Below are 126,771 nucleotides of genomic sequence, written 5' to 3'. Positions count from 1 at the left end.
ATAATTAACACCCCTGACTGGAGCACATAGGCAGACATTACAGACTTTACGCAAAGAGTTCATTGCAGAGGCAACTAAAATCAATCAATAAAAAAATCCTTTCTGAATATCATCTCATGGACTCTGAACTAAATGTGTCTTTCTGACCAGGAGCTGACAGCGTGTTGAAGACACCTTGGTTAGGAAGCTCATTGCAAACTTTAGTTGAAATGGTGCCTTTAACTCCAGTCTCTAGTACAGAACAGAGAAAACTAAAGAGAATGCACCGTTGTTTTAACCCATTTATAGTTTAAACAGAGGAGCCAGGAGTTTATTTTGAGGTAATAAAGGTGCAGAAGTTAATTAGATCCATGCGCACTGCGTTCCACAACCAATGCGGATGCGGCTCAGCCGCTGCAAAGAATTAAACTTAACTCACCCTGCGGTTTTAGCAAATGGAGGTGAAGATGTTACCCTTCGCGCCCAGAGGGAGAGCAGCAGACATAACATCTGTCTGTTTTGGAGAAGCGAAACCACGTAATAAATAAATAAATCCTTGGAAAAAATGCACACCAGAACCGCACACATGGTAAAAAAAAAACAAACAAACTCGCAGAGTTCAATTGTTCGGTATGGATCAGACAGATCCAACTGACTGATGAACCAGCGCAGATTTCTCTGGAGATATGACCAGGAGGAATTTGTGAGCCTGTGCATTCAGACCACAGCAGGTGAAGTGCTTTAAGTGGAGTCTTCAACTTAATTTATTATAAATCATTTGGGCCACTACGGAGAAAAAGTTAGATGCATTTATTTGGGCCACCTGGGAGGGCCAATCAGATGTCAGGGGCTCTGCCCCTGTTGGTGTTAGGGGCAGAGCCCCTGACATCTGACTGCTGACTGTTAAGCATTAGCCTTAGCAGTGCATTAGAAGTAGCCTTTTCCCTAAAATAAACTTTTAGCTATTTTTCTTATTTATTGTTTCGCACACTGAATGGAGGAAGTCGATGTAAGACAAGATGTTAGTGATACCTCACATGCCACTGTCTCTGTGTGCGTTTGCAAATTGCAATCTTACTTTTTTATGACTCTTTTGGAGGAATGGCTTCTTCCTCACTGAGTGGCCTTTCTGTTCATGTTTGTACAGGAGATGTCACTGAGCAAAGCCTAGGGGTAGACATTTATCATATTGTTTATCATTTATTGTGAAAAATTGATCATAAGACTTTTCAATTATTTTTGTCACTAATTTTTAGTCAATGATGGTAAAAAAAAAAACACCACAAAACTGATAGTATTATTAGATGTTATTTTTTTCTATTTTCACCACAGTAATTTCCACGAGAGCACCAATAAATATCAGTAAAATTGAAAATATGATTAAATGCAATTGCTGTGTTCAGCTTGGTGACACAATCACACTTTTTTTGTTTAGTTAAAAACTAAACAAAAAGCCCTGCATTTCAAATCAAAGTGGAAGGGTGGAGGACATTGTTTGAGGCCATTAATGAGCTTGTGCTAGAAAGAAACACTGTTTTGTTCAGCTCAGATTTTTTGTATGTCCAACAGTTAGTGAGTGAGAGACAGAGGTAAAATTAAGAGACCGATTCGCCTAAACACTTCTTTTCCTAAATAGTCGAAAAAACCGGAGCACCCGGAGAAAAACTTTGCATCCATCCGTCCATCCATCCATCCGTCCAATTGTCCAATTGATAATTGTTACTGTCCCTAATCCTGAGCAGTCAAGTGGAGAGGAACAACTTCCTTTTAACAGGAAGACACTCCATCTTAGAGAGACTGGTTATATTCTATGACCAGTTAAAAATTAAGACAGGAAATACAGAACTAGATAAGTTCATATTCTTCATATCTCTAACAGTCAGTGAGTCAGTCTCAGTGAGACACAGAGGTAAAATTAAGAGATCAATTAACTTAATCACTTTTTTTCTCAAAGGAAAACCGGAGCACCCGGAGAAAACTTATGCATTTAGTTTAGAGTGTGTCCATTTAAAGAGCGTCTCCAACAGTTGGTGAGCGAGAGACAAAGGTAAATTTAAGAGAGACCAATTAGCCTAATTAGTTTTGGCTATTTTTTCTCAATTTCCGTTACAAAAATCTTCCTGCCTGCCAGTTTAAAAGGCGGCCTTTCAGGCTTCGTTTTGCTAAGGGGTTTGAAATTTTCTTGTGTTGTTAGGTTGTGTTCTTTTAAACTCTGGCTCTGACTTGCCTTCACCTACAAGCAGAAATCTTTGATTATGATCTGGCTGTATTTTGGGTAGCCGGAATTTTCTTTTCTGGATCGGTGGTCGAGGTCTGAATTGTTGATTGTTGGTTTGTGTTTTGACTGTTGGTCCTTCCAAAGTCTCTTTGCTCTCTGTAGAGACCTTCAAATTCTTGTGTTTTATCTTCTCACCGTTATACAATTCTGTCACATTAAGCACTTGGTCGGCGACTTTACTGTGATTTTCTTCCCTCTGCCTGTTTTTGGTTAGAACCTTTATCTGAAAATTTAAGGACTCATTTTCTTTCTTCAGGTCTCTGCACTCAGATTTTGTGTAGTCCAAACTTTCTCTCATAGCCAAAGCCTCTCTCTCTGCCTCTCTCTGTGCCTCTCTCTGCTGCTCCATGAGTTTACTCATCTGCCGTTCTTTTCTCATCAGATGTTGTACTAAAATCTTGTTTAGCTGTTTTTCCTCAGCTAATGTGTTTTCCTCAGTTAAATCGATCCTGGTTTTAATCTCTTGCTCAGTTTTACCTATGGCTTCCTCCATTGGAGTTTTTGAAATTTTAAGAATTTCATTTTCCTTCTCTCCCTCTTTCAACTGCTTTTCCAGAGCTTCTACCTTCCCCTCAAGAAGGCTGTACTTGTCTTTTTGTCTCATAATCTCATTCTTCATGATGATGTCGTCGATCTTTCGGGACATCTCAGACTCAAGTTTCTTCATTTCACTTTGATACTTTTTAACCTTTACTTTGTACGCTGCGATTTCAGACATCATTTGCCTTTTTTCTTTCTCAGCCTTCTCATCTCGCAGTTGTGAAACCGCCTCGAGGACTTTTAAAGAGGTTTGAAGCTCACTTACTTTATCCTTGTAGTGTTTTACCTGGTGTTTTAACTTTGGGATTTGCTGAGATTCCAGGTGTTTGTTTGGCTTGCAAGACCAATTTAGCTCTTTGGAGATTGAATCAATTTTCTTGCTCATAAGCTCAATTTGTTTATGAGTTTTTTCCAAATCCTATTTCTGTGTGTTTGTCATCAGTAACTCACATCTTCCTTTAAGCATTTTTAAACAATCCATAACCAAGGTAACCAATGGGGTATATGCCTCGAGAGGTGGTGACGTATTTCCGTTTTAATTTATGCCACATAGTTTGGTTCCGGGTCCTGCTGGCTCCTATTGTTTTCAGCCAAAGCTGCAAGATCTGTACCATGAAAAAGACGCAAAACTTAAAACATCTGTATATATTTAAATATACAGCCGGTGTTCAGACTTAACAGAGAAAGACAACTCCTGCACTGAATCCATGTCAGATGGGACCTCTTCTGCGACAGCTGATAATAGCTACCACTAGGTACCTACCACTACAACTGACATTAGGTCGCCATGGTATGTCAGTGCTGACAAGCTCCTGGCAGGTCCGGATTATAATTATTTTCATACAATGACCTTAATATAATGCTATTGATTATTAAACCGGGTAAGTTCACTAATATTGACTGATTAGTTAATATTAGTGACAGTGGCAACATGAGATATTGACAATTCCAGAGTGACATGGGCTCTTTGCACCTCAGCTTCCGCGTTCGGGGTAAAGCGGCTCGATTGTTTCCGATCCAATACAAATATCATTTACATTAGGTGCTTGCAGTGCTTGGCCAAGGTTTGTACATCGATCCGAAGCCCCAACAAGTCAGCTGGAGAAAGGTTTTAAGATGTTCGCCTCGTTATACATTCACTGACACGAAGGTGAGTTTTACTTAAACTTTGTGGCTAACATTAACGTTAGCTTATGCTAGTAGGCAATATTCTCGCACATTGTTCTTGTAAAATGTGCTATTTAAGTATCTAAACATTCTAACGGACAATGTATTTATCTTATTTTCAAGTATATTATGTGTGTTTATTGTCGTTAGTGTCACAGACTAACGGGGAGGTTATGGTTCGGGCTTTTTACTTCCGAAGCCTGACGAAGCACAACAAGCCTCATAGCTTGACAGTAGCGCAGCTCTGGTGTCAGAGATCTGGTTCAGCTGTTCAGGTTCAAAGTTGCTGCTTTTAGAAAAATATGACCGTGTTGCTTCATGTCTCCGTGTTATTTCGTTTTATTACCTTTGCATTTTTCTTGTGAAGAGCTCAGATAGGACGGTGTTTACAGCAGTATGTAAAGGCGGATCAGTTGCTCGGCTGTCTGGCTCTGGTCTGCTCTCTCGTTCCCATAAACTCTTTCAGGCTGAATATAGAAGTGATTCCACGGAAATAACTCAGGGAGGCTCCTTTATTTACCATCCGTGTCCCCGGTAGTTTTAGGCTGATCCGGAGTGAAGTGAAGGCTGCAAACTTTGCTGTGCGGCGTTAGCTGGTAGCAACAGATATTTACAAGCCATCTTCTTAATTCAGGATCGCTTGGAAATTAACGAAAACTTAAAAGCCCATTATATTAGGAAGACAACAATGTTAATAGTATTGTTTTTTTGCATCTGAAATACGACTTAGTCTTTTCTACCAGTCATGGTGACTCAAAGCGGAAAAAAGTGAGCCGCATTAGCTCCTGGAGATGTGACGTCAACGCCGTAGGTGCAAAGAGCCCATTATGTTCAGCATGGTTCCATGACAGTTCACAGGATGTCATAAGTTATAGTGGCTGCCTGGTCAATAGACCAGGCAGCCACTATAACTTTCAGTGGCTGCCTGGTCTATTACTTAATAGACCAGGCAGCCACTATAACTGTCATGATCTGGGTTTCTGTGTGTTTATTTTTGAGTTCTTCTGTGTTCAGTCCTGTTTTCCCTGTGTAGTCCTGTTCCCTGTGAGTCTCTGTCCTCCCTGTTGATTGCTCCCCAGGTGTGTCGTATCCCCCTGATTACCCTGTGTGTATTTAAACCCTCCTGTTGTCCGTGTTCCTCGTCGGGTCCTTATCGTAGTCAGTGTCTTTTGTCGTTTGTCGCGCCAGTTGTACTGCTAAGTCCTGGTTTGTGTTCGCTCGCACGAAGTCCTGTCGTTCAGTTGCTACCGGTATTTGGATGTGTGCCTGTCTCTCTGCCGTGCTGCCTGTTTTGGACTGAGTTTTATTTTCATCATTAAATATCATCATCATCACCATAACCTGGGTCTCGGTGTCTCTCCTCACCACTTCAGCCCCACCTTATGACAATAACTTTCAGTGTTTTTTTTAAGATAATGCAATTTTCTTAAAAACATGTTATCATAATTTTCCAAAAATGCCTGTTAACCAGTTTTAAAGAGTTATTACTTGTTATTATTTAATACATTTAATCTCTGCTATTTTTCATTATTTGTCAAGTTCATTCCAGATTTGTGTGGCATAAATGAAGGTTGCTTCTCTGTGTTTGTTTCTGGTTCTGTTCATTGTCTTCAAAGTTTTCTTATTCAAAGATGAGAGAATGACTAAAATCTGAGCTACAAAATGCATTTCAACAGCATTTTCAAGGCAGCAGGAGGACTTTCACTTTCAAGTTAAACCACCTTCAAATTTTTTACACTAATATTGAATAATGATAAGTCAAAACACAAAGTACATACACCTCAAAAACTTTGACAATGTGTGAATCCTAAGCAGCATTAAGAACAAGATTGTTACATATTTTTGGAAATAAAAATTACTTTGGATTATACTTAAGATGCAAATGCTTTCTTCAAAGAAAATTGTGCTGCTTACATATTATTTCATTTGGCAGATATGTTTCAACATTTTTTAAAGTTTATGTCACAAAGTATATGCATAGTAATTGATTTGTCAATATTTATTAGCCATTGTATGTAAATACTTTAAACAGCAATAACATATGATTTAAATTTTCAATAGCCAAGAACTAAAATATTTGTGTATTATAAAATCCCTCTCTGAAATCATTTGAAGTCTTCTGTAAAATTCAATGTTTAGTCAACGTGAATTTACTACATCGGGATCACATAACACATTATTCCTCCATGAGAAATTATAATATTTCATTACATTTACTTTTTTTTTTCAAGCTTTATTAATTTCTACAATATACGTTTTACACAACTACTACGTATTTCCATCTCGGCCAAAGCCCTATCTGGCAACCGAACAGGGTTCAACAGATTCCACTGTAATAGTGACAGTGGTAGATTCAATTACTTTGGCCATCTTCCTTCAATTAAATTAAGTCAAAAATATTCAAGGTGTTAAATGGATAATTAACCAATATAATTACCATTGAAATAAAAATTTATAAACAGGCAAAATAAGTAACACGTTTTCCAAAAACTGGCATTGCCATCCCCCAAAACATCGGCACCAGTTGTGACAGCTCTGAAACATCCTGGACACCTAACAGCAGCTCTAGTGGAAGCCAGACTCAGCTGTTCCAAAGGTGCCGAAACCAATGGCATCCCTGATACCTGTTGTGTATTCGGCTGGATTATTCAGATGAACTTTAGTTAATAAATAGGATGAACGAATCATACACGATATACAAAAAGTGTAGGAATTCAGCTAACATAAGTCTTTCTGCGAAAAAACCCCTGGAAAATTCTTTCTTCTTCGTCTGTCTTCAAGTTCTTCTTCTATTAGAAGCATCATAGGATATGTAGTCCATTTGCCGAAGCCAGTGGCAACCATGGTGGCAACACTGGCAGCTAGCCCCGAAAACAGTGACTCTTGTGACCAATAACGGCAGGTGTCAGCGGAAGTGCCAGTATGAGGTGTCGAAGTCATCCGAAGTCAGTGACAACACTGACCGGTATCCCGAAAACAGTGACACTAATGGCAGGTGTCAGAGGAAGTGCCAGTACGAGGTGCCGAGGTCAGCCGAAGTCATCCGAAGTCAGTGACAACACTGGCAGCTAGCCCCGAAAACAGTGGCACTTGTGGCACATAAGGACACCTGTCACCGGAAGTGCCATTAGTAGGTGCGGTGTCACGATTTGCGCTCGGCCCTGCTGTCCAGATGTTTGGCTTGCAAGACCAATTTAGCTCTTTGGCGATTGAATCAATTTTCTTGTTCATAAGCTCAATTTGTTTATGAGCTTTTTCCAAATGTTTATCGTCAGTAACTCATATCTCTCTCTAAGCTTTTTTAAACAATCCATAACCAAGGTAACCAATTCATCTGTAGTCATTTCTTTAACTTGGGACTTTGTTAACGAATCAGTGTCAATTTGCGACATTTTGACTGTCCGACCGATGGAAAGCTATGAAAAAATGCAATGCTAAATCCAATATGGAAAAACTGTGCTGCTACTTGAGTTCTGCAAGGACATTCAAGGCATTTGTTTCTTATGACATCACAACACTTTGACATCATCTGATTCCATCAGTGGAATAATGTAATGTTCCACTGATTACATTGGAGGTGACGTGAGGTGACGGTTGATGGAGTTAGTGGTTCAAATGTGCCGAGAGCTAAACGAGGCAAAAAATATATTTTATGTCATTTGTGCCATTTTTCCCAACGTAACCGCTGCCATCTGCACATCACATTGATGAGTGTCGGGACCAAGATGGCGACCGGACCAGTCGGTGTGTGATGTAGCTGAGACACAGATTTCAATTTTCACTCTTCTTTGCCAACATAATGCTCTCTTTTTGATCTAGGAATGTCTGTAACTTCTATTTTTTGTTCTGTTCAACCTGATCAAGAGTGACATTGTTGCTAAGACTGCGATCAAGGACGATAAAATGTTAGCAGCTAACAAGCTAACCTATGAGTTCAACGGTCATCTTCCAGAACCTAAGGTATTCTGCGATGCAACGGTTGAAGCACGGCTTTAAAAGGAAAGAGAAGGGGAAAACTAAAGCCGTTTTCGCACTGCAAGGAACGGAACGGCAGGCTTCGGTCCGGTTCCACCCGAACTGCAGCCCTGTTGTGTTTGCATATAACTGAAGGCGGCATCGAAGCTGTACCTGACGTCATTATTTTTGAAACTAAACAATGGTTTCGATGTAGCGGCCGAAGCCTTTTCCTCAGAGATAAAAATGCGGCTATATATTCTATGTTAATATGTTTTGACAGGTAAAGATAGTCCGTGTAGGACCAGAATTATTTGCCTGACGATGGCTCGGGCTTCTAAGGAAAGAAATTAAAGTGTAGATGTCCGTTAGACAACAAGCCAGTGCGCTGGACAATAAATGCGCATGCTCCACCGTTACGCCCCAATTAGTCACACATGATACAGTTACACTGCTTATGTTAATGGTGGTCTAAAAACGAAACCAGTAAAAACTTAACTGAAGTATATGTCAGATCCCCTCCTCACCCTCGTCTTGATAAGAACAGAGAGCAGTCCACTGGTTTCGTGTCCAGACTGTGATAAAGCGCAGCTGACCACTTGGTGCGCAGACAATTTCAACTTTACGCACAGAGAACATCGCGGAGATCATTATTAATCATAAGAAGAACAATTTCTGTCAGAGAATCATCGGGACGCTTTAACGGACCAGAGCTCTAGCGCAGCTGATCCTCTTCTGCGGGGTTTTCCTCCAACAGGTGTTCTGACTATCTGTCATACCCGTCAATCCAACATATTTTGTGGTAATGCGCATGCGCACATATATGTTACGTCACATACTGCTTACTCAGCAGATTTCTTATAAATCCGTCATACCTGTAGAAGTTAAATTTTGTGTGTTTTATTTCTCAGAAGTTTTACGGTAAATTTTATTTAATTAAGCTGCTATGTTAATCAAACATATTAACATAAATGACTTTTGCTGTTTCCAATGTCGTTACCATACTGTAAACAAGACATTAGTCCAGTTTAGCGTCACTATTACTACAAATACTGTTTGACTACAAATTTGGTCGGGATATTTTGTCCCTATCGCTAATCTACCTTTTTAATATTTTAATACTTCTTTAGAAAACTGCACGGAATATGTCCTGATAAAAGCACATGAATAACAATGGATGCTGACTGAAGCTGTTAGGCAACAAGCAGAACAACACCTCTTTCTGGACACTGCGTGGAAATAACTAGATTTTTCTTATTTTATTTCTTCTTTTTCCCTAAAACTTCTGAGAAATAAAACACACAAAATGAAACTACAGGTATGACGGATTTATAAGAAACGTAACATCATGTGCGCATGCGCATTACCATAAAGTATGCTGGATTGACGAAGTCTGACAGATACCCCCCCACTCTTCGTTTTTTTGTTTGTTTGTTTGTTTTTTTTGCGGAGGATCAGTAAATAACTTATTGGTGTTTTACCACCACCACCAGGTATGAATTGTGCTTCAGCCTTTGAGTTGCACCACAGCGCAGCACAATTGAAACATCCAGGAGAACAATTTCAGATTGTTATTATGAGTACAAATATAAAGGAGGCTGGTATCGAGCCTGATATAAATCTATTTATAAATGTCATCACATGGACTTTTATACATTTTCTTTTCATATATTTATTATTGTTTTTCTTCTTTAGATATTAGGTTGGCTTAGAATGATTCTAAATAATGTATAGGAATTACCTGGTGCTGTTACCATCAGGGGTGGCGGGGGAGGGGGTCCTGGGAGGGCCAATCAGATGTCAGGGGCTCTGCCCCTGTTAGTGTTAGCATTAGCATTAGCCTTAGTGCATTAGAAGTAGCCTTTTCCCTAAAATAAACTTTTAGCTATTTTTCTTATTTATTGTTTCGCACACTGAATGGAGGAAGTCGATGTAAGACAAGATGTTAGTGATACCTCACATGCCACTGTCTCTGTGTGCGTTTGCAAATTGCAATCTTACTTTTTGGAGGAATGGCTTCTTCCTCACTGAGTGGCCTTTCTGCTCATGTTTGTACAGGAGATGTCACTGAGCAAAGCCTAGGGGTAGACATTTATCATATTGTTTATCATTTATTGTGAAAAATTGATCATGATAAGACTTTTTAATTATTTTTGTCACTAATTTTCAGTCAATGATGGTAAAAAAAAAACACCACAAAACTGATAGTATTATTAGATGTTATTTTTTTCTATTTTCACCACAGTAATTTCCACGAGAGCACCAATAAATATCAGTAAAATTGAAAATATGATTAAATGCAATTGCTGTGTTCAGCTTGGTGACACAATCACTTTTTTTTGTTTAGTTAAAAACTAAACAAAAAGCCCTGCATTTCAAATCAAAGTGGAAGGGTGGAAGGACATTGTTTGAGGCCATTAATGAGCTTGTACTAGAAAGAAACACTGTTTTGTTCAGTTCAGATTTTTTGTATGTCCAACAGTTAGTGAGTGAGAGACAGAGGTAAAATTAAGAGACCGATTCGCCTAAACACTTCTTTTCCTAAATAGTCGAAAAAACCGGAGCACCCGGAAAAAAACTTTGCATCAATCCATCCATCCATCCGTCCATCCATCCATCCGTCCAATTGTCCAATTGATAATTGTTACTGTCCCTAATCCTGAGCAGTCAAGTGGAGAGGAACAACTTCCTTTTAACAGGAAGACACTCCATCTTAGAGAGACTGGTTATATTCTATGACCAGTTAAAAATTAAGACGACTAAGGAGACAGGAAATACAGAACTAGATAAGTTCATATTCTTCATATCTCTAACAGTCAGTGAGTCAGTCTCAGTGAGACACAGAGGTAAAATTAAGAGATCAATTAACTTAATCACTTTTTTTCTCAAAGGAAAACCGGAGCACCCGGAGAAAACCTATGCATTTAGTTTAGAGTGTCTCCATTTAAAGAGCGTCTCCAACAGTTGGTGAGCGAGAGACAAAGGTAAATTTAAGAGAGACCAATTAGCCTAATTAGTTTTGGCTATTTTTTCTCAATTTCCGTTACAAAAATCTTCCTGCCTGCCAGTTTAAAAGGCGGCCTTTCAGGCTTCGTTTTGCTAAGGGGTTTGAAATTTTCTTGTGTTGTTAGGTTGTGTTCTTTTAAACTCTGGCTCTGACTTGCCTTCACCTACAAGCAGAAATCTTTGATTATGATCTGGCTGTATTTTGGGTAGCCGGAATTTTCTTTTCTGGATCGGTGGTCGAGGTCTGAATTGTTGATTGTTGGTTTGTGTTTTGACTGTTGGTCCTTCCAAAGTCTCTTTGCTCTCTGTGGAGTCCTTCAAATTCTTGTGTTTTATCTTCTCACCGTTATACAATTCTGTCACATTAAGCACTTGGTCGGCGACTTTACTGTGATTTTCTTCCCTCTGCCTGTTTTTGGTTAGAACCTTTATCTGAAAATTTAAGGACTCATTTTCTTTCTTCAGGTCTCTGCACTCAGATTTTGTGTAGTCCAAACTTTCTCTCATAGCCAAAGCCTCTCTCTCTGCCTCTCTCTGTGCCTCTCTCTGCTGCTCCATGAGTTTACTCATCTGCCGTTCTTTTCTCATCAGATGTTGTACTAAAATCTTGTTTAGCTGTTTTTCCTCAGCTAATGTGTTTTCCTCAGTTAAATCGATCCTGGTTTTAATCTCTTGCTCAGTTTTACCTATGGCTTCCTCCATTGGAGTTTTTGAAAGTTTAAGAATTTCATTTTCCTTCTCTCCCTCTTTCAACTGCTTTTCCAGAGCTTCTACCTTCCCCTCAAGAAGGCTGTACTTGTCTTTTTGTCTCATAATCTCATTCTTCATGATGATGTCGTCGATCTTTCGGGACATCTCAGACTCAAGTTTCTTCATTTCACTTTGATACTTTTTAACCTTTACTTTGTACGCTGCGATTTCAGACATCATTTGCCTTTTTTCTTTCTCAGCCTTCTCATCTCGCAGTTGTGAAACCGCCTCGAGGACTTTTAAAGAGGTTTGAAGCTCACTTACTTTATCCTTGTAGTGTTTTACCTGGTGTTTTAACTTTGGGATTTGCTGAGATTCCAGGTGTTTGTTTGGCTTGCAAGACCAATTTAGCTCTTTGGAGATTGAATCAATTTTCTTGTTCATAAGCTCAATTTGTTTATGAGCTTTTTCCAAATCCTCCTTCTGTGTGTTTGTCATCAGTAACTCACATCTTCCCTTAAGCATTTTTAAACAATCCATAACCAAGGTAACCAATTCATCTGTAGTCATTTCTTTAACTTGTGACTTTAAATAATCAGTGTCAATTTGCGACATTTTGACTGTCCGACCGATGAAAAGCTACGAAGAAATGCAATATTAAATCCAATATGGAAAAACCGTGCTGCTACTTGAGTTCTGCAAGGACATTCAAGGCATTTGTTTCTTATGACATCACAACACTTTGACATCATCTGATTCCATCAGTGGAATATGCAATGTATGCTATGTTGCTAGGCAACAGTAAAGCCAGCTCACTTTCCAGATTCCTGGCTGTTTTCTAGGAAGTTTATTAATTTCAAAGTCACATTTTAAAAGGAATTCTACCCCACCAAAGTCTAAAAAGATTTTAGCAGGGAGGCCAAACCAAAAGCTCTCGTTATGTTTAAGAAAGTTTTGTAACCATCGAAGTTTTAAGCAATCGTTTACCGAGTCAAAATGAAGTGCATTGAGGGCTCCTTCTTCCAGTGATTTTATATCGTCTTTTCTAATGTAGTGATGTTTCTTTTTCCAAATGACATTAAAATGATTTTGATTAACTTTTTAAATTATGTTATCTGAAATTTCTAAGGAATAAAATGAATAAATGAGTCTTGATAGACTTTCCATTTTTGAGAGTAAAATTCTTCCAAATATTGAAAGGTCTCTTTGTAGTAATGTGCTTAAAAAAGTTTCATTTTTTTAAATAAAATATTATCTAGGCTGGCAGTTTATCTGTAACAAGGTGCCCTTTTGTGGCTGGATTTTACAGTGAGGAAGACTAGTTGAGGCAGAGTCAGGTGGAAACAGCAGTGGTTTATTCTTCACACACCATCAACACACACACTCACACTTCACAGGTGAAACTGCAGGCTTAAATAGTCTCAGCTGTGATGGACCCAATTACCTTCAATTCACAGGGGGATCTCACTTAACCAATCTCCACCTATTTAAATAAAATACATTTTACTAAATATAAACATTTAAATTTACTTTTTATAAATATCTTAGGTTTTATCTTACACCAAATAAAACACCACAAAAACCCATAAACAATTCTTCCCCCCCACACTTTTCAATGGCCTCTCCTGGAACCTATAAATGGTGTCTGGACCCCCAGGGTAGTATTTGTCCAAACACCCTGGAGAGGACACAGAAAAGACAGGTGAGTCACTTCATATCAGCACTCCACACCTAACAGATTATATACAAACATTTGCTCAGTTTTACCCACCAGTAACTCATTGCTCTGAGTAAAAGTTATCCTCCCTCCACAGGCAACCGCCTCACTTCTCAATGAGAAGAATAAAAGGCTACATGCTAATTACTAAAATACTCAATAAATACAATTAAAACTTCTGGTGTGCAAATTATTTATGTGCAAATCTCTGCTTAAAGTGCAGTGCTAAATAAAGTGCTTAATAAAGTGCAAAAAGTGCTTTTAAAGTGCTATACAGCGACTTAAGTAAAAAGTAGTCCCAGTAATGAAGCTCTCATTACATTTCCTCCCTCCTCTCAAGAGCACAGTACCTCAGTCCTCTGACACTTTGAATAAACAGTCGGCAACCACATTAGACTTCCCTGGCTTGTACTGGACCGTGAAGTCAAATGGCTGCAGCGACAAGTACCATCCAGCGATGTGGACGTTGGCATCCCTCATTCGTCTTAACCATTGGAGGGCACGATGGTCAGTCTCTAAAATAAAGTGACGTCCTAAAATATAATACCCGAGGGCCTCAGTAGCCCACTTCATGGCCAAGCACTCCTTTTCCACTGTTGAATATCTTGTCTCTCTATCAAGCAGCTTCCGACTCAGAAACACCACAGGTCTTCTTTCACCGTCCACCTCTTGTTGAAGGACAGCTCCAAGTCCCAGTGCACTAGTGGGGAGCAGTGAAATGCTAATGTTTGTGTTTCTCTCAGGCCCTAACCTGAGAGAAAAAGATAATAAAGGCTAATGTTATTGCAGACGTCCAGAGGAAGAGAAAGTGATGCTACATTGTTTGCTTGATTTCTAGTCTTTTGGGGAACGTTTCGACTAGATTAAATTGTTTAACCCGCAGTCTGAGGCGCTCAGTAGGAGCGGCAGATGTCTGCCATCTGGTGACCCACCAGAACCGTGCACACGGTAAAAAGCTCGGCCAGGATCCAAACGACCGCTGTTAGAACTACAAGTGGGATCAAACTCCGCTCATTCATTTTTAGCTTACAGAAAAAGCGCCAACCCGCCAAATAAACAAAAGTAAACTGACTAGTAACATTTAGGCTTTGACATGCTCCCTAATGACAATGGCTTCGCAAGACAGTCACTGCCCATCCATATGTAGTGCTATGGCAGAAGGAACATGACATTAAATCATAAATATGTCTACTTGTAAAATTAAATCAATACATTTAGCATAGCTCAAATTAATCCTATATTAAATTATTGCTATTTCCATATTTCAAAACTTTAAGACATTTAATTAATTTTAGGAGTTATTGTAACGTGGCACTCTACTCTCCATAATGTGGGTAAATATTTGTATTTGTTCTGGTGGTTAATTTTTTTTTTAATTCCTTTATCTCAACACAAAAATAAATATTTAATGTTGCCAAAATATGACAGGAATCCAAATTTACACTACATAAACATAGAAAGTTGAACATGTTTACGTGGACAGTTATTTGTGCTATTGATTATAAGTTCAGTTTGAATGAAAAATATAAAAATTCAAAGTATTTTAGTTTTTATTTGACAGAATTATACTTTTTTAGCTAAAGCTCTTTTTGCAGTGAATTAATATGAATCTGCTAGAGTTCTACAATAATCTTAAAAAGTTGTCGGCAATATAAACTAGTTACAGAATAATGAGTTTCTGCCAATTTTGAGCATAAAAGGTCACAATGTACAAATAAAAAAAATTACATTAAAACCTGGATTTTAATGTTACTCTAATCTGTTCATATTCTAGATTCATAACAGCAGTTCACATGCTTACATCTCCATTCATTTCTAACAAATTTATGCAGCATTTAATTGCACAAATTTGCATAAACTGTACAAAATGATATCTCAGTCTGGACATTTTGGATTTAATGTAGATGCCATAAAAACAGGGTTTATGCTCCAGTTACAAAATAAAAAATAAAAAAGACATATTAATACATCATTGGGCAGTTTTGTCCAATGCTCCTTTCTTAAACATTTTTATTTAAAGACAAAACAACAAGCTGGTTCTGTCAGACGTACTTGTACACGGCTTTTTCCTGCAGCGTCTGGATCTCTAACTTCACTGGACATTTATAGAAGTGGGACAGCAGTGACTCTGAATATCCAATGAAAAAGTAAAACTTCTGAGGCGGCATCTTCTGCAGCATCAGCGCACACACGACAAGCACGTTTCCACGACGCTTGATCACCACCTCGTTGGCCAGGCAACCGTGGAAGGTCCCGAACATGAACCTCCGGATGAAGACATCCTCCACGGTCCGCTCCGCCGCACCCTGCTCTCCCTTCAAGTTACCTGCCAGAGCCAAATATACGAGATCAGCAAAAAGAAAAAGTGCTATACTGTGGTAAGCTAATGCTTTAAAGAGCCATGTATGGATGGAAGGAACTTTTTTTTTTGGCTCCTCCTGAAACAGTTTATATTTGGTGGCTTACCTTAAATTTTTACCTGCAACAAATTAAAATGTGTAAATGTTTGAAAATTAAAAATGACATACAAATATTTCAAAAAGCTGCTAGTCTTTGATTGTTTAGCAATAACTGAAAATTGAGATTATCGACACCTTGTATAGATTTAGTTATGATCTTATTAAACTATCTAAAATGGAAATTTTACAGTTTAAATTTTTTTATAACTCTAATCTGGAAACCGTGGCTGCTAGTTGCTTCTAGAGGGCAGAGTATTTGTCAAATGGGATTTTCTCATAGTCCACTTGGTCTGCTGTAAATAAATGAGTTTATGACTCCAGTAATTAATATCTGTCTGCAGGGTGTCACTTGGAGCTATTTTTTAAATCTGTCATATTTCATATAAATCAACCGTTTTGACAGGACCAGAAACAAAATAAATGATATCAAAGTTTTCATAAGATAAAACAGCATTAAATCATGTATGACATATTTGCTCATTTTATGGCTACTTATCTCCATAAATGCTGAAAATGAATAACTACCAAGACCATAAACTGATAGAATATGATTTTATAACCTGGAAACTAAATGGAAGGAGGAAGAGACCAAATGGTAATGTGAGGGTTTGAAAAAGGGCTTTGAATTGGCTAAAATTCAAAGCCCATATTTCAGGAATATAACGTGGCAGAACTGATAATATGCATCTCAGTATGTTTAGTTTGTGGATTTGTGCTGTGAAGCTGTGTTTGGGCTTTCTTTGGTCGTCCTTACTGGCGTGCTGAGACAGCCATCCTTTGCGGTGAGCGATCTGATGAGGATGAAGTGCTTGCTCGTACGTCAGTGGCTTGTCTCCCTTGCCAATTCGGATCCGAGCCGCTCGGTTCTACAAAATGACAGGAGAGGGAGATGAGACGGAAAACAGCAAATGTTTAAAGAGTTATATCAGCACAACCTCCTTTAGTGAACATGCCTTAGTCACAACCGATGAGAAAAACAAGAAATGACAGGTACTGAATTGTAGGTAACATAACCCAGTTGGGTTTCTAACAAAAGCATTTCATTATGACTGCAGAAAATTTTGTACAGTTTTTAAAACAAACAGAGCAAAAGAGTTGTAATATCTTCCAATAGCTTAAAAGGAACCTAAAGCAACAGGATGCATGTTTACCTTGCAGCACACTGCTGTTGCATGGAAGCTTCTGCTTTCGAAGGAATTGTACAGTGCACTAGATCGGGCCAAAGCAGTCTGAAAAAAATGGAAGAATGTCATGGAAACAAAACCAAAATCCATAATGAGTCTAGACTGTTCAGATGATGTTTGTAGGAAGTTTCAGGAAACAAAATCACATTCATAGTAAATTACATCATTCAGACAAGCTAAAGACTTGTCTACATAATGTAATATAATATAATATAATACAATGGTCTTAGTTTAAAACAAATTGTAACGGAAGTTTTTAACCACAAAGAGAATTATTTAGTAACTTGTATACTGTATTAAATTGGGATAACTGACATGATTAGCGATTTTACAGTGATTATTATTAGGGATATTAACTTTACAGAAACATACGGATTTATTTATTCATCCATCCATTCGCTATTTTAATCTTTATTTCAATGGCTAAGGACAGAAAAAAAAACATTTTTTCCATTTCGAAAAAAAAGACGTACTCAAAAGCTAAACACATTTTTAACAAAGTTATAAAGCTATGAGGTAACACTGAGTTTAGGTAGGCACATATTAAACTTACTAAAAGGTAATTATCAACAGAAATAATGTTTTAATATTCCAAACATTTCACTTTCAATCATTTTCTTACCAGCAGCCTCGCGCTCCCTGTGAAACTCAAGGACGCCGCCATGTTTTCCTGTGAACAAACCGTAAACTAAAGGGAAATAAACTATTTCCTCACTCCGGAACAGTTACTAAGATATGGTGGAATCGATTTTTGGACGCTGCGATTATTACAGCTTGTGAAAGATTTCCTAAATATTCATTCTTGCTGAAAGCTGCAATGCCAACCTGGAGCTGGAACTGGAACTCACGCGGTGGTTATAGGTTTCCACCGGCCCCCAGATAGCTTGTACCCACCGGAAATGCAAAAAATAAAGCAGGTTAAAAACTGTTACCAAAGTATACATTTTTAGTAACAGTAAAAATGAAAACAAAACGAAAAATAATTTACGAGGTTTAAAAGTTTTTCTCAAAAATATGTTTTGCTATTGATAAAAATAAAATAAACACAGAAAGATTTGTCATTACTTTTTATGTCTGTTGGAATATTCATTTTACTGATGTTGTTACTATGTTGATTTTGTTGTTTCCATTTATAATGTTGGATGGTCCCGACATAAATTAATTCGCAAGAAATTTATCTTACCAACTGCATTTGAACTCCACTGAACAAGTAATTAATTCAATTGTTTTAAATACACGTTGGTCCAATTGTAGTTTTAACTTTATTTTAAATTCACCCAATGCATAGTCATTCGGGAAAATATCAAAATGAGTGCCTGAAGTGTACCTACGTAGGGCACAGATGAAGCAAAAACGCACCATAATATGTATGAGATTAGTCAACTACAGAAAATATGAACTACTTATTAATTTAAGTAAGTTAGCAAAAACAAATACGAAAATTTATTTATTTATTTGATGTGTTTAGTTGTGTCCAATCATAGAAAAGCATTACTTCTTAGGTAAAGTAATAATAAATAAAAAAAAACTACAATGTAAAAATAAAATAACATGAAACTATAGTATTGTTCTTAGCACGCTTATCGATCAGATATACTAATACTGATTGGTATTGATATTTTCAATATTTTGCATTGATCTGCCCACCTCTACAAATTAGACTCGCTGCTTTTCACACAACTTTTTAAAGCTGTATCAGCTGTAGCTAGCCCTGACCTAGTTGTCTTCAGTCTAACATATGTTTCCACATCCTGGCAGCAATCACTTTATCAGCTCTTGGGGCATAGTGAACTTTTATTTTGAAACCCAATAACCGGAACAAGGTGTATTGTTCTGGAAAGAGGAAAACATTCGTAAAGAAAGCTCAACTCGTCCTGCTTATTCTCAAATTTCTCTGTCCTAACGGTGTTTGGCTGTCGGACTGAATAGTCCTCAGGTTTGTTGACAGACGGAATCATTAAACGGTGGGATGGCGTCGCCGCTGGAGATGACAGAGATGTATGACAACGCTCTGCTGGGGATTCTCCAGCACGTTGGGAACATTCAGGACTTTCTGCAGATCTACTTTGGCTTTTTGTACCGAAAGACGGACTTTTACCGGCTCCTGTCTGGTCCTAACGACAGGATGGGTTTCCCTCCAGGAGTGGCGGAGAAGATGGTGCTTAAGGTGAAGATTTGTCAACCTGTTTAGCTGGTTGGGGTACACAGGCGTCGTGGCAACAGCCACCTGGAAAACTGTCATTAAATCTGAATTTTACGTCTTTAAACCCAAATTACTTTCTGTAATTTAAAAAAAAAATGTTGCATTGATTATTAAAATGTTGGTAAAATCGTGCAAATAATTCACATTTTAGACAAGTTAATAGGAATAAACATTACATCAACATTAATGAATAATGTTTACAGGTAAATGTTTATTTAAACTGTACTTACAGGCCGAGTTAGTCCTTGAACTTGAATTATTATTATTTTTTTACACTTTGTGATTTTATATCTTTCTTCTGCTGCAGTTCCACCCAATTTCAGTTCAAATCTCGCTTTACATTTTGGAATTTCTCCAATTCACCTGGATTTCTCTGGTAGAATTTCTACTTGGCCAATCAGTGAATAGAAGGAGAAGTAGTGAACGATGACGTCGATTTTCTGCGCTGTTTTAGAATTGTAGTCTGCCTGAAACTTTGAGAAGGACCTTGCTGCAGCCATAGTTGCAGCTAACAGAAAGGGGTGGGAGCTGATCACTGTCAGTCTCATACTGTATTTGGAAATGGAACCATTGCACTCCGGAAGTGAAGGGGATGCCATTTCCTATTTTTTCCACGGTCTCCTGTTTTTATTTTCTTTTGAAATCTGTGATATATCTTCATATTTAGGAAGGATTTTCACTCTCAGCGTGTATTTGAATTTCTCTTTTATTTACTTCAGCGAAGCTCACAGTTTTTAACAAATTCTGTAGCTTTTAGTGTACTTCTAAATCTGCTCCTTAGTCGCATCTTTTCGGGTATGCTACTGCCTCTAGTGGCGTGGGGATGGTAACACAACTAATATAATTATGTTACTAATCAGAATATCATTAAGTCTTTATTATTTAATATTCATTTTGACATTACTGGAACCGTAAAAGATAAATTCCCTTACAAAGCACCATACCTTTTCATTTTCTTAAGGAGCTAATTAAATGACGTAAACAAGAGCTGAAAGTGGTTCCAGTTTCTCTCGATGGCCAACTCGTTAAAACTGTGGCTAATTTTAAATACCTTGGGTCATTCCTGGACAGTCAGCTCAAATTTTCTGTAATCACTGACTGTATTTTTCAGAGCTGTTCTCAGTGACTCTAAATTTTAAGAAAATTTCCACCTTGATAGATTAAATAGTTTTATGTTATTTTTTCCTGTACATAGGACTCTACCAACAAAAAGTCTCTCAGAATAACATATGGCACCTTAAAGCAAAAATGTGAATTTTTCTCTATCTGTCTAACAACCCTGGTTGTAACAACCAGATTTGTTATTCTTCTGTGAACCTAATTCATTTGTTCGTTATTGACTTTTGCTCCATTAAGTTTCTCATGTATACATTGTAAATGGTACTTTACAATTTCTTTTGTTCCTCCTATAATTGATGATATATAATGTATAAAGGTCTCGTCTATGTCATTTTAATTAGCTCTGATGGTGTTTTGTTAGAGAATTTATTTTTTACGGTTCCAGTAATGCCAGAATTAATATTAAATATAAAGACTTAATGGTATTCTCATTAGTAATGTAAGGCCATATGCTCTGATTTTTCATCTTCTCCAGACGTTCGGGTTGTTTGAGAAGCTGGCTGAACACGACAGAGAGCGAGCGCTGAGCGAGCAGCGAAAGAGGGAGGAGAGCTCGCGTGCTCCCCCTCCTGCCCAGGAGGTGGAGGTGTCCTCTGAGCTCTGCCAGGCCACGGAGGAGAAGAGCGGCGCGGAGCCATCGCGGACTGAGAGCGCTTCCTCTGACGCGGGCCAAGTTTCCGCTCCTGCAGCTTCTGAAGATTCTGGGATATCGCAAGCTGCCAGCAGCGGACCAGGAGGTGAGGGGGATCAGGCAGCGGCTAGCCGTACAGCAGCAGCAGCAGCAGCAGCAGCAGCAGAAGACAGGTGAGTTCCCACCATGTTCCGGTGTTCTGGGGTTCCCAAACTTTGCTATGCCATGGCCCCACAAAGAACTTAAAAGCCATTTGAAAAACCGACAGGCAATGCAATGTAGAGTTGCACAACAGAATTACACAAATGGTAAAATATTTATTTTTCTATAATTATTAAAAAGATAATAATTTACTAATGCGACTGGTGAATATGTTTTGTAAACTGATTTTCTACAACATGGCCAAATGTTAAAGCTAAATCTCCTAGCAGAGCTTGAGTTTCTTAAATTGTCTTATGCTGCCCTCAAGTGGTAGCAACATGCTATAACAGATAAAAATGCTTTTTGAGGAAGGCAGACAAAATTTGTTCAAAAGGTAATTGTTCAATCTTAGCTTAAATAAGACGGCGCTGTATCAAATGTTTAGGTGCATTATTTTGTTTCAGACCTCAGAATGAGTTCCAGTCCAACCCGGACAGTTACAATGGAGCCGTGCGTGAAAACTACAGCTGGTCCCAGGACTACACCGACGTGGAGGTTCGCGTGTTCGTCCCCAAGACGGTGGTGAAGGGCAGACAGGTGAGCTGGGCTCATTCAACCTCCTGAAATGACTGGACTCTTCTGTCGTCATGGCACTAACTGCTAACTGCTGCCCACTGCCGTCCTTCAGGTCAGCGTTGGCCTACAGAGCGGCGGCCTGCGAGTGAGCGTGAGGGACGGACCGGAGGAGAGAACGCTGATGGAGGGAGAGTTCACGCATAAGATCAACACCGAAGACTCTCTGTGGAGTTTGGAGCCTGGGAAGTGCGTGCTGGTGAGTGCGGCGTTCGCAAGAGTCTGACGCCACTGCGCGTCAGAGTCAGGCTAACCGGCAGGTGTACCCCGCTGCAGCTTTCTCTCAACAAGACGTCCGAGGTCTGGTGGAACGCGGTGTTGAAAGGCGAAAAGGAGATTGACATCAACCAGATCAACCGCGAGCGCTCCATGGCAACAGTCGATGAGGAAGAGCACGCTGTTCTGGACAGGCTGACATTCGACTATCACCAGAAGCAGCAGGGGAAACCACAGAGTCACGAAATGGTGAGGAACATCAACACATGTTGTAATAGCCGCGTTTCCGTTAACCATTGCATTGTGCAAATTGAAATTACAAAAATAAATTTCCTTAATGGAAACGCACCAATTTAAAAAAAACCTTACATTTTTTTGATTAAAAAAATTTTCACTGGGATGAGGTGGTTTTTTTGGTTATCAAAATAAATGTATTTCACAAAACTACAATTGCATCATGTGAGTCACATGATCAACGGCTGATGTTACTACTGGCGAAAATGACAAATAAGACGACAGCAAGTAGCAGGAGGATGATGGCTTGTTTTTGTTTTTGTTGGACAAAGTGCGGCTGCTTCCACCAGAGCTCTCAACATCACAGTTCATAAAAACGTTGTGTGTCATTCTAACATGTCGAATCCATAACTCCTCTGTAAAATCATCGTCTACAATTTCCAAAAAATGCAACACTCTCCCAACTGGGCGGGTTTGTCGCTCCATAGCCTGAATAAGACGCAGACATCTTCTCTGATTGACTGATATATGATGATCACTAGCATCATTACTGAGTTATGAATAAGTCTGATCTGTCGCTGCCAGGATTTTTAATTACTTTAAATAGTCGGAAAAATGTTTCTATCGCAGTTTTGCAAAATGCACCAATTTCGATTTACCTCATCTTAGTGCAAATACTTTTAATCAAACTTTTTTTATTGATTCATGCAATTTTATAGTCCATTGAAAAGCAGTAAACACATTAACGCTGAGGTTAAACAGATAGAGTGGACCTTGACCTCAATTCTGTTTAAAACCAAATCATGAAGTGATTTTTAACTCAGGTCTGCAGGGTAACATCTGCTTCTCTTTTTGCTTCTAGAAAGTGCATGAGATGCTGAAGAAAGGCTGGGACGCAGAGGGCTCACCTTTCAAGGGCCAGGAGTTCGACCCGTCCATGTTTGACATCCCGCCCAGCGCCGTGCAGTTCTGAGAGGTAGCTCGGACCGGGCCAATGACGAACCGACTCACTTTTATCTACAGGACGCATTGCAGGACGGTCAGACGGCGCACATAGAGGATCGAATGAGACGAGTGGAAGGAGAATAATGACAGACGCGTCCTGATGCCAAACACCAGGTTGATGTTTGGCAGAGTGAACGACTTTATTTGTTTGGTTATTATTTATTGAGATCCGTTGTGCCTATTTCTTTATTTTCTGGTTTGATTTTGTAGAACCAGCTCCCCCTGTTGGTAAACATCTGTACAACAGGTTTCCTGCTAAAGTCTCAACCAAAGTTTCGGGAGATTCAACCCAGTCCTGCTGCAAATATCTGCTTTTATCAGTGGAACCGATGTTGGAAATTGTCATGGAGATAAAGGTTTTTTCTGTCGCAATTCATCAATTTCTGTCTAATTTTAAAAGTCAAAGAAAGACAAAGAGCTGCCGACAACATTACACTGACAGACATTTCAGCAAAGGGATGGCCTGATGGGATGATTGTTTGGGTTAGTGCTTTTCAAATGATTTGTTGAATAAAAACATGTTAAATACGAAAAAAAACCCTTAAATCTTGACTTTTTATTTTTCAATTTAAAAAAGATTTTAATAAAGTTTCCAGAAGTTACCAAACATCAGCCCTCTGCTAATTCGTAAAATCAAATGAAATTGATATAAATCCATTTTTGTTTGTGCAGCAGGAGATTTTTGTGTCACATTTGGCACCAAATGTATTTGATTCTGTAAATGTTTGGCCAGGGGTTTGTCCACATTTGATGACCTCTGTAAACTTTCGCTAATGGATTTGAATTTAGTGGGAAGGCCAACTTGAAACTTCATCCAGGTGCTGAAGAGCAGGAGCTTCTTAAAGCTGGGTATGTGTTAAAGAGACAGATACCAATTTGTGATTTTTGTAATAGAATTTTTATAACTGAATGTAACAACATTTTGTGCTATAAAATTGCACCATGTGACAGGAACAAACATAACACTGTCTGTCCTCTTCAAACTGACATAATGAAGCAGAAAGTTCCTGGAGAATCTGAAGATCCTCTGGTGAACTCTGAGGGTTTTCCTAAAAATAGATCCCCTGCATCAGCCTCGCTGCAATGATGCGAAATCGCCATCATCTAGAGAGTTCTGGATTCAGCCCCTGATTTATTATCGTGAAAGTAACGATGATCAAATAAAACATTTAACCAGATCAGCTCCTAACACCCCCGTCCTCTCCCTCCTCCGTGGTTTCCACGCTTTCCCCTCGTGTTTTCACTTTCTTTCCTCCCTCTCCGGAGGATCACGTCATGTAGTGAGCGTCTCCTCCCGGTATTTAAAGCGTCCGCGCTGCTGCTCGCCTTTGCGGAGCGGAGAGAGCCGGGGACCGTGAGAGCGCACCGGGCTGCAGCTCAACCACTCAGCCGTCCGGAGCGCCGCGGTGGGCGGAGACTGAAGCCCCCTCCACCCACCCACCAAAAAAAAAAAAAAAAAAAGAGGTCCGCAGCCAGAGCATTTCGGGACTCCCCTCCTTCACACTCACACTTACAAACACACACACACACTTACACACTCACACACACATACGCATCCAGTCCGTCCGAGGAGCAAGGCATCATGGCCACCACCACTTGTACGCGCTTTACAGATGAGTACCAGCTCTACGAGGAGCTCGGCAAGTAAGTCCGCGTTCGGGTCGTTGTGTGTGTCCTGCATGCCCGCCTGCATGACCCTGTCCTGGCCGCGGACGGGGCGTGAGGGATGGAGGTCTGGAGATCCCCCCTCCACCTCCCGCTAATTTGCAGGGATGGCTCCAGAATGTTCTAAAAAGCTCCTAATTTTTTTTTTTTTTTTTTGCCTTTGGACTTCTTTAAAACGTAGAAGAAATTCAAGGAGAGTCATCAAATGTGCCCGAGGAAGCAAGAATCACTCCTGGGCATCCCCTCTTCCTCCTCCTCCTCTTCCTCTTCAGCTCCCCATGCCCAGAGGCTAATTAGGGACAAACAGGCCTGATATAGAGGGGGAAAAAAAGCTTCATGTGTTGGAAGTCAAAGAGCGATGCTGCTGCTGTAATGATCTGCTGGGAGTCTAATGAGGTGTGCCTTGTGGTTTTATTTTATTTATTCATTCATTTGTTTTTTGGAACATGTGTCTGCAGACAAAACGAGAGAGTCTGAAGAGGGCGATGGGTGCCTCAGTGGGCAGATGCGAAGTGGACTCAGTGTCTCTGTCAGGCTGTGCGTGGGTAGAGAGGATCTCTCTGCAATGTCTGCCTCACAGGAACATTTATTCCACAGCAGGAAAAAAACACACAGAGAGAAGGAAGGAAGTTGAGATCTCTGTTTTATTAAACCCTAAACGATTAGTTTAGCAGTTTTTTGTTTATGGTGGCTGTGTACAGTCACACGAGGAAAGATAAGTTTGAAACAAAAGGATCTGCTGGAGAGGCTGCAGCTGCTCCTGCTGACTGCAGATCCTCGTTGCCACTTTGCTTGTGTATGGTTTTATTAAGGACTCCCTCTCTGACACGGTGAATCTCTCTCTGGGACTTGACTTTTTTATTTGACTCCAAACTTTTCCTCTTTTTGTCATATTCCAGTCCCAAACTCCAAATGTATTATATATCTGGATTTCAAATGGCAGACTCGGAAGTTTTATCGCAATGTGTTTTTGCGGTTCTATTGCGATAATGATAAAAGTAACTATTTATAGTTACTTTTAGGTGACTGCATGGCACAGCTATTATATGACAAACTGGACAAAATAGTAAAATGGGTAATTTCAACAATGACAGTTTCTGCTGGATTTTAAACATCATTAATTGTAATTTATAATGACAACAGCGAATGTGAAATTTATCATGATAAATGATGAACGATACGATATGACAAATTCCCATGCCTACACTGAGCGTAATTGTGAGATGGGAGGAAATAAATTACTTTTTCACTTTTTTATTTATTTACTTATTATTATTATTATTATTATTATTATTATTATTATTTACCAAAAATAAAAAATGAAAATCTGAAAAGTGTAGTGTGCATTTGTGTTCCAACCCTCTGAGTCAATACTCAGCAATATTTTGGCAGTGTGACTCTATGAGAGTTGTACCTTAAGAAACTGACATGTTTATTCATTCTACTTTCTGAAAAAGCTCAGGCTCTGTCAGACTAGAGGGTGTCTGTAAATTAGACTTAGCTCTGGACTTTGACTGGGCCATGCTTGGATCTAAACAGGAGCTTTATGGGGCTTGTTGTGTATTGTTTGTCTGTTTTCCCGTCAGCTGACTGGATTTCCTGGACCTGCTGAAGGAAAACATCCCCACAGAATCATGCTGCCACCACCACATGTCGCACTGGAGAGAAATGTTTTTCTCCTATGGTTAGATGGCAAAAAATAATGCTATAGTCAGTGTTTTACTGTAATTTTTTTTAACTCAAGGAAAATATATTTTTCCCTAAAATGAAAATGAAAACAACCAATTAAATGAAAGCATGAATGTAAAACGTGCAAATCGCTGTTTTCACAGATTAATTTATTCACAACTTCATATCAAAGTAATAGTTTTTGTTTTATAGCTTATGAATTTTTACTGTCACAATTTTACTGTTTATCGGCGTTAAAAGGCCGTTATTTTACGTTGTAGTTTGAATTAAAGTTATAAGCTTTTACTGCCACCTTGTGGTGATAACAACCCATTACAACAAGTTGATGCAAAAAAACAAACAAAAAAAAACAAGAATTTTGAAAACCATTTTAGGAAAACATAAATTTCTCTAGAATGTTTGAAGTATTTTATCTAGTTGTTTCTGCACCACCTGCAAAATGCACAAACACAGAGGCAGCATGTCAAATGCTTCAGATGCATAATTTAGTTCTGTCATCATATGGCTTCACATTTGATGATGAGATGTGTCACTTAATAATCACACACACACTTTTAAAAATTCTGCCAAAAAAAAAAAAAAAAAGAAACTCGGAAATTTATGACGTTTGAAACTCAGAAAATAAAAAAATAAAAAAAAATTCTAGAAAATTTCTGAGATTTTTCTGGCAAACATTTGACTTTTCAAACTCAGAAATTTCAGAGTTATTTCTTTTAATCTATATAAAAAATTCCTGAGATTTTTTGGCGGAAATTCACTCCTTTCCTTTTTTTTTTTTTTTTTTTTCATCTGAGTGGAGCCTGAGAGCAGATTTATAGCTGAAGCACCGAAACAGGTCAGACTGGATCACTTCTTCTACCACCACACATCAGTCATGTTTGTTCCTGGAAAGCTTCCCAAACATAGCTGAGGTTATTTTTTTAACATTTTGAAATACAACATTAACCATCCGCTATGCCTTTAGGGAGGGTTTTGTGGCTGTGTAGAGATCAGGTACCAGCTCGGAGATGAACTAATCCAGGGTTTTGGCCCCAGAGCTGGGCCCTCCTGCTGCCTCCCACCTGGCCTGTGGAAAACCCGCCACGCAGAGGCTCTGCTGCCTGTTTTCCACGCCGCGGTGGGAAGCCAGCGTGTGTCGTGCTTACTCACCCAGTCTCCTCATAATGTATGCGGTGCTGGAGAGAGAGAGAGAGATGGGCTTCTGGGGGGAAGTGTGAGTGTCTCATTGCGTAACAATGCTGAGGTGGGATAAAATTAGCTCAGGATGACAGAGGTGGTTATTTCCGTCGGTCTCTGCAGGATATGGAGAACAAAGGCGATCCTGAGAGCTTCAGAGCGATGCTTATCCCCCCAGAACGGAGCTCCGGATGTCACTGAAGTTATTTTGGTCATCATACATCAGACACATTGTGACCGTGAGGCTTGCTGCTGTTGCTTAGATACTACTTTTAGCAGATGTAAAATATCTGTACCTTACTTCAAAGTGGGATTATTAATATACAGTAGATGTGTCACAGGCGGCTGCGATGATGTAACGTTAACATTTGTTCAATCAACTTATCGAATCTGAACTTTGATTTGCATTCGATTCTATTTAAAGTTAATACAGAAAAAGTTCACAGCCTGAATCTTTTTTTGATTCAGTTCCTGCGTTCAGTTTTTCATCAGTTATCAAACACAGAGAATGAATTCAAAACACAATTCAGATGTTCCAAAAATATTGCAGAGTGCAAAGCCTTTTGAATTATCTTACAGATAATAAATAGGTAAATCAATCAATAAATAAATAACCCAACAAAAACCACCCAGACTTGACAATAGACAATTGACAAAATAATAAACGTGTTTAATATGTATAGTTTTCTTATTTCCTGAACTTAGAAAAAAATGACTGACATTTATTGGTAAGTCAATTGTTGCATATTGAGGTTTTAACTTTCAACAGCTAGCAAAAGCCAAAGGCATTTCTTTTACTGTCGACGTGAAATTTGAGGAAGTCTTCTTAAACTAAAATAAAATAAATTTTATTGCAATTCGATTACAGAAAAAATTGAATCAAATCACCATAAAATTGTTAGAGTTTCATTATACATGTAATGACATCACAGTACAAACTGTAATTAAATTACAGATTACAGTAACCTGCTGGCAGTAATTTACTATAAACTTTATTGTAATATAATGTATATTTTTTACAGTGTGGCTAAAATCTCCCAACTTCCTAAAGTAGCTGACTATGTTGATTCAAATGATTGTAGGTGGCTATAAATGTAACGCACGGTGAGTACTGCATACTCACTATGCGGAAATCAAAGTCTAAACCACTGTGTTCGGTTTGGGCATCGCAGACAGAGCAGTCTGACCCCACCAGGCTCTGAAGAGGTTCCTTCAGATGGAGCCAGACTTTCTGTTCAGGTGGATGTAAACATAAACATCTCTAAAAACCAGCCAGACTGGGCCGAAAACCCTGCAAATGTCTGCTATAAAGCCTCAAAATGAGGAGAGATTTTATTTTTAATCTCACTGCGAGCCCAAGCATACTTAGAATCTTTAAAAGATCAACTTTACCAGTAGAAAATTCAAGTTTTGGGGAAGGCTTCAAACTAAATCTGAGGGAAAATCTATGGGGGTGTTGCCTGTGGATTAAATATTTCCTTTGCAAATTTTTTACAAATATCACCAAGTCCAATGTGGAATTCTGAGTAACATCAGATCTTTACACCCTTATTAATGCATAAATTGGTGCTTCAGTATTAGTGGAAGTGTTTGCACTCTGTGGAGTCATGTTGTTAAAGATTTCTTAATTTATATGTGGTTTTATGTTATTTTAAACAGATTGGTCTGTCTGTTAAACATTTAACTGTTTTTCAGTTGAAAAGATGAAAAGTCACAGTAAAGGTGGAACAAGTTGTAAAATGGAAGAAAAAATCTTTTGGGTTACACGAGGTTTTGCATTTCCTGATTTTCCAGCAGACTGTCATTAAATATTAAAACATTTGTTTCTAGTATTACTGGAGAACTACATCAGGACATCACATATCATCTACTTACATGAGCCGTGTAGCATGTGTTATGTGTTGATGTTCTTCTGGAGCTTCAGAAGGATCAGGTATCATACTGTAGCTACATGCTAACAAAGGAGCTAGTTAGCCAACTGGCTAAAGTGAGCAGGAATTAAATTCTGCAGTGCGAGTTAAACCTCTGAATGCAACATTTTTTCCTTCTCCATAATCACGTTATACTTTGATTAACCCAGAGAGGATTTAATTCATCAAAGCTGGATATTATTCAGGAGATGTAGTTCAGCTAGCAGCAGCAGCCGACTTTTGAAGTGAAGCGAAACGGGTGGATTTAAAGATGAACAGGATTCCTCATATTATCTGAAGCAGGAAAGTGTAAAATGAATGAGGTCAGGATTCTGTTGAGGAGATCAAAAGCTTGGAGCAATTTCCTCCTTTTCAGCACTTTTCTCGGCTTGCTAAGCAAAAAAATGTGACTGCTATGTGACAGCTTAAGAAAAAACAGATTTAATAATGTGGATTTGAACTGTTTCAGTTTGTTCCACTTTTAGTAGTCTCCGTTTCTCGTTGAGAAACACAGTTTAAAAAATAAAATTCATATTAAAGGCCAGACTTGTGAACTTTTAGTGGTTGAAGTTCTTACTGCTTCTAGTTCATGTAATCAAGTAGTGATCATCCATTCATCCATTGTCTATGAACGGATGAATGGATGGAAGCCATGGTGTATCAGGTTGTTTTTCAGTGTGAGTATAGTCATGAAATAGTGACATAAACGAACAGAAACCAACTAAAGTGTTCTGTAACTCGTAGTTTATGGGTTATTGTTGTGATCCGCTTCTGTTGTGGCAGCAGATGCACCAAATGGAAGGGATGAGAGAAAGGTCAACAATCTGAACTGTTTTTGACATAAATGTTTTTTCAAAAAAATTAAACACTTTTATAGAAATAAGCCAGTTTTACATTCAAGGTTTTACTGCAGTCTGTTGTTTTTAGATTTTGTTGGCACTAGTGGCCTTTTTTTAAATTTTTTAGCAGGAATAGAGGGAGAAGATGTGCGGTAAAGGTCATCTGTCCTGAACTCGAACCCATGACAGCCAGAGGCCTCCATACTGTACGTGGGTCACACTTTAGTTTATATTTAAGGCTGTGAATAACATCATCATATTCCTAAAAAAATGACAGGCTGTTATTGTAGGATGGTAATGATATTCAAATCTTTGAATATCATTTGTGAATTTGATATTTTGCATAATACTTGGACACATATTGTCAGACATTCAGACACATCTTGACATCAGGACACCCCCTGGAAAGTTGAGTTGACCTAAAGTCCAACATGGACATTTGGAAGGGATTAGGAGGTTTGCGTGATCTAAAGGAGACAAATAAATCAATTTTTGATGTCTGAATCTTGAGGAATCTTGACTCTGGTGAATTTGGTTGGGTTATATGATGGATCTTTCTCTGATCAGTCTAAAACAAATGTCATTACTTAGTGCTTGTCTAACCATTTGGAGTTATGAAGCCTAGGCGTAAATTCAAATGGAAGACTCTATTCATCTAACCTGCCCAACCAAAGATGTCATCATGTGCCTTGATTCCAACCTATCAGTGATGGTCTCCTCCTCCAATCATTATCCTTTGATAAGGCCCAGCTGTTCATCTGCTTCTGCTCATTGACTGAGCTTCAACCTTCCTCCACCTTCAGGTGTGGTTTTTTCTATGCCCATTCAGTCTTCACCATCCTCTCCACCACCAGTTTCCGGGCCCAAGAAGGGGAGATGTTTGTAATTTTCATACACAGCGGCTCATTCTCTCTGACAGCGGTTATCAGCGCATTGTCTTCCTCCTGGGTCTGAGCGCCAAAGACTTTCATTTGTCAATTAAACTTTCTAATAACACTCTCTGTTTGTATGTGTGTGTGTGTGTGTGTGTGTGTGTGTGTGGGTGTGTGTGTGTGTGTGTGTGTGTGTGTGTGTGTGTGTATATGAGTCTTTCCAGGTTGAATTGCAGTTACAAAGTTGTCAGCGGACTTTCGGCGGACATTTAACTGAACGTCCGCTGAAAGTCTAATAGTGGTCAGTTTTTAGTTGGGAAACGTCCTCCCGAACGTCCGGTGGACGTTCAATAGAAAGTCCTCCGGACGTCTTTTGGAGTTTTATTTGGACGTCGTCCAAACGTAATCCGCGGACGCTCAAGACAACGTTCACAGACGTCCTCCGAACATTCAATTCTAGCTAGGGACGCACACCTTTTCACTTTGATACTTTGGAAGAAGCAGCACACAATACAGTTCAAGCAGACTTTTAAACTACTTTCCCCAAAAAGAAAAGAGTTACAACAAATCAATCACAAGTGGCAGGGTTGTGAAAATCGCTCTTCTCTGCTTTTGGAGCGAGATGTGTCTGGGCAGAGGGAGAGAGTGAGAACAAGAGGGAACTTGTGAGTGTCAGAAAAGTGACAGCTAGCGACTTTAGTTAAAATCTGGATGGGCCCAGCAAACCGAGGGACAGATTAGGACTGGACTCCTGGATCAGGGCGTGTTGACATCCTTCACGGGCTTCCTGTTGACGTCGCCCCTGGGCCCAGCAGGTCAGCATCTGACCGCTGAGACGGCCGTTTCTATGCTGACAAAGCTCTAGCGGCGGCTGACCCGTCTCTTCCTTCCTTTGTGCTGTCTCTTGTCTCCCAGGGGGGCCTTCTCGGTGGTACGACGCTGTGTCAAACTCTGCACAGGCCAAGAATACGCGGCCAAGATCATCAACACCAAAAAGCTCTCTGCCAGAGGTGAGGAAAAGAAAAGTCACGCGGTGACTGCGCAGACGCAGCAGCGTCTCGTCAGTCGGTGTCCTGGATCCTCAAAGCTCCACATTAGCATATTCTAGCACCTGTTTGTTAAAGCCTCCACGTCTGTTCCACAGAAAACACAACAGATTCATTTTTCATTTTAAAATGAAAAGCTTTAAGGTACATACGCTGTTAAAAAAAGAAGAAGAAAAGAAACAACAGTCGTTTTCACGGCCATGGTTACCAGAGTTTTCCTATGAAAATCACAGATATTAAGTAAATAACTCTATTTAAAAAAACGTGAATGAATTTACAGTGATTGAAATGGCAGCTGAATTACATGAACAATCAGTTCAGTTTACAAAAATTAAATATTAATTTTGCATACGAGTTTTCTACATAAACGTTGAAAACGTTTATGAAGTGAAAAATACACAATAAAAAAATATTGTTTTCTTAGTTTTTCCAATATTTGAATGTTATATTAACAGAATTGTTTTGTTATGACTTTTTTTAACCACCATTTGTCGTTTTAACAGATACAATTGATTATACTCACATATTGTTTCTGTAAAAACAACACACACATTTTGTTTGACATTTTACAAAGGTTTACTGTGAATTAAACAAAACATACGCTTTCCATTTTACAATATTTTTCTGTTGTTATTTTACATAGTTTTTATGTAAACTCCACGGCCATATTTTTTTTTTACAACAAACTGCAAGCCGACAGTAGTTACAGTGCTGTCAATAGATATTTTTTATCTTTATTTTGCTCAAGTGTACACCAGCTAAGTCTACCGCTGAAGTACCGAGATAACAGAAAAGGAAGGATTTGGAGTGGCCTATTCAAAGCCTGGACTTAAATATGATTCAGATGATGCAGCCTGATCTTAAACATATTGTTCATGCACGAAAACGAAAAGGACAGTTGGCCAAAATGTCCATATTTCCAGTTGAAGGTAACGCTGGACGTTAGCCAAGGTTAGCTCAACCAGTGATTAGCTTAGAAGACCATTACTTTCTCACATAAGGGTTTGTTCGGGTCGCTTTTCCCCACCCCAAGAAATTAAATCTTTCAAAAACTATATTTTGTATTATGTGACGATCCAGAACATTTAAATGAGACAAACAAAAGCAAACCGCCTCCCCTCCCCCCAAAAAAACAGCAGAAACCTGTTAGCGCTAAACATTTTTCACAGGACTGCATGGCATGTAAGGCAAACAGTATCCGATTTTATTCACATTTCTCTCCTCTTTCCTCATTTTTAAGATGTAATTCCATCCCTGTCAGTCCAACTGTGATGAAGCAGCATCTGCTTTTTCTTCTCCCACTCATATAATGCTCATCAAATAATGAACGAGCGCCTCGGAGAACTTCTGAAAATAGCAGCAGTGGTGTTATTAACACTCAGAGCAGAGACTGAGCTGAGTCATGGCACCTTTATTAAAGACATGACAGCTGCTCTCCGTCCTGGCCTCTGCTCTGGGAGGATGAAGTCCTTTACTGCTTCTCATTTTGTGGCTGAAACAGCTGTGTATGTGCACGCTCTTCTGTGTGTGTGTGCGTGTGCGTGTGCGTGTGTGTGTGTGTGTGTGTGTGAGCTGCAGGGCAGGACCAGCTGTCATTTGGGTAAAAAACAGATTTTTGGGGGGTAACTCGACCTCACATCTCCTCAAGATTCTCTCCTCCTCACCTCTGCCTCGTTTTGACCTTTTGCCTATATTTGTTTTTCCATCTTTCTATTTCTCTTCTTTCTGCTTGTTTTCTTGTTTTATTCTTCTTCCTCTTCTGCTTCCTCATCTTCCTTCGCTTTCTTTCCTGTTCTTTGTTTTGTGTGTTAGGCTGTTTTTACTTCTGCTGTTTTCTTGGTTCCCTTTTTGTCCTTTCTGACCTCGTTCTGCTCTGTCTGTTATGTTGGTTCTTGTTTTATTTCCTCATTTCATTTCTGACACTTTTTACTTTCTAGTGTTCCTCAAATCTCCCTGTTTTTCTGTGTTGTTTTGAAAGGTTTTCTTCTTTTTCTTCTTCTTTTGGCTGCAAAAACACAAAATTTTACCAAGTATTGTTGGTCTACTTTGTAGTGCAGATATCTTAGGATGCTTAAAATAAGATAACTTATATGTAACTTTTTATCAAGAAGTAGAAGCTTGTTTTAAGTAAATAATTTCTTAGTATTACTTAAAAATGACTAGTTCCTTTGGTAGATTATTTTACTTATATCAAGACATTTTTCCTGTGTTATAAGTGGCAGAATCTGACAGTGGAACTTGTACATTTTCATCAATATTAAGGAATTATTGACTTAGAAAGCTGCTTTATACTGCTGAAAAGTTACTTGTAAGTTAGTTTTGTCTTATTTTAAGTGTTCTAAGATATTTGCACTAGAAAATAGACCAACTAAGTTTTTGTGTTTTTGCAGTGTAGTTGTAATTCCATCTGAAGTCAGCTGCATTCAGGAACTAATAAACATGAATGTAATCATAAAATTTGGATAATGTATAAAAACTTGATTCAATTCCCTGTCCAATTGTCTGTAGCTGTTTGAGTCATCTTGTGTTTTCTTTCTTAGTTTAGTTTATTAGTCGATTTAAAACAGGGGCAATGTGCAAAAAAACATTAATAAAATATGCTTTGTATCATATCTAGCTTAAGCCGAGCACGTAACTTAATAAAGCCAACTATTATCATAAACATACGTTAAAAGTCCTTGTGCAGTCTGCAATCACTGTACAAAGTCATAAAATTACAACAATATAAACAGCACTAATACCAAGCTTACTACCTGAAGCCATCATTTCATTTAACCGGATCGGTTCAGCGCAGTAAACCTTGGGCTGCTGTTTGCTTCTCATCCACCGTTTCTGTTCTGCTCTCTTCCTTCAGACCACCAGAAGCTGGAGAGAGAGGCCAGGATCTGCAGATTGCTCAAACACCCCAACATCGGTGAGCCTTTCCAAATCCTGATCATTTAGAAGCTATGCTCTTTTACCAATAAGACATCACATTTAATGCCAACATTAAATGTGTTGAGGTAAAATAAAAAGACAAACTATATCTGCTTCTTATCTCAAGGTTGCCTCCTAATTGAACAGGAGCAACTTTACGGAAAAAATCATTTGAAGAAGACAAAGATCCGGTCCTAAGCTGTGCTTTAGTGTACCTTTACCTGTACTGTCGCTGCCCAAAAAGAAGTAACAAGTGACTCTTCCACAATGGAGATCAATAGTTTTGACTAAAAATGAAAAAAAAAAAAAACAAAACAAAAAAACAGCTAAAAACAAATGCAAGGTTTTAACAGTTTTCAAGTTTATTTCTGCAATGTCTGCGTTGAACCAGTAATATGTTTTTAGGTATGTTTTTATTGTCATTAGGTTGAAATGTATGTGCTTTTTAATGTTTTTTTAAACCATTTCCATCCCAAAGACAAAAAAAGTCCATCCTCGTTTTGCTAAATGCTATGTTTATATTTGTTTTAAATCCTAAAAATAGAAATAAATTGTTGGTTGTTTAAAAATGATGGCAGAAAATGATAAGTGGTCATTTTCCAAAAAGTTGTGTGACATTTGTGAATTTTATTTGACTGTTTTATTTTAAGACCGCAGATCCCTGATCTGGAGTATCAGGATTTAATTAAAAAAAAAGAATTAGGGTTGTACTTCTTTTTGAATCTATCTTTAGTCTATATAAAATGATCTAACAGATTCCACCCTGTCCATGTTTATTAAAGAAACACAAAGCCAAGTGAAAGCTGACGTGAGACTTTCGGGAGGATCCAGCTCAGAAATCCTGCAGGCACATCGTTTGTCCATCTCCATTTGAGTCGGGTTTTCAGACTGCAACGAGCGCCATTGCGTAGTTGTGACAGAGTCAACACATTTGGGTTTTGTATGTGTCAACCTGCGACAACTCGCAGATCGGCGTTTGATGGAAACAGGAAATGTCTCAGCCTAATCTCAGAAACATTCATCAGCTTTTCGACTGACAGAGCAGCTTGATGTAAATACAGAGGATTTCTAACAGACATGGATCGATCCACATTTTTTACTTTCAATACCGATATCTGAGGTTCAGTATCAGCTGATACCGATACAGAAAAATGCTTATTTTTTTAAACACAGACATAAATGTTCTGAATTACAAATGTATTTGATAACTCTGCATCAATACAGCACACCTAAATACACCAATAGCTTCACAGGTTTGGTCAAACATGTAAAACAACGTTAATTTGTTCAATCAGAACAATTAGGAGTAGAACAGCCAATGGAAAATAAATAATAAAGAAACTGAATCTAACAAAATCAATAGGTGGGCTATCTTGGTCAAACGTGTAAAATGAAACCGTAACAAACCTCCTTTCAAATGGTTCAGAAATTTCAATTAGGAATTTTAAATATAATGTAAAATAAATAAACCATAACACTCAGAGTACAAAGCATAGAATTAGACTGGGCAGATCTGCCCTTGTGGATCAGGAACATTGTCACCGATACCTGATCTCAGATTTTTTTTTGTTGTATCGGGTCCGATACAGATATTCATATTGTATCGGTGTGTCTCTAATTTCTAAAGAAGACAGACATGATGTGTGCTTCAGTTTATGGATGATCTTTATGCCTCTTTTGCAGTTCGTCTCCATGACAGCATCTCAGAGGAAGGTTTCCACTACCTTATCTTTGACCTGTAAGTCTCTAAACCTGCTCCCTGCGTTGCTCTGCACTGATTTCAGCCCTCCATCACCTCCATGCGTTACTTTACATCCCCATCTCTGCATTCCTTCTCCTTCTCTCTCCCCCCCCCACCCCCCCCCGCTTCCCTCGCTCTACCTCCCCTCTCACATTACATAACCACACACACACCCACCCTCCCCTCACTGCTTGCGGCTCCCGCACACACACACACACACACACACACACACACACACACACACACACACACACACACACGCGCACACACACACACACACACACACACACACACACACACACACACACACACACACACACACGCGCGCGCACACACACACATGCGTGCAGCCACAACTCCCCCGCACTGGAGCTAGTCTCCATGGCAACACTGTCAGAGAGAATCCTGCAGCCGGGGTTTCCCCCTAATGAGGACATCCCCCTCCTATTCCTGTGTGTGTGTGTGTGCGTGTGTGTGTGTGCGTGAATGCGTGTGTGTGTGTGTGTGTGTGTGAATAAAGCAGAAGTGTGTAATTTCAAACTCCATCCCTTCCGTCTCTCAGGGTGACAGGAGGGGAGCTGTTTGAGGACATCGTGGCTAGGGAGTACTACAGCGAAGCAGACGCCAGGTAACACCCCGCCCCCTTCCTCCCCCCACCCACACACCTCCGCTCCCTCTCCTCTGCATCCTTCCCCTCCATGTGTCGCTCCTCCAGCCTCTGCAGTCCTCCAGCAGCCCGGAGAGTTTGCTCTCCTCTCGTTTAGGCAGAAAATGTTTGACACATTGCGCGTAGACGTCTCCCTCTCCTGTTTTTGCGCATTGTGATCTCTGATGGATCCCACCTCTGCACAGTTTTTTTTTTTTTTTTTTTTTACGTGAGCCCAACTGCAAATGGAGGTCGAAGGGAGCTTTCCCCCACCCAGATTCAGAATTTACAGAGAGAACAACACACACACATACGAAACAAAAAAACAAAAAGTGCACACACGCCCACACTGTAGCCCCTCAGGAGGTAGACCTAAATCAATTTGAGCGAGGAGGCGGTTTGTGGAGGCGAGAAAGAAGAATAGAAGGGGACAGGAGCATTGAAAGGAACAGAGAAGCAGGGATAATGAGAGATTTTAGCTGCTTTATTCTCAAAACCCCATAAATATATGTCATATTTCGCCTTCTTGTCACTCCTCGCACCTGTTGCCACATTTTCTGGCTCGTTTTTGTTCATTCTAATGGAAAAGCACATTTATTGAAAGGTAATGTCATTCTTAGAGTGACTTTGCTGGTTTTAAATTTACAGATCATACTTTACCCTGAATCAAATATTCTAACAGCAGGAGTATCCGTGTACAGTCAGGATCCAGAGTTACAGCAGCGACACAAAATGTTCCCTTCAGCCGTCCATTAGTTGCCTTCAGGTCACAAGGATAAGGAAACACTGACCTCAGCCTCACTTTATTTTGGAAGGAATAGAAGAAGGAACACCCTTTACACGTAATATGGAATATGCTCATACTGTAGCCATTCAGGAGGTAGACCTAAATCAATTTGAGTGATTTAGCTCTACGTAAATCACTAGAAGTTGAACTTTCAAGAGTCTTGCAAGTTCAAGTCAGTCAGCTGGGTCAAGACAATAAAGTATTGCAAGTAGAACTTGCAGACTACAAAGTTCTAGGTCTGCCCCAGTGTCTTCACCCAATGGGATGCATCTGTCAAGAATACCTCTAGAGCACAGGCGTCAAACTCCAGTCCTCAAGACCTGCTGTCCTGCAGTTTTTAGATGTGCCACGGGTACAAAACACTGGAATGCAATGGCTTCATTACCTCCTCCATGTGTAGATCAGTTCTCCAGAGTCCTGCTAAAGACCTAATTATTATATTCAGGTGTGGTGCAGCAGGGGCACATCTAAAAGTTGCAGGGCAGTGGCCCTCTAGGACTGGAGTTTGACACCCCTGCTCTAGAGGAAGGCGCCCCAGTGGCATCAGACACTGACTGACTCCTCTCAGTACAGAGGAGCAGGAGCGTCTCATTCCATCACTAAGACTGAATCATTGCCATCCTAAAGAAGAAGCTCATTTCAGTAGCTTGTTTCCGAGATTGTATCTTTCGGTCATGATCCATTTATCAGGACAATAAGTAAGGCTGACAGTGCAGACGGATCAGTACATCAGGAGCTTCACTTTCTGTCTGAGCTTTTGTTTTTTACAAAGACAGACCCAGGAAGTATCCTCACTTCTTCAGAAGAGGCCATGGTCTGTCCATCTATCTCACACCCCATCCTCTACTCACTTGTCTTGTTGAACAAAACTCCAAATCCTGAAGCAGAAACTGACCCCCAAACCAAAGTGTTTAGTTCTAAACTGCCCTCCAATTATGAATCTTCAAACTCAAAGAAGTTGACTCTTCTCCCATCCAGCAATTTTACATTTGTGTGTGAACCCTCCAGTATGCTCTGAGGATCATGGCTTTTAAGGCCAACAGGATCATAAGATCTTCAAAAGGCAAAGATGAGATCCTAAAATTCCCAAACAAGACACCCTTGTATTCATAGGTACGCTTTGAGGCCGGTCCATGAATACCACAAAAAAGGGTCAGTGATAAAGAGGCAACCCTGACAGAATTAGTCCTTCCTGCGGTGGGAACAAACTCAACTTCATGCTGAGGATGTGGACACAGCTTTTACTATAACTTTTATTATAAAAGGATAGGGAAGCCCTTTGAAAACCAGGCAGGAAGCAGGCTCCGCAGCAACCCTCACAAGATACCTCAAGGATTATAATCATGAACCTTCTTCAGGTCCACGGAAGACATGAAGACCTGACAATCCTATTCCCATGTTCTCCTCAGGAATTTTGTGAAGGAAAAGCTCTGTTCTACTATCTGCACTGTCTGCATGAAGTACACTATAGTGTCTAATTGGTATTTTATCATATTAGATCAATACCTGAGCTCAGGGGGCAGAGAATATGCCTGGAGTACTCTTTGCTATTCCATACAGTACAAGTGCAGAATCCTGTGTACTGCAGATAATACACCAAGACATCATAAAAATCATATCCAAACTCAGTGGAATACCCTAAATGCAATGCACTTGTATCACTAGCATGAATGAATAATCCTGGAATCTGTGGTGTTTTCCAAGCTCATCCATCCAACTCTTGAGGTCGAGAGGACACAAGCTTCTGACTAGAACTATTATAGATAAAGTTATTCCAACAGAACATCAGAAATATAAACTGGTCAGTCAGCAGAATCTTGATGCAAACAGATGATGATTACTGGTTACTTTCTTTCAAAGGGCATTATTTCTGCATTTCATGATCTTCCCATGTGTCACCCATGTTGTTTCCTTCATTCTATGTTAACTGTGTAAGTGTCAGTGGATGTTTGTGTGTGGGAGCGTGAAGAACTTGCCTGTATTCCTGCCCAAAGTTTCTCACTGAAATTCTTTCCTGTGTTCCATTTGCATTCTGCTGAGGTCTCAGTCCACCCAAATGACAAAATTATATATTCTGTTCACTTAAATCCAAGAAAATCTTTTATATTTATTCTTGTCAGGAGGTTCTGTGACAAAAAGTTGAGCATGAACAACTAGTGCTATTTGCAAGCTGGTGCATGTATGATGGCAATGATGTATGGGGCGGTATTAGGGCCATATGCATTTATGTTGATAGTCATACAACTAAATGATCAGTATTTTATCTGTGCTCGGCACATCTCATCAGGACTTCTGGGAATCGGAACAAATTCTGCAGTGCTGGACATGACAGTAACAAACCATGACCTGAAATAGATAATAATTTTCTCTTTTGCTATCATTACTAGTCTATAGGGTGAAAAAAATTTGATTGTCAGACAAAACCCAGTTTGGGTAAATCAACAATGTTCTGAGCTCAGAATGTTCCTGAGCTTTCTGGATCAGGTTGCTACATCATCCAAAGGAATACTTATTGGCTAGGAAAATAGTTTCTCGTTGTTGTACCAGTTGGAATGTCAAACACCATTTTGTGTGTCAGCATAAAACAAGAAAAAAAGTATTCTTATTTCCTTAATTGTACACATATTTCAAAAATGTGAACCAAAAAGCATTTATGTAAACACAAATGAAATCTCTGTCCAGTCAACAGAATGCAGAGTGCAGCCGCAAAAGCCTATCTATATTTTGTTGAAAACTTTGCAAGAGCCGAGAGCTGGACGCTTAAATCCCTGTGGAGTGTAATCTGTGTGTTACTGTGTCAGTTTTTCTTTCTTGAAGACCCCCTTGTCCAATCCCGTCCTCCTCCCACCCTGTCCTTCTCCTTGTCGTCTCTTTTACCTGCTGTTCACCCTGTCGTTTTGTCTCCGCAGTCACTGTATCCATCAGATTCTAGACAGTGTGTCTTACACCCACCAACATGACATAGTGCACAGGGACCTCAAGGTGTGTGTGTCTCATTGTGTCGTATCGTGTCCCTGCATTTACATGCTTGTGTCTTTGGAACATGCCTGTGATTTTAAAACAATCTGCCTGTGCCTGCTGTCTGTCTGTCTGTCTGTCTGCCTCTGTGTGCGTCTGCAGACAGGGTTTTTTTTTTTTTGCTTTTGGGATTCTTGTTGCACTACTTTAAACCCAAATGATCAGTTCTTGTCGGTCCTGGGAACAGGACCTGCTGAGCCCCAGACCAAAAGAGAGTGAGTATGTGTGAGACAGTGTGTGTGTGTGTGTGTGTGTGTGTGTGTGTGTGTGTGTGTGTGTGTGAGAGAGAGAGAGAGAGAGAGAGAGAGAGAGAGAGAGAGAGAGAGAGAGAGAGAGAGAGAGAGAGAGCAGAGAGAGAGGGTGTATAGGTAGGGATTTTCAAAAAGCAGAGATTTGAAACTTGGAAGTCAAATGTGGCGCTGCGGCTGTTTGTGAATAAATTACTGTGAAAAACGCAGGTTAGAGTGAGGGTCTCCCACGCAGAGTCTCACTGTGTGTCGCCTGTCTGAGTTTTTTCACACAGGCAGGTTGTGTGTGTGTATGTGTGTGTGTTGAGAGTGATCCTTCTCAGTGGCAATACGTGTATGTGTGTTGTTGGGGGATCTTGGTGGCTGGCTGGAGCCTCTGCATGAATGTGACCAAGATGAGATGGGCCTGAGTGTGTTTGGACTAACCTGCTCCCCCTGCTGTTTGCATGCAGTCATTGCATCCAGCAGATCCTGGAGGCCGTGCTCCACTGTCATCAGATGGGGGTGGTACACAGAGACCTCAAGGTGAGTCACCTGCAGGGGTGTGTGTGTGTGTGTGTGTGTGTGTGCGTGGGTGTGTGTGTGTGTGTGTGTGTGTGTGTGTGTGTGTGTGTGTGTGTGTGTGTGTGTGTGTGTGTGTGTGTGTGTGCTGTTTAATTTTGAAATCAGAAAAAAAAGGAGACGTGAACTATGAACTACTGTTTTCAGTTCAGGACAAGCGAGTCAGTTGTTGAACAAAGGAAGAGCGTCTGTGCCTTTTCTAACTTCATTCAGCTGAAGAAAAGTTATTTATACTGGTGACCAGGCCTGTCGCGATAGCAAAGTTTGCTGGATGATAAACTGTCCCAGAAATTATTGCGATAAACAATAATTGCAATAATTACTGCATCAAAGCTGCCTCATTTTGATGCAGTTTTCAACTAATATATTGAAAATGCCGTAATAGTGCAAGACTAATGAACTTTAATTTTGTACAGACTAACACTCCATGCTGGAACTGGAAGACATTTTAAAAATCCAAAATAAAACACAACTAAATCTGTTGTTAAACCAGAAATCTGTGCCAGTTGGTGATGGATGCTGATATTTCAGATAGCAGTCACCTGCTAACTGAGCTGGGCTGAAACTTTGCAGACTCTCTTCCTTCGTCCTTCCTTCTCCACCTTGTCTGACTGGTGCTGGATGTTGAGACGTGGTAAGTGTAGTGAACGTGTCCAACAGTCAGCATGTCTGCTCCCGTCTCTGGGCCCGAATGCATGAAAATACAGAAAATACAGATGTTGCCAACAATCTGAGTTATTGTGGATGCTCTTCATTGGATTGCATGTTTCCTACCAAACAGACTGTTTTGAAAGACATCGTTCATTTTTAATAACATGGTTTTTTTTTTTACCCAGCAGACGACAAGCAAATGGAAATGTCATGTTACCATAGCAACACAGAGCTGTAATTAAGGGTGTGTCAGTAAACTATAACATCACTGTTGGACATGGGAGGAAATTTGTCAACAAGTTTTTATCAAGTTAGTCCTAAAGTTTACTGAGCAACCTGATAATAAAAAAAAAATTCATTTAATAATCAAATTGACAGTGGGTTGTAAACGTTGATGTCACATTTATTTTTAATGCTTGTCAAAACAACCCCAGCTGGGGGACCAAACGTGTTTTACATGGAAATGTAAACGTCAAAGACAGGGAAGGAATGCTGTGTCTTTGATTTGTGAAAGTTCTCGTGTTTTACAAACTCTGCTCGATGAGCTCCATCATGTTACCATAGTAACATAGTAACAACTCATGATCAGTTATCAGAAGGACTAGATTCTCTTTATCGATCAGCTCTTTACGTTGCAGAAAGGAATAAGAGTTATGAATTATAAAAATAGATTTATTGTGATCAATAGTGGAAACTGAATTATTATTGGCAACATCTGAATCCTGAGTTAACCTGAGCAACCAAAGATGCAGCCAAAGTTTGCAGAACAGTGGTGACAAATAAACAGAACAGCAAAAATAGTGAGAGCAAAGCACCAGTGTGAGTTCATAAGGTCAAGATTTATTTGGTGATTTGATTAAGAGCAAGAAGTCAGAAGAAAGAGAATGAAGACTTAATAAACCAGCACCATATGTAGAGATTTAAAAGCTCACTGTAGTTGTGTAACTTTACAATCCCAAACAGGTGCTTCTGATTTCCACTGAGGTGTTTGGTGGTGAATTGTCATATATAGTCAGATTCCAGAAATTAAAACATTTTCCAATAAAACCAAAAGTTTGCATGAAAATTTAGATTTGACGCTACAGAGGAAGCACAGGGTGAGAGTAGAAAGGAGCAACTTCCTTTAAACAGAAACCTTCTCAGTGAGCTGCAGACTGGCTGGCAGCTGACTGAAGAGGAAAGAATGAATGTTTTTGTCTTAAGTGTTGAGATCAGCCAGCAGCAGGTGGCGTGGTGTCTGTGCTCCAGCTGGAGGTAAACACACAGCTAGCTGCTCCTCTTTAGGCAGATTACTGTTTAACTCATCAGAACAGTCAGTGTGTCTTTCCTCTGCCTCATCATTAACTCCGCATCAGAACAGCACAGACACCACTACCTCAAACAGACAAGCTGTCTTCTGTTCGTCCTGAATTAAAGAAAACAGCAAAAAAGCTTTAAACGCCATCTGTCAGTCTGCAGCATCCACAGCTGTTATTAGACCTCACATGCTGGAATAACCCAGCTTCCTTTAATGCCATGAAAACAATAAGGGGCAGGAGTTTGGGGGCGCAAGGGTCAGACTAGGATAGTTTCTTTTATCAATGTAAATGTGTTGTCTTTAATTATATAACAGAAAATATTTACAATTTTGAATCAGGTTTTACACACTGGAAGAAATGAAAAGAACAAACCTGCAAAACAAACATGGAGGTGTTCTATAGACACGAAGGACATAAATAGTTCATGTTTTGGTATAAAACCAGAGACCAAAGAGAGAGAAAGTCACAAAGAAAGACTAAAATACACAGAAACAAAACAAAAGACACACCGACGTACCGCTGCATTATGTAACAATGTAATGAAGCAGGGTTTTAAAATGTAACATCACTGAACCTGCATCATGCAATAATCGACACAAAATGTAAGAAAACCCCTGAATGCATTTTGAATCGCCTGAACCCTGGGCCTCAGAGACCAGGGTTCAGGCTGTGAGTCTGAAAAGGCGACTAAATGATCAAAAGTCTGGCGTTTATTCACCAAAACATAAATTTAAATTCATATATGGGTTCTACACCATGACTGTTATTAGAAGTACGATGATTAGGATCAACACAATGCCTTGTGATAGTTTATCACTTTACATAATGCGCTATTTATTACATTACCATTTCTAAAAATAAAAAATAAATAAGAGGTGGCTTCTGAAGGCAGTGGGTTGCTGTAAATGCTGAAATGCTGAAGTTCACACTAAACATTGTGGCTATTGTGACAGAATGTGGAAAAGTACCGCCCATTCGCCATCAAACCACGCTGATTTCTTTAGGTTGTTGATTTCTTCAGGGAGTTTTTCCTTCCTGACCCGGTCATTGGTCAAAGTGGACTGCTTTGCTCAGATCCCAGCCTTGCTCTGCTAGCAAAGCCAACGTTCTGCTCCATGGTGCAGAACTGATGTGACTGTTTGTCTGTGGTGTTTGTTACGCCTGCAGCCTGAGAACCTGCTGCTGGCCAGCAAGTGTAAGAACGCAGCTGTGAAGCTGGCTGACTTTGGACTGGCTATAGAGGTTCAAGGAGACCAGCAGGCTTGGTTTGGTAAGTTATGCACACACACACGCACACGCGCACACACACACACACACACACACACACACACACACGCATGCACACACCCACACACACACACACACACACACACACACGCATGCACACACACATATACGCGCGCGCGCGTGTGCGCATACAAGTCATCCAAAAGGGTGAAGTCATAAAAACACTGGTTTATATTTTATAAATAGATGCATTTCCATTACAAATGTGTGCAATTCTTTGTCTATATTCTACTAATATCAATAAAACACAATTTCACAGTTGCTGTGTTTCCATTAAATAAGAAGTTAATTTAAAATGGCTTAGTTCGTTCATGCGGAAAGTCACTAATGAGCAGTTAAATATTGCAGCTTTATGAAATATTTAGAGAAAATGCATTTAAAGAGAAACTTCTTGTGGCATTTTTATTTTATCTGGTAAATAATGAAAGGAAAGATGGAAGATTTCATTGAAATCCACTAAATTGTCAGATATCTGTAGAAAATTGATCTTTAAATCATAAATACAAAACAGAAAACGACAAGACAGGTCCACAGTTTCTAATGTTTTATCATTAATCGGTTATTTTTTAGCTAGAGTAAAAGTGGCTCAATATTTGTGACTATTTACTCCAAAACTAAAATGAGAGCAAAAACTTTTTTATTACTACTATTATTAATATTTTAAAGGGTCAGTATTACGTAAAATCAACATTTTTTAGCTTTACATCATGTCATGATGTTATTCCCTCATCAAAAACATGTGCAGTATTGCCTTGATTCTTTCATGCATGTTTGAGAAATCCTTTAATCTCCATGACAACCATTCAGCCGTGTGGGTGAGCATAGCTCCGCCTTCTAGGACCAAGCTCCTCCTCTGAGCACTTTTTCTTCCTCTCCTCTTAACAAATGGTCCAGTTGGAGGCCTTTCATCTTCTGTTTTGCACAGTATTTTTCTTTTTTGGACTGGCTATAGAGGTTCAAGGAGACCAGCAGGCTTGGTTTAGGTAATATTCTTTATATTACCTAAAGAATAATAAGAAAGAATTTTAAAACAAAGTTGGTGGTTTTCTGTTCAGGAAGCAAACCTAAATGGGTTGCAGAGATGAAAAGTGCTTGTACAGACTGAAACAAGTGCTCTACATTTCCTCCTGTCAGTCCAGAGCCAAGGCAAAGATGCATAAAGAGGCTGCGCCAAAGTAAAAGCTCTGCCTGGATGTCATGCATTTTTGAACAGCACTCACTGCTGTGATTGTCTGAAGCATTTCTTAGCTGCAGTGGAAAGCATTTCTACTCACTTTCTTTGCTGTGGGAATGTTTATTATTATTATTATTATTATTATTGTTGTTATTATTATTATTGTTGTTATTTTATTTTTTTAGCTTTTTTTATTCATCACCGGTTTTCTCTGTGTTAAAACACTGAAAGCTAGCTTTTTCTGTAGACAGATGGAGAGTCCCATTTTTCTAATCTCTCCTCTGTCAAATATAGCTGCCAGCAAACTGATTAAGATGTCTTTGTCCGCCATCTCCAAATCAGCTCAACGACGAGACAAACCAGACGAAATCCAGACGTGTCAATATTTGAGGTTAAAGTGAAACAGTTTCTGCTGATTGATCCAGCGGAGGCAGGAAGCTGGAGTTGTAAAGCTGCCGGTAGGTGGAGGAAACTCATTAAGACTCACCAGGAACAGTTTGCCTCTGAGAGCGAAGGCAGCCAGATCGTTTAATCTTTAAAGATAAGACGGCGGCAGAAAGGTTCCAGCTCTGGAGGAATGCAGCACAATCCCAGTTAAACACTGGAAAGAAGGAGAGTGCTAAATATGATTTATTAAACAGTCCCGAGGTGAAACTGTCGTGCAAGTCAAAGGGATAATGATGTGGTTCAGTTGTGATTGTGTAATTTAATCAACTTGCTAATAACTTAATATATTATGAAAGAAATTTATTTAGAAATGTGAGTAAATACAGAAAAAATGGAGACAGAATAAGAGACCAACCTTTACCGTTTAATCTCCTGTACTTGTTTTTAGTTCATACTACTGATCCAATTAGCTGCAGGTGAAAGTTTTGCACACTAATACCTGTTTCACTTAAAGGGGCATTAATATGTAAGCGTACCCGGTGTGTTGCCTTGATTTTTTCATGCATGTGTGTCACAAACATCTGCCCCTGCGATTCCTCCCATTCAGCTCCTTCAAACTAGCCAGCAGCAATTAGCAAACAGCTGGTGAAATGTCCCAGAGTCTGGAGGAAGAGTGGAGAGGACCAGAATCCATCTTGGTTGAAGTCCAGAGTGACGTTTTCACAGTCAGTGACGGTTTGGGTCACCATGTCATCTGCTGGTTCTGGTCCACTGGATTTCCTGAAGTCCAGTCAACACAGCCATCTACCAGGACATTCTGGAGCACTTCATGATTCCCTCTGCTGATGAACTGAATGGAGAAGATTTGATTTTCCAGCAGGACCTGGCACCGATCAACAATGCCAAAGGTACCAAAAGCTGCTTCAGTGACCATGGTGTTCCTGTTCCTGATTGGCCAGCAAACTCCCCTGACCTTTAGAGAATCTATGGACTGCTGTCAAGAGCAAGATGAGAAACATCAGACCCAACAAGAGATGACCTTCATTCAGCTGTCAAAGCAGCCTGGATTTCCATTACACCTACGCAGAACCACAGGCTGATCGCCTCCAGGCCACAAGGAACCAGTTGCAAGAAATACATGAAGCTAAAGATGCTAATGTCGCTAAATGTCTTTAAGGTTGTTCTGACTCATTTTGACAAGGAATCATCTGCCTGTAAATGTTTTTATTAAGGAATCTTTTAGCTGATTTATATGTGACGGTGTTAACTCTATGTTCTGTGAATCTTGATAAAAATGAACCATTTCACTTTACCAAGGTGACTGACATTTTTCACTTTTATGCAACATCCTAATCTTTTGAGACGTACCTGTAAAAAAGTATCTTCTGTATAAATATCTCATCTAAAATGATAAGAATGTGCATCCTACTTTCCCTTCTTTTCTGTTTGCAGGCTTTGCAGGAACTCCTGGCTACTTGTCCCCAGAAGTACTGAGGAAGGAGGCATACGGTAAACCTGTAGATATCTGGGCATGTGGTAAGCTCTTTGTTTACATCGTCATGCTTGCCGCCTCCTTGTTCTCTAGCCCGTCACTCTAGACAGATGTATTCCTGTGTGTAGGCGTGATCCTTTACATTCTTTTGGTCGGGTACCCTCCGTTCTGGGACGAAGACCAGCACAAGCTCTACCAGCAGATCAAAGCCGGAGCGTACGATGTGAGCTTGTTTGTTCCTTCGCTTTTCTCTGACTTGAGATGGAAAAAATATCGCTGCTTACATATTTGTTGAATGTGTGTGTGTGTGTGTGTGTGTGTGTGTGTGTGGGGGGGTGTGTGTGTGTGTGTGTGTGCGTGTGTGTGTATGTGTGCGTGTGTGTGTGTGTGTATGGGTTTGATTAGTTTCCCTCTCCAGAGTGGGACACGGTGACTCCTGAGGCTAAAAATCTGATCAACCAGATGCTGACTATCAACCCTGCCAAGAGAATCACTGCCCAAGAGGCTCTGAAACACCCGTGGGTCTGCGTAAGTGGCGTTCGCACATCCAGAACCCCGCTGCTGCTGACAGAAAACAATATTTCGTCGCCTCCACTTTGACTAATTTGTAAAGGCCTAATTGGGAGTCTCAGAACATCTGATGGAAGCTGCCAAGCCTTCCCACCATCTGTTCCCAAACATGCAATCTATCCCTGACTGGAGCAGATACCAGCCCGGCTTTCTCTGGACAATTAGTGTCAAAGAAATACTAAAGTGTGACTTCTCTCTGACAAGGTTTTGCACAGTTGAAACTTGATATTTACACATATTGTATGAAAGAAGACAATGAATCAGACTAAACGTTTTCTGATTTAGGTCAGTCAAGATTACCCAAATAATTTCTGTTTGCTAAATGTCAGAGTAATGGGTGAAAGACATCTTAGATATTTTTGATATTCAGAAATGAGCTTTTGAACAATTGTGGGAAGCCCAGATGAAGGTTTTGTAAGCAAACCTATGTCTCAGTTTGGTTGGAGTGAACTCTGGTGTAGTTTGAAATGATATGTGATTGCCAACTGGACCGCAGACCGTCCAAAACCAGGAAGAGGACTACAGCGCAGGGCATTCTGGGTAAATACAACCAAAACAAACAAGCTAGTCTAGAAATGACTCGTGGTCTTTTACCAAAGAGAAATTCCACAATTGCTAAAATTTCACGCCACTCCATTTTTGTTTAAATTTCGTGAAGAAGGACGTTGAGCTCAGTGTCTTCGTCAGAGGTTTTTGTGTCGTTTTCTCCAGTAGCTCTTGGTGCAGCGCCTCCACAGGCGAGGAGGAGAACAGGTTTTTCAAAGTGTTTGGTTTGTTTATCCCTGTGCAGTGTGAAAGAGAACTTCAGCAGCTGAAGTTGGAACAAATGTTGCAGTTTTGGTCCCCAATTTAACCAAAGCAACCAGACTATCAGGTGGGAAAACAACCGTAGAGTTCAAGATGGGATGGAATTTATCGTGAAGCAAAATTAAGTGTTTGTACGAAGGATTTACTTCTTCTATTTGGTTCTGAGCAGCTTTGAGATTCAGCTGCAAACAGCAGCTTCCTGAGGTCAAATATCGCCCCTTGAATAAATTTCGCCTTTGTAGTTCAGTTTGCTGTGTTTACAGACGGCTGGCTCTGCTCCATAACCTCGCAAAGCACTCAAAATACTTTGGCCAGAATCCACAAAGAGCAACATGAATCTGTTTAGGCCTGATACCTCGGGAGCCTCAGAATCAACAAAATGTCTTGTGCAAAGCAGAGGCTCTCCTGCAGCTTCTGCCCACATAAATCTGTCAGTGCCAAAGCTGCTCTGCTGTTATGTTTTATTTTCAGCATCTCTCTGTCTCTCTCTCCCCACAGCAACGCTCAACGGTGGCCTCCATGATGCACAGACAGGAGACGGTCGAGTGCCTGAAGAAGTTTAACGCCAGGCGGAAACTTAAGGTGTGAAAACACTAAATATGTCACGAAGACATTTTGTTTCTTCTTCTATTGCTCTACATTTTATTTTACACACTCAGCAGCATTATAGAAATAGAGATCAGCAAAGTGACAGGCAATCAAGGCAAGTAGATTCACACAAAGACAATAATATGCAAAGATAGAGATTAGTTTTATCCAGAGTGATTTGATCACATATGCAGCTTTCCTTCACATATTTTTTCAATGGGAAGCATTGTAAAAAAAATCTCTTATTTGGGACTGAAACTCTTCAAAAACATCAGATTTTCCTTTTCCTTTATTCAAAATCCCTGGGAGGAAAAGGGGCTTAAAAAAAGTTTGGGAATGAATTCCCAATGGAGAAAATGTGGAAGAGAGTGTGAGTCCTGAGAGTCCGTTTCCCTGGAGACAGAGATGTAATAAAAGAAGCGGTTTCACAATAATAGTCCAAATTTCAGAATAAAAGTCCACAGAATTTTCTAGGGTTACAGATCCACAAAAAGCCTGGCTAGACAGATGCCACCTTTCTCTTTTTATGCATAAGAGCAAATATTGAAAAATCTGCCACAATTATTTCTGTATTAGCACTTCAAAATTGGTGCTTTTAATTCTCTTTCTCTCTCTCTCTAACTAAAGGGAGCCATCTTAACCACCATGCTCGTCTCCAGGAACTTCTCTGGTAAGAACTGTGCTCTGATCAGACGGGTGACATGCCATCTGTCCTTCACACACAAGCACACCCACACTAAAGTTCACACTCATTTATGCATATGATGGCAAAGTACAGAAGAAATGTGAAAAATCTCTCCACGCATGGCCGAGAAAGCCGAAGAAAAACCATATAGTTCATCCTGTTCACTTTTAGCTCCCTACAGTTCTGTCTAAACATCTTAATTATAATAGACCATTACTTGTGATGTGTTGCAGTAGTGCTGGTAGGAAAAACCTCATTCTGGAACTGCAGCTAATGAATTTCATGGCCACTTACTCAGCCAAATGAGGAGAAAAGGAAGTTCCCTTTATTTCCGATGAGTGTTTAATCAGAGATCAGCCTCTGCTTCCGAGTTCAGTCGGCACACAGATACGTACGATCTGACGCACCAAGAAGAAGACAACTGGTGTGAGGAACAAACATTTGAAATGTTAATATCCGTCTGATGAGTCCAGAACCGTAAGCCTCACCAGCATGGCCGCCAAAGCGTCCGGTAGTGTCATAGCATCCCATCTGGTCTGAGTTTTTCAGTCAAAAAAGGCACCGCTAGGTCATGTGACAGAATTAGACCAATCAGCAGAGTGACTCAGAGACAGCTGAATGACAGAGCATGTCTTACAAATGCAGTGCTTTGAAAATGTATTCAAACCCCTTCAGTACCTGGGTTAAACCATAAAGCATATTTAAGCTTCAATCTGGACAGACTCAGACGAGAACAAGAAACAATTAAAAGATTTAATGACAGCAATGAATAAAAGTTCTTTGGCGCTCGGGCCCCGGCAGCTGATTTGAGCTGAGATTTGATGTGAACTCGATGAACATCCCGATAACTGATTAGGGATGCTCTCCCCCGGGGCCCGACACTGGTGGTGGTGGTCAGGAAGGGTTCCATCCTGGAGAACCGAAGGATGAGGGTGGAGATGGGGAGGTGGTGGGTTGAACGCAGCTGGGAAGCATCTGACGGTTTGGGTGTGGATCCTCTTATGAAGAGCCTGATTGCTGATTGAACGTGCAGGGTGAGGTCCAGGCTGAAGACGGGGATGAGCATGACGTCAATGGGTGAACGGAGGGGGCGGAGTCTTCCAGCTTGAACCTCTGCTAAAGCTCCATTTCAATCTGGACAGACTCAGACGAGAACAAGAAACAATTAAAAGATTTAATGACAGCAATGAATAAAAGTTCTTTGGCGCTCGGGCCCCGGCAGCTGATTTGAGCTGAGATTTGATGTGAACTCGATGAACATCCCGATAACTGATTAGGGATGCTCTCCCCCCAAAAAAGGGGCCGAGGCCGGGGCCGAGGCCCGAGGAAAGGTGAGACCTAAAACTCGTGTGCTGACTTGAGAATGCAGGGAGAAAAGTACAATATGGTTGTAGACTAACGGAGTGCAGAAGACCAGAAGGAGAGAAGCTGGCAGGAGTAATCAAATTTGATAGAGGGGTTTTCATGAGATCATGATGCACAGCTGAAGAATGAAGGCCTGCTCAGAGAAGGGGCCGAAATAATATGAGGTGTGAGAGTGAAGATAGTTGAAGGTGTGGAGCCAGGCTGGGGATAGGATCAGCTAGATGACATCAACTGGAGAATGATGGGGCATAGGTGCCCACTGTAAGGGAGCCAACACTGAAAAGTATGAGGGAAAAGAAAACCAACTGAGACATGGGCCAACATTGAGAGAAAGGCTGGGACATGGGCCAGCAGCAGGGGCAGGAGACGCTGGGACATGGGCCAGCAGCAGGGGCAGGAGACGCTGGGACATGGGCCAGCAGCAGGGGCAGGAGACGCTGGGACATGGGCCAGCAGCAGGGGCAGGAGACGCTGGGACATGGGCCAGCAGCAGGGGCAGGAGACGCTGGGACATGGGCCAGCAGCAGGGGCAGGAGACGCTGGGACATGGGCCAGCAGCAGGGGCAGGAGACGCTGGGACATGGGCCAGCAGCAGGGGCAGGAGACGCTGGGACATGGGCCAGCAGCAGGGGCAGGAGACGCTGGGACATGGGCCAGCAGCAGGGGCAGGAGACGCTGGGACATGGGCCAGCAGCAGGGGCAGGAGACGCTGGGACATGGGCCAGCAGCAGGGGCAGGAGACGCTGGGACATGGGCCAGCAGCAGGGGCAGGAGACGCTGGGACATGGGCCAGCAGCAGGGACAGAGGAAAAGCCAAAAAACAGAAAAAGAGTTAGCAATGGAGAGAGAAGGAAAAGTCAAGAGGGGAAGTAATCAGTGAGATGATAAAGAGACTCACAAGACTTAGGATGCGGTAGAAGGAGAGTGCTTGTGATGCGACATGTAGGTGGGAGCATGGAGGCGTGAGAAGGAAAATGGTACAAATCACTGGATAAGAATGCTTGCTTAGGCAAGAAAAGACCAACCACCACCAGCGAAATGCGTAGTGCTCACCTAGGCACTGAGGGAGCCCTCGCTAATAAGTTACAGAGCGAGACCTGAGATTAAACATGAAATGAGCGATGCCGTTTAACGGCTGAACTGAACTGGGCAGAGGTGGAGACAGCTCATCAACAACAGTCAAAATGATCATGGGTGAAAAACAGATAAGATTAAAGTCGGTTGATGACATGAAACGGACTGGTGAAGGTTCAGCTTTATAGTAACCCACGACTGATGAGAGCGACAATTAGGGATTGCTTGCGGAGTTAGCCCCTCAGGAAACGGGTTATGGCTGTGGAAAAATTTCGTAAAAAGCTGGAAACTCGAGCTGCTGAAATGAAGGTGAAGCTGAACCAACTACATAGGAGATCCCCCCCCAAAAAAGGGCCATGCCCGACAGACTGAATTTAAAATGAAAAATAGAAAGAAAATACTATCTAAACTCATCAAAAAGCTTTGACGTGTAGAGATGTGCCACTCGAATGAACTACACGGACCTGGCAATGGGGTTGGGAGTTTAGACTAGAATGGCTGAGAGCTTTAGGATACCTGCAAGAGCTGGTTGCCGTAGTGACAGACCCACAAGAATGACTGGTAAGAGTCTAAAGGCTATTGGCCCAGAAGTGAGACTGGAAAGAGCACATTTGAGTGTGGGACCGGGGTAAGTGAAAGACCCGACTACTGTTGAGAAAATAAATTTAAAATAAGCTAGTTTTAAAACTTAATATGTCTTGATTCAAATGGCCTAAATTGTGGTTTTGAATCAGTGACTTATTCTGGCCTATTGACCTTTATTTTACCTGTAGTTACAGCAGATGGTTTGCTAGGATCGTTTGAACTGCCTTTTGTCTGTGAGAAAACAATACAGTGGAAGTTGTAGCTTTTCACACTCATCTGTGAAAGGCCGTAAACACGGCAGGGGTTTCTGGCTTGAGAGAGGGTCAGAGATAGCTCCTGGTTGGAGGAGCAAAGGTACGCCTTATTTGAATAAATTAAATACAAGAGGATAAAACTTTCTACACAGAAGTAACAATTTAGATTTTGCGCTTGCAACTTCTCCAAAGACGTCTTTGCTTTTTGTTTGTCGTTTCCATCTTTTGTCTTTTTCTCTCTCAGGTAAATTCATGTGTTGTTTGTGCTCTGAGGTTTCTGATGGTTTGTGATGTGTTTGTCTGGTGATAGTATGCATCTGTCTTGAATAAATGCTGATTATTGTGACGCTGTTATCTCTGCGTGATCTCAGTCTTTGCGCACAGCATTTTTCTGAACCCGGGCATAAGAGAGGATTTAACGAGTCAAAAGGTTTTAAAGTTCAAGAATTTTTCCTCTCTTAACACTACATAGCCTGAAAGAGGCAGGATGGCCTGGGAAATAATCTGCCGATTCTGGGAGATCTTGAGATAAAAACTGAGAAGCGACCCATGGGACTTGAACAGGACACATCAGAATATGGAACAGCTTGGTTGATAGCGGCGAAGCAAGTAGACCAGGAATATCCAGAGTTCAGCTAAGAAAAACCTAAAACTTGAGCTACGAAAAGGATCACCTGCTGGAATAGCGACTGCCAGACCATTTAAATCTCTGGATTGTTCTGAACTGAGCTACCGGAATGAAATATGAAACAACCACTATACATTGCGCATGTGGAAAATACCTATAAATCGAATGCTTTAAATAAAAAAAAAACCACGTCTTACATTGAGACTAAACCAGTTCTATTTAAGGTTGCTTTGATAAGTAGTGAATGGACACGAGCAAAAAAATTTTTTTTTTTTTTTTTTTTTTTTTTTAAGAAACAATGATTGGACAATGCCCTCGTCAACAAGAATTTAAGGCCGATTAATAATTAGCAGAAGCGCTGGACAGACTCAACCGAACTGAAGAGGAATTATTAGTTGACTTCATGTTACGTTAGCAAGCCACTCTACTACACGTATTGCGTCGCAACAGGGTAAAAGTCCACAATTAGGTGAATGACAATTTATGCCTCATGCCGCGGTATGAGAAGGCCAGCCGAGACGCGAACCCCTGCTCCAGACGAGATTAGCTGATTGAATTGACTGTTAGGTCATGATAAGGAGTAAATTTAAAATATGCTAATTTTAAAAACCTGCCATGTCTTTATTGGAAAGCCTAATTATAGTTCTCAGATTAATAACTTATTCTGTCCTGTTAACCTTTATGTTACCTGTAGATAAAGTAGATTGTTTGCAGAGATCTTTTGAACTGCCCTTTGTGTGGGAAATCAGGAGAAGTTCCAGCTTTCACACTGATCTGTGAAAAGCCTTGAAACAGCAGGAGTCCAGGCCAGTAGAGGAGAAGCTCTGCTCCCACTTGTTTAGATAAAGGTGACAATTTGAGCTTGATCTTGAAAACAAATTGCAGGGAGTGTCTAACTCTAAAGAGGATCAGAGACAACTCCTGGTTGGATGAGCAAAGCTACGCCTTATTAGAATAAATAAAAGTCTAGAATACGCCTTTACTATAAAACTTTGTACACAGCAGTAACTACTCGGATTTGCTCTTGTAATTCTCCAAAGACGTCTAAGCACGTCTTTGCTTCCTTCTTCCATTCGACTCAGGTAAATTAATGCATGTCTCTGTTCTGCAGTTCTGTTGTAAATTCATGTGCGTCTTCTTTGGATTAAACTCTAATTCTGAGATGTCTACACTCATTTTCTGTGTGATTTAACTCGGCCGCCGGGAGAACCTGGGATCCGTGAGAAGAAGATGGAGCCAGAGATTTTCCAAAATTACAACAAGCAGAATGAATCTACGTAGCTGAACACGCACAACGACAATGGTCACGGGCGTCTTGTTAACGAGCTTAAGGGGTTGTATTGAAATTAGTCATAACTAAGCTAACATCACCTGCATCCAGCAGCACTACTCTACTCGGTCGGTTAAATTACAGAAAGTATTGGCGTTATACTAGCGGCTCCTACGCCGTTGGCGACTGGTGTGAACGTCTCCGGGCTTAAGTTGCGTTTGAAATAGATGATGTTAACAGCGCATAAAAAACTGTTTTAATTGCAGAACAAGGTTGCAGAGGACGCGATAAGGGAGATGGAGGAAACTCCGGTACCAAATCGATGCAGGAATATAAAAGAGTTGGCCATGTAGGTAAAACACGGGGCTTGCAGAACAGCTGGGACACAACTGAAGTGTCCGCCCGTGCTGCCGGGCCTGGGTAGCATAAATTATAATACAGCTCAGACGACAAAGAATACTGCGCTGACTAGCGACGAATAACTAATGTGAAGCAGATAGATAACTGCGGTGACCAAACGACCCGTTAACGATGGGCTGCACTGCTCGCAGTTGAGTGCACATGCCTGCTATTTATACGATAGACATCCCTCCAAGGCTGACTGGATTCTGACATACGCCTTGCAGCGCTTACACAACAACTGGTCACCTGCTGAACCAATGTTATGTTTAAAGGCGCCTCGGAGAAACAGGTGACGATGTTTTAGCTAAGTCAATGTTCGGATAAAAGTCCTTGAACATTAGAACCTGAGTGGCGCATGTATATACGGCCAAAGTGTTCGGGAGGCGATAAACTAATGAAAAGTGTCTGCGTTACGAAGTATTGCGAGACTCGAATGAGACATGAGAATGCTACGTCTTACCCTGGTAGCCTGAAACAGGCGTAGTGAGGGAAAACCAGAGAGGTGTTGCTGAGCGGGCTGACAGCGACCATGCAGGAGAGGGAAATCGTAGGCATGCTGATCCTTAGCGTGGCACTGGTGTGAAGACGACGGTGCGGGTTGAAACAGTGGGATCACGTGTCTGCTTGCCAGAGGTGGATCGTGGAGTAGGTGGCGAGGGAGCGGGAGATGGAGAAATCCCAGTCAGGAGAGAGAAAGGGGGAAGACGCTACATGAAATCATCGAGGAATCTCTTGCATCTGAGGAGCATCCCGACAGCCTGAGACGGGCGTAGAGGGGGAAATCCGGGTGCTGACCATGACGACATGCGGAAGTGAGAGAAGCTTGGCGGGCGAAGGAAGAAGCCTTTTGCTGCTTCCATCAGATCCTCCCTTTTGATTCTGTCGTTTTTCTTTACGTGGCATCTTTAAACAGGCTGTTCCCTCCACGTAGAGCTCCGCAGTTAGCTACCTTGTCTCACGACTGTGCGGGAGGTAATCCGTCGTGCATCACGGGCCAAAGGGGTCGAAGTAAAAAAGGTGACCGGAGGGCTTATGTTTTTTCGGAGGTGGATCGTGGAGTAAGTGAAATTCTAGACAGGTGAGAGATAGGCGGGAGAAGCTGCTTGAAATGATCGAGGCTGGGGCCGGAAGAAATCTCTTGCATCCGGGGAGCGTCTGAGGGTTAAAAGAAAGGACCAACGCAGGATGCGAAGTCGAAGGACGGGGAATCACGAAGCTGTGGAGGAGCTGAGACGTGCAGATGAACGGATTGAACGCAGCTGGGAAGCGTCTGACGGTTTGGGTGTGGATCCTCTTATGAAGAGCCTGATTGCTGATTGAACGTGCAGGGTGAGGTCCAGGCTGAAGACGGGGATGAGCATGACGTCAATGGGTGAACGGAGGGGGCGGAGTCTTCCAGCTTGAACCTCTGCTAAAGCTCCATTACAATACAACCAGGTTGTTTCATATCAAAAATATAAACTCTAATATATTTTATTGAGAATTTTATGTAATAGAGCAACCAAAATATGAACTAGAATTACAATTATACATTAATATATACATTTTTATGCTCCCTAGTAGAACAACAAACTTTTATCTTGTCACTTAAACTCATTCACTCAAACTCCCTGTGATTTCAAGTCTTAGCAGATTATAAATAGATTTGAGTGTGTAGTTTGACTTGGCCATTCTAACACACAGACATGCTTAAAAACAGTTTTTTAAAAAGTTTTTTTTTTTTTTTACACATTTGTTAAAATTGTCACTATGTCATGACAGTGAAATGCGAGACGGATAATCTGCGAAAAGACCAATCTCCTCCATGTCTTCCCTCACTGCTAAATGTGCCAATGGTGGAGAAACAACTTACCGTTGCAGGAAAAGCATTTATCTGCCAAGCTAACTAGCCCTAGCGTTCAGGACAGGCTTTATTAGCTGTATAGCTGCAGCGTAGCACAGCGCCAAACGGAGAGGCAGAGGGGGATGATGAGCAGCACCATATGTAGGGTGATTGACAGTGCCAAGACCCGCCTCCTGGCTCTGATTGGTTGTTTCTGGTTAGCATGGGGAGAAAGCAGAATGGATTGGTTATTTTCACAGATGATCTGTCTCATAACAGTCACAATATGATAACAAATATGTAACAAAATATTTAAAAAAAAAATAAAAGTGACACACTGCAGCTTTATATCAAACCCAGGGGTCTCCAACCTGTGGCTCACAATGGCTCTTGAACACTTAAAAATGATAGAGAACTAACTAAAATTGCATTAAATAAATTAACATTTGTGGTTGTATCATTGAAAAATGTGAAGTTCAGGGTGGTATGAATATTTTGCCAAAGCACTCCATGACCAGTTCCTGGTTCTCTCCTGTCCAATAGTCTCGCCTCTCTCTGCTGTGTTTCAGTGGGTCGACAGACCACAGCTCCGGCTGCCGTCAGCGGGGTGGCAGGAACCACTGCTGGAATCGTGGAACAAGGTGAACCCGCTTCCTCCCCTCCCTCTGGGTTGGAAAATCCTTAAACTGATTCAGTTACATGAACATCTGCACATCACACACACTATTTGCTTGTTTTAATCTCTCTCTCTTTCACTATGTTCGCCTTTAACGCGCCTTAAATATCGGCCAAGGTAAGCAGCTTCATCGCTCCTCTGTAGCTGCGTTTCCATTAGAAACTTGCGCAAAAACTTTGACAAAGGCCACCACTTCCTGCCGTCTTGTTCATGTTTTGAGCCAGTGGCGACGTCCGGTTATTGATCATGTGACTGGTGTGATGCAGTTTTGCGAAGTAAACTAATTTCGATACGACAATAAAAAAAATCATCACCAAAACTTTCTGTCGAGAAATTAGTTCTTATTTTATTTTTTCAAAATTGGAGTGTTTCCATTAAGCAAATTTATTTTCAAAATGTCAAATTGCGCAGTCATATGGTGAATGGAAACGCAGCTTGTGAGAAGAGGGTATTAATTTTCATCTCTTCTTCTGTGGTAATAGGAATCTGTAGTGCATGTGGTATTTAGAATATGAGGGGGCAGAGAAAGAAAGGGTTAGCTTCACGCAGAGCTGTAGTGTCGCTCTGATGAGGGATTAATGTCGGCTCCTCGTCTCGTTTTTAACATCTCAGAAAGTATCCCGGCACCAGAGCTTGCGCTCTCTGTACTCCCTGCCCCTCACTTCCTGCTGCAGCCGTCAACGGACCGCAGTAATCCAGCCTACTGTTGAGATTAACCGACCCATTATCGTTTACCTGCAGCTCTATTCCACTTCCTCCACAGCTCCATTCCTAATCCCCCCTCCGTGGAGCGGTGGCTGTGTGTGCATCTGTGTGTTTGGATTATATGGAGAATTAGACTTTTTTTTTTTTCATTCCCCTCCTCCCCTCATGGCTGATGCCCTCTGCTTATCTAATGCTCTGAACAGCGAATCAGGGTTCGGAAGTGCCAGTTTTTAATGTTTACCACTGAACAAAAGGGAATGTTTTTGATCAGTTTTACATTTATTTGTCATAATTCCAGCTTGCTTTCAAGCAGGAGTGTTTTTATAATTAATTATTTATTTATTTATTTATTTTGCATGCATGCATGAATAACCGTGCGTGTGTGTTTTGTGTGAGCAGATTTTTAGGAGTGGTGGTGGTCTGAACGTTTTGCTATGATGTGTACTCTTCCGTCTGAGGGTGTGTCGTTCTGCCTCTCTGCAGCAGCCAAGAGTCTCCTCAACAAGAAGGCAGACGTCAAGGTAGGCCAGGTCCAGTTTTTATCCGCTCCGTCTCTGTTTTGTTCCATATTTATTGTTTTTTTTAATTCATGCCAAACTTGTTACATTAAGTACTGCAGAGTTTTAGCCTTAATGGCACAGCATGAGTCGTTGTTTTGCAGGAAGTTTTATTTCTACCGGTTGAAAATCAAAAGGCAAATGCCAGACCTCGTTCTGCCTGTACACTGAAAAAAAAAAGAAAAAAGAATGGAGCTCCAATTTAAATAAATTGAGACTTGTCAAGCTTACTTTTTTTTAAGGTTTGTTCAACATGACAACTTAATAAGCTTAATATATTTTCTTGGATGAACTTAATTTGATTGCTTGTAACAAATTAACTTGATTCTTTTTTTTAAGTTCGATCACCTGGGTTTTTTTCAGTGCACTTTAAGCCTGAAGGAGGCCTGTACAATGGCATATTGGGTTAATTTATGATCATATCAAACTCAAAACTTGGTATAAGTTTTGTGTTCGATATCACAAACCCACTGATGCTCACATGACTCACATGAAAAAAATGTTTTTTTTTTTAAGTTTCTTTAAACCTTTTGAAATCTACATCTGATTCTCTGCAACTTTACTGAAAAAAAGAGAATACAGCTCCAATTTTAAAAAGATGAATGTGTTAATTAGTCACAAGCAGTTGAATGAAGTTTGTTGAACTTATTTACTTTGACAACTTAATAAACTTACTAAATTAATGTGGAGTAACTTAATTAGATTTTGTGTGATGTATTTGTTGCTGTTTCTTGGTCAGGACTCTGTTGGCATGTTTTTAATCTCAATGGGCTTTTTATTCTGGTAAAATAAAGGTTATGTATATAAAACCTATGACCAATCATTGCATTTTCTTTAAGTTGGAGTTGCATTTTGTTTGCTCTCTCAGACGTCTTCATTCAGCTTGGCCGACACTACGCAGCTTTGCTGCAGACATTTTTCACTCAAAATATTCCCTCAGTGCCAAAGCGAATCTCATTAAAGAACTAATTTCTGCATGCTTCAACTCTCCGAATAGACTTCTCAGATGCTGAATGTGCAGTAATTTTTTGGGTTCTGATGGTGTTGCTGCGCTTATTTTTGCTGTAATTTCATCTAAAGTCTGAAGTGATTGCAGTCTGCTGCTTTCTGTTGTGTGTGTGTGTGTGGGGGTGTGTGTGTGTGTGTGTGCGCGTGTGTGTGTGTGTGTGTGTGTGTGTGCGTGTGTGTGTGTGTGTGTGTGTGTGCGTGTGTGTGCGTGTGTGTGTGTGTGTGTGTTTGCAGTACGCGGTGTACTTCTGTTGGAAACCTGTGTCTTGTGTGTGCTGTATAAGCATGCTGTGTTTGCATGAGTCAGTGGGAGCCTCAGTGTGTTCTCTGGATGGAAGCTCTGTGAAAGTCAGCCACAATGCTTAAAGGGGCAGCAATGAGTATTTTCAAGCCACATAGTGCCATTTTGTAGCACAGTCCAGTATTATATTAACTTTAGTTGTTGTAAAATACTGTACATATCAAACATGACTTAAAAAAATGTTGTAATTTAACGTCTTGAAATTGGGCCTCTGTCTCTTTAAAAGCTCCTGCTCTTTCTGAAACTCCGCCTTCAGGAAGTCATCTCAACATCACTCCTCTATAAGCCCTTTAACTACGTTTTTACCAGTGTTGCACTGAGAAGCAGTTAGTATAATGAGCTCAGCAGATGCACCGTTCCACCAGGTGTTTGCTAATTGCTGCTGACTAGTCTGAAGGAGCTGAGTGGGGGGGTTTTGGGTGAGGGCTACTTTTGGAACCTGCAGCCCCAACGACAAGCTTTGCCTCGAAGGCGGAGCTTGGGCCTCCCAGGCGTTTTGCACAGCTCCATGGTTGCCATGGAGATTAAAGGATTTCTCAAGCATGCAAGAAAAAAATCAAAGCAACACTCCAGGTGTGTTTTTGAAGAGGGAATAGCATTATAGCATGATGTAAAGCTTAAAAAAGTCGATTTTGCACAAAACTGCTCCTTTAAGACGAATCTTATTAACGCACAACTGCAAGCCGAACAAATGACAAAAACACAAAGTTAACCTGCTGCTATGAACCTGCTTTCACTTTGACCTCCCAAACTCCACCATCAGTTGATTCAAAACAAGTACATGAATAAATTAGTTCACTGTTATTCTTTCTCACCAGAGTTACTTTATTAAATCACACATAGTATCAGATGAATTCATGCTAAGCTTTCTAACGTTTTCCTCAGGTTACAGTTTCGCTAAGTGTTAGCCAGTAGCTTTTGTTGCCGTTAGGAACTGAAATTAACTAGTGGTTTATAGCTTGAGTCAACAATTGAAAAATTTGACTTATTCACTGACTAAACTCTTGAGTTGGAAGCCTGCAATCAAATGCTAACTTCTGTGTTAGCTTTTCTGTCTAAATGAACATGGAAGCTGGTGTAGGACAGCCTTAACTTGAGTTTCCCAGCAGATTTGCTCTGTCACAACAAGGCTAATAAGACCTGCCAGGCTTAAAACAAATGAAGAATTGCTTTCAAAATGTTCATGTACAGTAAATTAACCATATCAAACACATAATTAATATTATTAGCATTTTATATCCTTTCTAGGTGTCAAATTAACCATAAAATGACATGGTGTAATTATTAATTCATCTGGGCTTGTTAGGTGTGAACACTGTGAGGCTGTTAATAGTGTTAACTTCACTCATCTGCTGTAATTATACAACAATTACTTGGATTCCTGCTACTTGCAGCTTGTCAACAGAACCCTCAACAACCCACTAGAAATACATTTTCATTTTAAATGATTGGAACAGACAGAAGCTTTGTGTTAATTACAGTTCTATCTGCCTTACTGTTATTGGCTGAACTGAAAGCCAGATGAAAATATGAAGCCACATTGTTTTTCCACCCACATTTAATATTATTAATACCTGACTTTTCAAATGACTGTATTGCTATTTGTCATCCTGATGGAGACTTACATTGTGTAGGTCCTGTCAGTTGAGGGTCTTTCTGGGTTTCAAATGTTAAATATTTTCTAAAAAAAAGAAAAAGAAAAAGAAAAAAAAGGACATTTCAGAGGTTCAGAAGTCAAGCATTATCCTCTTTTGGAAATTTTCTGAGTTTCAAAAATAGAAAATTTTCAACTTTTGAAATTCAAAAATGTTCTTGAAGCTTTTTCTATAGAAAATTCCTGAGATTAATCTAAAAAATATTAGTTTTTTTCCTCACAAATTTACTCCTCTGCTTTTTTTATATTTACAATGGCCTTAATATGCTGTTGAAGAAAACCAAATGAAACCAAGATGAACAAAATAACTTCCTGATGGGACCAAAATGTAAGAATATATAACCCGATACAGAGATGTTTGTTTTTGCTATCAGGCATCCAGTTAACCATCCTTGATTCCACCACGGTTTTTATTAATAAAGCAGATTTCCAGTCTCCTCTTTCTGTCTCCTCCAGTCTCTCTTTCCCACATCACTGACTAACCCTCCCCTTGCTGGCGTGGAGCGCCCTGATGCTAATCTCAGATTATTTCCCACCAGATGATTAATTTGTCATTACATAATCACAGGCCTGCCAGATCTGTGCTGTGAAGTCACAGGAAGGCAGCCAACCTGGGAAATGTCTTATTATCCTTCAGTACTGTAGCTTTATCTTAAGACTAGAAGATTTAAAACCTTATGATGAGCAACATCTCAGTTTAAATCACTCTGTTTCACATCCCTTTTTGTCTTTCTCTCTCTCATTTAAATAATGAGGGCAGTGGTATTGAAATATTCTGGGTTCACATTATTGTGTCTATTTTTCTACCTGCCAATGAAGTTTTTACTCCTTGAATATATTTTGGAGAAGCTCAGGCCAAGGTTAAAGCTTTACCTGGCCTGTTTCAGATCCAGAAACATGCGCCCTCTACTGGGCAGGGTTGACTTCGTCCAATAAAACTGGGATGGAAAATATTTTGTCAGCTGCGATTTTGTTACATGTGGAAAATAGACTAAAACTAAAGAAAAAGTTAAACAGAATGATGGATTATTGTTGGATAATGTCACTGTTGATTTAGCTTTATGGTGCAAAAATAGCACAAATTTCAGATTTGAATTTGTTTTTAAAGTTGGAAAACTTTCACTTCCTCTCACATGAGCTCCTGGTGGAACACAACACAACAGAGTTCAAGCTGTATTCCAGGTAATGTAAGTCTCAAAAGATTTAAAACTGACTGAAGAGGAAAACAAAACTCTGCGTATAAATGTAGTAAATTACAGAATATGCCGGTTCCATTTTAAAAAAACAAACAAAAAGGCTCTTCAAATGTTTTCACAATGTTATTGAAAAAGCAACAAAATTACTTACTGAAGTGATTGCTGTATTAACAGCGCTCCACTCAGCAAATCCCTGCTGATGTTTTCTTTTGATTATCACAAACAACATTTAAATCGCTCAGATTTGCTTCGTAGTTGAGTTTGAAATGTTCCCCAGCGGGGGAAGAGTTTGTTTGACTCCAGGTTACGTACCTTTATAACCATAAATATAACCACTTCATGTGCCTCAGTATTAAGGTGCTAAATATATAGACGTATAAAATTAATGATTGCAACCAGTTTTGTGCCCCAGCTCGGCTTTCAGCAGCAGGAAAACGGAGCGTTCCTCTGTGGGGTGTGTGTGCGTCACGCCTGCAGTCGACTGTTTCTGCATGCTGGTTTAGAACATGCACTTACATTCTCGCTACTTATTTAAGAAACAGAGCGACTGTATATTTAGCATGTTATGTCGTTTGTGTGGGTGTGTGTGAACTGCCTGTTATGCTTCACAGTTCTGTCAGAAGTGCTGCGGGTCTCGTTATCTGCTCCGGCTAAACGAAGCAGCTATGTGTTGCTTTGTTATTTTTAGGTTTTTTTTTACTAGGATTTAGTCCCAAAGTTTGCTTGATGTTTGTGTTTTAATATCAAAAGGCAAAATCTGTAATCAAAACTAGTGAAACCACCAGCCTGTATTTATTCAAAGATACAAGTCTCCTAATCTACCTGGCCTTGACGACACACTTGCCCTCCAAACCTCATGTCTGGTTGTGTCATCCTTGGCAACAACAACTGCAATCAAGCCTTGTTCTTTAGATCCTCTGATTAGGCCATTGCAAACCAAGTGTGCTCAAATTATAATAATAAACTGACCCTTTAACCTTAAGAAATTCTATCCACGTTGTTGGAATCACCGTGGAAACCCTTTTTTTGTCCAAACCTGCGTAAAAACACTCCGTCTGATCTTCCTAGTGTTATTTTGTTAAGTTGTCCTCTGCTATCTATATTTACCTTGATTACATTGTGTATCTATTTTTTTCCAGTCCCCACCCACTCCCAGCCAGCAGATGGCACCTGTCTGCGTTGTCTCTGAGCATTAATGCCACTTTGTGTTTCCGTCACAGCCGCAGACAAACAGCACCAGAAACAGCATAGTCACCAGTCCCAAAGGCAACGTCCCTTCTGCTGCACTGGTACGCAGCTCTGTGTCCTGTCTGTCTGTCCGGACCACATCTACTCTGCACAGAGTGCCTGTGTGCGTGCGTGTATGCGTGTGTGTGTACGTGTGTGTGTGTGAGTGAAAGAATGTGTATTTTCTGTGGGTTTGCAAAATAATAAAGTTTTGAATCGCAGCTTCACGAGAAATGTCTGTCGATGCAAAGGTTGACTAGAGGTTTGGGTTCTGTAGTCATCTCCCCTTTGGAAAGGCTCACACCTGTCTGTATAAGGTCCCACTGCTGACAGTGCAGGTCAGAGGTCAAACACCAACAATGACATGAAAGGAAATGTCTCTGAGACAGGATCGTTTTGAAGCAGAAATCTATCTATCTATCTATCTATCTATCTATCTATCTATCTATCTATCTATCTATCTATCTATCTATCTATCTATCTATCTATCTATCTATCTATCTATCTATCTATCTATCTATCTATCTATCTATCTATCTATCTATCTATCTATCTGTCTGTCTGTCTGTCTGTCTGTCTGTCTGTGATCTTATTTATTGTTATTATTAATATTTATTATTTCATATTTATTTATTTATTTATTTATTTATTAGGTTTAATGTTTCTGTCCAGATTGAAGGTGGCTGTATTCCTTTGAATAAACTCAACATGATTCTCTGGAGGTTTCCTGTCGGGTGACCAACGTGTTTTCCCCTCTTGGGGGCGCCACTGCTTCTCTGCAACTTTAATGAAATATTAGTAGGAATGTATGTTTCCTACTAATTAATTTTTAACCTGAGGGGGATAGAAAAACACATTCCTTCAAACCTGTTCCTTTTTTTAAAACTGAGTGAAGTTATACCTTTGATCGTCATTCCACTCTTGGGGAGAAAAAAGATTCCTCACGTTCATATTTTAAAGTGTCGTATCCAAGAGGAATGTATTTAAACTAGTGACCAGAGCTGCACTTATGTTTGGATGTTAAAGGGAAAAACGTTTGGAAACTGTAGTATTTATTTTTTTCTTTGCATAGTGGGAGAAATACTTGTGTTGCATTCAGTGGACCTAAATCAGTGTTTCCAAACCCTGGTCCTCAAGGCACACTGTCCTGCATGTTTTAGAAATTTCCCTGTTTAATGCACCTTATTCAGCTGATTGCAGTTCAGCAAACACCTCCTCATTTAAATCACCTGTGCTGAAGCAAGGAAACACCTAAAACATGCAGGGCAGTGAGCCTTGAGGACCAGGGTTGGGAAACACTGACCTAAATCACTAGATGTGCTTCCATTGAACATTTAACTACACAATTTGACTTTTAAAAACTAAATAAAAATTGTCTTTATTATTGAATAAAGATTTTGTGTTAGAATAAGGTGCATTTTATGGTTTTTGGTTTTTGAAAAACTGCATTTTTTTCACATCACACGAGTGTCACGTGATCAACAGGATGTTTCCACTGGCACAAACCACGAAGAAGACAACAGGAAGTGGTAGGAGAAAAACAAAATGGCAGATTTTTTCACATGAACAAACGTATTAATTTGTTACTTTTAATTGCATTTTTTATTTGGAAAAAACCCCACCATAATTGCTTAATTGAGTCTTTTTTGACATTATCAGAATATTGACAAAGTTATTGTGTACATTTGCACTGGAAATGCAGCTACTGAAAAGAACAAAGCTTTGAATCAAACTCTGGGAAGAATTCGGACCAGCAGAATAAGTTCTGATGGACTCAGTGTCCCTCGGTGGGTTATTGGTGTGTTTTAAAGGACTTAACTCCTAGCACAATGAAAAACAATCTGCTAGGTTTCATCTTTCATAAGAAACGAGACGAAGTAGAATAACTACATGACTACATTCTTTTTTTTTTTTGCTGTCACTGTTTGTCCCAGATTCTTCCCGTGTTCAGAACTTTCTTCCCGTTTCCATGTGTTACTCTCGTCTTACTGTCTGCTGACTTTCATTTGGTCATAACTCATTTTCCATTTTGACTTCATTTACTCCCACTTTCTCTTTTTTTCCTCCCCCTCTTTCTCTCCATTGTTCCTCCAGGAGCCTCAGACTACTGTTATCCATAACCCAGTAGATGGGATCAAGGTATATCCTCTCTTTTCCTCCCTCCATCTCCCTTATTCCTCGTCTTCTCCCCGTCATTTGTCATCCTTTCTCTTTACTCTGTTCCTCTCCCCTTGTCGGCTAAGGAGTGTTTTTCAAAGGGTCTTTTTTTTCATTTTATACTTTTTACACTGTGAAGTTTGTGATTTTCTTTCTCTGCATGAGAGAGGTGTGTGGGCGTGAACCTGTGGAGCTTTTTTATATTGTGGTCTTATGCTGCCTCACTGCGTTCAGATGAGTGAAGTTCTCTGAGAAATCAGTGTGTGTCAGCAGGAACACAGCCAGATTAACACTCATTCCACTCAGACTGTGTGCTAAACGTGGCTAAGCGTTCTACCTGTGTCTGCGTTTGTTTCCACGGAGATGGGCTCAATCCGCAGAGAGGATTGGACTGGGTGCAGTGTTGTGTTTTTTATTTTTTGTTGTTTCTTTTTTGTATTATTGGCATAACTGCTGTGTGAAGATGGAGCTGTAGGCTGAAGTGTAAGTGTGTTGTGTTCAGGTCTGCATGCTGTATCAGGACGAACAGCCAAGTTTGATTTGGTTTCATGGTTCCAATCATCGACGCGCTCCGTGTTCTTTTTGTTTCAGGAATCGTCCGACAGCAGTAACACCACCATTGAAGATGAGGATGTTAAAGGTAGGCCCCGACTACACAGCTACACCCAGCTGGCTCGCTTGAATTAAAAACTGCTGAATATTAGAGTGCCTCGGAAGAGTTTTGGAAGTAATTTTCCAAATTTGTCACATTATGACCACCAACTTCAATGTATTTCATTAGAATTTTACACAACAGACCGGTTAAGCATTATAGTTTATAAAAATGTTGACAAGTAAAAATTTGAAAAGCGGGGTGTGCATTTGGTTTTGTTCTCTTTTAAAGGGGCAGTGTTATGTAAAATTTACTTTTTTGAGCTTCACATCTTGTTATAATATTCCATCATCAAAAACATACCTTGCAGAGTTGCCTTGATTCTTTCATGCACGTTTGAGAAATTGTTGAAACTCCCATGGCAACCATTCAGCTGTACAAAATGCCTGGAGGGACCTATCTCCGCCTTCAAGGACGAAACTCCACCTCCGGGCTGCAGTTTCCAAGTTCCATCTCCCACACAACTCTGGTACACGGCACTGAGAAGTAGCTCCTATAACAAGCTCATCAAATGCACACTTCTAATAGGTGCTTACTAATTGCTGCTGACTAGTCTGAAGGAGCTGAGTCTACTTGGAGCTCCAACTCCAAATAGAAGCTTAGTCCTCGAAGGTGGCATTTGGTCCCACCAAAGGATTTTCACAGCCAAATGGTTGCCATGGGAGATGCAAAGATTTCTCAGTCATGCTTGAAAGAGTCAAGGCAACACTGCAGGTATGTTTTTGATGAGGGGAAAACATTGTAACATGAGGTAAAACTCAAAAATGTTGATTTCAGATAATGTGGTCTCTTCACGTTTTTCATTGGTCTTCAAAGAAGGGAAAGAAAAAAATTGGAAAACCTGGAAAACATTATATGGCAGAAATTGCTTAGCTTTGTCTTTAGGTCAAAATCTAAATGAAAATCTTGATTTTAATTCAGACAGTTTAAGAATAAGAATGATGGACTAAATGACCTATACTGACTGAAAACAACAGTGGGGAAAAAGGCCAACACAGAACAACTTAGAAAAATTCTGTCAGTTCCCTTTCCTAAGCAATTTTCCTAACCTGATTTAAGGGCATTGTGAAGTTAAGGAAATTTGATGGGTAGAAATTTGTACGAAGGAGGAACAATACCTCTACAACATAAAACACCAAGCACCTTGACAGCACTGTGATGTAGGTCAAAGCATAGTATGGGAACTCATCAGTTCTTATTTCATTGCTTCAGTGAGACATCACATGCTACACTCAGCAAATGAAAATATATCTTGTAAAATATTAGATTATTTGGTTGGTTAAAAAAAAAAAAAAAGCCACAGAACATGAACATGTTATCACTAGCTGCTTATGTAAGCTGCCCAAAGTCCCGATCACGACCTCGTATGTTTTAAATACGTGAAAGTCTATTGGTAAGGCAGTCCAAGCTTCGGATTATGGGACAGAATTATCTCCTTTCTGTCATAAAGGACAGTCCAGTGCTGCCGATGGCGAAAGGAGATTAACAAACTGAGAAAGCTTGATCGGGCTCTTCTCATGATGGCTTCTCTCAAAAATAAATAAAGACAAATGAAAGTTCACAAACTGAAAGGCATTTAGCTGTGCTGGCCTGGTCTTTGGGCAGATCAGCAGCTCGCCTGTTCCAAGAAATAGACTTCTGAAAAGCATCATTTCTATGCATTCAGTATTTGGTTGGGGCTCTTTTGGTGTCTCTCATCTTCCTCTTGACCACAGCACATAGTTTCTCTATGGGGTTAAAGGTCAGGGGAGTTTGCTGGCCAATCAGGAACAGGAACGCCATCGTCTTTTAGTACCTTTGGCTGCATGGGCAGGAAAATCAAATCAGCCTTTCCGTTCAGCTCATCAGCAGAATGTCCTGGTAGACGTCTGCATTGACTGGACTTGAGAAAACCCAGTGGACCAGAACCAGCAAACAACATGGTGACCCAAACCGTCACTGACTGAACTGGACTTCAACCAATATGGATTCTGTTCCCCTCCACTCTTCCTCCAGACGCTGAGACCTTTATTTCCAATAAGAAATGCACATTTTAATTTCATCTAAGAACAGAACTCTGGATCACTGAGCAACAGTTCAGTTCACATCATGGGTCACATGATCAACAACCCGGTGCTACTACTGCTGAAAAAGATGAGGAAGACGACAGGAAGTAGTTGGAGGATGATGGTGCTGCTTGATTTTTAATGACTTATCTCGGGAGCAATCTTATTCACTTGTGATTTTAATCACATTTCTATTTTAATGGAAATACAACAATTGCAAAATAGTTTTTCTTGTTGCTTTTTTCGACATTAGGCAAATTTCGAAAACATTTTGCTCACATTTGTAATGAAAATGCAGCTAATGGTGAGTCAACTTGCAACACAGGTGATTAATTGCAACAGGCTCCGCCCTGAATGAGGTCATCAATGACAGCGGGAAAATCATTTACCTGATAACCCAACACTTAGGTTTTATATATATATATATATATATATATAAATGTCATTTCATATTCTTTTTCCATTTTCTATCTTTACAAACGTATCTTTTAGTATTTTCTTTTTCTTTCCCAGAAATCAAATGAAACTATGCATCTTCAACCTTTAATTCTCTAAGTAGCTAAAGACAAATCCATCTGCACTTTATTTAAGTGCTGCCAAATGTCTCACTGTATAAATTTGTAATGAAACAAGGACAAAAGAATCCAGCAGTGGAAATTTTGTGGGACAGGACTTTGTTGTAATTAAAACTGAAATGTTGCTTTAAGCACATTAAAGAGGGATGCAGTCTGACGTCTCTGTTTCACTGACTTTTCATTATGTGACATGCAGCTATGTGACAGGAGAGCACGTAGACGAAGCACAGAGGTGCTTTCATGATCGAAAATGGTACAAAAAGTAGAGAGAGACAGAGAGAGAGAGCAAAAGAGAGAGAGATAGAGAGAGAGAGGAAACTAGACAATCCGAGTGAGTTAAGCCCTTCACTTAGTGTGGGGAGGAAGCGGTGGGAGGAGGACAGGGTAAATCTCGTCCAAAGGCCGGGGACAAGAATAGCAGCATGAGCTCCAGCAGCCTCATGTGTCCAACAGAGATATGATGGATGATGAATGGAGGTAGAGGAACAACCAAGTGCCAAGACACACAATGGGGGGTACGTACGCTGTACGGTGTGTGTGTGTGTGTGTGTATGTGTGTTTGTGTGTGTGTGTGTGCGTGCGTTTATTTGTAATACCTTGTGGGAACGATTTTCCTGACATATACTACGTTGTGGGGACCAGGCTCCTCGTGGGGACCGGAGCCTGGTCCCCATAAGAGGAGACCCTGTTTTTGGGTCAGGGGTCAGATTTAGGGCTAAGGTATGAATTGAGTTTTGGTTAGGGTTAGGGTTAGGTATGTGATGGATGGGGTTAGGAAAAGCGTAAAGGTCAGGTTTAGGCTGTAGAAATGAATGGAAGTCAATGGAAAGTCCCCACAAAGATAGCCACGCAAACATGTGTATATGTGTGTGTGTGTGTGTGTGTGTGTGTGTGTGTGTGCACGTGTGCATGTGCTTGTGCATAAAGTTCAAGGAGAAGATGGAATCAGGAGCCGGACCTCTACCAAGCTGATCAGCTCTGACTCGCCTCAGCCTCTGATGGTCCTCAGAGCCTTTCACTCTGGCTTAGCCGTTGGATTTTTTTTTTTTTTTTTTTTTTGGGAGGTTGACTGTCACATCCTTCTATCTCCTTCCTCTCCGCAGCTCGCAAACAGGAGATCATAAAGATCACGGAGCAGCTTATCGAAGCCGTCAACAACGGAGACTTCGAGGCCTATGCGTGAGTCCTTCCCTCCCCCGTTCCTCATCCTTTACTGCTTTTAAAAGTTCAGGCCAGCAGCAGGAGAGAGTGCATCCTGTAAAGTGAACATTTAAGCTCTCTATCAGCCATGAAGAACCATTAATCTGATTGACATGCAAAATGTGTTGTATTAAAAGATTAAAGAGTAATTACATTCATTGTTTCATCTCCCCCGCTTACTGTATAATTAAGAATAATGCCAGGCAGATTGAGGGAGAGGGACGGGAAGGTTTAGTGTGTCCTCAGCAATGGAAGCGCAGTTCCACTAAGATGGGAGATAACATACGAAAAATGAATGTGATGAAAAAAAAAATCAATAGTAGGAATGAACCTGACGTGGTAGACTAATGACAAACACATTGTAAAATGTAACGGTGTTTGGAAAAGATGAGTGAATACAACCTGACTTTTTTCAACATTTGGTAACACTCAAGTAAAAATGACCACTCAGACTTTTCTGGTGAACATTACAAAGAATTTCTAAGTGTAAAAACCTGCCTAGCTTTTTCTAAGTAAATGTCACTCAATATTATTTTCAGTGTCAGCTCAAACTTTTTTTCATACCAGAAGTTTATTTTTGATACTAAATGAGACAGCCAAATTCTAAAAGACAATAAAGTAATGTAAATGTAAAAGCAGTATCGGTTTAAAAATGTGTCTGTTTCATTCATGTTTTGTTAAAACAATTTCATGGCAAACATTATTTATACCATTCTCAATATGGCATTTTGCCAGCCGACCAGCTTTCTGGGTGTTTCCATTGGCATTTTGAGGATTCGTCCTTGGTGAGGAGCTCCAAGTCTTTCAATTTGGAGGGGCTCTTTGCCATCACCCTAATCCCACCAACTCCCTCCACAGGCTTCCTGTTACAGTCCAGGTGGAATTCCAACTCTTTAAGTTATATGTTTCCATCAAAGTAGCTTGAAAAATCTTCCCCACCTTTTACCCTTTTCAAGTCTTTTTCTAAAGAATCTTCAAGGAGTGAGAAGGGATTATTGTGGAGTACACAGAAGCAACTTGAAGTCAAAATTAAAGACAGCAAGGAAAAGTACAGGAAGAAGCCTGAGTGCAAGCTTCAGAGGAACAATATCAGAGATGTGCGGTTGGGGATGAAGAAGACCCCAGGCTTAAAGCAAAAAGAGGATCAGATAGATGGATGTCTGGACTGAAGAACTGAACACATGCCTCAACAGGAACAAGCTCATCCTCCTCCTCTCCTGCCCCCAGCAACACAGACATCCCACACTCCTCTGACCCACAGCTTTCTTCTCAAACCTCAGTTTGAGATGTTTCATCTTCCACTTCAGTCAGGGATCTTCTGCTTCCACGAGTTTGTCTTCAGTCACATCAAGAGATGCTCCCTTTGCCTCCTCCTCCCACTTTTCTGTATCTAGAAGTCAGGTGAAGAGGCAGCCAGAGAGGCTGAACTGGAACAAGGCTGCAGGTCCGGATGGTGTCGTCCTGAAGTCCTGAAACTACAGAGCAGCTCTGTGGGATTCTGCAACATCTCTTCAACAATAGTCTGACCTAAGAGAAGGTTGTTGTGGAAGACATCCTGGCTGGTTCTGATACTGAAGAAAACTCACCCATCAGTCATCAGTGGCTACAGACCTGTTGTCCTGACATCCCACATCATGAAGGTCCTGGAGAGACTCCTACTGGCCAACCTGGAAAAGCAGACAAGCTCATATCAAGACCCCTTGCAGTTTGCTTATCGCGATGGAGATGGAGTTGAATCATACACCTGTTTCACCAAAGGCACTGTTTTCTGGACAAAGCAAGCTGCACTGTGAGGATCATGTTCTTTGATTTCATTTGACAAACAATTCAGGCTGAATTGTGCATTTAACACAATTCATCCTGATTTGTTTTGTTTTTGAAACTCCAGAAGATACAGATGGAGTCAATCACCTGGATCAATGACCAACTGAGGAGGAACAGCTCCCCTTATCTGAACATGAGTGGTTACTGGATTTCTGTGGCAGCCATGGATTGCCCACAACAAACATCATGTCCATATGTGCTCTTTGCACCAAGATGCTTTAGGGTGCAGTTCAATGACTGACAGTGTGGTTGTTTCATCTGATCTGCTGACACATATCTTGGACATTCTGGTGATGAGATGGGAAGAACTGTCAACTGATTACTACCTGATCACATCCTCCTCCAGTGAGTTGACTGCTGGAGGAGGATGAATCAGACATATTGTGAGAATCTGTTGGGAATATATTTTGGAATCTCCTGTCAGAATGAGCTTTATCGCCCACCTCCAGCAGAACGTTGAAAACATCCTGGGGACATTGAGTCTAACTGGGTCATGTTCCATGCCTCCATGGTTGAGGCAACTGACCAGAACTATGCCTGCAAGGTGGTTGGTACCTGTAGTGGCGACAACCTTGAAGTCACTGGTGGACACTCGCCATGCTGAAGTTGGAGTCATATTGGGCCTGTTTGGCCTTTGGGACCCCTGAAGCACCCAATAGGTACCAGCTCTCTGAGCAGAATGGAGCTCAAGTGTTCACCAAGGCGAAACCTCCGGCATCGAAGAAGTTTGGTGCGACCATGGAGAAAGACTTCCACATGGCTTTAAGGAGATTCTGATCTACCTTTTGGCAACTCAGGAGGGGGAAGCAGTGCACCACCAACCACATCTATGGTGAGGATGGTGCGCTGATAACATCAACTTGGGATGGTGTGGGTCAGTGGGCAGACATTTTGAAGACCTCTTCAATCCTGCCAGTGAGGAAACTGAGTCTTGGGATGCTTGTTGACAATGTCACTCTGCTCTGGTGATGAAGTCAGAGAGGTGGTTATAAAACTCTTTGGTGTAAAGTCTGTCTGTTATTTCCAGTTGTTGATTAAGAAGTTTATGTAGGTCTTAAGTTATAAGATTTCAAGAAATATCGTAGACTTTTGGAAGATGATTAATCGTTGACATTCCTTGCCATTTTCAGCTAAATCTGTGTCTTTTTGTTGTTTTTTTTGCAGGAAGATTTGCGACCCCGGTCTTACCTCCTTTGAGCCTGAGGGGCTGGGAAATCTAGTAGAGGGCATGGACTTCCACAGATTTTACTTTGACAATCGTAAGATCACAGCTTAACGTTTTATCTCTTTCTTTCTGAACATCTACATCCTGACGCTGTGTTTCGTCCTCTCTTTAGTCCTTTCCAAAAACAGCAAACCCATCCACACCACCATCCTCAACCCTCACGTGCACATGATCGGAGAGGACGCGGCCTGTATCGCCTACATTCGCCTGACGCAGTTTGTAGATGGCCAGGGCCGTCCTCGCTCCAGCCAATCAGAGGAGACTAGAGTATGGCACCGCCGAGACAGCCGGTGGCAAAATGTGCACTTCCACTGCTCGGGAGCCCCTGCCGCACCGCTGCAGGGATGAGGTACGGCCAAACGGAAAGCTCACATGCGGAATGGGTTGAACATCGACAAATAGAGGCCACAACGCTCAGTTCAAATGCCAGATTTAGCACATGTATAATGAAAATCCGTCAATTTCGGACAAAAAAAAAAAAACCTCACGTTTTCTGATAAGAAGGTTTTACAGTAGGACAAGGTGTATTTTTGGGCATATCGAAATAGATGTATTTTGTAAAATTGTAATGGAATTGCTTTTTTCATGTGAGTTATATGATCAACAACCGGATGTTACTACTGATGAAAGCAACAAAGAAGGCGACAGGAAGTAGTACTGGGATGATAGTTAGAGAGTTTAATTTCATTTCTTATTAATGGAAACACCGCAGTTTGTTTTTTCAGCGTTGGCAGAATATCAACAAAGATTTGTACACATTTGTAATGGAAACACAGCTGATAGTCAAGCTGAACATAGATTCCTGTCTTTAGTCTTCTCTTGATTAGTTATTTCCCTCTCTTCTTCCGTCCCAGCCAGCCGAAGGAGACATGAAGCCAACAGAACCGAGCCGACGATCAGAGAAAAGGCTTCCACTCTGAGAGAGATGTGCAGGTGGATGGAAGGGTGTGGGAAGGAGGTTGAGGCTTTCCGGGACGGGGGTCGTTCCCCGGGCACTCTGCTCACCCACCTAGCGCTTCTCTCTCCACGACAACAGCAGACCCAACCCGACCTACACCTACAGCAGGGGGCGCAATATCAGCCGTGAGCAGGAAGCGCTGCCTGCCTGCGCCTCGACTTCAGCTGGCCTGCATGCGGCCAAAACACCCAGACTGCACCTTTCCCCTCTCCTGCTCCCCATCGATGCTTTCTCCTTCTTCGCTATTATACAGATATGAATCTTGATGTTATTATGGCTGCAGTCTCTTGTTGTGCTCTTTCTACTGTATAGTATATTTATTACCCATTTTAACCCCTTTCTTTCTTCTTTTTTATGACAAGCATGACTACCTACCTGTACTCTTAATATTATTGTGGCTGTTTTGTTTTTTTTTCTGCACGATTAAAGCTGCCTGTGAAACGAACAAACAGAGCTGATGTCTCTCGCAGAGAGAGAGGTGTGTGTGGGTGTATTTAACTACGTGTTTTGTTACTTCTTTGTTGTTTTTAATCCTCTTTCTCTGGAGTGTTGTTGTTGGCCCCGAACCGACACCTCCGTGTGTCCCCCCTATAAACCCCCGGAGCCCTTCCGGACCCCTCCGGAGTCCCTCCGAGCTGCTCTGTGAGACAGTGGAAACCCCATGCAGCATGCTACAGTATTCCCTGTTCTTGAAGATTTCCTCCATGTTTGACTTGCTGGATGGCAAGAAACGGTTGAGATTCACACCCTCCCGTTGTACATGTACTGTATATTTCCGGGTTTTGTTGTGCCGGTGTTTACTTGCATGATATTTCCAAGTTAATGCATCACTAAAATTGGATGTTCCTGTTGAATTTTGTCTCCTATGGACTGATACTGCTGGTGAGCTTTAATCTGTTTCCTGGGCTGTGTAACTGCAGGTCCTGTTCTAAGTTCAGTGTAGAAAAAAAATGGATGTAAGCTTTTTTCACTATTTCCTGGCTCCTGAACAGAGTAAGAATGGCTCTTTACTGTTTATTAAGCAAAAAAATAATAATAAAAATCCTCTCCTGGTTGAGTATTTTTGGTGTTTAAGATTCAAAGCAAATGTGACTGGAAAAAACTGTTTTAAAGCCTAAAATAAGGGTTTGGGCTGAAAGGATTAATCCGATTAATCGTGATGAGTCGATTATTGAAATAATAGTCAACTAATTTAGTAATCGATTAATTAGTTGGAGTTTACAGACAAAACAAAACCCATTTGCTGAAAAAAACTATGTACTGAGCAGTAATTAGGCTAAGAATGTACAAAAATATACACATTTTGTATTTAAGATCAGATCTTTTTTCTGCAAACACGTTCTGTATAAAATTCCTTAAGTGGCTGTTTTAGCTTCACCTGGTTCAAATTATGTGAAAGAAAAAACTAAGCATCTTGCACTATCCGATTATTAATCACTTATTCCAAAAATTAATCAACAGATTAAATAAAAACTGTTGAACATGTATTTTTTTCAGCTGCAGATGCATCTTTTCCTACACATGACCAAGAATCACTGAAAAAATTTAAATGTTTTCTTATTAAAAATAAAATAATTTAATTTGTCTATTTGTATCTTAGAATGAATTTCTACTATTTAATAAAAAAGCTTAAGTGGTTAAATAAAAAATCTCCAGAATGTGCCAATTTTTTTATCCGATCAATCGAATAATCGTTAGAATAATTAATAGAATAATAGATTACTTAAATAATAGATAGTTGGAGCTCTAATAATGATGTTTGACTCCTAAAATAATTGTTGCCTTTTACAAACCAGACTGAAAGCTGCATTTTAATACTTTTTAAATTTTTCCTTTTCCTTCTGTATGCTAGTGCGTTGAATATCTCCCCCTCTCCTAGAACTTTGTCACATGTCGCTTTGTGTTTCTGTAAACACTTATGAGAAATATAACACTACGTATAAAACTCATTCACCCAAATCCTGTCCTACATTCTGCGGATTAACACATAATCCCAACTGACTGGTTCTTTCTCAGTAATGATTCCACAAAGATTTCATCAGAAATTCATAAGGATGAGATCAAACAGGACAGATGATGAAGCCCCGCCCACCTGGAACCCAAGAAGCTGCTAAACACAGCGGAGCAAGTGAAGTGGTAATGAATGGATTGATCAGCTTTTTAAGCACTGAGATTTTTGGGAAAATTACTCGAATATTAGTTCCCTGATTTATTCACATAATTCCTTCTGATGAGAGACATTTCAGCCAACATAAAACTTGGAAGTAACAACTTTTCAAACAATATGCAGCTTCTCAACTATCGAATCCTAGTAAATATATTACAGCTGCAGTATGCAACTTTTACAAACAACTTTTTTTTTTTTTTACATATTTGTTGAAACTGTCACTATTTGATGACAGTGGCTTGACACAAATAATCTTTGAAAAAGAAAAATCAAGCTCCTCTGCCTTCCCCCAGTGTTAGCTAGAAACAACCAATCAGAGGCAAGAGGCGGGTCTTACCACTGTCAATCATGCCCATTTGAACAGTGCCAGCTTTCCCCCCATCAGCAGAGCCTGCAGTGAATGCCACTGATGACAGTGGATAAACAGTTTTCTTGTCATGGTGAGTTGGTTCTCTGCCTTTAGCATATTTAGCAGTCTGTTCATTTGGTTGACTGACAGCAATAAGACCCTCCTCCTGGCTCTGATTGGTTGTTTTTAACTGATACATTTCTTCAGATGGCAGTAGTAGCTCATGGAGGAGGTTTAGGAACTCCATCTTTTCACAGATTATTGGTTTCATATCATGCTGTCACAACATGGTGACAGTTTTAACAAATACCCAGAGAAGAGTTACAGGTCTGGGCCACATATTTATAATCCTGTTTAGTGAGGAAAACATCTTCCTGGTAAAGTTTAAACAACATGCGGCTTTAACACAGATGCAAAGAGGATGTTTTTATTTTCCACATGACTGAAAGGTATTCACTCTATCTCTGCACAGATTTGTTTCCACAATGACATGCATAACAGAAGTACTGTTGCTCCAGCATGCTATGCTAAATCAAATTATTGGAAATGGACACGCTGTATTGCTCTGTCATGAAATACTTTCTTTATTTACTCTATTTATATATCTTTTATTCACATGAAATGTTTTATTCATGATCCTTTCAATGCAAACGCAGGCCATTCAGACCTAATTATATAGAATATAACAAGGTCCAAGTTAAGTTCAGATAATTCATTCAATTAAGTACAATTCAATGTTAAAGTCGGACAAGTGTAAAAAAAAAAAAAAAAAACAACTGGAGATAAAAGCTTGGTGTGCCAGGCCTTCTTGCTCAACATCAGTGTTTGACCTCACAAATGCTCCTTCGAGAGATCAGGAATTCTCAAACACACACAAACATACATGCAAATTCACAAGTACACAGTCTGATTTACAAGTACTAAATATTTATGACCAACCCCTCCCTCATCGTTCAACATGGCTGTTATGTAATGAAAACATAGTAATAAATTCTTTGTTTGCTTCAATATGTCTGAGAATATGTTGCTTCAGTGTCAAGTCTATAAATGCAGAGAAATAAATTATTAGCTTATGTTCCTAATGCAGGTTAGCCTGATAGGCTAACCTGGATAGGATTTGAGCCTATCTAGTCACAAAAAGTGACTGTCACCTGTTTTCTACCACAGCTCTAGAACATTTAAATTGGGGTTGTTGTCCCCAGATCCAAGGTCCAACTTCCAATTCAAACTCAAACAATTTTTACCAAATAATCAAGATGTCACAATAATTTAGAAGATGCATGATGTCAATGTGACTAAAATGATCACATTAAGATCCAGTTGTGAAATGTGTGTAAAACCCACAGTACATCTGTGTGAAATCATTGATCTCAGTTCCAGGTGTGCCTCGCAGAGATAGACATGCTATTGTCTCAAGGTTATTTTCAAAAACATTCTGCAGATTCTCAGCTTTTTATTAGCATTTGTGCCATTTAGCCCACCCCAAAAAAAGCAATAGGACAGAACGGATTCCCTTTCTCTATCTAGGCCAAGGTTATAAAATTAGTTTTTTAATCAGATTGAGGGTCTCTGTGGAAGCCAGTCTCTCCTCTGATGTGGAAGACTGATTTATCTTGTGAAGTCGAGGTGTTGGTACTGATGAAAAAGATCTGATTTAAAGATTTTATTTTCCTAAAGGTCAGAAAAGTAAGAGCAAAACCTACCTAGTATATGTTAAACAAAGCAATGTTTCTAGCTTATTATGCCGTTTGTCAATATTAAAATGTCCTGTGACATAATCAGTGTATGAATAAATAAACTGGTCAAGTAGAGACTTCCTCTGTCTTTTATCTTGACTCAGTGTCGGAAGAACACTCAGACATTTGTTTGTGGTTCACTTCTTGGAATCATTTCTTGTCCGTATTTAATGTCACCTTCTCCTCAATGTACCGCGGTGACTTTTCAGCGTTTAAGAGCGAGTTACTGGACAAGGTGACATTTTCTTGCCACTTATGAAGATTTTCATTTGATTTTAAGTCACATTTGATTTGTGTTTTCTTGTTTGCATTTACAGATTATGCATTATAAGTTACACTTTATATTAAATGTAGAGCTTTGCAGCGAAATTCCCCTTCCCCCCTTCACACACACACACACACACACACACACACACACACACACACACACACACACACACACACACACACACACACACACACACACACACAAAGGTGACAATATATAGATGTAGATACAAATTCTTCATTTTACTTCAATTCAATTTAACAATTCTATAATACTCCCATGCACTAACTGTCTAACTGGAGTCAAAAATACACAAAATATTTAAAGAGACAAGTTATTTAAACTTTCATCACACATTAAGTAGATATTGGTGGAATAAACTCTGTGATCAAACAATTGGGATAATTCTGAAAATAGCTTAATTGCACTTTCATAAGGTCAGTTGTCATACAGCTGGAGAGAGCAAAACACTCCTGTTTTCCTCTACTGCAGTTCAATTCGTCTTATGAATGCAGCAGAACTGACAGAGTCACAAAATTCCACGTAAATATCACATTATACTGCAGAATCCTGTGTTGACACTTTCACTTATTTCACACAAGCGATCTCCATTCAGCACAGTTTAATGATTACTCTGAGTGCATCCTTGAGTCAATGTGAGGGTCATTACCTTGTGTTCTCATAGCCAAAGCCAGAAGGACAAAGGTTGACATTTATTGCTCCGCTCTGGGTGTAGCAGTGAATAAAGTGAGGCCGCCTGTCAATGAATCTGAACGTCCAAATGTACTTGATGTGAAAGTATAACAGGTCACACATCACCCACGGTGTCTTATCTGGAGAGCGTGCAGGATTGAATCAGCAAAAGCCAATTTGTTTTGGAAGCTTATCTCCTCTCTCTGCTCATGAAATTATATTTTAAACTGAACTCTTCCAAAGCAAAATACATTATTGCTGCTGGTCCAATAATCAGACATGCTTTATGAAACGGCTGCCAGCAGTAAATCATAAGTAACATGGAGAGTAGCCATGGAGATTGTTTTTCAGGACATAGAATGGATGAAAAAAAATGTCCAAAGTATTCCATCCTGCACTAGAAAGCACCAGAAACAATAGAAGACATAAATAATGTGGAGTGGTCAGGATTTTTCAAAAGGGGGCCATAACGGCCCCCACCCCTCTTGGGTGCACCTCTGGTCATTCTAACTTAGAGATAATCTAACATACCCTACAGATCCAGCTGTTGATCATGTGACTCGTTTGATGTTAAGAAATTGTTTCTATTGCAGTTTTGCGAACTTAACAAATTTTGGGCTGAAAAACCACCTCATTCTAGCGCCAAAACATTTTATCGAAAAATGAGAGTTTTGAGTCCATTAAGCACATTTATTTTGGAAATGTCAAAATGCACAATTATATGATCAATGGAAATGCAGCTACTATTTGTGTCCTTGTCTGTTTCACTGCATGATGCTCAATTGTGAGACCCATCAATTTTCTTGTTTATTATTATCCAGTTCATTTTGATTATTTCAGGTTCCTGTCTGTGTTTTGGTCCTGCTTCCACCATGACAGACTTTGATCTGATCTGTGATCTGATCTAAGCCGTTTAATGGTAGCTCGTGTGTTTAGGGTCATTGTCCAGCTGTCTTTCAAATGCTTTGTAACCTCCTAACAATCGTTCTCTTCAAATATTCCTTCACTGTTGCTGATGAGAATGGTCACAGAATGAAGCTGCTACCACTTTGTTTCGAGTGGAAAGGTGCAAAGATTGTTTCCTGCGGTGGATGACTAATACTAATTTAGTCTATCTTTTTTTCCCTACCTAACCTGTGAATCTCTGCAGTTTGTTCCAGTGGTGGGAAGTAACGAAGTACAAGTACTTCGTTACTGTACTTACGTACAGTTTTTGTGTATCTGTACTTTACTTAAGTAGATTTAATAATGGGTACTTTCTACTTTTACTTTACTACATTTTACAGTAAGTATCTGTACTTTCTACTTCACTACATTTCTACTAAACTGTCGCGTTCATAAACATAACATAAGCTTATATTATGTCTATGGTCGCGTTACTCGTTACATCCAAGTCACGTTGCACTTTTTTTTCCTTTAAAATATGAAGTTCAGGGTCTTAAGGTGGCGCCGTAAAATCCAAGCAATAACATGACTTAGTGTCTGTTGTCACCCATCGCCTCCACCTTTACTCGCACGCGGAGCTCCAGACATGCGCAGTGGTGGATATCCGTCTAATCGTCAGTAATATAATAGCGCTGCATAAACCATAAGATATGGTGACATGTAAAATCAGCAGCGCTTCGCTCTCACAGACGGTGGGGACTTCGTCCAATTTTTAGCGTCACTTGGAAGGAAAGCTTAAATAAAGGTAAGATCTGTGGACGTGATGCTAGCAAAGCTAGCTGTACTGACTGAGACACATGTTGCATCTGCGATGAAAAAAAGTTGTCACTCATGCCATTGTGTGTTGACTGAGGTGTCGCATATATGGGACAACGCTGTGACCAAAGTGCAATATAGTAATATGACATTCAGGAACGATCCGATTCTTCTGGACGGATCTTTACTAAGTCCTAAGGACTGAAGCCTCACTGAGAGCCGTTCTTTGTTCTTGTGTACACTGCAGTAGCTAACACATACACACATTTATTTAATCGCCGAATAAGTAAAAGTTGAACGTATGAGCACAGAGCAGGCTCATTGATTGATTTCGTCTCCTGTCATGGTGGCAAACATCGCAGTGGGAGGGAGGATGAGAACAGTCACGGTGCTCCTTCTGCTTGGTTTCTTGTTGCACCGTTGGACAGTGTTCATAGTTGAACATTATTTACCGTTAATTGCGATGTTTCAGTTGTGGTTTCTGACATGGGCAATATGGGCAACCGTCCAGGGTGTTATTTTTCTAGGGATAGCAGGAGACCTCTGCAAATTGTAGCACAGCGATGAAAGCAAAACAGAATGAAATGAGTTTTAATTGATACTGGTTAAATACATTTCAGCTCTAAGTATTTAACATCTAGGTGTTTTTATGGGAATGTGGGTCTTGCAGATCAATCTGAGAACCAATTTTGATAAACTTAATTTTATTGTGTCATGTAGCGCAGGGCGCTGGTCTTGGTCTCGGGTTTGGTGGTCTTGACTACAACTCTGCTACGTGGCTCCTTGGTTGCATGTTCTCCCTCACCCACCTTCTTTCCATCCCCTTTCTGTTGCATTTCTTTATAAATAAATGTCACTAATGAAGTTCATGCTATGTTACGGGAGGAGACAAGATGTTTCCATCCCTGAAATTATGATTCATAGAATCACGTATCTAAGTATAAACTGTTACAGAGAATAAACACAATAAGAACATGTTTAATCTGTGACATTGTTCATTAAAATGGCACATTTCTGATGTATTAAAATTAAATACGATCAGTTCACTTAATGATATTAGCGATTAGATTATGTATTCAGCAAGTACTTTTACTTTTAATACTTAAGTATTTTTAAAAGCCAGTACTTTTTTACTTTTACTTAAGTAAAATGTTAATGTGGTACTTTGACTTTTACTCTAGTACATTTTTGACTGTATATTTGTACTTTTACTTAAGTACATTTTTTGAGTACTTTCTCCACTACTGGTTTTTTCCAGTTTCCATGTGTCTCTTGGCTGTTTTTGGTTTTTTATCCTTAATGGCTTATGCCCTGTATAGACTTTAAAGAGCAAAATATCTTTAAATCACAAAGACTTATCAAAATTAGCCTACAAAAAATGAATTTATTTTTTGATACATATCAGCACTACATTTGATGAAAAATTAAATATTCACTAACTTATTTTATTTATCACCACTAATATCCCCCATTTAGTAGAGTTTAGTGTTCTGCCTAAATACCAACATATTAAATTCATTTAATGTTGGAAGTCAGGCTTCCTGCTTTTTCCTTGTTTCCCTCTTTGTTCATCACTGCAGCTCAAAGATCCAAATGCTTCACTTTTTAAGAAATGACTGGAATGTGTTTCACTGAAGTGTTGTCTTCCTGCCTGTCAACCTCTCGTATTACAAAGACTTTGTTTGCATCTCAGCTGGGGTTTGTTGACAAAACAGTAACTTCATTATAATACACATTAGCATGAAAATGACTGGCACAGGAGGCAAATTTCCAGGAGACGGTCTTTGTTCATTTCCAAACTGAAGTTTTTCTAAAGCATTTTGGGAAACACATGTCTAATTGTAATGTAAAACATTTCAGTCTCTCAGAAGTGTAGTGGAAGATTTTTCCTCTCAGAGTGACATGGAGCTGTTTGATTTCCCTAATCTAACTCAAATATTACTTTTTACAAGTTTCCTCCACTGTGTTGGACCTCCTGAACTGTGTAATTCTGCAACAACGGACAGTTTGTACAACTAGCATGTCTGCAGACCCCCCACATCCTGGAGACAAGCTGTTGCAATGTAAACTTTCATTTGGATAAAGCAGCCACCACAGAAGTAGTTTCTTCCCCCAGGTTGTCAATGTCTCAAACGCTTGCTATTTAAGAAGAAAGTGATCTTTTTTTTTTTTTTTTTCATTTTTTACGTTTGAACTGTTTTTCTTTTATAAAACCGTATAAGCTTAATTTATCTTACTTTATGTTTTCTTTTTAGACTAACTTCTATGCATCTAAGCAGCTTATTTCCATACAATTGGAATTGTTGACAAAGGAACGTGTTTCATTACCTTTCCATTGGATTTTCCTTTTTTATTCTTTTTTCACCCTAACCTGTCTTATCGTGCTGACATAATCGCATGACGCAATTTAGAGGTGAAGTGATTGAGCCGTAGCGCACGCGGCTATTTACCACACAAAAAACGCGCGCGCCCGCACCCATGCACCGGCGCGCTGGACCCGCTGCTCCTAATTCACAGCAGCAGCGGAGCGAGAGGCCGAGAGAAGCGCCAGGAAACCAACAGAAATAAAGGTAATAAACCGAAATATACGAACACGTCCGCGTCAGGTTTCAGCTTGAGTTTAACTTATTTGAATGGTTTAAAGTTTCCTCCTCGTGACCTTCCGGGTTGTTTGCAGGTCCGCGAGCAAAGTTGTGGTATAGGTTTGGTCATATTTGACCCATCTGCTGTATAATTTCGGGATCTTGTCCCTTTCAGACTAAATACGACATACCTATCATAATACATGGATGTTATTTTTACTTTTAATGTTTAGATTCGTCTATAACGATTTATTCTTTAGCACCCCAACACTCATATAGTCATAACTTTTTCAAATGCTCGTCTTATCTTTATCGGGATTATGAGATGTGAACATTAACACAGACAGCAGAGATGATTTTATACACTACTGTAATGTGTTTATTATTGAAAGAAATGGTTTGAAAAAGTTGATTAAATGAAAACACTCCAAACATATTGAACAAGAAACCAAACACTGTTTGTCTCCAAGTTATTAATTTAATTGTCTTTTAGCTCTGCTGCACTTAATGACATTTCTTATTTTAAAAAAATGACCAGTTGGTCTTCTTTTAGAACTTTTAGAAATCAGGCATGGGCTGATTTCTGTTCAAAACAGTTTTAAAACATCTAAGATTTTCTGAAATCCCATTCCTGTGGTTTCTAAGTCTTCTAAAGAGAAGCCAGAAAGAAGTGCCTGAGTGACCAGAGTTATCTCTGGCTGTATATGTGGTGGACATAATGAAATGAATTATTTTCAGAAATTAAAAACTTTGCTTACTGCTGTCCAAACCAAAATATTTTTCAATATTTTTTTATTACTATTTCTTTATTGAATCATGCCTAAAACCAACCTGCTACTATAAAACCAAACATCTGTGTCATAACTCAGTGGTCACATCAGGACACTGATGTAATTGGTAATTGTGGTAATTGTGGCCCCAGAGGCAAAATTTCACAAATTCAGTAAGATCTACAAACAGAAGGACATTTCTAATTTTGACACAAAAGGTGTGTTTAATAAATGACATTATGTTATTGATTTCTGTTTCTGACAATGGCACGTTAGAACCAGATGGAACAAAAAAAAGTAGTAAAGCACTTTGAAACTTCTTGTTGCTGAAATGTGCTATACAAATAAAATTTGATTGATTGATTAATTGATAGTAAATTTCCACCAAACAAATCTCTGAAATTTTCTAGAAAAATACATAGAAATTTCTCAGATTTTTTTAGTACATTAACATTTCTGAGATTAATGTAAACATGTCAAAGTTTTTTCTAGCACATTTTCGACTTTTCAAACGTAGAAATTTCCTTGTTTTTTCTAGATATATTTCTGAGGCTGATCTCAAAATTTGGGAGTTTTTTGGCATAAATCTATTTTTTTCTATCTACAGTGGCTCTATATTCCATTATTTGGTCAGCAGTTTCTTCAGCTTGGGATAATTAGTGAACTCAAAAATGATGGAAAACAATGTGGGAAGAGTGACATCTGTATTAATCCAGCCCTGCTGTTTTTATTGTTCTTTAGAAGAGTTTAATAAACCTGTGTCCTTTTTAGACTCGACTGCAACCTGTGGAAAGAGTGAGGAGCAACATCTGGACGAATTCTAGCACCAGCGATTTAAAAAACATCTCCAGGAACAGAGTGGGAGAAGACTTCATGTTGACAGGGTCTCCTTACTGCCCACATTCTGCTGCATTTTTCTTCCAAGAGGAGAGTTGGGGCGTTAGGAACCGTGGCTGACCTGCGGCCATGCACCACTTAAGGACTACAGTTGTGAGGCTTGGGCCTTTAGCTGCTGCACAGACAGCCCAGATCGCGCCACAGTCCCAATTCTTGGCGCTGGAAAGAGGCACAAGGACGTTTCAGCCTGTGAGGAGCCTGAGAGCGTCTGTAGCTGCTGAACCTTTTCTCAATGGAACCAGTTCCAACTATGTGGAGGAGATGTACTACGCCTGGCTGGAGGATCCTAGGAATGTGCATAAGGTACTGAGGCGTCATGAGATGGCAGCTAATGACAAAAAATGACATTCCATGTCTACCCTGTCCAAAACTGTCCAAAACTGTGACAGAGTAGATTGTTTTTTTCTTCAAGCTAGCCAAACAGGTTAGCAAAACTTTGAAGTGAGGTAGCTCCATAATAATATAGTTTTTATTTTATTGTTTATTTTTTATTTAACTCTACTGCTTATGGAGTAGAGTTTTAGATGCAGATCTGATATCACCACAGTCAAGGATAGGGAGGATTGTCATTTTGACCAAACTGTACTTTACAGAATGAGTGAAAGATGGTTTGTTGTGATAAAGAAAACTGAGTCTAGGCCTGTTGTGCTAACAAATTTTACTGGACGATAAATTGTCTCAGAAGTTATTGAGATAAACAATAACATTGTTGTTTTGGGATCATTTTCAAGTAAAATAATGGCAATGGAACAATAATGGAAAAACTCATTCTCAGAGATCAATAAACTTTAAACTCTCATCAACATTTAACACTGGAACTGGAAGACATTGTCTGAAATAAATAAACAAAACAACAGAAACAACAAATGCAATGAATTATAAAGTCTCTAGAAACAAAATTGTCCTTCAAAAAAGGGTCTAGTTGAAACCAAAGTATTAGACTGAAGACTTTTATCATCCAGGTTTTTTTAGAAATGGAGAAAAGAGAAAAATAGTACATCATGCAAATGGAAATTATAGAGTTATTTTTAATTATCATGCAATTAATTGCTTTATTGCTTGTTGTGACAGGTCTACCTGAGTCTTGATTTGAAGTTCAGTCATATTACCATGTACTTAATTGACATAATGTTTGAAGCATTGCAGCTTTTTATGGTATATTATAGAAGATGATTAAAAAGAAATGATACACAGGGGTCATGTTTGTACACATTAGTACTGAAATGCGTTGCTTAATCACAGGAATGTTTGTCCTTTTGACTTTTCCTCCAGCTGCTGGCTGTCTGGAAGCTTCTCTGTTAGCAGTGTCTGCCTTACAGGCAAAATTCAGGGAATGCTTGTCTCTCAGGAGCAAATGACCTTCTGCCCTGGATCTGCTCACTTATGCATATTTGTCATCACATCCAGTCTGAGCCCTTTGCACTGATTGCATGCAAACCAAACTGAGATTTTGGGGACTAACAGATGAATGTCCAGGATTCAGTGGGCTAAAGTTTACACAAATGACTTTGATCCTCCGTCTGATTATTAGTGAGTGCATTTTTTTTAAGTAGAAGCTCAGAATTAACATTATTACAGGATTGAAGCTTCTTTGTTGAAGAAAACAGTTATTAGTTAAAAGATCATCTTTCTTGGTAATACCTCAAATGATGTTACTATAACAATACATTTTGTTGTGTTGGTGAAAATGAGAGGTGACATGAACCATGTTATTATGACGCATGCTTAGCAAGACGGCAAAAACATCAGTGCAGATTTTCATGTCTGTCTCATAATTACTTGAGATTTACAAATAACACCAACTAATTATCACATCTAGAACTTGAGACTCTGTTTGTGCTACTTTAAGTAGAATGGTAAAACATTAGCTGTCACTTAGCTCATGAACTCCACTAAATGGATTAAACTACAGTCAGTGAACAGACTTTTACTGACTGTTGGGGAACTGTACCTCATAAAAGGTTCAAACACAGGCTTTGACCTGCAATCTGTTTTCAGCTAACAAACTGAGCTGTCTGCTGTCAGGGTTTGTAGTTTGAGTACAGCTGTAAAGTAACTCGTGCGCCAAGCTAACTGTAAGCTAACATCCAGCACAGAGAAGCTGATCCTGAAAGCTTCTCACTCCTATAATCTAATTACTCCCTGCTCCTATTAGAAACTTAGGTGGAGAGTGAGGTTAATGCTCATTAGTTAATGGTGTTACTTACAGTTCATGTAACTTTTGATTTTAATGCAAATCTACTTTAATTTTGTTTTTGCAAGTGAAATTTTATAAATTTTCAACAACAACAAAAAAATCTTCTACAACAATCCAAAAACGTAGACAAAACTCGTTTCATCCTCTGAGGTTTCATTGCCTCAGAGGATGAAACTGGGATGTAGGAATGTTGTCACCCCTGACTTAACTGTGTTCCAGTTTGGAGTTGGAAAAACCAGTGGTAATTGTGTTACAAAATAATATGTCTGCATGTTGCGCACTGAAACACTAACGTAATAGAGAAATTATACAGCACTATGTGTGTGATAGATTTAGTCAGATCAAACCACTGTCATAAAGTAACATATCATCTTAATGTACATCAACCATGACAGACTTTGAGGTTGGGAGTAGCTGTGTCCCCCTGCCTTGTGTCTTGATTTCAGACGCAGTCTAAGCCTGTTGGCAGTAAACAAAGACTTCCAGTTACTGTTTACCACCAGGAGATGAGTAGAAAAACAACAGAGTTCATCTTTTTTTTTTTTCCTCCTCACAGTCTTGGGATATTTTCTTTCGGAATGCAAATGCTGGAGCGCCTCCCGGTGCGGCGTACCAAAGCCCTCCGCCACTCAGCGGGCCTTCTGACGGAACGATGGGCGTCCGGGCGCTGGTTGGAGCTCAGCCCAATGTGGAAAAACTGGTGAAAGACCACCTGGCAGTGCAGTCACTGATTAGAGCCTACCAGGTAAACAACAAACACTGTCGTATGATAAATGTTGTTTCAGATCATTATCAAATTTGCTTGTATCTTATATTTACAGCTGTTTCTACTACATTCATAACAGAATTTTCTCCATCATAATAAATAATCACATATATTAAGGCTTTATAACTTACAGAAAGACAAAACATTATTATGGTATTAACACTTATGTTTTCACTAGATATGCACAGATCCAATATTAATATCTGTATCGGTCCCGATATTCCAAAAAATTTGATTCATTTTATTTCTCTGTTTTGTGCTCTGAGCAACATCATGCTTTATTTATTTTACATTATATTTAAAATTCTTAATTGCACTTTTTGAATCATTCTAAAGATTTGTTGCAGTTTCTTGTAGTTAGTTTCAGTTTCTTTTTTATTTATTTTCCATTGGCTGTTCTACTTCTAATTACAATGACTGAAAAAATTAAAGTTGGTTTTACATGTTTGACCAAACTTGTGAATCTGTTGGTGTATTTCAGTGAGCTGTACTGGTGCAGAGTTATCAAATAAATTTGTAATTCAGTGCATTTATGTCTGTTTAAAAAAAAGACAAAGTCAATTCTGCTGTTTTTCTGTGTCGGATTGGTATCAGCCGATAATAAACCTCAGATATCGGAAGTTAAAAAAAAAGTAAATCAGTGAATTCCTAGTTTTCACACGGTTTGTGTTAATTAAACATCCTTTTAGTGAGTCTTAATGTTGCATAAAGGTCATTTTCATCTGGGCAAACACATCAGATGTACAGAAAACTTTTCAAATTGAAAGTATTTTGTTCAGGCAGAAAGCTGTCTCCGGGTAAAACAGGCAGCTGGTTTAAAGCCTTTAACCCACTTCTGATATGAGGACAGTAAACTGGGCCAGGCGTGTTGACATCATGAAGGTGACCTGCTGGAATGAGTTTAGATATTCTAACCTCATCAACCCTTGTCTGCCTGTCTGCAGGTACGGGGCCATCACATAGCCAAGCTGGACCCCCTCGGTATCAGCTGTGTGGACTTCGATGACGCTCCGTGTACTGTTGGCTTTCAAAATGTTGGTGAGAAAAACAGCCCTGCACCATCCGTGTTACATTTCACTTCACTTAGCGTCTCTCTGATTACCTTTTGAATTTTGGGCAGTATATTTAGGATCTTAATTTATTTAGTATTTTATTTTTTATGAGCAAAATGCATGTTTTGCTAGAACCACATACATCTTTAGATGGTTTACAGAGCATTTACACAGGGGGGCTAAAAAAAAAAAAATATATATATATATATATATATATATATATATATTACACACACACGGATGTGTTTTTGTTAAATATTATTAAAATATGTATAATTTTTCTTCCTCTACTTTGTGTTCTATGAAGTGAAATTCCACTAATAAAGAAGCTAGTGAAATTTCATTACTTTTGCTTGACTTTGAACATTACAAGTCTTATTAGTTTACTGTGTTCATGGGAACAGAGATTACAGTAGCTAACATTTTAATAAATAATGTAAGACCACCCAAATTTTAGTTCTTTACCTAAATTTAAAATTCTGTTTGTGATGCAAACAGTACCGCCTATCAGTATCAGCCTGACACATCACCCCAAGGTAAAAACATAGTGGTGGCAGCATGAGGCTGTGGGGATGCTGCTTCTTCCTAAAGGAAAGGGAAAATGTTCAGTTGATGAGAAAAATGATGAAGTAAAATATTTCACACTATCTGTGAAATACATGTTTTTTAATTGAGTGATTAAAAACTGGATCTGACTGACTGGATCTTGGTTGAGTGACAGACACAAAATAAATGTTGTGTCTGTCACTCAACACTCAACAAAGATCCAGTCAGAGAATTTAACCTTTGACTACAACAGTAATTAGTGAATCCCAAAAAGTGTCAGTACAACAAACTGTTTCCTGTTTTTCCATTAAAAACAATTTTTACAGAGGAAATCAAAATTTTTTAGGTGATTTGCAGAAGAAGAAGATAGAGAGCACACATGATCTATCATACCGCCTGGGTGTGGTTGTAATAATTTTAGAACATTAATTACTGTAGATTATGACCTATCTGAAATTATAAACCCTTAATTTGATTTTATGGAACCCAGATAAATCAGAAAGATAAACACAAGCTTCCTCACTGACTCAAAACCTGATGCATTATCAACCTAAGCTACTACTCCTTGTTGTCATTATGATTATTATCAGTAGTAGTGATGCTATCATTAATTTTTTCATGTATCACATGTACTCGTGCTGCTGCAGTTGTTTTAGAACATCCTGTACAGAAAGCCATGTTCCCTATGAGATAAGACTACTTGCTTTATGATGCTCTGGCTCCTGATAGGCTAAGCATGTTATCATGATGATGTCAGCAGTTCAGTCAAAGCACAGCTGTGCAGTGTGTCCTCTCACAGCGCTTTGCCTCTGTCAAGACTGTGCGTTTTCAGTTTCACCAAAGTTGGGATGAGAGAGAAATATTACAGTTTGCTCCTAAAAAAAGCAAACTGGCACTGTAAACAGGAAGTATCCACCTGACTGTGTGAAAGGTGTGTTTGCTGTTCAGTGTTGTCATTGTTCCCCATGAAAAAGCCTGGTGCCTCTGAGTTCACAAGCTGCTGACTGTTCTGACCTCTGATTGGATGTTTCCATGCTCACTTGTGGTTTTGTTCATTGTCAGTGAGAGGGGTCACTGAGGTCAGCAGTAGGTTGCTGCATTATCTGACCCCTGAAATTAAATGTGTGGCGTTCTACTGGATCCTTAACCAGCAGTTTGTGTGTTTGTCACTTTGTGCCTCCTGAATGATTCATGCATTCTGATTGGTGGATGTTGTTCAGCGTGTGGCCCATCTTCTCCAATAATCACCCAGTGAGAAAATATTCCATAATATTCTGACAATAATTTAGGATTAGTGAATTTTAGCCCACAGAGTGACTTGTATCTCTTTGTGCTTAAAATATGAAAATGTAAAAGATTTTCATAGATTGAACAAAATAAGTTGGAAATAAAGTGTCCAAAGATGTAAGTTAAAAATGATGTTCCCCTAGCTAACATGTCAAAGGTTAGTGGTTTGGTGATGAACTAGAAAACACTGCATTGGAATAATGTGAGTAAGTTTCCAAAGTCTGAAGAAAAACTTTCAGAAACTTTTCAGACATTTTGTTCAAAGCTACTTAAAAGATTTCAAGAAAGTCAGATTCATTAGAAATAGGTGGGCTTAAACAACAGCCACCATTAGCTTCTCAGCAACAAGCCAGTTCGAAGTGCTTTACATCGTAAAATCACAAAATTACAAAGTGAATAATAGAAACATTACATTTTGTCAAGTGCCATGGTTACACATCAAAATGTTGATTAATATTTCACTTATAATGTTTCAAAATCAACCCTATGCAGGTGGGTCTTTAGTCTGGATTTAAAGGAACTCATTGTTTTGGCTGCCTTACAATTTTCCAGAGGTTTGTTCCAGATTGGTGGCGCACAGAAGCTGAATGTTGCTTCTCCAGTTTATGGTAAATGATTCCATGCTTTCCAGGAAACTTTCAAGAATGTGATTAGGAACCCGCAGAACCATAAAGTTAATGTTTGAGTTGTTAACTCAATAATATACAATTATCATAGAACTCTGACTTTCTGGACTTTATGTTCCCTGTTAAGTGAGTTATCTCAGAGTGTGATAAAGAAAGTTTAGATCAGGGTGTCCAAAGTGCTTCACGTGGGACATCTGTAGGTCTGTGTGGTCCACCGTAATTCAAGAATGGTGCAACTTTGGCCCCACATGGGGGGTTGGAGGGGTATGTGGCTTTTATTCCTGTACGGAGTCACTTTAATGTTATCTTCAATACTAGATAAGATAAAGGCAGAAATTCTAAACTTTTATCTGTTCTTTGTTTCTGTTTCTGTCTCAGGTTTGCCATCCTTCTTTAGACCAGTTCCACTCCACATGGCTCCACTGATCTGGTTTAGATTCAGTTTGATTCTGTTTCCTGTGCCTCTTGTTCGCTGCAGGTTTGTACGGCCTGACTGAGGGTGACCTGGACAAGGTGTTCCGGCTCCCTGCCAGCACTTTCATTGGCGGCAATGACAGCGCTCTACCACTCAGAGAGATTATTCGCCGCCTTGAGGTAGAGCTCTGATAAGTGCACACACACATTAAAACAGCTTTGTTTGCATCCTTAAGGTCTCTGTCAGAAACAACTTGGACATTTTTATACTAAAGGCAAAAAATGATCCAGCAGAATTTGGAGGAGCTTCCAGATGAAACTGGATAATATGACTGAAAAACATATCATGATTTAAACATTTTATATCAATCAAGATCAATGATTATTGATTAGTTTTTTGTTTTAAATATCTGAATTACTGCCCAACTGGTGATGTGACCTCTCTTGTTTTATTTAGTTTTCACTCCGTTTACTTTTGAGCAGTTATGAGGCACCACAGCCAAACCTGAAACTGCTGCTGTGCAAGTTACTCAACACATTGTTGCTAGGTAACCAAACAATGAGTTAGTTAGTTAGTTGATGCCACCAACCTTAGTTAGCTCGATGTGAGAGTTTGAGCAGCTAAAATCTTTCCTCCGCCTACGTCACCCAGAATGCTGTTCAGTTCTGGATTGGAGTTCAGTGAAATTATTGGACATATTATCTATTGACATTGATCATATGTCTATCGCGACATGTATTGTTATTGATTTGTTGTCCAGCCCTATTTTCAGAAAGTCAGGAGAAAAGAAAAAAACCATCAACAATCCTGTAGTATCCATCCACCCTTTACCTATAACCCAGCTCTGACTCAAACCAATACATGTTCATGTCTGTGTCGTGTAGATGGCCTACTGTCAGCATATCGGGGTGGAGTTCATGTTCATAAATGACTTGGAGCAGTGCCAGTGGATCCGGCAAAAGTTTGAAACTCCAGGAATCATGCAGTTTTCCTTGGAAGAGAAGAGGACTCTGCTGGGCAGGATGATCCGCTCCACCAGGTCAGTCTGTCGGTTCTTCACGCTCTGAGTCCAGAGGTAATGGAACCAGAGTTCTGTGAAGCGTCAAAGTGGTCACAACTGTTGGCAGGTTTGAAGAGTTCCTTCAGAGGAAGTGGTCTTCAGAGAAACGCTTCGGCTTGGAAGGCTGCGAGTCGCTCATCCCGGCCCTGAAGACCATCATCGACCGGTCCAGTCAGTGCGGAGTGGAGAGCGTGATCCTGGGAATGCCTCACAGGTACAGACAGACACACCTGGTGTTCTCTAGCACACAAGGTGACTTTTTATTCTCTTGCTGTTCACCAAGCTGAAGCTTGTAGAAGAAATTGAATGCATTTTTCATACACTCTCAAAAAAAGTATGAAGTTCTTCATGTTTTGTCATGAAACAACTGTCAATGCATTTTATGATGTGTGCATAATTTTGAAGTGATTCATGGTTTTAAATTTTTTTTATCTTTTACAAGTACAGGGGAACCTCTAAATGCAAATTTAATTTGCTAAAAAAAAAACAGTTTTCCCCTTAAAAAAATCCCCACCCATGAAAATGACATTCATGTTCACAGATTCTTCACTTAAATAATGCTAGAGGCACTATATGATGTTTCTAAGTGTAACTCATGGTAGATGGTTTGTAAATGGTTTGTAAAGTATAATGTTTTCTTTTTTTTTTTTTTTTTTGTAATGTTGCAAATTCAGCAAAAACTTTTTCAAGAGCTATGTAGCATTTTCCTTCCATGCCATGACAGAATGTACTTTGTATTGGTCTTTCACCAAAACAAAAAGAAAAAAAAGTAAATTAAAAAAAATGAAAGACATTGAAGTTTGTAGATGTAACATGATAAAATGTGAAATGTTTCAAAAGGTATGGGTACTGTGCTGGTAGAAAACAGTAAAGTATTCTCATTCATGTGTTTTTTTCCCCATAATTCTCTTCAGAGGGAGGCTGAACGTTCTGGCCAATGTTATCCGGAAAGACCTGGACCAAATCTTCTGTCAGTTCGATTCCAAGCTGGAGGCTGCTGACGAGGTTTGCACAACAAAACCACTCACACACGTCTGTGCAAACGTTAATGAAACTGACGCCAACTAATTACATGCTTTTAATGTTTGCAGACAAACTGATTTCTTCTAATTATCATGGCTTTAACACTAAAATGTGTCATTATAGAACCATGAAAAATACCATTTTATACTTATTTTTCTATTGCATAGAGGTCAGAAACATCAGGAATCTCTGGTTCTTCTGGTTTAGATTAAGACATCAACTCAGTTAGCTTCCCCCATATTGTAGTACTTTCAAACCAACTTGTTACAAAAATAAATAAATGTAAATGCATCTTAGCACAAGGACAAATTTCATCAGAGGAAATGGTTCCTCCAAATTGGAAAACCTGAAAGAGACAAAGTCATCACTTAGACATTTAGCTGACTTTTAGATCACAGTGGCTTAAACACATGAGCTGTAACCGTTTACCATCTGTGTTTAGGGCTCAGGAGATGTGAAATATCATTTAGGCATGTATCACAGGAGGATGAACCGAGTCAGTGACAGGTACATCACCCTGTCGCTCGTGGCCAACCCGTCCCACCTGGAGGCCGTGGATCCAGTGGTGCAAGGGAAGACCAAAGCTGAGCAGTTTTACTCTGGAGACACCGAGGGGAAGAGGGTGAGTGGCCTAACGAGTTCATGAAAAGACAGTTTTCTGGTAAATGTTTCTATAGGTTTTGAATTTGGAAACTTTCAGGTGATGTCTATTTTGCTCCATGGAGATGCTGCGTTCGCAGGCCAGGGAATTGTGTACGAGACGTTCCACCTTTCAGACCTGCCGTCCTACACCACCCATGGCACCATCCATGTGGTGGTGAACAACCAGGTATTCACTTGTGAACTCTGAACGAGTTAAAGAAGGTTATTCACCAGAAAACATGCAGTGGAGAAATGAGGCTTTTATTCGGTTTAAGAGGATTTCAATGATTTAAAACACAGTAAAAATAGTGACATATTTTTACTTTAAATACACCACTATATTGATTACTATGATTATACTGATCTATTTTTTTAATGAGCATGAATATGTTTGGTGCCCCTTCCCCCCGAGTACTTGGTGTCTTATACTCTGTGTATGATTATGCTCATTGGACTGAAGAAATGTAATGAAACTTAATTAAGCCAGTAAAATAAAACCATATCAGTTTATGCAGAGCTGTCAACCAGGCAGAAACCTGAAAACACCTGACAGCCTTCTCTGCTTCCTGCAGATTGGATTCACCACAGACCCCAGGATGGCCCGCTCATCTCCGTACCCAACAGACGTGGCCCGAGTCGTGAATGCACCGATCTTCCATGTCAACGCAGACGACCCGGAGGCCGTGATGTTTGTGTGCAACGTAGCGGCAGAGTGGAGGAACACGTTCCATAAGGACGTCGTTGTAGATCTGGTAAATGTTTAAGTAAATGTCTACATTTAAAAAAATGATATTCCTTTTAAACTTGTAGTTTGGAGGAAAAGGTAAGAAAAGCCATTAACAAATCTTTAATAACCTGAAAGTTCAAGTCAGAAGTGTTGCATACGTGCCATGGCAGAAATGAAGTTTGTGGATCTGTCAAACTGTAAATATTACTATGATAGATCCTTAGATCATTACACATTAACACAGAAATCCTGAGAATTCACAGTCCTATATCAGGACAGGGATGTTATCGACTGTTTCTGCTGCAGGTTTCCTACAGGCGTAACGGCCACAATGAGATGGATGAGCCGATGTTCACCCAGCCGCTGATGTACAAGCAGATAAAGAAGCAGAAAGGAGTCTTGCAGAAGTTTGTAGAGAAGCTCGTTGCTGAAGGAGTTATCACAACACAACACTACGAGGTAACACCACCAGCATGCCTGTACGCCTTATCGTTTTGAGGATATGATTTTTATTAGAGGTGTGCCGATCGATCGGTCACCGATCATAATCGGGCCGATTTTCGTGAAAAAGTGCATGATCGGTGATCGGCGATCATTGGCTCTTGTTGCCGATACCGATCATCTCACTTCGCAGCCTGCCTGTGCAGCTGGTCTCCTCTTTCCTTCACTCTGCACAAACGCGCAGCAACAAATCCTAAGTGATGTGGAACTATAACGCACTGAGTGAATGGGGAAGTCTGCATGTTGCGGCGGAAAATTGAAGCAGTCAAAATGCATCAACACAACGAAGCTAATACGACATAAAAACAATACCATACTTGACGGAGTTTGGCTACATCGAGGCTCACTGCAGTAAAAAAGACATACGGAGGATCAGACAGCAGCTAAAGCAGCGCACAGCTACAAACACTCACCCGGATTAGCATGACGGTCAGAAAGCTAGACAAATAACCTGGAAAATTGTTTAAGTTTTCTAGCTGCGATGTAAGACGCTGGTTCTGCTCTCCTGTTGAACCGCTGCTACGCTACAGGTAGTAATATTTGACAGACGGAGCTTCGCTTCTGCTCCACCTGGTAGTGACTCTCACACTGAATCTCTGCTTAAAGCTGCAGCATATAACTTAAAAAAAAAAAAAAAATTTTACATACGTATTAAAACTTTCACTGTCCTAACATGAGACAGATAATCTCTAAAAAAAATAATCGATCTCCTCCCTGATCTGAATAATTACTCCGCTCAGTCAGAAACAGCCAATCAGAGCTAGCAGTAATCAGCTAGCCGCCATGCTAACAGGAAGTTTTCATTCAGTAACTCTGGATTGTTTATTGTAATGGAACCTGTTTTTGCCTTTGAATGTTAAGTTTTATACTTGAATTTTTTTTGGCAATGTTGAGAGGTTTTATTTTGGCTCTTTGCGTTATTTAGCCTCTTCAGAGCCTTCATATGCTATCAGTCTGTTAAAGATAGTATTATCAATAGCAGTACAATTTGCACAATGCCTGTTTTGTTTAGTTTTCTTCTTGAAAAAAGTTATTAAAAACAAGTTTTTGTCTAAATTAAGGTGAATTCATGGTTCCTTTTTCCACATAATGTAACCGGTAGTGTTTATGATAAAAAAAAATAATAATAATAATAATTATGTGATTGGTATCGGTGATCGGTATCGGTGTATCGGCCCTCATGGGTGATCGGTATCGGCAGGAAAAAACCTGATCGGCACATCCCTAATTTTTATCTATCCTGAAGTTTAAAAAGACTGAAATCGAGTGTTTAGGTTTGAACTCCACATTTTCATTTATGAAACTGAAATGCAAACCTTTTTGACTCTTAGGAGGAAGTGGCTCGATACGACAAAATCTGTGAGGACGCTTTTGCTCACTCCAAAGACGAGAAGATCCTCCACATCAAACACTGGCTGGACTCTCCCTGGCCAGGTAACTTGTTTCTAGGAATCATTTAAATGTTGATTTCTGTCTTTTTTTTTTTTCACAGTAAAATGAATAACCATGTTTTGTATAGATTACATGTATATTAAGTGTTAATGTAGTCTGCTAATGCATCTGAACTGAGAAAATTACTTTCTTTTTGTCTTTTTTCGTATTTAATGATCACTGAAACTTGCATGCTATATGAGTATCTTCAAATAGTCAGATAATTAAATGTTAAAATGATCAGAAACCAAGTCGGACTCCACTGCTGCTGGAATCACCTCAAGCTTTCGGCATGCTGTGGTGAGTGGATATTCCTCAGCGCAGACAGGGTGTCTGCACAGTGTAGCATGGGTTTAAGTAAAGTTAGCATCAGGTCGCTGTTGCGACATTTGAGTAGAACATGTGTAAGTGTGAGGTTTTGGAGCAGTGGTGTGGTATTTATGGTATCGCTCAATTACAGCACTCCACCACTGAATTATTATTATTTTTTATATCTTTTGTCTATAAAATCTTTAGGTTTTTTCACTCTGGATGGTCAACCTAAAACTATGAGCTGTCCTTCCACTGGCATTCGAGAAGATGAGCTCTGTCACATTGGAAACGTCGCAGCCTCTGTCCCGTTGGAAGATTTCATGATACATGGAGGTATTCTCCACCACTCCATTAGGATTGTTAGAAAATGCTATTAATTAGCCGTGTTGAGCCTTCCTGTTTCTGCTTGTTGGATCATGCTGCAGGGTTGAGCCGTATTCTGAAGGGACGTGCACATATGGTGAGCAAGCGAGTGTGTGACTGGGCCCTCGGAGAGTACATGGCCTTCGGCTCTCTGCTCAAAGAAGGCATCCACGTGCGTCTCAGTGGACAGGATGTAGAGAGGGGGACGTTCAGGTAACAACAAAACAGCATGTTTAATGGCGTCTTGTTCTGCGCTTCACTTTGAGGGTCTGGACTCTCGGCTGTTGAGAAACAATTGCTTCCTGGAATCATGGACTCTCCCGAGGTTTTAACCCTTGTATGTTGAAATGGGGTCCAACCGACCCCACACACATAAAACCTGTATCATTTTCCATAGACCTCTACATTTGCTTCATTCCTCGCACGCACAAGGGTTAAACGTTACCCACGCACTAACGTTTGACCATAATGTGTGTCATGAGACAGTTTGATGCTATGAAGCTTGTTGGAAATTTTCTGCACTTTAAGCAACCATCTTCCATTGTGAAGAGAGAAGTGTCAAGCTGAATGAGGCATCTGTTAATGTTAATTCAATATTTGGCTAACACAAACGTCTTCGTTCACTTCCTCTGCTTCCATCGCTAAAACTACAGACAGACTACAATTCTAAGACAATGTGGAAAATCAATGTCACCGTTCACAATTCCTCCTTCTCTTCACTGATTGTGGAAATCAGCAGAGGGAATCCAAGTGAATGGGGAAAAAGCGCAGACTGAGCTGTGAAGAGAGATTAAAATCAAGTGGAATTAGACAAGAATGCAATGGCCAGGCTAATACAGTAGAGTGTTATCCTCAGGGAAAACATGTTTTACTGCTGCTTGTAGATGAACTACACTAGTTAAAGGTAACTGGGTTTGATCAGTGCAAAATATACACACTGATTAAATTGGTTGGAGGTGGATTTTATTTTGGCCACACATTTTACATCACAATATATCACTCTGATTAGATTTCTTTGTTTTATGTGACAATCTGATTCTTTGACCAGCAATCAAATTCAGAACTTTATAAAATGCTAATCAATGAAAGTATGCTAAATACACAAAGTGGCACACAGGATTGTAAAGATGCAAAAAGCTAAGTATGTTTTGTATATTCTTTAAGAAAAAGTTGCACATAGATTCTCGTTCTTCAACTAAAACATATTTTGTATCTTTGGCCACAATGTCCTGTTAGAAAAATGAATCAAATTGTTTTTACTGTTTTTCACAGCCATCGACATCACGTTCTCCACGACCAGAATGTGGATAAGAGGATCTGCATCCCAATGAACTCCATCTCCCCTGATCAGGCTCCCTACACTGTGTGCAACAGCTCCCTGTCTGAGTACGGAGTCCTGGGTGAGTGGCACACCGACCAGCAGTGCCATGAAAAGTCACCAATTACACATCTGACTCTTTATTTATTTCGAACATGAAAGAAGTATAAAATCACACACATGAGCAAGAAATGCAAAGAAAATTTATTTTTGTACAATAATCTTAACATCCTTGTAAAGGAGAAGGAAGAAGTAAGAAACTAATGAACTCCTACCCCATAAACTCACACCACATCAAACATGATTTCCTTCAGTCACACGGTGACTTTTGTTTTTATCCCATCTGTGCAGGTTTTGAGCTCGGCTTCGCCATGGCCAGTCCCAACGCTCTGGTTCTGTGGGAGGCCCAGTTTGGAGACTTTCACAACACGGCCCAGTGCATCATCGACCAGTTCATCAGCTCCGGACAGGCCAAGTGGGTCAGACAGAACGGCATAGTGCTGCTGCTGCCACACGGCATGGAGGGCATGGTAGGAACAAACAAACACCGCCTGAGAACATCCTGCGTTTTTCTTCTTCGCTGGTATATTCAGCTCAATTCAGAGAGACTTTATCAATCTCAAAGGGAAATTAAATAAATATTCTGCAGACACAATATTTCTGTATTCTACTCTTTGTGTCTCTTGTTCACATCCAGGGTCCAGAGCATTCATCTGCCCGTCCTGAGAGGTTCCTACAGATGTGCAATGACGACTCAGATGTTTTTCCTGTAAGTTTGTGTCCCTATATAAGAACACTAAATACCGGATATGTTGACATAATCTAATGTTTTAACCTGGTGTAAAGTCATGTCAACTATTGTCTGCATAAATTAAACAGAGATCTGACATCAACATTAGAAAATGTTTTTTTTTCACAGCGGTGAAATCAGCTTTTTATTATTTTGAAACTTTTTTTTTATTATTATTATTAGAAAGTCACAGGGGACTTTGCAGTGCATCAGCTTTATGACTGTAACTGGATTGTGGTGAACTGCTCCACTCCTGCAAACTACTTCCATGTCCTGCGCAGGCAGATCCTGCTGCCCTTCAGGAAGCCTGTGAGCGACTCCCACCATGAACCGCAGCTCAGAGTTCAAACCGATGCAGTTCCTAAAGCTCAACATGCTTCTCTTCTCTGCTTTTCAAACAACAGCTCATCGTGTTTACACCAAAGTCGCTGTTGCGCCACCCAGAGGCCAAATCGAGTTTTGATGACATGCTGCCTGGTAAGAACTGATTTAAAAAAAAAAAAAAGAAAACATCCAGGAAATGTTATCAATGAAATAAAGTCTTGGTTTTATATTATGCTATATTTTCTCCCACCAGGTACCCACTTCCAGCGCCTCATCCCGGATGAGGGGCCCGCAGCTGTTGGCCCCCAGAACGTGAAGAGGGTCGTTTTCTGCACAGGCAAGATTTACTACGACCTCATCAGAGAGCGTAAGAGCAGAGGCCTGGAGGATGCCGTCGCCGTCGTCCGCATCGAGCAGGTGATTGGTTCTGCCTTCGCTTCATCCAACCAACTTCATATCCAGGCCTGGATCAACGCTGCAGCAGATTTTAAGTTGTGTTTGTGTGATGTTGCAGCTGTCTCCATTCCCCTTCGACCTGGTGAAAGCTGAGGCTGATCAGTACCAGAACGCCGATCTGGTTTGGTGTCAGGAGGAGCATAAGAACCAGGGTTACTACGACTACGTCAAGCCCCGCCTCCGTACGACAATGAACCGCACGCGCCCCATCTGGTCAGTTTTACATAAGGTCACCTGGTGTGAAGCTCTCTACACCAAAGCAATGCAAGAATGGTAGAAGTAATGATACAAGATGTAGTGCTTAGCAATAGCATCAGGGGTATTTCTAACATGAAGTGATGCATGACTGAAACGGAAGGAAATGCATGGTTGTCAATGTTTTGTTTATACAGATGGGAATCTGAAAAGTGTGGCATGCATGCATTCATTTCCTTTTTTCTTTTTTTTCTGAACCACTGCATAAAATGTAAAAGTCACATAATGAGGAAATAGCACCCAGGTGCACCATTGTGTCTCAGTGTGGATGCTGCTGCTCTGTCTTGGCCTCAGAGGATTGTTAGTGGACAAACAGAAAAGGTGCAAAAAATAAAATTGATTCTACATGGAATCGGAATTCCAAGTCCTGGGAATCCTGAATCCACTGAAAATACTCAAAAATCCATTTTAAAATGCTGATGCTATTTGAGAGCATGAGAACAAGACAGCAAAATCTTTACAGCACATTTTCAGACACTCAAAGATGCATTCCCAGTAAACTGTGTATCGCATTACGCAATACTTTTGAAAGACTTCACATGGAAAGTCATAATGGTCAAAATTAGTTGTGGGGTTGATATGTGATCCGTTGTAGTGGAACAGACTTTTTTCATAATCTCATAATTATGATTTTCAGCCATTGTTTAAATTTGGATTTACCACTTCTGGTTTCTTCTGGTGCAGAATTCTGACGCATGCGTCACGTCGATCCAATGCGACATGACTGTCCAGGCTGTTTGAAAACAATCCGATACGCATCTGATTTAGAACCACTTATGGAAGTATCTTGGTTTCTTAAGAGTCTCCTCATTAGATATGTTGGGCTGATCAAGACGAGGTCGATGTAAAAAAAAAAAAAAAAACTCGAGTTTCTGTTTTGACGTTTGTGCCTGTGTGTTTGTGCAGGTATGCTGGCCGTGAGCCCGCTGCAGCTCCAGCCACTGGAAACAAACACACTCACCTGACGGAGCTTCAGCGTTTACTGGACGCAGCCTTCGATCTGGAAACTTCCCCAGGGAAACTGTAACGGCCCCAGAACGCCACAGCCCAGACCGGACTGTTTACACCGTTACCATGAAGACCGTGTGTTCACAGTGAGACACGATGCCGAAGGAAAACTACAGGACCTCTGATTCATTTAATGATTTTGGTGAAATATTTGCTGGCACACAGAATAATAATAATTAAAGAATATTTAAATATTACAAGGAAAATCTAAACCTCAGAAACTAAGAAAAGAGAACAGCCAAATTGGTAACCCGGTAAAAACCTTTATTTGTGTGCCTCTCTGTTTGTACTGTTTGCCTCCCAACCAGCAAAAATATGAATTATGGTTTTACAGGAATTTGACTGAGAAAAATCAGAAGAAAATGACATTTAATATTTTAGAAATTTTAGAGGCTGTTTGGACAGACGGAATTGATTTATACTCAATTATTTTGAAAAATTGCCAACTAATCATTTAAGGGACAGTATTATGCAAAATGACGTAGTATCAGAAAAAGCAGGAGTTTTTAAAGAGACAGAGGTTCAACTTCAAGGCGTTACATTCCAAAGTCAATTTTTTTAGTCATATTTGCATATTTGAGGTCACATTTTTATAACGACTGAAGGTATCATAGTTACCTGATTGTGCTATAAAATGATCCTGTGTGCCTGGAAAATTTATAACACCGACCCTTTAACTGGACTTTGAAATCAAGATTCCCGGATTTAAACTTTTACTGTTTCAAGACAAAGCAATTTAAAGTCTTATAATGAAATGTCAGTGTTGGAATGACTGGTATTCAACTGTACTTCCCCCTCCCTCACCTGTTGCTGTGCTGTCAGTAGGGTTTTTTTTCCCCTCTTACTGCGTAAAAACTGTTTCATTTATTTGAAAATGTTTGAAAACTCCACATCTATGCAGCAGCCAGCTACATGTTAGCAAGCTAACATCTCCTCAGTAGACTCCAGAATGGAAAAGAAATGATGACATTTTGCACAATAAGTTCACTTATTTAAAAAAGAAAACACTAAAACTGCCACTTTTTCATTTTACAGTTTGTCTTCAACTAATCTGTTCATGTGCTTTAAAAAGAGCCGTTAAAATGATCTGCTCATATCAACACAAATGAAAAAAGTACGACTGAACCCTTAAAGTTCTAAATATCTGGTTTAGCTAAAGGAAACCGATATATGGGTTATCTGTGTCATGGATCAAACTATCAAATACCGGTATGTGTTATAGATAACACTACTAATTAATATTTACATATCATTTTAATAGCAGAGAGGATATTTTGTTGCTGTTTTATTATGAATAAAAGCAGTCAGATAATTTTTTTCAATTTTTATTTGAAAATGTTTTTTGTTAATATCATCAAACGTTCATGGGAAGATCTACTGCTCCACGCATACAGCTAACTATGAGATGAGGGTTTCTGGATAAAAATGCAACAGTGAGCATCAGGAATTGTTTGACACACTGAGCTATGAGCTAATATAGCGCAAGAATGTTTGGTAAAAAAATAAATAAATAAAGTTTTATTGGAAGTTCAACATCTCAAGCAGCCTCTGAGTTACAAAGTCAAGCTTAGGAGCTGAAGATGCTTCTTATTGCTTTTTTTTTTTTTTCCAGTCCAAAACATCACTCTTTAAGGTCTACTTGTACCAGATTATAGCATGTCTCTATGGAAACGTCACAGAATTCATGCAGATATGTCAGTAAACACACAACCTCTGAATTAAAGCATGTATTTATTTTCATTTGTTGCTGCCTGTTTTAATGTTTTTAATAAAAATAAAGGATTTCTATCAGTGCTGTTAAACATAACTATATGTTTAATTATTTCACTGAGGAAGCAAAACTAATGTAAATGAAATCTGTAGTGTAATCCAGACAGTGAGTAGAATTAGAGAAAACTTGTTAGAACACACAAAAAAATTATTCTAGTTTGGTTTATTTTGCAAATTCTCTGGTCCAGAAACATCTGGATAAGATAAGATAATACTACAGAACACTCACCGTTTAACACAAATAGAACTAAAAACGAAGCTCCATTTATCAGGAGCGAACATTCAGTGATGAGATGTTTGGTCATTCAGGCTCTGGCAGCTTCTAAGAACCATGAATATAATTTGATTGGTTAATCATTTTAGACTGGCTTAACGCCCTGATGCGTTACCGTTTGTTCTCAATCACAGTGTCAAAATGTGCAAAAAGCATATTTCAGAATTACTGGTTTCTTCATTATAAACTAATTCCTTCAGTTGCACATAGAGCAGAATGCCTCAGAGCTGACTCTGGGTTTTTGTCAGGTAGTCGAACAAACCCTCATGGAAATTGGGTTTGTTACGTAGAGCACAGTACTTCTCCAGATGTCTGTACAGCTGGCCTGAAAAAAATAAAAAAAAAACAGAACATGAAGTAGATTAAAAAAATTAGTTCTGCCAGTACTATTAACTTTACCATTTTTGAAGTAAATAGTAAACTATGTGAAGAAACATCTCAACATTTAAATCAAATCCCATCAAAAATAAACCTGCGTATGGAGAACTGAGTTATGAATCTGACTATTCTCTAGTTTTCCAGTGTGGGGAACGTGACCCAAACTGTTTGCATAATTGGTTTATATTTTTGTACTTTTGACCTTAATAAAAGTGGTCCCAATTTAAATCAGAACTATCATTGGTTGAAAGAAATTATATTTCTACATGACAAATAATTTACTGAAAGGTGTGCAAGAGAAGAGCAACAGCAACACGAATACTACTGACTCTGAGAGGCTGGAACATTTTTCTAAAGGTTTGTGTTTAAAAATAATTTTAAATTATTTTTATTCAACCAAGAAGCTTGTTTCTTATAGGAAATGAAACACAAATCTCTCAGAAAACAATAATAATAATAAATAAAAATGATACAATGACGTAAAATGTTCTTCACATTCTAAATTTAAAAACAGCACATCAAAAATTATTTATACCTTTTCCAATAATCAATGAAAAAATCTTTCCTGACACTATAGCAATCAAACATCAAACTTTTCTTGTGCTTACTGTTCAACTTTTTGCATGATTTTACTGTCACTTTAGATCTTTGAAACTCTGCTAACAGAACATCAAGGGAAAAAAAACTCCTAGTAAAACTAAGATTAATTTAAACCTAAATATGCCAGTATGAATAATTTTGATCTTAACTGTATCAGTGTAAAACCTTCCTATTTTTTGAAAGTGATGACCTATTATTTAAGAAGGTCTTCAGAAAATATAACACACCAACAGTAAAGAATTTCAGCTTATTACCTTACCTTTTTTCAGGGAATAAAATGAGTACTTTTGTGTAAATTTCATTCTAGCCATCAATTTTTTTATTTTTATGTTTGTCCACCAGAGGGCGGTGTTGTTCCCAATTCTGACGGTGATACAAAATCTCAGACTTTCTACTGTTTTCTGTAATGAGACATATCAACTGAAATGATTAGCATGTTTTGCTACTGACGTTTGGGAATGGTGTGCTTTTAAAAAAATGTAATATTTCCAAGGTTTTATTGGCTCTAGTGGCTTTTATTTGATAGTGGATTCACAGGAAAGTAGGTAATGAGAGAGAGGGAAGACCTACAGAAAGGGCCACCAGGCCGGGAACAGAACCTGCGACAGCCATGTAGAGGTCTAAGACCTCCTTATGTGGGTGGTGGTTAACCCCTGGACCGCCACTGCACCCCCAGATTGAACTAGTTTCAATATATTTATTGTCCGTACGGTGAGCTTTGGGAAGCTGACATTTTTTATAGAGACAAATGTTGATTTTAAAGGTCATCTGAAGGGTCAGCCTTTGTTTTGTTAATTATTCCAGTTTTCAACTGATGTCTTCCCAATGTAGTTGTCCTATTATTTGTCATTAAGATAAACTTGTACTTATTTTTTTCATTAAACTTAGCAGTTTTTTCACTTTTTGTCTCAAAGTAAACACACACACCATTCATAGTCATGACAACGACTTCAGCAAAAACTTCAACTTGGCTTTCTGTCATGAAATGTCTCACCAACTGTCATTTTCTGTGTGACCAGCAGGTGGTACGTTTGCTGCAGCCTTCTGCACAGATGGTGGTCTCCAAACGTGAAGAAGGCCAAACCCCGCCTGGCCTGTGCTGCTGCCATCAGCTGGATCACAGCTGCAAACCAACACATAGCAACATCACTCAATCACTCTGTGTCAGATAAAAAAAACAGCCAAATACAGAAAATATTTCCCTGTTTTAGCTCCGGGCTTAAAGGTGGAATATCTTTTCAGGGAATTGTAATAATAATAATACAGACCCAATTTTAGAGTAACAGAGTTTACCTTTGAGTTCTGGGTCTCCATTGAAGGCTCCACAGCCCCACTTTCCTGTGGCGATGTCTGGCTCTTCATGACCATGGTGACCTTTGAACCCGCAGTAAGCCTAGGAAAACACACAGGCAAAAAAAACAAAAAAACAACTTGAAATGTAAAAACATTGAACTAATATGGCAAAGTCCATTCGATCAGATTTGAGCTAAGTTATACCAGCAAGAAACACACTTTGCATTACGTGATCGGAACCTCCTCTGCATTCAGTCGAACAAATCTAAATTAATCTTTATTTATAAAGCACGTTTAAGAAACAACTTGTTCAACCAAAGTTCTAAAACTGCTGAAATAGAAAGACAGAAGCAAGACTGCTGACACAGAGCTGACCTGTTTGTTGAACATTGAACCAGAATCCATGGTTACGCTGAGATTTCTAACCTGATGTTTAACATAGGTTTGGAATAGGGGTGTGTGTGTGTGTGTGTGTGTGTGCGTGTGTGTGTGTGTGTGTGTGTTTGTGTGTGTATCTGTTAGGACTAAAGAAAACCCCATCTGTTTTCTTTTCATTAAAGATCAGAGAATTCAAGGCCATCCAGACCAGGACGTTCTCAAGGCTCTGAGATTAAAGGGAGCCTGGGTGGAAATAGGGAGAAATAAATCTTGAGTCGTATGCATAAAACTTAAAAGGGATGCCATGATATCTTCAAATCAACTCTAAAACGAGAAGGTATAATGAAAAAAAGAGAGGACTGAGAATTCAACCTTGAGGAACTCCTGAGGAAAAAGGTGGTGAAGTTTTCAGAACGAACACAGAAAAGTTCTATCCAACAGATGTGAACTAAACCAGTGTAGCATTTATCCACAACCCAAAGCTCCAAACGGGATATTAGAGTACTGTGGTCAGCACAGTGACTGACCTTGTTCAGTTCCCGTCTAACTTTCTCCATGTTGTACTGTTCCATGGGATGTCTGAAGTGACAGGCGTCGATGGCCAGAATCTGCCGCTTCAACCGACGCCACTCGTCTCTGCAGAAAAAGTTAAAAGAAATCAGAAAACCAGCACAAACTGAAAACGTTCTAGTTTTTTGTTTGTTTGTTTTTTTAAACATGTCACACCTTTCAAGGTGATCATCATAAGGGCCCACCCACTGAAAGCTGTCACTGAAACCAGAGTAACAGCTGAACTGCTGCGTACCTGAGGAACAGACAGGAAAAACACGAGACAGCATGTGAGATGTGACACGGCTATGGTCTGGTCTGATCAAACGTCTTGGAATTTAGGTTTAACGTTTAGGAGAGTGTCTTGAGAATGTGCATGTTTACAGCAAATGAACTGAAAGGTTGAGAACCAATCAGAACCCAATAAATTTATCCTCGAGTATGAACAAGTTTTATTGTACATTTCCTGCAGCGGCTTCTGTTTTATGGCCAAAACATATCGAACAAAACGCTTAAACGTTTAATAACCTTTAACTTGTATATTGGATATGTATCTGTCACATAATACACAATATCCATACTTTTTTTTTTTACAAATAAAAAAAAAATTAAATAGCTGAAACATGTGGCAAAATCCTTCATTTATTTTGTTTAAACTTCATGTGACAGACCAGCAGGAAGTCCTGCATAATTGCAAAATTTCTCAAAATAAACTTGACCGTAAATAGTCATTATTCATACTGAACTGTGGTATCATTGTATAATTTTTATTGGTTGTTGGTTTTAATCTTTCATATAAAAAAATTTATTATAATATGTAACATGCAGCTTGTGCAGGGTGTGTGTGCACCTACAAGAAAACACAGCAGTGTGGATCAGCCTGAGCTGACCAGGTCTACAGGTTTGGTTACCTGATGAGGTTTGGTGTTAAATGTAAATAAATAAATGAGACTGAAAACTATTTGGCTACCGTCTCCTGATAATCATGTGGTGCCTCGACGTCATTTTAATCTGAATTAATCATTTTATTATTCATAGCCAAACCTAGACCTATAGTTGCACAACACACAACTGGTCTGAGTGTTTCATTTCTACCTGTAATGATGAGACACTCATTCTTGTCAAGTTTCTCTGTGAAGAGACGAGCTACGATTAGCTCCGGGTTCATGAGGAACAGGATCTCTTCCTGAACCAGGCCGGAGTCCAGGACACCCCCACCTACTCTGCTGGCAGCAAAGTCCACCTGCACACACACACACACACACACAGAATCCAGTAAGGCCTCAGCTGTGGACTGAAGAAGCTCTGGATCCTCTGAGCTGCAGGCTCCTTCTCACCTGAAGCAACTGTGCGCCTTCACCCTCGATCCGGCCCTCTGATGTAACATGCAGCTTGTGCAGGGTGTTTGGGCACCTACAAGAAAACACAGCAGTGTGGATCAGCCTGAGCTGACCAGGTCTACAGGTTTGGTTCCATGTTTCTAAAGTGTAACAGAAACACAAACAATACGGCTGCTTCAATATATTCTTCCTTTAGTGGTTCTCATTAAAGGGGCAGTGTTATGTGTTTTTGTTATACAAATTATAAAAATGCTGCAAATATGGCTTAAAAGACATTTGACTTTGTAATGTGTTTTGATGAGGGAATAATATTTTGACATGTTGTAAGGCTCAAAAAAGTGGATTTTACATAACACTGCCCCTTTAATAGAAGTGGAGTTCTATAAAACACATGAACTGAATCTGTGTACAACAAACCCTAAGATGTGATCACCTACAGCTGAATTTGGTTTAAATTATGAATGTTATTGTTACATTTAGCATTTTTGGCCCATAGATCTTCATCAGTGCTGACAAAGTTCATTCTGGATAAACAGATACACAACATGCTAATCCAAAACCAGCCTAAATAAAGACCTCCATTTTAATCCCATAAAACTTTACCTGTGTAACCTGTAAACACTTTAAAGCTCTGCATTTTTAATTTTCTCATTGCTCAGATGTGAATGTGCAAAAGCATCAGATACATGTCGATTCACTTTGTTAATCTCTTAGGAGAATCTGTAGCAAATTCTAATAGGACAAGGAAACCTCAAGTCTTCATGTTTTCTTCCTCTGTTTCCCGTTCAGTGTTCACCACAATGAATCATCCGTTTCCATTAGGTCAATTCGGGTCACTTATATACCGTCAACTCACAACTTATATCCTCTCAGGATGTTTGACGAGATGAACAGCAGTAGAAAAAATTGTGCAAAAGAGACTAATATAGCGACAAAGGGTCATCAGTTGGTAGATTTCCAGAATGATTTCCAGAAATTATGAAGTATCAAAGCTAAGTACTGACTTATAAGCTATGATTTTTTAAAAAATAAAATTCTTTCAATCAATGCTACCAAAAGTAATGAAATGTGTAACAGCATCACTGATGTGAGAATGTTTTCGTTTTTTGTATTAATTAACATCAGACATTACTTTCCCCAGTCCGGAGCTTCTGCGTCGCTGAGCCACCGCCTCTCGAACGTCACCAGGCCTTCTGGTTTAGCTTCTACAGAGAAATCAGCAGATTGTCACAAACCTCCTGCGACGTACGTACCCCGCGAACACGCGTTCACGGTCCGAGGTCTGCACTCACTCTCGTTTGTCATCACATTAAAGTAGTGCATGATGGCCTTGAACTTCTGGTTCTTCCGCTCTGACCAGTTTCCAAACAATCTGAGCAGAATCAGAAGAATCAGTGGGGATGTTAAATAAAGACAGAGCAGCAGTAAGGAGCAGCGGCGACGCTGCGCCTGCTGACCTGCTGAAGTTTATGAACGGGTAGTTGTGGTATTCTGCGTTGGAGCTGGTGGTGTTGCGGTGAGGGAAGGTGCAGTAGAAGGCGTTGGCGAGCAGACAGGAAATCTGAACCTGGGACAAAGTGATGGAGGCTGGTTTGTGGCGCTGCAGCAGAGGGATGGGCTGGACACAGACACAAACTATTACACTCATGGCATTTGGACAATGACATTAAACATAAAATGAATGTCACTGTACTTTTTCTTTTCCATACAAGCAAACACTAGGGCGGGTCTGGCTGCCTTACAGGGTCGCAGCAGATGAAAATGCAGCTGAATGGGATACTCCTACACTGCATATGGACTCATGCTTGTACAGTTGTTAATTAGCTTTATTTTGTGTGTTTTATGTACAAGCAGAAATACATCCTTCTTCATTTTTACCTTTATATCTATCATGCTATGCTAATGTTAGCATGAAGGGCTACTTTTGTTTTGTTTGGTTCTTTCCACATGCCAATTTTTTTTCTTCTCAGATTACGGCTTAGTTTTACTGCATAGCAACGTAGCAACAAAAGAGCAGTTTAGCTTTAGGTCCAGTTAACATGGCTTATTAATCTTGCTGGACCAGAACTGAAGCGACAAAATTGACCATTAACTCAATTAACTACATTTCCAGGCTTAATTTCATCCTCGTTAACTGATTCCGAGTCGAGTCTAAAGTCTTTAAAGTATGAGTCCAATCCAGAACTGAAGTCTTTTGTTTTTGTGAGTTCAGTACAATTTCAGTCTAGGCCTCTGACTCTTCCCTGTCTGTTTGGTAATGAGTCATCTAACGACGCCTCCACTGGTACCTTCTTGACTTGATCAGGCAGCATCAAGGCCAAAGCAGCAATCTTTGGAAACAGCTTCTCGTAGAGGTTTTCGATATCATTCTAGAAGCAAAGCATGAAACGTTTCTCATCACCCGAGGCTTTAATCAGTCATAAAACTCATCAGGTCAGTTTTAAGAGGTGACCACTGACCTTCACGTATCTGGGAAGTGCGTCAAAAGACCACTCTCGTTCATACCTGGGGTTGTATCTGAGGATGGCTTTCTGATGGGAGACAAGTAACCAGAGTCAAACATCAGAGAGTTAGTATAATCATAGTATTAATAATGACTAATCCATCAGTGAAATAATTGTCAACTAATCCATCCATCCATCTGAATGTGTGTTTCTGCAATTAAGACAGAAACACAGTGTTGTCTGTAAATACGTTATACCCAGAAGTCCTCAGGTGGCAGTTTTAGCCTCACCTGGTTCAAATTCACTGAAGAAAATCTTTATTTCAGGAAATAAAACTATGATTTTCTTACTTAAAATAGGAATTGAATTATTTGTGAATTATTTCTAATATAGTTCTAACATTGAATTGAAAAAGGTTTGTATGAAAAATCTGTAGAATGTGTCAATTTGTTTTTATCTGATTAATGGATTAATCATCAGAATTAATCGATTATTAAAGCAATCTTTAGTGACGTCCCTAGTTCAACCATACCTGCACCTCTTCGGCTTTTGCTGCTTTCTTCTTGGCCACAGCACGGAGCTGCTCAGAGATCAGGCTCCACCTCGACACTGGGCCCGAATGACTCTGCAACATCATTTACTTTTTACATTTTTAACATATTTAAAAAATCTGCTTTATTTCACCAAAAGTTGAGAAATTTGAGGACAAAATATAACCCGGCTCCTTCAAGACCTGCTCCTATTTTTTATTATTTTAAAGCTAAATCAGGTAGTAGAATACATTGTGTTCATAGAACAGTTCAATTCATGGAAGCTGCAGGGTTATGTGTTGCAGTTATGAGCTGTCAGTATCTTACCTGTAGTAGAAATCAGTCAGAGCAATATCAGTTTGGAGAATCAGGGAAAAGTTCTCATTTGGGAGTCAAACTAACATACAAGCTGATTTCTACCACTTCAAACTCCTTCAAGTCAAACTTTTTCCAAGAGCACTAGTTGCTGCTGTTACAACTAGAGTCAGTGAAAAGGTTGTTTTGTGAATGACAAAGTGAGTAAATGAAAGAAGTACAAAACGGGTACCGTCCCTTTGAGGTCTACATGCAGACATAAACATGAAGGTGTTTTTCATTAAATTCAACATTACATTAGAACCTTCACCATTTATTTTCAGAAACTGCTGGAAACTATCTGTTTAAGTCCAGATGCTATAAGTGCAAAGATCAGTTTAACAAAGATCAGTAAAAAAAAGAAAAGTCTGATTGTTTAAAGAGACTGATTTCTGGGATCTTTGATTTGACTTTTTACCTGCTATACCTTTCTTTTATGTGTTAGAATTTTTGTTCTTTCCCCGGTGTCAGCAAATATTCCTTATCTGGAGAAGAAGCTCTGCTGCACAGCAAAACGTCTCTTAACCCCTTCACAGTAGGTCATAAAACCTTGTCTTTACTCTGAAACACTAGAAGTACAAAGTCTGGATGACCTTATGAAACTGTCTAAATGTGATTTCATTAATTCTTCACCTTGAATGTAAAGGTACCAAACTGTATGTCTGGTTTCGGTGAGACGCTCGATGGTGAACACGGCATCTTAACAAAGCTACTGAGCCACAGGTCTCTCCCATCCTGAGGAACAATCGCCCCGCAACTGAAGGAAGCCACCTGAAAAGCAAACATGAGAAGAGAAATGATTCTGTCTGGAACACGGTTTTATTATTATGCAATAAGCCTAACCTCTATTGAAGGTTAGGCTTCAAAAAGCATTTAATAAATGCTTTTAAATGGCTTAATTATTGATCGAGATGTTATGTAAGGTGGATCCCAGCCGCTCCTCAGTTCATTATTCGGGGATTTTTCTAGGAAACATAACTCCAAATTAGTGCTAAGGCAGTTTCAACAACATTACTGCATATTAAGGTATGTCTGGTATTTAAACTATTAAATTAGGAAATTATAAACATGTTCATATGGGGTGTCAAGTATTTGCAATTTAAGCTATTCCCAGTCAGTCAGGTCCCCAACCCAAAATCACTACATTTGGAATTAGTGTGTTTTTATGAAGAAAAGATTTTATTAAAAAAATAACTATTTTACTTTGGATTACAGTTGAAACGATAAATCAAATTAATCATGCTGAATCGATTACCAAAGTAATCGCCAACTAATTTAGTAATAAATTAATCATTAATTGGACTATACAGACCCACTAAAAAGGTTAACTGATGAAAGAAGAACACAATCAAAGCAGTAATTAAGCCAAAACTACATGAGCCAAAAATTTTGCATTTTGCATTTATGACAAAAAATATTCTTTGTAAATATGTTGTACCCAGAACTCCTGGAGCAGCACAGGTTTACCTTCACTTTGTTCAAATTCTGTGACAAAAATCTAACAAGCTATCTAAATGCTACCCAATTATTGATTAATCTAAAAAAATATCATCAGATTTTCTTGCATTTTAGTTTATTTAAAAACATTATTGTGTATATTTATTAGCATTTTATTAGTGTATTTCTAATATTGCATAAAAAAAAAGGCTTAGATGAAAAATTTGCAGAATGTAACCCAATTTTTCCCAATGAATCGTCAGAATAATCAACAGAATAATCAATAGTCACCGCCCTACTTTGGATATGTATATATACGTGTTTGCCCCCTTCCTCATTTCCTGTTTTGTTGCATGTTTGTCACACTTACGTGTTTCGGAACATCAAACCAATTCAAACAATAGTCAAGGACAACACAAGTAAACACAAAATGCAATTTGTAAATGAAGGTGTTTATTATTAAACGAGAAAAAAAATCCAAACCATCATGGCCCTGTGTGAAAAAGCGATTGCCCCCCTCATTAAAATATACTATAACTGTGGTTTTTAACACCTGAGTTCAATTTCTCTAGCCACACTAGGGCTGAAACGATTCCTCGAATGATTCGAGTACCTCGATTACTAAAATTCCTCGAGGAAAATTTACCTGCCTCGAAGCTTCGTTAATTTATGTTTTATTAGTTAGCGCACGTGTTCCGGCCGGGACTTCATTTGCGTTGCGCGGAGCTCTCACTTCCGCCTCTGAGTTGTTGACAAAAGCTAAGTCTCAGCGGCATAAAGTCCAGTCTTCAAGATTGGCCCGTGGGGATTTTATTGATTGATGATAATGCCCGACTTTTTATCGTTTTTGGGGAACCAATAAGCATCCTTAAAATGACTGGGGGAATGCCTGGAGTACGGCAGCATTTCTCCTCCGGGGCTGCTCGTTGAAAGCGAACGGCGGGAAGAGCGCTGAGGTGAGCGGATAGACTGAACAGGGCGGGTGGCTGAGTAGCTGATGCTTACCGTGTAAATGTAGCTTTACCGACGAACCGCACAATAAATTTCATATCCCGGTCTGAAGAAACGGGTGGCGGAGCGCATCGTACATGGCTGGTAGATGAGTTTCTGAGTGTGACCAGTGAAGGTGTCGTAAATATCCCGTATTGCTTCCCCCGTGTTCGTCCCCCGGTCTAACGGTTCGTCAGTCCGCTGGTCTATTTCCTCCCCTCCACCCCATCTTACGTTCGTTCATTCGCCCTCTCCTCCCACTCCAGGCGGCATTTCCCGTATTTTCAAACCCAAAGCGTGACAGGTTAGGTGGCAAGGTGAGTTTAATTAATCTATTAAACTCACTGAAGATTAAACTAAAAGCTGGATTGTAGACATTTTTATAAGCATATTTGTGAGCCTGCCTCTTTGTTATTAAATTCAATATAGTTTCAGATTTTTCTATAACTTTTCTTCTGGTTAACTTAGAAAGTGAGCTATTATTGTTACAGGTTAGTTTTCTAAACTACAAAAAAGCAACTGTTAGGGATGCTCAAATATGAAAAATTGGACTGATACTGATATCTGATAGTAACACCGGTATTATGCCAGATTTACCAATATTTCATTTTGTAATTTTTTTTATCCGATTACTCGATTAATCGTAAGAATAATCGATAGATTACTCGATTACTAAAATATTCGTTTACAACAGCCCTAAGCCACACCCAGGCCTGATTATTGCCACACCTGTTTTCAATCAAGACATCACTTAAATAGGAGCTGCCTGACACAGTAAAGTCCACCAAAAGATCCTTAAAAGCTACACATCATGCTGAGATCCAAAGAAATTCAGGAACAATTGAGAAAGACAGTAATTAAGATCTATCAGTCTGGAAAGGGTTAGAAAGCCATTTGGGAATCCAGCGAACCACAGTGAGAGCCATTATCCACAAATGGCGAAGACATGGAACAATGGTGAACCTTCCCAGGAGTGGCCGGCCGCCTAAAATTACCCCAAGGCCGCAGCGACGACTCATCCAAGAGGTCACAAAAGACCCCACAACAACGTCCAAAGAACTGCAGGCCTCACTTGCCTCAGTTAAGGTCAGCGTTCATGCCTCCACCATCAGAAAAAGACTGGGCAAAAATGGCCTGCATGGCAGAGTTCCAAGAAGAAAACCACTGCTGAGCAAAAAGAACATTAAAGCTCATCTCAATTTTTCCAAAACGCATCTTGATGATCCCCAAGACTTTTGGGAAAACATTCTGTGGACCGATGAGACAAAAGTGGAACTCTTTGGAAGGCATGTGTCCCATTACATCTGGCGTAAAAGCAACACTGCATTTCAGAAAAAAAAAAACATTATACCAACAGTAAAATATGGAGGTGGTAGTGTGATGGTCTGGGGCTGTTTTGCTGCGTCAGGACCTGGAAGACTTGCTGTGATAAATGGAACTATGAATTCTGCTGTCTACCAAAAGATCCTGAAGGAGAATGTCCGACCATCTGTTCGTGAACTCAAGCTGAAACGAACTTGGGTTCTGCAGCAGGACAATGATCCTAAACACACCAGCAAGTCCACCACTGAATGGCTGAAGAAAAACAAAATGAAGACTTTGGAGTGGCCTAGCCAAAGTCGTGACCTGAATCCTATTGAGATGTTGTGGTATGACCTTAAAAAGGCCGTTCATGCTCGAAAACCCTCTAATGTAACTGAATTAGAACAATTCTGCATAGATGAGTGGGCCAAAATTTCTCCAGAACGCTGTAAAAGACTCATTGCAAGTTATCGCAAACGCTTGGTTGAAGTTGTTGCTGCTAAGGGTGGCCCAACCAGTTATTAGGTTTAGGGCGCAATCACTTTTTCACACAGGGCCATGATGGTTTGGATTTTTTTCTCCTTTAATAATAAATACCTTCATTTACAAATTGCATTTTGTGTTTACTTGTGTTGTCCTTGACTATTGTTTAAGTTGGTTTGATGTTCCGAAACACTTAAGTGTGACAAATATGCAAAAAATCAGGAAATGAGGAAGGGGGCAAACACTTTTTCACACCACTGTATATTTTTCCAACAGGTAAATGTAAATGAAGACGTCCTACTTATTCCTTGTTCAGAACAAAAAAGACAGAGAGAAAGGCAGAAACAACTCACATCTATGAGGACGGTGTGAGACTTTGAGAAGGTCAGTTTTCCCAGTTTGATGTCACACTGTGGAAGCATCTTCAGTTCATCCAGCTGGCAACACGACAAGCCGACTTCACTGCGCTCCTCACCATGCGCCGTCCCCACAGGCATGTGTTTGGCTGTCTTACTTCCATCCTCGTTGCAGCTGTCTTCATCGCGTTTGGTTGTCTTTCTTGCGTCCTCGTTGCAACTGTCTCCATCGCATTTGCTTGTCTTTCTTGCGTCCTCATTGCAGCTGTCTCCATCGTGTTTGCTTGTCTTTCTTGTGTTCTGAATGTAGTTGTGTCCAGATGTGGATGGATCAGGGGAGCTGGCCTGGGTTGAGCCATCCTTGCCGTTCTGCTGGTTTTCATTTTTGGGCTTTTCCTTTTCACTGTGCAGAGAATTAAAGATGCATTCTTTGACCTGGGAGCTGTTATTGCGATGGTTTTTATTTTCCATGTCTGCGGGAAACAAGAGAAGGTGATCAGGAGTTTTATGTTCTCTGGTTAATCCCAAGATATTCCCAGTCAGACATTTCTCAAAAACCAACATGTACTAATAACAATGATAACAGTAGCAATAAGCTGTTTATTTTAACTTCTGATATAATAAGTCTCTTATTGAAGCTGTTAGCACATATAGTGTCTATTAACATGATTGTTGCCAGTTTCAGTGCATAAAGTATGAAGTTTTCAGACTAGAAACAGGAAGGAAGGAGTTCAGTTCTATGTTGTTTCTTGATCTGAGGTCTGTTTTCTGAATTATGTTGCGACAAAAATTTTAGGAGTCTGTCACCTTCACTGATCCTGTTTTTAACTGACAAACAAATCTCTTTGTAATAAGTATCAATAAAATCTTTCTAAGACATTTATCTACTAAATCTGACATGTGATTAATATCAATAAATATCTAATAGAATGTCCAGTATTCAATATATATAGAATATTCTGAATCAGAATCAACAACTGTGAACAAAGGAGTAAAATTATTCCATTTTGTGTTCCTAGAATATTTTTGTGGAGTTATCCAAAGACTTAATTTGTATCATAGGTGGCAGAAAATGTTGGGTTTTTTGCCACCTATGATACAACTGTAAACAATGCACAGTTGTTTATTAAAACTGTACATTTCAGGGTTACATTTAAAAATTTTGAACAATTTTGAAATAATTGTTCAAGATTATTTGAATAGTTTTTTAATGTTAAAAAAATACTTTTTTTTCTTTTACATAAGTACTTTTTCTTCAACTAGAATAAACAATATGAATATGTTTGTCACCTCAAATCAGTTTTAGGTTGAGATGACTTCAAGCATATCTACTTATAAAAGTTAATCTCATGTAACCTTTGTTTTACATCGTCTCTTTCTTCTTGCAAATTTCTTCATGGTACATTTTTTACTTCATTTAGGACTTCTCATTGATGCCAGTGAAATGTCGGTTCTACTTTTGGGGTTTCTGTAGAAACTAATCTTGTAAGTCATCTTTCATGAATAGCTTTGTAAGCCAAATTCTTTCTCAGTTGTTGGAATGTTGAGATATAAGTAAAGCATAAGCATACACCCCACACCCAGCAACAGACCAACAGAGCAAACCAAAAAAATCCAGCAAAAACTGAAGGAGAGAGGATCTTAAGTACTGTGGAAGTTGTGGAAGAGAAGAAGGAATCAGAAGAGCTAATTACACATGAGTGGGGACAGCTAGAGAAGAGGAAATGGGGGAAAACTGGAAAAAGGAGCATTATGGCTATCAGAGGGAAGAAGGAAAAACTATAAAACTAAAGGAACAAATCAAAGGAACTAAAAGCTAAATAAATAACGAAAGCTAATTGACTGAACAAAAACTAAATAATTAAAACAGAACATTAACTAAGAACGCCAACATCTTAAGAAACACAAAATGAGATACAACAACAAACTAAGAACCAAATCTAGGCGATAAACTAAGACTAGAAATAAAGTAAACAATAAAGAAATTTCCCAAAGAAGCAATAATGAAACTGAAAGTCTATGCACATGTGGATAATGACAGAAAACACAAGTCGAAGCTCAAGCATCTCAGTGACGGGAATCATTCGGCTGGAGGTGAACTGATAAAGCAGTCCAGTGTAATTTGACCTCTTTAGCTTTACGGTCGAGGTTATTTTTCCGAACCAAACATTGACCTCAATCAAAACTCCGAAAGACAGGCGCGTGCCCACATGTAGCCGTCGGTAATATATTTAATTTAGCAAACATTCTGCTATAAAACTCACCTTTAGTCAAAGACTGCGTTGGGTTTATTCGGATGTCGTGTAATTCTGTCTAAAAGAGTTGTCTTCCTCGATGTGAACGCCCCCTGGACTGGAGGAAAACAGTTCAGCTTACTTTAGATTAGAATCGAAAACGAAAGTGAACTGAAACCAACTGCGGCTGCGCACAACCTTGAAAGAAAATTTGGAGTTGGTCATATGTGGAGAGTACTGGAATGTTTTATCATCCGATAAAACATTGATAGTTTTATCGGATGATGAAAACTAAGAATGTTTTGAGGACCCAACCATCATGTAAAACACCTCACATCTCTAGAAATTATCTTATATAATTCAGTCCAGTTCCAGTGTGTGAACAAGACTAATGCCTCAGAAAACTAATATTAAAAAGTTTTCCTCGCTTTGCTTTGACATGTTAAATCACTAAAAACATTGGATTAGCAAGTTTGTGGTGGCAGAACTTAAATTTAATGCGAGACTGACTTTCTCTTAAACATCCGAATCTGACTTCACAAATGCTGTCTTGGAATAAAGTTCAAAGAATTACAGAATTGTATTCCTAACACTTGTGAAAAATTATCCCGGGTGTGTTCTGTTATAGCTGCAAAGGGTGGGATAACATTGTATCTAACTCAATAGACTATGAATGTAATATCAAGGTAAGTGAGTGAAAATGCAGAGATGACTTATAAGAACATTTTTGGCAAACTCTTTAAATTTTGACCTCCATCTTATAAAAACTGCCCAGAGAAATGGACGAGAAGTTACTGGATTTACTAATAAAATAACAAACACACATACAAACATACTATAAAATTTTAGTGTAGAGTTAGACCAAAATAATCCTTGAAACAAGCATGGTACATCATGGATTATGAGATGTGAAATACATTAGCAGTTAGTTAGTTTGTGTCTGTTCAAGAACTAGACATAATCTCCTCACAATTAATCATAATCATAGAGTAAATTAAAAAAACAGCAAAAAACAATGAAAATGTTTTTTGCTGTTCTTTTAGACACAACATAAAGATTTCACTGAGTTTGCTGTGTTTGCTTTTCAACAGAGGATGGCAGTAGTGAGCCAGAATATGTGAGTTAACACCAGGTTTTTCACAAGATCGCCTTTGTATTATTAGAGATAAGCTTTTAATTTAAACTGAATCTTATGGAGGAATCGGCTGCACTTCAAACCACTTTGTCCAGAGACAATTTACCAGTTAATATTTCACTTCCTGAAGGACTTTTCAGAAAGTCCTTACTGGTGTGGAGTCACCTGGATTAAATGGCTTGGGATTTTTATTGCTATTTTTATTTCATTTGAAATTTCCTAAGCTGGGTTGCAGAAGATGGAATCTAGAGGATGTTTGCTTACATCAAACAGAGGGGATTCTAAGATATGTCCCTGTGGTACTCCACATTTAATTAACTAAGTCAAAGTTAAGAGATGTTGTAATACATCCACAGTGTTATTTCAGAGAGAGAGCCACTTTAAAAACTTTTCCAACTTTTTTTTTATTTTTTTTATTTCTTTTTACATAGATCAATTTCTTTATTACTTGATTATTAAGATGGACAGTAAGAAAAATCTTAAATGCTATAACTGGGAAGAAAAATCTGAATATTATTGTAACTAAGTTGTTATCATCACCTATTCTAACTTTTGGAATGAATTTCACGTTCTGAAAAAAATTTACATTTTTCTGTTAAATATATTCTTTGGTTTCAAGAGGTAAGCTGGTAATATTGCGTGAATAAAGGATGGAAAGTATCCACCAAGTCTCCAACTTGACTCACTTTGCTCTCCAAAAATAATCAACATAAATTTATGATTTTTTCTGATGTTGACAGTTTTAATTAGCTTTTTTTTTCTCTACCTCTGCAGTTTGGTGTAGAATATTTTCCCTATTCAGCAATAACAAAAAGACTTACATTTCTGATCCACATACAAATATTGTCCCAATGCTAACAATTTCAATAATAAAAAAAGACAAGAAAAAACAGGGAATTAAAGAAAAGAAAAATGTAGCTGATTTGTGTGAGAACTGCAGTGCAGTTGAGGGCCCCTGTTGGTTTGGATGTCCTAACAAGTTAGTATTTTTGACATCTGGTAGATGTAGTTTACCATAATCACTGTTCAGGATTTTGGGATCAATTCAGCTATGTGAGGTCAATTTCATTTAAACTCTGGTGTATATTTCAGAGAAATCAGAACAGATGCGACACCAGAGCAACAAGAATTTATTTGGATTGGCACTTACTGCTCCAAAGCAGTGAGGTGGATACAAATCTCTGTTAGACTATGTGAACAGTTTAGTGTTCACACCAGCTGTGTGAGTGGAGGGTCACACAGATGGTGTGAATGGAGCTGAGTAAAGAGATGTGAGGAGAAGCCTTCATTGGCTGGATCAGTGACCTTAAGAGGTATCGTTCAGGAGAGTCATGTAAAAGCTGATGGGGTAGTTTTCAGTTATGTACAACTTTACAATCATGCCACACTTTTCAGATTTAAATTAGTAAAAAAACAAACAAAAAAAAAAAACATAACATTATCCTTCAATTATACTTGGTATTGGTCCATACACCCATTTATCTACCTGTAATCCATCTACCAACTACCCAAATACAGGATTGCCAGTTCCAGCCAGCCAGCATGCCTAGGTGGGACCCATGTGGGGGAAAGGAGGGCATACCATATGGGTCCCATATGGGTTTGTCCGCGGGTTCCACGATGGCCTCACATGGGTTTGCCCATGTAGGGCTACAGCCCACATGGGCCCTACGTGGTCCCTAAATGGACAAACCCATGTGGGCCACCACCATATAGGGCCCATGTAGGGCCCATGTGGGCTGTGGCCCTACATGGGCAAACCAATGTTGGGCCATCGTGGAACCCGTGGACAAACCCATATGGGACCCATATGGTCTGTCCTCCTTTTCCCCACATGGGGCCCACCTAGGCATGCTGGCAGGGGGGATAGGTAGGGTACACTTTGACACTTTGACCCCTGACAGATGGCCAGGCAACATAGAGACACACATCTATCATTCATGTACACACTCACTCACTAAAAGGGACATTTTCAGCAACAGTCGTGTGTTTTCGGACTATGGGAGGGAGTACCCAGGAAGAACCCACATAAACATGGAGAGAACGCCCGGATGTGTGGGCCTGTTCCAAAAATATGCAACAAAATGCATTGCGCGATGACAAAATGGGGGGTGTGAATAAGCTTTTCTTTTGATTCTTAAAAAAAATATAAAAATCTTCATGATCACAAAACTTTACGTTTCTGTTTAAAAAAAAAACGTTGTTTTCCGGGACAGCCGAGTCCAGGCTTGCATCATGGAAAATGCCTACTTATCCCGCCTGAGAAGGTCCTGCAGGACCGGAGGACATGGCAGTGGAGTCACAGCGGAGCTGGAGGGCGAACGCTGTCATGTGTTCTTGTGATTACAGTCATGTGGGGCTCTGCTCCAGCTGCATCCACACAGCGCGGCGTAGCCATGTTTTTCCACATGAACGGTAAACAGCGGTTTCAGTGAGCCTGGCCAGCGAGAGGGCGGAGGACCTCACTGCCTCAGTCATCCCGAGTCTCTCTCTCTCTCTCTCTCTCTCTCTCTCTCTCTCTCTCTCTCTCTCTCTCTGTGTGTGTGTGTGTGTGTGTGTTTGTGTGTAAGTGTTATTCTAGGTCAGCCATTTCCCTGGAATGTTCTGCTGGCTGCCAAAGAGAAGTCACTACAAAGGAATGCACACATAACACTGCAGAAACACAAGGATGACTTAAAAAGGACTGAAAGTAAGAAGAGACGAGCAACATGCTAAGTTCTCCTCACTCCTCTTCCATGTGGCTTTTTTTTTGTTTCGACTGTTCAGGAAAACACAATTATGAAATATAGTGCTGTGGGAAAAAAACTGATTTCTTCAGGTTTTGTTTTGTTTTTTGTTTTATGGCCCACTTAATTTGTATCACCAAACAAATTTAAATATCAGCAAAGATAATCTGTCTAAATACCTAAAATAATAAGGATTATTTTCTTTATTATTAGGGGAAAATATAGCAATCTGATCCAGCATGGGTCTGTGTGAAAATATGCCTGCCCCAGTTAAATCATTAATGAAAAGTGATTAACTACAATTTTAAGACAAGTGAGTTATATTTTCACACAGGCCTAATTAAAGCCCTTAAAGAGTAAAAAATTACATAAACAGAACCTGACAACAGGAAGTAGGCTAAAGATCTCAAAAAGTAACAGAGTATAAAAAGAAATTTGAAAACAGATGAGGAAAAATGTGACACATATTTGTCTGCAGTTGCTCTGAAACAATTATTTAGATTAATTGTGATGATTTGATTATTATCAACTACTTTGGTAATTGAAACAAACAAAAAAAAAAACAATGTCATTTGTACAAAGAACAACATAGTCAGAGTCGTAGATAAGCCAAGACTGAATGATAAGGCATTCACTAAATTACTACTGTAATTGCATTATGTGCAACAAAATGTTAATTTTATAAATTACAAAAAAGGAGTAAAATTATTTATTTACATTATTTAATCATGTTTCCAATATTTTGTAAAATAAGGATAAGTGGTTAATTGAAAAATCTGCAAATGTGCCAATTTTTTTTATCCAACTAATCATCAGATTAATTGATTACTAAAATGATCTATAGTTGCAGCCCTGGCCTGCAGTGAACCACTTATCTAGAGAAAGCGGTGCCCTGCCTACTGGAGTCACTCCAGGAGGAGTACATCAACAATTCACTGAAGAGACTAAAAGAAAACCAAGAACAGCCAAAACATGACTGGCCTGGTTGAAGGTCAGTGAATGAACAACAAGAAAAAGACTCGACAAAAGTTTTTCCTACAAATGTTCCTAGAATTTTAAGGTCAAAGCCACCGCTGACCAGGAAAAACATAAAGATGGGCCTCAAGTTGACCGAAAACACCTTGGTGGTCCCAAGGAGTTTAGGGGGAATATTCTGTATACTGACAAGATGAAAGTAGAACTCATGTTAGGCATGAGCTAAAACTAATACCATTCCAAAAATAATAAGTGGTGAGAGTATGATGGTCTAGGGCTGCTTTGCTTCTTCAGGACCGTAACTGATGGACGATAAATTCTGCTCACTACCAACAAAATCCTTAAGAAGAATGTTTGGCCAGCAGCTCAAGTGACCTTGGGTTAGACAGCAG

General features: G+C 39.7%; 5 protein-coding genes and 1 long non-coding RNA gene across 8 annotated transcripts; 3 read left to right on the top strand and 3 right to left on the bottom strand.

The window, feature by feature from the left end:
• Nucleotides 1-15,206: 15,206 nt before the first annotated feature.
• On the bottom strand, nt 15,207-17,857 carry mrps24 (mitochondrial ribosomal protein S24). The gene is made up of 4 exons (XM_014982594.2): nt 17,597-17,857; nt 16,942-17,019; nt 16,545-16,656; nt 15,207-15,657 (listed from the first exon to the last, which is right to left on the bottom strand). The coding sequence occupies exons 1-4, from the start codon at nt 17,636-17,638 to the stop codon at nt 15,374-15,376; spliced, it is 516 nt and encodes a 171-aa protein (XP_014838080.1). The 5' UTR covers nt 17,639-17,857; the 3' UTR covers nt 15,207-15,373.
• Nucleotides 17,858-18,704: 847 nt separating this feature from the next.
• nudcd3 (NudC domain containing 3) lies at nt 18,705-23,694 on the top strand. Its single transcript, XM_014982647.2, has 6 exons — nt 18,705-19,141; nt 20,772-21,100; nt 21,533-21,665; nt 21,757-21,900; nt 21,978-22,166; nt 23,014-23,694. Exons 1-6 carry the CDS (start codon nt 18,944-18,946, stop codon nt 23,122-23,124), a joined length of 1,104 nt encoding a protein of 367 aa, XP_014838133.2. The 5' UTR covers nt 18,705-18,943; the 3' UTR covers nt 23,125-23,694.
• Nucleotides 23,695-23,819: 125 nt separating this feature from the next.
• camk2b2 (calcium/calmodulin-dependent protein kinase (CaM kinase) II beta 2) lies at nt 23,820-77,629 on the top strand. Its single transcript, XM_088010736.1, is given in 20 exon segments — nt 23,820-24,800; nt 32,223-32,317; nt 35,208-35,267; nt 36,953-37,007; nt 37,573-37,638; nt 42,162-42,234; nt 45,387-45,489; nt 48,520-48,782; nt 48,965-49,087; nt 50,435-50,518; nt 51,152-51,194; nt 59,179-59,250; nt 60,474-60,511; nt 65,927-65,995; nt 68,028-68,072; nt 68,682-68,730; nt 72,466-72,541; nt 75,551-75,645; nt 75,724-75,960; nt 76,466-77,629. Coding segments are annotated over 19 exon segments (1,707 nt in total). The 5' UTR covers nt 23,820-24,738; the 3' UTR covers nt 75,960; nt 76,466-77,629.
• On the bottom strand, nt 51,949-58,208 carry LOC148155941 (uncharacterized). Its single transcript, XR_015764816.1, has 2 exons — nt 57,248-58,208; nt 51,949-52,343 (listed from the first exon to the last, which is right to left on the bottom strand). It is a non-coding gene; the product is annotated as an uncharacterized LOC148155941 (long non-coding RNA).
• Nucleotides 77,630-85,385: 7,756 nt separating the features above from the next.
• Nucleotides 85,386-106,638, top strand: ogdhb (oxoglutarate dehydrogenase b). 3 transcript variants are annotated; one of them, XM_014982667.2, is made up of 23 exons: nt 85,394-86,053; nt 87,607-88,035; nt 90,486-90,674; nt 91,640-91,733; nt 94,685-94,800; nt 95,506-95,660; nt 95,749-95,895; nt 96,596-96,686; nt 97,147-97,326; nt 97,405-97,533; nt 97,919-98,098; nt 98,380-98,532; nt 99,906-100,008; nt 100,522-100,650; nt 100,743-100,893; nt 101,953-102,080; nt 102,350-102,528; nt 102,696-102,767; nt 102,972-103,097; nt 103,193-103,265; nt 103,366-103,529; nt 103,627-103,781; nt 104,730-106,638. In XM_014982667.2, the coding sequence occupies exons 2-23, from the start codon at nt 87,802-87,804 to the stop codon at nt 104,848-104,850; spliced, it is 3,069 nt and encodes a 1,022-aa protein (XP_014838153.2). In that variant the 5' UTR covers nt 85,394-86,053; nt 87,607-87,801; the 3' UTR covers nt 104,851-106,638. The 3 variants fall into 3 exon arrangements, 2 of the variants coding, with proteins under 2 accessions (XP_087866861.1, XP_014838153.2); XR_001417759.2 differs by lacking the exons at nt 103,366-103,529; nt 103,627-103,781; nt 104,730-106,638 and having other exon boundaries at nt 85,388-86,053; nt 102,350-102,581; XM_088010735.1 differs by lacking the exons at nt 103,193-103,265; nt 103,366-103,529; nt 103,627-103,781; nt 104,730-106,638 and having other exon boundaries at nt 85,386-86,053; nt 102,350-102,581; nt 102,918-103,052.
• A 111-nt stretch (nt 106,639-106,749) lies between these two features.
• Nucleotides 106,750-121,724, bottom strand: pargl (poly (ADP-ribose) glycohydrolase, like). Its single transcript, XM_014982683.2, has 16 exons — nt 121,574-121,724; nt 119,307-119,782; nt 115,375-115,512; nt 114,390-114,482; nt 113,873-113,944; nt 113,702-113,782; nt 112,871-113,031; nt 112,706-112,785; nt 112,546-112,618; nt 111,411-111,486; nt 111,169-111,316; nt 110,251-110,329; nt 110,052-110,160; nt 109,147-109,246; nt 108,848-108,976; nt 106,750-107,200 (listed from the first exon to the last, which is right to left on the bottom strand). Exons 2-16 carry the CDS (start codon nt 119,778-119,780, stop codon nt 107,097-107,099), a joined length of 1,917 nt encoding a protein of 638 aa, XP_014838169.2. The 5' UTR covers nt 119,781-119,782; nt 121,574-121,724; the 3' UTR covers nt 106,750-107,096.
• Nucleotides 121,725-126,771: the final 5,047 nt, after the last annotated feature.

The sequence above is a fragment of the Poecilia mexicana genome, unplaced genomic scaffold (assembly GCF_051168715.1).
Source record: "Poecilia mexicana isolate PSO_F unplaced genomic scaffold, ASM5116871v1 scaffold_12, whole genome shotgun sequence".
NCBI lineage: Eukaryota > Metazoa > Chordata > Actinopteri > Cyprinodontiformes > Poeciliidae > Poecilia > Poecilia mexicana.
This window is presented reverse-complemented; position numbering and strand designations above follow the sequence as displayed.

Bases quoted from the DNA above. Each gene is read 5' to 3' on its own strand.
- pargl (XM_014982683.2), bottom strand. From the start codon at position 119,780: ATGGAAAATAAAAACCATCGCAATAACAGCTCCCAGGTCAAAGAATGC. The intron at 110,330-111,168 runs GTAGAAATGAAA...TCTGTTCCTCAG, and splicing joins TGAGTGTCTCATCATTACAG to GTACGCAGCAGTTCAGCTGT. The intron at 109,247-110,051 runs GTCAGTCACTGT...GTGTTTTCCTAG, and splicing joins TTAGACGGGAACTGAACAAG to GCTTACTGCGGGTTCAAAGG.
- mrps24 (XM_014982594.2), bottom strand. From the start codon at position 17,638: ATGGCGGCGTCCTTGAGTTTCACAGGGAGCGCGAGGCTGCTG. The intron at 17,020-17,596 runs GTAAGAAAATGA...CATTTTTTTCAG, and splicing joins CAGGGAGCGCGAGGCTGCTG to ACTGCTTTGGCCCGATCTAG. The intron at 16,657-16,941 runs GTAAACATGCAT...GTCATTTTGTAG, and splicing joins CAACAGCAGTGTGCTGCAAG to AACCGAGCGGCTCGGATCCG.
- ogdhb (XM_014982667.2), top strand. From the start codon at position 87,802: ATGCACCACTTAAGGACTACAGTTGTGAGGCTTGGGCCTTTAGCTGCT. The intron at 97,534-97,918 runs GTATTCACTTGT...TGCTTCCTGCAG, and splicing joins ATGTGGTGGTGAACAACCAG to ATTGGATTCACCACAGACCC. The intron at 100,651-100,742 runs GTATTCTCCACC...ATCATGCTGCAG, and splicing joins AGATTTCATGATACATGGAG to GGTTGAGCCGTATTCTGAAG.
- nudcd3 (XM_014982647.2), top strand. From the start codon at position 18,944: ATGGCGTCGCCGCTGGAGATGACAGAGATGTATGACAACGCTCTGCTG. The intron at 19,142-20,771 runs GTGAAGATTTGT...CATCTTCTCCAG, and splicing joins CGGAGAAGATGGTGCTTAAG to ACGTTCGGGTTGTTTGAGAA. The intron at 22,167-23,013 runs GTGAGGAACATC...TTTTGCTTCTAG, and splicing joins AACCACAGAGTCACGAAATG to AAAGTGCATGAGATGCTGAA.